The sequence below is a fragment of the Myxocyprinus asiaticus genome, chromosome 17 (genome assembly GCF_019703515.2).
Source record: "Myxocyprinus asiaticus isolate MX2 ecotype Aquarium Trade chromosome 17, UBuf_Myxa_2, whole genome shotgun sequence".
Classification (NCBI taxonomy): domain Eukaryota; kingdom Metazoa; phylum Chordata; class Actinopteri; order Cypriniformes; family Catostomidae; genus Myxocyprinus; species Myxocyprinus asiaticus.
Genome location: NC_059360.1, coordinates 5032501 through 5165514, shown reverse-complemented (window position 1 = coordinate 5165514; position 133014 = coordinate 5032501). Strand labels below are relative to the sequence as shown.

Below are 133014 nucleotides of genomic sequence, written 5' to 3'. Positions count from 1 at the left end.
TCAAGCAAATCGACCCCCTGCTACCCAGTATTCTACTGGCAAATTTTCAGTCTCTGGACAACAAGCTCTGCGAGCTGAGAGCGCGGATCTCTTTCCAACGAGAGATGAGGGACTGCTGTATTATCTGCCTTACAGAAACTTGGATGTCTGCGGAGATTCCAGACTCAGCCATTGAACCCGCGGGGTTCTCCGTGCACCGAGCGGACAGAGCGAAAGACCTCTCAGGTAAAAGCAGAGGTGGTGGTGTATGTTTTATGATCAAAAAATCCTGGTGTGATCAAAGGAACGTATCAAGTCTTTCTGCTCTCCTGATCTGGAATTTCTCATGCTTCTGTGTCGACCATTCTGGCTACCAAGGGAATTCACAGCGGTCATTATCACTGCTGTGTACACTCCACCACAAGCCGACACAGACTGGGCACTCAAGGAACTGTATGGGATTATAAGTGAGCAGGAAACCGCGCACCCTGAGGCCACATTCATTGTGACCGAGGACTTTAATAAAGCCAATCTCAAATCAGTCGCACCAAAATACCACCAACACATTAGTTTTAACACACGAGGGGACTGGGTTTTGGACCATTGCTTCTCTCCCTTCCAGGATGGCTACAAATCCCTCCCCCGCCCACCATTTGGCAAATCGGACCACTCTTCCATTCTGCTTTTGCCCACTTACAGGCAGAAACTGAAACAGGAAGCACCCACCCTCAGAACGATCCAGTGTTGGTCAGACCAATCAGAATCTACGCTACAAGACTGTTTTGATCATGCAGACTGGGAGATGTTCCGGTCCGCCTCTGATGACGACATTGAGCTTTACGCTGAGAGCATAACTTGCTTCATCAGAAAGTGCGTAGAGGACGTTGTTCTGACCAAAACAATACGGATCTACCCGAACCAGAAACCTTGGATTAATAGCGATGTTCGCACGGCAATTGATGCGCGGACCTCCGCTTTTAATTCCGGGAATGCGGAGGAGCATAAACAAGCTAGTTATGCCCTCTGAAAAAGAACAGCAAAACGTCAGTACAGGAACAAGATTGAAGGACAGTTTAACACCACCAACTCTAGAAGCATGTGGCAGGGAATTAACATCATCATGGACTTTAAAGGGAATAAAAACTCCACCATAAACACTGCTGCCTCTCTCCCAGATGAGCTAAATACATTTTATGCTCGTTTTGAGGGAAATAACACCGCCCTCGCGGAGAGAGCTCTCGCGGGCGAAACTAAAGAGGTTAGTTCATTCTCCGTCTCTGTAGCGGATTTAACCCGATCCTTCCGACGGGTGAATATCTGCAAAGCCGCAGGTCCAGACGGCATTCCGGGCCACTTCATCAGAGCGTGTGCAAACCAACTGGCTGGTGTTTTTACGGACATTTTCAACCTTTCCCTCTCTTTGTCTGTAGTCCCCACATGCTTTAAAACGTCCACCATTGTGCCTGTACCAAAGCAATCCAAAATCACTTGTTTAAATGACTGGCGTCCTGTTGCTCTGACCCCCATCATCAGCAAATACTTTGAGAGACTAATCAGAGATTACATCTGCTCTGTGCTGCCTCCATCACTGGACCCATTGCAGTTTGCTTACCGCAACAACTGCTCCACTGATGATGCCATTGCATCTACAATACACACTGCTCTCTCCCACCTGGAAAAAAAGAACACTTATGTGAGAATGTTGTTTGTAGACTACAGCTCAGCATTCAACACCATAGTGCCCTCTAAGCTTGATGAGAAACTCTGGGCTCTTGGCTTAAACAGCTCACTGTGCAGCTGGATCCTGGACTTCCTGTCAAGTAGACGCCAGGTGGTTAGAATGGGCAGCAACATCTCCTCATCTCTGACCCTCAACACTGGAGCCCCGCAGGGCTGTGTTCTTAGCCCACTCCTGTATTCCCTGTACACACATGACTGTGTGGCAACACACAGCTCCAATGCCATCATTAAGTTTGCTGATGATCGACGGTGGTAGGTCTGATCACTGACAATGATGAAACAGCCTACAGAGAGGAGGTGCACACTCTGACATACTGGTGTCAGGAGCACAACCTCTCCCTCAATGTCAGTAAGACAAAGGAGCTTGTTGTGGACTTCAGGAGAAGAGAAAGAGAACACAGCCCCATCACCATCAATGGAGCACCAGTGGAGAGAGTCAGCAGCTTCAAGTTCCTGGGTGTCCACATCACTGAGGAACTCACATGGTCAGTCCACACTGAGGCCATTGTGAAGAAGGCTCATCAGCGCCTCTTCTTCCTGAGACGGCTGAGGAAGTTTGGAATGAACCGCCACATCCTCACACGGTTTTACACCAGCACTCTAGAGAGCAATCTGACTGGCTGCATCTCTGCCTGGTACAACAATAGCACTGCCCACAACCACAAAGCCCTGCAAAGGGTGGTGCAAACGGCCAGACACATCACCGGAGGTGAGCTTCCCTCCCTCCAGGACATATATACCAGGCAGTGTGTGAAAAAAGCTCGGAGGATCATCAGAGACTCCAGCCATCCGACCCATGGGCTGTTCTCACTGCTACCATCAGGCAGGCGGTATCACAGCATCAGGACCCGCACCAGCCGACTACATGACAGCTTCTTCCCCCAAGCAATCAGACTTTTGAACTCTTGATCTCTCGCGATCAAAATACATCAGCACTGCACTTTATTACTCTTATTACTCTTATATCTCACACTGGACTGTCATAAATTATATTCTCTCTTAACAACACACTGGCAACTTACTATCGACCGACAACCTAAAGGTCAATACAGTACAATACAACCTACTATATATTTTATATATACTATACTATTTTTATTGTATAATGTGTATTCTATATTGTGTGTATTGTATACTGTACATTGTATGTTATTATTTGTATATTGTGTTATGTGTAATTATGTGTATATTAGATTTTAAATTGTGTTGTGTAAATCTGATGTTTATTGTAAATTGGTATATGTCTCATCACTGTCACGACTACTATGTTGCTCGGTACTGCACCCAAGAATTTCACACACTATTGCACTTGTGTATATGGTTGTGTGACAATAAAAGTGATTTGATTTGATTTGATTTGACAAATATACACACATACATATATATATATATATATACAGGTGCATCTCAATAAATTAGAATGTCGTGGAAAAGTTCATTTATTTCAGTAATTCAACTCAAATTGTGAAACTCGCGTATTAAATAAATTCAATGCACACAGACTGAAGTAGTTTAAGTCTCTGGTTCTTTTAATTGTGATGATTTTGGCTCACATTTAACAAAAACCCACCAATTCACTATCTCAAAAAATTAGAATACATCATAAGACCAATAAAAAAAACATTTTTAGTGAATTGTTGGCCTTCTGGAAAGTATGTTCATTTACTGTATATGTACTCAATACTTGGTAGGGGCTCCTTTTGCTTTAATTACTGCCTCAATTCGGTGTGGCATGGAGGTGATCAGTTTGTGGCACTGCTGAGGTGGTATGGAAGCCCAGGTTTCTTTGACAGTGGCCTTCAGCTCATCTGCATTTTTTGGTCTCTTGTTTCTCATTTTCCTCTTGACAATACCCCATAGATTCTCTATGGGGTTCAGGTCTGGTGAGTTTATTGGCCAGTCAAGCACACCAACACCATGGTCATTTAACCAACTTTTGGTGCTTTTGGCAGTGTGGGCAGGTGCCAAATCCTGCTGGAAAATGAAATCAGCATCTTTAAAAAGCTGGTCAGCAGAAGGAAGCATGAAGTGCTCCAAAATTTCTTGGTAAATGGGTGCAGTGACTTTAGTTTTCAAAAAACACAATGGACCTACACCAGCAGATGACATTGCACCCCAAATCATCACAGACTGTGGAAACTTAACACTGGACTTCAAGCAACTTGGGCTATGAGCTTCTCCACCCTCCCTCCAGACTCTAGGACCTTGGTTTCCAAATGAAATACAAAACTTGCTCTCATCTGAAAAGAGGACTTTGGAACACTGGGCAACAGTCCAGTTCTTCTTCTCCTTAGCCCAGGTAAGACGCCTTTGACGTTGTCTGTGGTTCAGGAGTGGCTTAACAAGAGGAATACGACAACTGTAATGTCTGTGTGTGGTGGCTCTTGATGCCTTGACCCCAGCCTCAGTCCATTCCTTGTGAAGTTCATCCAAATTCTTGAATCGATTTTGCTTGACAATCATAAGGCTGCGGTTTTCTCGGTTGGTTGTGCATCTTTTTCTTCCACACTTTTTCCTTCCACTCAACTTTCTGTTAACATGCTTGGATACAGCACTCTGTGCACAGCCAGCTTCTTTGGCAATGAATGTTTGTGGCTTACCCTCCTTGTGAAGGGTGTCAATGATTGTCTTCTGGACAACTGTCAGATCAGCAGTCTTCCCCATGATTGTGTAGCCTAGTGAACCAAACTGAGAGACCATTTTGAAGGCTCAGGAAACCTTTGCAGGTGTTTTGAGTTGATTAGCTGATTGGCATGTCACCATATTCTAATTTTTTGAGATAGTGAATTGGTGGGTTTTTGTTAAATGTGAGCCAAAATCATCACAATTAAAAGAACCAGAGACTTAAACTACTTCAGTCTGTGTGCATTGAATTTATTTAATACGCGAGTTTCACAATTTGAGTTGAATTACTGAAATAAATGAACTTTTCCACGACATTCTAATTTATTGAGATGCACCTGTATATACATACAACATTAACATACGTAGTGCAAATCTAAATACAAATCGGATATATACAGGGCAAGGGAATTTAATGACAGAAGAGGTTGGATGTGTTGGATAATATAAAAAGACTAAGCTGTGTATTGCACATTAATTATTGCTCAATGGGGCAGTTTTAACTGTTCATGAGATGGATAGCCTGGGGGAAAAACTGATCCTGTGCCTGACGGTTCTGGTGCTCAGAGCTCTGAAGCGTCGGCCAGAAGGCAACAGTTCAAAAAGGTGGTGGGCAGGGTGAGTGGGGTCCAAAGTGATTTTTCCAGCCTTTTCCCTCACTCTAGAAATGTATAGTTCTTGAAGGGAGGGCAGGGGGCAACCAATAATCCTCTCAGCAGTCCGAACTGTCCTTTGTAGTCTTTTGATATCTGATTTCATAGCTGAACCAAACCAGACAGTTATAGAAGTGCAGAGGACAGACTCAAAGACTGCTGAGTAGAACTGTATCAGCAGCGCCTGTGGCAGGTTTAACTTCCTAAACTGGCGAAGTCCTGTGAGATGGTAGTGCCCAGAAACCTGAATGACTGAACTGCTGCCACAGTGCTGTTTAGAATGGTGAGGGGGGACAGTGTTGGGGTGTTCCTTCTAAAGTCCACTATCATCTCCACCGTTTTGAGCGTGTTCAGCTCAAGGTTGTTTTGACTGCACCAGACAGCCAGCTGTTTAACCTCCCTTCTGTATGCAGGCTCATCGTCATCTCGGATGAGGCCGATGACAGTGGTGTCATCTGCAAACTTCAGGAGCTTGAAAAGATGGACATGCCTATATACAACTATTTAGCACAACAAAGCTACTACTAGTGGCTAACTGAAACTGAGAGTCACATGAGATAACAACGCAGGAACAGTTCAGTACACAGAAAATAAACAACTCAAACCTGGCAATGAATAATTCTCTAAAACAATTGAAACACTGTAATAAACACTACTGCAGAGTCCTACTGATTGCTTCTTCTAAATCAACAGCCAACTTTAGAATGTTTGAAGTGTTACCATCTTTTGCCGTTTGTTCAAGCAGTGTAAACTCGACTTTAGTCTCTTGCATTTTATGAAAATAGCCTACCGCTATAGGCGGGAGTTAAACTGAGATTTTTGAGGAGTATGATAATGTGTATAAATGTGTTTTTATGGGATAAAAAGTTGGAAGTGGAGTGAGGCTGTGTGACTCACCCCATTAATGATAAGCAAGATGGTGCCGGTGTATGTGGCAGACCGTCTATCACGAGCTCTGTTTGTCTGTGCGTATTTTATGTTCCTATTCATTCAGATTAGTTCTACTCTGCTGATCTACGACTGTCAGCTACCATTGGATATCCAGTGCACCTTTGAAAAACTGTCAAATGATGATCTAAGAGGAACACACTCTTGTCCACCTCTCTTTCTAACAAACATACCTACCTGCGGCGGCTTCCTTACAATAATCCTCAGAGGAAACGGCACAGAAGACGTGGAAAGCGAGGAAGTGCAGCTCTCAAGCTGAAGCTCCAGCTGGCACACAGGCCGGTATTTCGGCCTCGCCTGGCCTCCTCAGCGTCTACCCTGGACCATGTCCCTTTCATCTCCTGGTGCTTTCTGGAAGAGCCATATCAATGGATTCTGCCTATTGTTCCGAACTCTCCCATTGGATCTTCCCTACGAACGTCGCCCCGGCTTCGTCAAGGTGGAGTGAATCTTCACAACCTTCACCCGCTGTTGTAAAGCACAGCCGGCATGCCAACCAGGAATTTTAGGAGGAATTATCACAAATTATGATAGATTATTAATTCTTTTGGCATTTTAACATTCATATTGCTCAAGGACTCTTCTTTTGACATTTTCCTCCTGACTCCATTTCCCAGGATTCACTGCCCTAATCACTCCTATCAGTTCATCATCATCTGCACCTGCCTTCTATTCCCTCGTTTGTTTCTCAGTGTATAAATACCCTCTAGTTTTGTTAAGTCTTTGTCAGTCCTTGAAGTGCTACATTGTGAAGTGTCATGGTTTTGTATTGTTAGCCTGTTAGCATTATAGTTTGTTTTCCACTCCAACGATTGTTCCACTCCAATGTTTATAGTTAAAAGATTAAAAGGAACCTACTCCTGCGTCTCCTCTGTTCCTCTTCCTCTCCAAGACACCAACGTTACAGAAGGACTGATCCTAACAAAATATGGACCTCACTGGATGATCTCCGACTACGTGGAGGTGGCTCTGCAGCTTTGCGGCTCATCATTTATTGTGGGTTTGGAGGATGAGGACTTTGAATCTCCTCCCACAGTGTACATCCTCCACCCTTCCACGGCCCCTGTCTCCAAGGAAATGCCTCTCCATTTAATTTCCCCAAATAATTTTTTGGGGGGGGGGGCTTATCCTCTTCAGTTTCCAGTGGTCGATGCCCTACCGCAGTCAACGGTAGCGACCACGGTTAACGAGCCAGTGCCCATGGCTGCCACGGTTAACGAGCCAGTGCCCATGGCTGCCACGGTTAACGAGCCAGAGCCAGTGCCTGTAGCCTTGACCGACCCTGTAACCATGCTCCCTGCTGTCCGAAAGAGGAGGAGAAGGAAAAGGACTCTTCCTCAATCTCTGCCCATGCTCACGGCCGTGGAGGTCGTTCCCCAGTCTCTGCCCGTATCCACGACCAACAGAAGTCGTTCCCCAGTCTCTGCCCATGTCCACGACCACGGAGGTCATTCCCCAGTCTCTGCCAGTGCTCACAACCATGGAGGTCATTCCCCAGTCTCTGCCCATGTCCACGACCGCGGAGGTCATTCCCCAGTCTCTGCCAGTGCTCACAACCACGGAGGTCGATCCCCAGTATCGGTCTGTACTCTATTCCACGGCTCTCAGCCCCGAGCCTTCCACGGCTCTGCCCCCCGAGCCTCCCACGGCTCCGCTTTCCACAGCTTTGCCCCTTGAGCCTTCCATGGCTTTGTCCCTCGAGTCTTCCACGGTTCCACCTTCCCTGGATCCATCTCCCATGACTCCGCCTTCCACGGCTTTGCCCCTCGAGCCTCTCACGGCTCCGCCTTCCACGGCTTTGCCCCTCGAGCCTCTCACGGCTCCGCCTTCCACGGCTTTGCCCCTCGAGCCTCTCACGGCTCCGCCTTCCACGGCTTTGCCCCTCGAGCCTCTCACGGCTCCGCCTTCCACGGCTTTGCCCCTCGAGCCTCTCACGGCTCCGCCTTCCACGGCTTTGCCCCTCGAGCCTCTCACGGCTCCGCCTTCCACGGCTTTGCCCCTCGAGCCTCTCACGGCTCCGCCTTCCACGGCTTTGCCCCTCGAGCCTCTCACGGCTCCGCCTTCCACGGCTTTGCCCCTCGAGCCTCTCACGGCTCCGCCTTCCACGGCTTTGCCCCTCGAGCCTCTCACGGCTCCGCCTTCCACGGCTTTGCCCCTCGAGCCTCTCACGGCTCCGCCTTCCATGGCTTTGCCCCTCGAGCCTCTCACGGCTCCGCCTTTCATGGCTCCGCCCCAGAGTCTTCCACGGCTCTGCCTTTTATGGCTCCACCACAGAATCTGCCACGGCTCTGCCTTCCATGGCTCTGCCTTCCACGGCTCCACCCTCAGACTCTTCCACGGCTCCACCCACTTCCCCAGAGTGTCCTCCTCCAGCGGTTCCGCCTCCTTACCCAGTCTTTGCCCTGTGGCCACCTCCCAGGCCTCCTGACCAATCCTAGCCCTGTGGCCACCTCCCAGGCCTCCTGACCCAGTCCCTGCCCTGTGGCCGCCTCCCAGGCCTCCGGATCCATTCCCAGCCCTGAGGCCGCCCCCCAAGGCATCCGGATCCTTTCCCAGCCCTGAAGCCGCACCCTAGGCCTCCTGATCATCATCTTTGGATCCTTCATCTTCTGCATCATCATACCCTCCTCATCCGTCCTTGGGCGCCAGGAGTCGCCCTTTAAAGGGGGAGTAATGTCACAGTCTGTCTCCCTCATTATCTTCAAGGACTCTTATTTTGAAGTTTTCCCCCGGACTCCATTTCCAAGGATTCACTGCCCTAATCACTCCTATCAGTTGATCATCATCTGCACCTGCCTTCTATTCCCTCGTTTGTTTCTCAGAGTATAAATACCCTCTAGTTTTGTTAAGTCTTTGTCAGTCCTTGAAGTGCTACACTGTGAAGTGTCACGTTTTTGTATTGTTAGCCTTATAGTTTGTTTTCCACTCCAATGTTTATAATTAAAAGATTAAAAGGAATCTACTCCTGCATCTCCTCTGTTCCTCTTCCTCTCCAAGACACCAACGTTACACATATATGCTGTGCTTCAAATTTCTATCTAAGGAATTCTTAAACCTCATTGAATCTTTTAATCTTATTCAGTGGGTAAAAGACCCTACTCATTCACAGGGTCATGTTTTAAATTTGGTCTTATATTATGGCTTGCATGTCTGTGACATTGAAATATGGGATATTATTTTTTTTTCTGACCACAAGCTTATCACATTCAATGTCTCCTTTGATGTCCCAATTGACAAATTGTATACCATGGTTCACTGGTCCCATGTGTTTTGCCCCACTACCCTTGAAGGTTTCTCTCTTGTATACAGAGAAACATGCAAATCCTTAATACAGGATTGCCCTCTGTCTCACCTAAGTGCAGATGAACATTTTAACACCACTTGCACTAATATTTTAGATTCTGTGAAACCTAAAAATCCCAAACATAAATCAGAGCCATGGTTAAATGACACCACACATTCTCTCAGACAGATTTGTAGAAGTGCTGAATGTAACTGGAAAAAGGATAAACTACAAGTGTCTTATGAAATCTTGAAGGATTCTTTGTCTAATTTCTAGAAATATGTAAGGGCTTCAAAGACAAAATCTGTTAATGCTTTTTCTGTGAGTTCTCCTACTATCTGTGAAAATTTTCATAAGTTATTTGTTGATAAAATTGCTGTCCAGCGATCAGAGATTGTATCCCCCACCTATGATCCATCTGATCCTCCAAGCTGCTCTGCTGTTTGGAGTGAGTTTGAGTTCATCTCTCTCCCTATGCTACAAGAAATTATTGGACACCTAAAGCCTACCTTTTCCTTACAAGACACTATTCCATCATGTCTTATGTAGACGTTTGACACCGTGGGGCCCTGCCTTTTAGCAATTATAAATAAGTGTCTCGGCACTGGAACTCACCTCAAACACGCCACTGTGATTCCATCCCTTATAAGACGGAATTTTGACCTCACAGATTTAACTAATTTTAGACCAATATCCAGTTTCAGAATCAGAATCAGCTTTATTGCTAAGTATGCTTACACATACAAGGAATTTGTCTTGGTGACCAGAGCTTCCAGTGCACAACAATACAAAACAGCAACAAGACTGAAAAAAAATTACATTTTTTTATTAAAAAATAAATAAATAAATAAAAATTGAATAGAAAATAAAGTATATCTAGAATACACAATAAGATCCCCTTCTAATTAACGAATTTTTTTACTCCATTTAATCCAGTAAAGAAAAATCTTAATGTTTCTTTATGTAATGGCTTGGGCTTTGTGTGCTTCCAAATTTGTGGCAACTGTTTGGGGATAGCCCTTTTCTGTTCCAGCATGACAATGCCCCTGTGAACAAAGTGACGTCCATAAAGAAATGGTTTACTGTGTCTGGCGTGGAAGAAATTGACTGGCCTGCACAAAGCCCAGACCTGAACACCACTGATCACTTTTGGGGTGAACTGGAACAGCAACTGTAAGTCAGACCCCATCGACCAACATCAGTTCCTGACGTCACTGATAGCCTTGTGTCTGAATGAGAGCAAATCCCTGCAGCCATGTTACTACATACAGTATAGTGGAAAGCCTTCCCAAAAGAGTGGAAGCTGTTATTACAGCAAAGGGGGAAATTGATGCCTAAGGTTTTAAAATCAAATGTTCATCAAGCACATATGGTGTCCACAAACACCTGGCTCATTTACAAATGGTCCAAAATGCCACTGCTAGACTTTAAAAGGGCCAACGCAAATGTGAACATATTACACCGATCTTAGCTTCTCTTCACTGGTTGTTGGTCAGATTTAGAATTGATTTTAAAATCCTAGTTTTTGTCTACAAATCACTGAAAAATTCTGCACCAAGCTACCTTTCCGAACTTCATACTCATAACCCCTCTAGATCTCTTAGATCAGGTGCTCAAAGATTGCTTGTTGTCCCTAGGTCTAGACTGAAACATAGCGGTGATTGCTCCTTTGCTGTCGCTGGTCCCAGGCTTTGGAACAGTCTACCTGTATAAGGAATGCTCCAGCATGACCTTTTGGCTTTTAATCATGCTTAGTATTGTTTTATCTTCTGTCTGATCATGTGTGTCTTTCATAGTCATTATTGTACAGCACATTGGTCAGCGGCTGTTGGGTAAATTGTGCTTTATTAATAAATGTGACATTGACATTAAAAGAGTACCGCTCTAGGTGAATATAGCAGACCAGGTTCTGACATAGTCTACATGGAAGCATAATGCTTCTGTAATTAACTTTTAGTGAGCACACACATACAAACAAAAAACTAAAACAAAAAACCTGAATTGGAGCCTGCCTGCAGAAAATAGAATGAAGTGACGAACAAACTTCCAAATATTATTATTATTTTTTTTTGTTTAGAGGTGTGGGAATGCCGTTTTTGAACCATTCTGCCCCAATTTAACCTCTGAAGGCTAATGGCTCAAGACCACCAGGTTCTCATCTCAACTTTTTGTAATAACTGGGTAAACACAAGTGAACACCATTATGCATTATTATTTATTTGAACCAACTGTGTTCTCAAGGGCATTTTACGCTAATATTATGGAAGATTGTCACCCCTTTTTATAGGTTATTTTATCAAATTCATTAATTTCTGTTTCTAAAACAATGGATATTTTTACCTTTTTTTATTTTTGTGCTTCAAGTATTGCTAAAACTCCTCAAATGTCAAATTCCTTAAGCACAACTGGTTTAGCATGGTGCCAGCCATGCCTGTGAGTTCAAGTCCGAGAGATCACAATATGTTGTAATAATCTGTCCCTGATTTACCACCCCAGCACATTTCTGTATTCTTTAACCTGTTATTGTACACAGTTTGACAATTAAGATTTAGCTAATCAAATCAAATTTGTTAATTACCATCGTCCAATGAGCTATGGTGATGTGTTAAACTACTAATGATCCTCTGAGCCACAAACTAATATAAACCTACCCATCCTGTTGACTTTGTCAGTTTTACTGTAAAAATGGTTGAGGCAACTTTAAAAGTGATATTTCTTTTTTTTTTTTTTTTTTATTGTAAGGTTACCTGATGGCCTTTCTGAAAAACAAAAAATATGGTTTTCAGAAAAGCAAAAAAAAAAAAACTTCAAAAGGTGAGTAAAGTCACATGTAGATTCAGCACTGTGGTTCAGTGAGTCCTCTGGTTATCTCTTAATGACCACAACTTACTACTTTTAGATTAAGTTTTATCCTACATGAGTTTTGAGGCTATCAGCTCTGGCCTTTGGAAATGTTATGGTTATAGCGCCCCTTAGTGGTTTAGAGCTGCTAATGACTAATCCACACAGCGACTGTGGTGGTAAAAAGCCTATTCTTGTTGAATACCTACTGTGTATTGTACTTGGGTTTTTAACACCTCAGTGAGATATTTTCCACCACCAGTAGGTGAGGATATACACTCACTGAGCACATTTAGGAACACCTGTACACTTATTCATGTGATTATCTAATCAGCCAGTCCTGTGGCAGCAGTGCAATGCATAAAATCATGCAGATACGGGTCAGTAGCTTTAATGTTCACATCAACCATCAGAATTGGGAAAAAAAAATGTGATCTCAGTGATTTCGACCATGGCATGATTGTTGGTGCCAGACGGGCTGGTTTGAGTATTTCTGTAACTGCTGATGTCCTGTGGCCTGTTCAGTAGTTTGTATGTTAATGTAATCTTGTGTTGAAGCAGTAAATGTATTTAGCTTTCTGTTCATATACTGGAGGGCTCGGAGCTCGAGACTCGACTCAAGTCCTGATTAACCCCCCTGGACTTTACTTATTTAGATAATGAATCCATAGAATAAATGGAGATGGGGTGGAGGTGGGATGTCAGGAGAGTTGTCACAGGAAGCAGGTAAGTAGCGGCTTATATACTCCTGCTCATGGGCTGTGATTTGTCAGATTAAAATTAACATGCTCCTCTGTTAATTAACTCCATTTGCACGAAGCTAGTTGAAAAAACTCAAGAGTTTCAGAGTAAGTTTCAAGTTGACAAAACCAGATAGAGCCAAACCAGTTTAGATCAGGTTCAGAGATCTCAAGAAGCTTGTACAAACGTTTTCTGTCAACTCAGAGTTTGATCCCAAGTTTGTGGTTAACGCTGAAGCTCGTGCACATGAATGAGTGCCGTTTGCCACAAACAGCCAATGGGTGAATCTTGAAGAGAGTCGGCGCGATTTAGTTCTCACGAGACATTCAACGTGATTTACGTATCCACTAAAGATCATTATGAAAATATAAATAATTTCAACATTTACATAGCATGAAGATAAACCGCTGCTTCTGTGAAAGGGAAAAAAAAGTGAATACAATGTGTAATTTAACTGATATAGGCTCACAATAAGACACAGGCTTATTAATTTTTAAAGCATAAAAATCTATATATTTATCTAAAATGTAAAAGATTTTATGTTCATTTAAATTAAAAGCCTAATATTAAGTGCAAGCAATGTCACTTTGTGTGATAGTCTACATTACAATATAATTTTAACCAATATATTCGTTACACAATAAATTTGTCAACAAAAAAAAAAGTGTGAGAATCACCTTACGAACACTTCTGCAAGCAGTATTTTTTTAGATTCTCATCATTACGCACTCCATACAGTATGTAAAGAAATGCAAAGAAACTCAATAATAAATTTTTGGGGGGGCCTGGGTAGCTCAGCGAGCATTGACGCTGGCTACCACTCCTGGAGTCGCAAGCTCAAATCCATGGCATGCTGAGTAACTCCAGCCAGATCTCCTAAGCCAGTGGTTCTCAACTGGTTTTGCTTCAGGACCCAGATTTTACATTGGAAATCAAGTGGCGACCCACCATAGTAAAAACGTAACCTGTATTTAATGTACCCTGGGTTGCATTTCCTTTTATTTTGCATAGTTTTGTTCTTGGTTTTCAAGTATAAGGCCATGCATCAAGTGACATTATTTTTGTTGTTGACATCAACAATAAAAGCGACAGGAAGTTTTCTCTTCCCCCTTTTAACAATTTAAGAGCATATTTATTTATATGAGCCCATTATTATCAAGTTTTTTTATTTATTTTATTTTTATTTTTTTATTTCAAACATCATTCAAATAGAACATATATATTACACAGGAGAAAAGGCTCCTCATTAGGCTAACATGGTTAGGTCAATGTAGCTAGTCTTAAGTAATAGTAATAATAATAAATTATAGTATATTATATATCTATAAAAATTAGCTGAAACATTTTAAACTTTAACTACAACTGCCACTGTTGATACAAATATGAGGTCTAATAGATTCTAACGATAGATTAATTCATATGAAACTATAACATGTTGTCAAAATATAACAATTACTTTTACTCATGTAAAATTATGAAACATTTTTATAAAGGTGATGATGTGTAATGAAAAAAAATAGCGCATAGCACAGTGTTGCTCTTTTCCTCCTCAGTGCTGTTTGGCATGTCGGGTCTGCCTACTGTTTGAGAGGTTTGACTTGACTTCCTCCGTAAAACTTTTATACTAGAAAAGTCTCGCTAAAACTGAAATGGGTCACATCAGTTTTGAGGTCTGCAAACCACAATATCGAGGGAGGCCCGGTTGTTGCGCGTGCACGCCACAGATCAGAGCAGATCATTAGCACGAGCTGTTTCCTTTACACTCACGCAAAAGCTTTAATCGCACCGTGAAAATATCGCAGTGCAGATGAGAAGCCTTTAGCTGAATAAGAGAGTATCAGCAAATTTGCCTCGGTAGTCCTAAATAGGCTATCACTTGGGCAGCCACCGAAAAACTTCAATGGAGAACCATGGCATTGTTCTTTCCCTGCTGTCCGCGACCCAGTCCATATAGACCTGCAACCCACTTTTGGGTTGCGATGCACCAGTTGAGAAACACTGTTCTAAGCAACCAAATTGGCCCGGTTGCTAAGGAGGGTAGGGTCAAATGGGGTAACCTCCTCATGGTCGCGATTAGGGGTTCTCGCTCTCGATGTGGCGTGTGGTAAGTTGTGCGTGGATCGCGGAGAGTAGCATGAGCCTCCCATGCTGTGATTCTCCGTGGTGTCATGCACAGCGAGCCACATGATAAGATGCGTGGATTGACTGTCTCAGAAGCGGAAGTAACTGAGATTTTTTCTCCGCCACCCCGACTGAGGTGAGTAAACGCGCCACCATGATGACTTACTAAGTAGTGGGAATGTCATGGTTACTTGCGTAACCTCCGTTCCCTGATTAAGGGACCGAGACATTGTGTCGATGTAGTGACACTAGGGGTCATTCTTGGGAGCCCGTGACACCTCTGGTCTTTGATAAAAGGCCAATGAAAATTGGCGAGTGGTATTTGCATGCCACTCCCCCGGACATACGTGTATAAAAGGAGCTGGCGTGCAACCACTCATTCAGGTTTTATGCTGAGGAGCCGAGACAAGGTCCGGCCATTTTAGCAGGTAGTTCAGCGTTGTGCAGGAGGGACACAAGATCTCGTTCCCTCCATCAGGGAATGGAGGTTACACAAGTAACCATGACGTTCCCTATCTGTCACTCACTCAACGTTGTGTCAATGTAGTGACACTAGGGGTCCCTATACAAAATGCCACAACTGGCTGAACTGTGTTACGTGAACTGGCGGTATGTGACGGGCAGACAACTGTGTGCCTCGTAGCCAGCACACCAGGCCAACACATAACCTCCCCCAACATAGCTATGAGTGTTGAACGGCCCCTTGGGGACAAGTCGACTACCCAAAAGATAGAGACAGGCTAGCCCAGTCGTGGCCTCTTTTCCCCTTCTTTTTTTCCACTCCCTAAAAAAAGGGGGATTATCTGACTGGGCAAATCAGGTCTAGTCGGGGGGTGTCCCTCCCAAGGGGAGGACACCGTGGAGACCACACCTCGCTCAGAGAGAGGGGGGGTATTTAAGTGGAAATACGTCACATGGTCTTGCCGAGCTATGTCGGAAATATGTCATGTGAGGAAGTCTCATGGTAGGTCCTACCCAACGGGGGAGGAGTTACTACAAACATGGAGACTGTGGCAGAGGGGCCTCTGCCCAAGGAAGACACAGTTTGCCCACAGGGAAACGAATTAGCAGAATATATACATCGCATGGGGTTACCTACGGGGAACCGCCACATGCAGAGCACCTACCCCAGAACAGGGCTTTTAGTTAGCACGTGGCCAGGCTGCGGGGGCGGGCTGCGGCAGAGCCGGTGCTGTTGCTGCAGAAGGACGCCCTTGGCGATGAGCAGACGGGGTGCGGGATGTGTTGAATGGCCTCCGTCTGCTGCTTCACCGCCGAGAACTGCTGGGAAAAGTCCTTGATGGTGTTGCCGAATAGGCCAACCTGGGAGATGGGGGCATCAAGGATCTGTGCCTTGTCGGCCTCTCTCATCTCGACCAGGTTGAGCCAAAGGTGGCGCTCCTGGACCACCAGGGGGGACATCGCCTGCCCAAGAGTCTGCGCCGTGACCTTCGTCGCCCGGAGAGCAAGGTCTGTTGCCTCTTGCAGCTCTTTTAGTGCCTTGGCTTGGTGAACTTGCAGGAAAGCCATGGAATGCAGGGCGGAGGAGGCTTGTCCAGCGGCACCATAGGCCTTAGCCGTCAGGGATGACGTAAACCTACAGGCCCTGGATGGGAGCTTCGGGCACCCACACCAAGTGGCGGCGCTCTGCGGGCACAAGTGCACCGCGAGTGCCTTATCCACCTGGGGGATCACCGAATAACCCTTGGCCGCCCCACCATCAAGGGTATTGAGAGCGGGGGAGTTGAAAGATCGGGATCAGGCAGTAAAAGGTGCCCCCCATGATCTTGTCAGCTCCTCATGCACCTCCGGGAAGAAAGGGACCGGGGTGGGGCACGGCCGTGAGTGGCGCTCTGGGCCCAGGAACCAATCATCAAGCCACGAGGGTTCAGGGGAGAGTGGAGGGTTCCACTCTAGCCCGACACTCGCGGCTGCCCGGGAAAGCATGTTCGTCATCTCCGTGTCGGCCTGAGACTGGGCAACCACACCCGAAGGAGGGAGCCCAGCCGAGGCATCCACGTCAGAGTGGACGAGCCTGCTCTCCGATGCTGCGCTCGATAACTCATCATCTTCCCAGGGTAGAGGTAGAACTCGCCATGAGACGAGCCGGCGGTCTCATCCGAGAGCCCGACCGGGGAAAGTGAGCATGCTGGGGAATGGGAGGTCCGTGGGGGTTTACCTGGCGGAGGTGCTCCCATTAAGGTCCCCAAATCGCCCCCAGTGCTAACCGGCATGGCCTCATACCTGTAGGTAGAAGGACCGAGGCGGGGAGCCGCTGGGGTGGCTTGCTTTCTTACGAATGCAAGCCGTGACCGCAACGTTGCCATGGTCATGTTCTCGCAATGAGGACAAGACCCATCCACAAATGATGTCTCCACATGGGCAGCGCCCAGACACGTAAGACAGTGATCGTGGCTGTCAGAAGTGGAGAGATAATGACCGCAACCAGGAATAACACACAAATGGAAAGGCATCTTTAAAAAGACGTTCCGTGTGTGCCGCTCTTTTAGAATGAAAATATACTCTTTTTAGAATATACTCTTTTTGTTATTCTGCCGAAGCGCCCAGGGGCATTCTCTGCACTCCACGGGTGCAGAGGGGGAGAAGCCATTGAAATGCGCCGTAAAATCCAGCAGATGAGGTGAATAAACTCGGGGATAAATTCAGCTTCAATGAATAGAACCGCTTGGCTCCGAAGAGAAAATCTGAATGAGTGGTTGCATACCAGCTCCTTTTATGCCAGTATGTCCGGGGGAGTGGCATGCAAATTCCACTCGCCAATTCCTATTGGCCTTTTTTCAAAGATCAGAGGTGTTTAGGGCTCCCAAGAGTGACCCCTGGTGTCACTACATCGACACAACATTGAGTGAATGACAGATAGGTAACAGGCTTTTTATGCTGTGCCTGCTCAACAGCACACCTGCATGATTAGGGCAAAAGTGGGGGTGTCAAGGGCAGAGTATGTGAGTGGAGCTGAGTAGAAACGGAGCGAGGAGTGAAGCGGCATGGTTTTGCCTGGAGCGAGGAGCAGGTTTTTAAAAAATAGGAGCTTCATTGTTTTCTCTCATTTCGGGTGCTCCACTAATGCTCCATCACCAGCACAACACCTGTTAATGGCCCTTAATGCAATAATTCACCCGTGTTATACAGTGTTAAACACTATTACAGGCATGAAGGAAAGATGGGATTTCTGATATAACCAGAAAGAATGTCATAAAAAAAATACAAATTTAAATTCTAGTGGCACTTGGTATTATTCTACCTCCCGCATGAAGGTTACTTTCACTTTCACTCTCTGTATTCTGTTCACGCTATCTATTATATGGAGTTAATTAACAGAGGTTTGGGAGGAGCATGTTCGTTTTAATCTGACAAATTACAGCCCACGAGTAGGAGTATATAAGCAGCTGTTACCTGCTTCATGTGACAACTCTCATGACATGACAGTCTTTCCGGCATTCGGCCCCGCCCATTGCTCACAAACAAACCCAGGCAGTCAGATCATCGGATGCAATTTCATTGCAAAGCATTCGCCTTCATCAGAACAGCTCTTCCATCCAAACAATCTCGTTATTCAACAAAAGCTGCCACAGCAGCTCATTTGTTTTTGCAGTATTGACGGCTACCACATACCAGCAGCGGCCGATCCATTATTTCTTTCTATGCTCCATTCGCCGAAGCAGTTTATAGTGTGAAGTTGCTTCCACAAACTGGCTGCCCCAGCTCTGTATACATGTGGAACAGCTCTCCACGACTGCTCATATGTTCTCTTATCTAAATGTTCCATCTGGAATGGTACATCATGTGAGCTGCCTCCGCGAACGGGCACCATTCTGGCTTCATGCCATTCAAGTTCCATTACAGTTCCTTTTTTATTCGAAAGCAAGAGAAACAAAGATTAACTATTCAATCCAACCACCATTTCAACCCCCCAGCATTTTTTAATCTGCTTCCTCCACACAGGTGATACTTGTCAGCCTCATTACCTCGCCGTGCAGCTCATTTAGGGCGTGCTCTATCCAGTGATTGTTCATCATCTTCTAACATGAATATCACGATAGTTTCTCCCACCAAAGTGCCCTTCGGAGCGTGATTTATTCCATTCTGAACATGGGTGCAATCATGCAGCAGCGAACTCCTTCCAATCGACTGATACTCTAATTACAACTTCTTTCCAAACCAATGCAGACATTTTAGGGCGAGCCCACTGCCGCGCAGCACTCGCTCTGACCATTCCACAGCACACTGCAGTTATACTATAATTCGGCTCCGCAAGAGGCAGATCATGCGCCACGTCCCAACTCATTCATTATCATCTTGCAACACTATAACACTATAACATCACCTTCCCTCCTCCCATCAGGACAAATGCTTCACACAAGTAAAATCAATCAATTTCTCCTGCATTTCCGTATGCAGTGCAGAGCTGCAACTCTCTTTATTCCCAGAAAATGTCATGCTGTTCACACCTATTGCTATGCAAAGCATTTCCTATGCAAGACGTATATTGTATAGCAGGTGGCAGTCATACTCCTAAGGAGCAAATGACCACAAGTGAATCCTTAAATAATGATTGCAAGTCCATTTCTCCTGCATATCAGTATGCAGTACAGAGCCAAAGCTCTTTTATTTCTCAGATCCTTCTATGCTGTTTTTTCACATTGTTTATTGAGATGTATTTCCCAGCACATTTCTCCTGCATTTCCGTAAACTTCAATTCTCATTATTCCTACATCATTTATGCTGTTGCTCACATTGTTTCTAAATGTTACTAATATTTATTTTCTCTTCTCTCTAGACTCATGTCCCTGAAATGTTGACTGCATGCTTTTCCCTCTAATAAGCATTAGCAGTCCACATGTTTTCGCCTCAAATAAGCATTTGCAGCCTGAGGTTACCGCTCAACCAGTGCAAGTGCAGCCCACACTCAAGTGGCCATGGATCAAATTTTTCACAGATTTCTTACGGTTGTGAAATGTGTATAAGTTTCCCCTAAATATGAATATTTTGTAGTTTCTACAGAAAGGCCTGAAATTGCGCCATCCGCAAGGGATTCACCAATATTACTTCCAGCAGGTCTCTACGTGAGCCCATCTAAAATCCCTTCCATGGGATTGTTCACAGGTTTTCCTCTTGCTTTCACTATCTAGGTATCACTCCAAGACTTCACCATTACATTCCAAGGAGCCAAAGACGGCAAACATTTAAGTTGCTAGAAAGCACAACTGCGGTGCTCCAACCATTGGCTCAAAACATCCCTAAGAAGCACAAATGGGCTGTCCTGGTGCCACAACCGCGGCGTCTTTCGGGCCATATGGTAGCTCATAAATATATATACACATCGCAAACCACAATTCATTAAGTTTCTCTAGTCGGCACCACCTGCCATTCAAATGCAGTGTGGGCTCTTCCGTTCGGATGCAGTATGAACCTACGCAATTTGGGCCACAGGTTCTCCCCTTCGAATGCAATATGAGCTCTCCCATTCAATTGCAATGGTGGTGCAGTAATACGAAGAGCCTTTTAGCATTTCTCGTTAACCTTCGCATTGGCATTTCCTTCGCTCATAGTTAAAACGAGCCCAACACACATTAAATAGAGCTTGATATAACCTTCAAATGAACTTTTGTTTCCTTACAGGCATGCATAAATATAATAAAACTATGTGTGCCCCACTTGATACTGCAACTGCAGTGCCCCACAAGACAATATGCCGCAGCACCCACCCACGCTCGATACTGCTGAAGCATCACCTGCATCCTCTCGATAATGCCACAGCAGCACCCCTTTCACATTTTGATACTGCCGCAGTAGTGCCCCGCCTTGACAAACATAATAAAGTTGTATTCTTAATGAAACTTTTGCTTTCCTTTAAAGCTGCATATAAACGTAACTGACATGTTTTCCATAACTAAACTTTTGCTTTCCTTACAGATGTATATAAAGGTAATACATTTACATATTCCTAACTAACCATTTGCTCCCTCTACAGGTAAGTACAAACTAACCTTTGCTTCCCTTACAGGTAAGGGTGCTCCGATCAGGACTTTTGGGGCCGATCAACAATCACTGGAAGCAGTATCGGCCGATACCGATCACAGGGTCTATTTGAAGCCTTCTATTTATCATGTAGCATTATTTATTTATTTAACTATTAATTTAACATATTCTTAACAGCAATGTATATTAAGTATAAAAAATTAAGAGATGATAAATTATCATGAATTGACAACTGTTTATTTATTGGCAGGAAACATGTGCAACTTATTCCACTCCCTCTCTTAGAGACACAACTTAAACCATAGCAGCCTATGCTTGGTTATTGAGAACAGCTTAAAGCTTAACAAATATAGCTTTCCTGTGGAATAAATTACAAAAACAGAACAGAGTCTTTATAAATTTACTTCAACTTTAGACTATAAAAACTGCAACAAAAAAGGCTATAGCCAAAATATTGTTTCAAGTCAGTCAGCCCTAAATTTTTCTCTGCATTTAGGAGGTAAAGAACCACGGGCAATAAAGTGCACAGCAAGGAAAAAAAAAAAAAAAAAAAAACTTACGTAACTCCATATCTGTATCTATCTATATGTCACTTTATCTCACTTCTCAGGACAGGCCTAACAAGCCAGGCCCATTGAAAGTTCACATCTCTTGGGATGTCAAGAAACGCAGCTGACACTAACAGACCCACAGCTGCACTGTCATGACAGTTTTTGCATCACGAGTCAATGATAAACTCTGGAGTAGCCATTTTTTATTCTGGAAAGCTCAGGCAGATTTTGTGGGCTTTTAGAGGGGAAGAGAGAGGAGTAGAGTGAGAGAGAGAGAGAGAGAGAGAGAGAGAGAGAGAGAGAGAGAGGGAGAGTGGGGTAGAGAAAGAGAGAGGGAGGATAGAGATGAGTAGATTCATATCTCACAAAGCTTACTTCTTAAGCATCAATGGCAGATTTTACTTTAGAAATATAAGCATCTCTGCATTTTTGGCAGACAGCTTGTTCCTCTTCTCATCTACAATATTCCCTGCTGTGCTAAAAAGTCGCTCGCTATCTACACTTGAGCACGAAGCACAGAGGTAGCCTCGTGATGCTTGTGCGAGAGCGGGAAAACGGCTTTTATTGTCCTGCCAAAAAACAAGCGGCTGACCGCTCCATGGGATAACTGGCTCCGATAGGTAGAGGTTCATCTGCGATGACGTTGAGCTGCTGATGTCACCGCCACCATGTTCCCCATCTTCATCCAACAACTCAGTATACATAGCATGCAAGGGGCCGGCTCGAGGTACTTTCTCTGGGGGCTCGGAGCCGCTCACTGCCAAACTCGCCTCACCATTCTGCTGCTCCAGTCCAGTGGCCAGGACATCGGAAAGCAGCCCACGTATCTGGGGCTTGAGTGCGTCAGGGAAATATCTGTCTTTATACCGTTTTATTAACAAGAAAAATAAAACATTAATGAATTTATTTATTTTTAAATCTGAATCAGAAATACTTTATTGATCCCGAAAGGGAAATTGTGTTAAGTTTCAGTTGCTCCATTCTAGAAAAGAAATATGTAACAGCATAGAGAAATTATAAGAAAAAAAGAAAATGGAGAATAAGAAATGTTCTGTTATTTAATGCATTTCGTAGGTTATGCTTGGCTCTTGTTTTGATTAGTCATAGTCTTGGCCTCATAGCATACTCCAAATTTGCATTTTTATTCTGTAGTCTTATTATTAACTCTTCCAAATGCTTATTTTTACAGCAAATTTAGCCAAATTTGAAGGAAATGCCAGCCAGCCTACTGCCTACTCAAAAGAATAGCACAACAACACTGTATTCATTTCAGCAATAGATCCTTTTATCAATCATTTAGGTCAAGCTAGATATTCTTGCAATATGAATTGGGGAGCCTACTAGATTTGTCAAAAATACAGATTTTTCAATTTATATCGATTCTGAATTGAAATGTTCTCAATACTCATTTGCCTGCTTTCTCGCCTGCTCTTTAATTTGCTCTGACAGCGACACAGCTGGACACACACACACACACACAGGAATGTGAAGAATGTGTGAATTAAGTTTTCTCACCTCGGATCGAGCACTGTTGCGATGGTATACAGATGCTCAGATTCAATATCACTGAATCTGTTCTGGACCGCTTCCAACAACGTGGCTTTTGAAGTTTTTACACCATGGTCAGTCTCTGCTGTTTTCTCAAGAAGACGAGTTAAAGCTCTGATGGATGGTATAATATCTGCAGCTGATCTGTTGCATGAGCTATTCAAATGGGGCAAGTAGAGAAATCATATTTTCCACCAATTTCCACTGGCTGCCGGTGAACATGGAAGGCAAGTCATAGTTAGCTCCATAAGCACACAGGGCACGTTTCTGTTCCAGCACACTCTGTAGCATATATACAGTACTGTTCCACCTGGCAGTTACATCTTGCTGTATCCTCTTGATAGGATGGCCAAGTTGTTTCTGAATACTTTGAAGTCAGGAGTAGGCAAGCTGGGAGTGTTTGAAATGACAGACGATGCGTCTTCCAGAGGCTATTATATCAGCGATGCTGCATTGTGACAAAAATCCCTTGGCCACGGCGAGATGGAGTGTATGAGCCATGCATGGCAGGCTGGGTAGATCCGCATCCCTCGTTGCCTTTAACATGTTCTTGGTATTGTTCTTTAGAATAACGTGCACTTTTTCCTTCAGGATTCCCCATGCTCAAAACATGTCGCTGAATGCGGATGCAAGAGCCTCTGCGGTGTGTGACCCTGAAAACTCGTAAGAATGAAGAACGACTTTTTGTAGTTCGACGTTTTGATTAATAAACTGCACAGTTAGACATACACTCGAACTCCAAATGTTACTTGTGAAACTGATTGATGTGATGATGTCCTTTATAAGGCTGTCGACATGTGTAAACATTGTTTGGTATAACTGCGGCAGGCATACATCAGTGAAATATGTATGCCCTGGCAGAGTGTAGCATGAATCCAAGTAGGACATAAGTCACCGGAACCCTTCGTCTTCCACAATAGACAGCGGCTGGTGATCAAGGCATATGAATTCCATTATTTTGCCTGATATTTCTTTTTTTTTTCTTGCTGTCCTTGCTGTAGCGTTGCAATGTCTCTGTTACTGACAGCAGAGTGAGTGGCGCCTGAGCTGCTAAATGATCCCGTTCTCTCTCTGCATTAGTGCTAGCTAGCTTTGAAAACTGCTCATATTCCTTTACGTGACTAACCATCAAATGTCTGATGAGGTTGGTGGTGTTGAAATGTTTTTGGTGCTCTCCGCCTCGTGGGATTTCCTTGGCACACATGTTGCAAATTTGCTAATCTATTTTCTTTTTCAGACACCTAGTAGATCTGCCAGACCGCTAAATATAGTAAAGCCATTTTAGCTATGCATAGAAAAATTGTCTCACGAGTTTTGCATCATCTAATCGGCTCTTCTGTTCGGCCTTTATAGAGACCACTGATCAAACTAATTAAAATGATTATCGGCTTAGAGCACCCTTACTTACAGGTGTTGATAAATCTAATAAAGTCATTTGTGCCCTACTTGATACTGCAGCAACAGTGCCCCACCTGAAACTGCCACAACAGTGCCCCGTCCATGCCAAATGTGTGTACACAGAGTTATTACTATTTTCTCCACAGGCACTTTCAATTCTTAAGTTCCATAAATGTATAGATGTGCATCTACAGCAATGTAAACACCGCAGCGCTCCCACAGGAGCCCCCTTAACCATGCCCCCAAATATTAAATCCACTGTGGTAACAGTACTCTAAACTCCGCTCCTGCAGGTGACCCACTTACTCTCCACTGCAGCAGTGTTTTTACCATGCTTCCGCCTGAGACCTTTGTCTTCGCTTCTCAGCAGCTGGGGGGGGGGGGGGGGTGATGTTGGAGGGGCCGAGGAGGCCAATTGCACCACTTTTAGTGAGCTGCCCCCCTTTAAATGCCGCCCCTATGCATTGCATAACTTGCATATATGGTTTTTGCGCCTCTGTTTGGGATGGGTGGGTAAATAACGAGAGTATTTTTATTTTTGGGTCAACTATCCCTTTTAATAATTATTTTAAACATAAGAGGTGTAACAGTTCGATTTTCGAATATAGATCAGTTCTGTTGTCACTGTGATTGTCAACTAACAAACACCATGAGTGTTCAACATCACATACACCAGATATGTGTTCATAAACAAGAGCGATATATCCAGTATTAGCACCAAAATTCCTTCAGTGACAAGTCATAAAGATTTGTTCCTTAGCGTTTTGCGCTGAAGTAGATCACTAAAAAGTATTTGCGTGAAGAAGTCTAAACGCCATCACTGTAAGAACTTTTTTTCTTGTAAATACTGTTGTCATGATGAGTACATATCTCTGATAAGCTATTCATGTTTGATTGACAGACCGCAGGTGAGCACACATGTACCGTGTATGAACGTGCGTGCAGACCAACCGTCGCTCTCATAACATCAGCCATGATATTATTTGTTGTTTTTATTTATTTATTTTTAACAATCTCTTGCAGTTGAATTCCCTCTCTTATGTGATTCATCAATGTAGAAAACGGACACCTCTCAATGAATACAGATTTGATAGGCTGCTGATAAATATATTTCTGATAATGATATCATAACACAGGCCGCAAAAGATTGCTCGAGTTGAGTAGTGCTGCTCTACAGGCTTCAGACAGCTGCAGCCCTAGCCCTAAGGTTCATTTGACACAGATCAGGCAGGGTAATTTATGGTTCACACTATAGCAGCTTTAAGGCACTTTGCACACCAAATGCGAATTTTCGGCACGATTTCTTGCCGCAATCAACATTGGACATAGAAGACTACAAAGGACAGTTCGGACTGCTGAGAGGATTATTGGTTGCCCCCTGCCCTCCCTTCAAGAAATGTACACTTCCAGAGTGAGGAAAAGGGCTGGAAAAATCACTCTGGACCCCACTCTCCCAGCCCACTAACTTTTTGAACTGTTGCCTTCTGGACGGCACTACAGAGCACTGAGCACCAGAACTGTCAGGCACAGGAAGTTTTTTCCCTCAGGCCATCCACCTCATGAACAGTTAAAACTGCCCCATTGAGCAATAATTATGTGCAATACACAGCTTAGTCTATTTATATTTATCCAACATACCCTACCTCTTCTGCCATACATTCCCTTGCATCTGTATATAACAGATTTGTATTTGTACATACGTATTTATATATATATATATATACATATATATATATATATATTATTCTATTAAATGTCTTGTTGTTGTATTGTTTGTGCTCTGGAAGCTTCTGTCATCAAGAGAAATTCCTTGTATGTGTAAGCATACTTGGCAATAAAGCTCATTCTGATTCTTATTCTGATTTTGAATCAAAACAATGGATTCCTAATGAGCCATTCTTACCTGGAGCAAACATACATGCCGAATCAGGTGCGACAAAGCGAAGCTTTTTTTTTTTTTTTACCCAGCGAAGAAATGTCTGACCAAAAATACAGTATATAAGCTCTAGATCAAGTGTCAGAAGCCAATGCAGTTACCAGAACCAGAGCAACTGGTGGAACTAAAGCACAGGGTTTTGACCACCGACATTAAACGCTGAAGTAACTCAAGTAAGAAATCCTGAACCATCAGTGAGGATGTGTAGTTCATTTGCATCAAATGCATTAAAAGCTGAAACACATTTTTTTTCTCATATGGGTTCTCTTAACATGTAAATGCTATTGCTGCGTCACTGCCTTGCATCCCCTTTAAAAATGATCTTATCTTATATGGACTGTATTCAGGGCCACCTTTACCATATAGTCGAACTAGGCAACTGCCTAGGGTGGCACTTTACAGGGGCAGCAAAATACGCAACTAATACGCTTCAATAAAATGACCAAACATAATGTATATTCTATTAAACTGACTGTTGAACAACCAATGATATTGTTTGTGTAGTTATTCTCAGGGTGGGGCAGCAAATATGCATTAGCCAATTAGACTGAAGCACACTGAACAGACATTGAGTGTGTTAATTTGTTGGTGCTTTGTCAAAATTTTGAAAAGAGTAAAGTTATCAAGATGCGAGTATAAAAAAAGAAAACTTCTAAAAGAACAAGAAGCATCAAAATGTAGAGATTCGTTGTTAAAGTTTGTGTCGAAGCCTGCAACAGATGTCAGCTCAGCCACTTGCAGTCTACGTATTGAAGCGGAGACCGAGTGTGAAAAGCAGGATGAAAGTGCCCCTTCTTCCACAGCAGATTTAACACCTCTGGTCGAACTTCTTCAGTAGTCCCAGACTGGCGGTATTAACGAGAGTAAAACCTTAAACGATCCAGGTAAATGGCCGCCATTAAATCAAGCACTGTGGAATATTTTAATACAGAGGAGACCACATCAAGTCAGAGGTGTAGATTTTCCATGAGATGGTGCACACAGAAAAGTTTCAACCAGTTACTACAGTTGGAACCATGGTGGAAAACTTGAGAGGCTGTGGCTCGTGAATTCGTTAAGTAATGATTCCGTTTTTTGTTTCTGCTGCAAATTTTTTTTTTGTGAATGTGAGAGAAAAATCTGCATTGGCAAGAGAAGGTGTAAAAGATTGGAAGAACATGTCTATCTTGAGCACACATGAAAAATCAAACGACCACATGGAGTGTTTTCAAAATGAAAAGAATTGAACATTAGGCTCGACTCTCAAAAAACAGTGGATGGACACCACCATTGGAACATTTTAGCTGATACTATGCATTGGCAGCAGGTACTACAGCAACTCATCAGTCTTGTACGAGTGATGGCAACTCAAAAAGTTGTTCGAGCCAAACAATGCCAACTTGCAACACCAAATTCTCTCTTCACTCAAGTCTGTAAACTATTTTTCAGTCATTTTAGACTGTACACCAGATTTAAGCAAAACTGAGCATATGACTATGATTGTTCCTTTTTTTAATGAATGAAGAAAGTGTACATATAAGGGAGCATTTCCTGAAATTTATTCAACTAAAAGACACCACAGGTGCTGGTATGACAGAAGTTCTCATGTCGAAGCTAGAGGAGCTGGGCCTTGATGTTGGGAACATGAGAGGGAAAGGCTACAACGATGGCTTGAACATGAAGGGGAAATAACGGAGTGCAGAAAAGAGTTTGTGACATTAACCCCAGGGCATGTTTTGTTCCGTGCAGCACACTTCCTTAATTTGGTTGTCGATGCCGCCTCTTGTTATCTTCATGCTGTTGACTTTTTAGGCACTATACAGGAGTTTTTTTTTTTTACTTTTTTGCAGTATCTACCTCTCACTGGAAAGTGCTTAAAGAGCACATACAACAAGCTGGACATGGACTTTGAGTGATACAAGATGGGAAAGTCGGGTGGAGGCTGTAAAGCCAATTCGCTATCAACTTGGAGAAGTATATGATGCTCTGCTGTCATTCACATATGGTACAACTCTCACTGGAGCATGTGGCGTGAAAACCAGGTCAGACGCAAATGGAATTGCTGTGAAAATTAAGACTTTCTCATTCATGTGTTGTTCTCTTGTTGTCTGGTATGACATTCTCTATGAAATCAATATAACAAGCAAGAAACTATAAACAGCAGACTTTGTTTTTTCTCAAGCAGTGACGTAACTTAATGCAACAAAACGGTTCTTAATCGAGTACCGCATTTGAAAGGGTGATTTCCAGCGCCAGACAGCTGGAAAACGAGTTGGATGCAGAGGCCTGTTTTCCAGCACAATTAGCTGTATGCCCCCGAAAGAAGAGGAGGATGTTTTCCTATGAGGCACACGATGAGCCTGTCATGCATCCCAAAGAAAACCTTTAAGTAAACTTCTTTAACCAGGTACTTGATTGTGCTTCGCAGTCCGTGAAAGAGCGCTTTTCTCAGCTCCAGTAGCACAGAGACACGTTTGGTGTCTTGTATGACACCTCATCGATCAAGGAGAGGGAAATGACAGCTCTTTAAGAATGCAAAGCACTCGAGCAGGCCCTCACACATGGAGATTCTAGCGATATTGATGGACTTGAGCTCTTTCAAGGACTGTGTGCGTTGTGTAGGCGCATTAACAGTGGATCTAAACCAGTTGATGTACTCAGATATATTTGTGACAATGACATAACATCTGTTTTTCCTAATGCCTATGTGGCTTTACAGGTGCTTCTCACCATGCTGGTGACTATGGCTGCTGGAGAATGCAGCTTCTCCAAACTAAAGTTGATCAAGAATTACTTGCAAACCACAATGAGCCAGGAAATGTTAAATTGACTTGCAATTACAGTTGTGCTCAAAAGTTTGCATACTCTGGCAGAAATTGTGAAATTTTGGCATTGATTTTGAAAATATGACTGATCATGCAAAAAAAAAACTGTCTTTTATTTAAGGATAGTGATCATATGAAGCCATTTATTATCACATATTTGTTAGGCTTCTTTTTAAATCATAATGATAACAGAAATCACCCAAATGGCCCTGATCAAAAGTTTACATACCCTTGAATGTTTGGCCTTGTTACAGACACACAAGGTGACACACACAGGTTTAAATGGCAATTAAAGTTTAATTTCCCACACCTGTGGTTTTTTAAATTGCAATTAGTGTCTGTGTATAAACAGTCAATGAGTTTGTTAGCTCTCATGTGGATGCACTGAGCAGGCTAGATACTGAGCCATGGGGAGCAGAAAAGAACTGTCAAAAGACCTGTGTAACAATGTAATGGAACTTTATAAAGATGGAAAAGGATATAAAAAGATATCCAAAGCTTTGAAAATGCCAGTCAGTACTGTTCAATCACTTATTAATAAGTGGAAAATTCGGGGATCTCTTGATACCAAGACAAGGTCAGGTAGACCAAGAAAGATTTCAGCCACAACTGCCAGAAGAATTGTTCGGGATACAAAGAAAAACCCACAGGTAACCTCAGGAGAAATACAGGCTGCTCTGGAAAAAGACAGTGTGGTTGTTTCAAGGAGCACAATACTTGTTGACCCCTCTCCAAACATAGCGCTTATGGTTGTGACCATAAAGCTCTATTTTGGTCTCGTCACTCCAAATTACAGTGTGCTAGAAGCTGTGAGGCGTGTCAAGGTGTTGTCGGGCATATTGTAACCAGGCTTTTTTGTGGCATTGGTGCAGTAAAGGCTTCTTTCTGGCAGTATTTTTTACATGATAATAATATCAGTCAATTTGTCCAGCAGGTGTACTGAAATAATTTGTGTAGTGTCTCATAAGTGTTCTTTCTCGTTGAGCAAATCATCAACACAGTCATCGCTGCTGCAGCTTGAAGAGAAATCCATTTCATTTTTTCGATCGGCTCTCTAGAGAATCGTTTGCTTTTCTTGTTTGTTTTGCAAACTTTTCAAGTGATTATTTCTCCTTACCCGATGATGTGTGGAGGGCGGACCAGCTCAAAGATGCGTTGAGCCACCTACCGTACCATGGCAAAATTACTTGTCGATTAGTGCCACCTATTGTAAAGGTGCGAATGTGCTAACGGCAAACATTCGCTTCACTTTCTATGGGAAAGGGCCAATTCATAGGTGATTCGCATCGCCTTTGGTGTGCAAAGGCCTTTAGGCTGGAGACTGAAAACCGCAAAGATGTAAAACTACAGTTTGCTTGGACAATGCTTGTGAATGAATGAAGCTTTAATTATTCTGTTTTCTGTGTTCTCTGTTAAAGCAGCTGTTTAACCCTCTGGGGTCAATGGACCGTCCTGCTGGATTTTTTTCCTCATAACAGCAGAAACAGCTTAAAATACTCCGTCATTTTTGGGCATACAGATAAGTGTAAGACATCATTAGAGACTATAAAGGGTCAAGTTTTAGTTACATTTAAATGTTGTTTTGGTTAAAGCAGGTATTTAAATGATATGCTGTATGATATAAATATGATTTAAAAATAATGAATGTTTAGATTATATTTTAACTAGTGTTTATGCTGCCTCATTATCATCAACGAAGCTTGTGCTTGCAAATATCTGTTCGGGTGTAAATGTGTCAAATGTTCTGTAAATATGTCCATATTAGAAAATCAACGTATTAGAATGATTTCTGAAGGATCATGTGACACTGAAGACTGCAGTAATGATGCTGAAAATTCAGCTTTGATCACAGGAATAAATTGTATTTTACAATATATTCAAATAGAAAAGTTATTTTAAATTGTAAAAATATTTCACAAGATCACTGTTTTTGCTGTATTTTGGATCAAATAAATGCAGGCTTGGTGAGCAGAAGAGACTTCTTTTAAAAACATTAAAAATTCTAACAGATCTAAAACTTTTAAATGGTAGTGTAGGTCTAAAGTTTTTAAGTTAAGTCTTTCTGTAAAGAAATGTATAGTCAGATTACTTCTTAAACTTGATTTTGTGAATAAGCTACAAACAATATATTAAATCATTAAGTCTCCTCACATTCATTCTCTCTCAGGGGAGGGGTCTTTGTCTCCTCAGGTGTGTATCACATCAATATTCACGATCATCCACGCCTCCTCCCATATGGCCTTTCTAACACTAAAAGTGTCTTACAAAAGTTAAATGACTATATTGTTTTGTATGAATGAGTGATCAGGATGGTTTTCACATCATTTTTGTAGCAAAAACTCTAGGCTACAAGATCCAGTTCTCAAAAGTCTTGTGAACAAATGTTTAGTATGTGTTATATGGCCTTATTTCAGTGACTTAAAATTTTAGTTTTTTCAAAAATCATGCATAAACATTATTTTCTCAAAAATACAAACATGTACATACATGTTGTTCACATGTTATTGTAGCCCAGTTTGTGCTGAATACAGTGTTATCAGACTTTAGCCATTAATATGTTTTTAAGCAACTGAAAAAAGCACAAATGTCAAGGCATGTCAAAACTTGCTTAACCCTCAGACCCCAGAGGGTTAAGCACACAATAATATCCGTTATTATCTATTTTACTCTGGTCAGTTCAATATCAGTATAGGTGTCCAAAATTTACAAATAATACAAAAAAAGCTAATTAGTTCCAGTGCAGGCGTCAAGCATCAGGTGCTATTGTGGATAGTTTTTTTTAACGCAAGTTATAATTATCATATAAAATTGGAATTGTTTAATTTTTGGTGAATATTTAAAAAAAAACAATAAATAAAAGTATTTATGAGCTTACTTGTATTACATCAACGTTACAAAACGTTATGTGTTACGTACACACACATGCGGTGACTTTATTGCTTTATGTTGTTAGTTTCTGTACTATGAAGGCACTAGTGGGCATTCCTACTGTTGTCACTCTAATGTTATTTGTGGACTGCACGTCTGGCCATATCTTTTGGAAATATCACAGATGAGGCATTTTGCTAGTAAAACTAAGCTTTCATGCTAATTTGACATGGCATCAGTTTTCTTGTCCCTAGAAATGCACATTTTGCAGGGGAGAGTGTTTTCATATGAACTGCAGCAGTGCTCAGTGCATCATTACATTAATAAGACAAACTCCAGGTGAGTATGGGAATACATTGTTTTGATTCAAAATGTTGATCGTGGCAAGAAATCACACCGAAAATTCAATCAATGTATGATTCAAACTCACTCAAACTGCTGACAATTTCTTTTCCACACTTCATTTTATTATATCCATGTATGTGGTTACAGATTAATCATACAGAACAGTAAAAATGCTCGTTTGAGAGACGGTGATGTGAGCTCCACTGACACCCTCTTCACTCCTGTTGGTTGTCACTCGCCACATCCACATCTAGTCACCAAAGGTCGCTGTCGCTCGCGTCATTGGAAGTCATCAGCTCTCATTGCAAATTAATGAGATGAGGTCTCTTTGTCACTGGAAGTCGATGCATGTGTGTACAGGGCTTAAGTGATTGCATGCAAACAACGAAGCCAATATCAAAACATTATTACAGGGAGGACAGAGGAGGTTGAAAGTATAGATGAGAGACAGAAAAGACAGAACAAATTAGACAAATTAGAAAGAAAGAAGACAGAAGGCATAAGGAAGATAACCAAAGGGCCTTTTATTTGAAGCAATTTATGTTCATTGCTACGCCAGTTAATTAAATATTGTCCATTGCCACATTTGCAAAGCCATTCCCATCATGTTTGATCTGCTTGGGAGTGTCTACTTTCTCTTTAACATATCACTTGTAAATCATGACAAGCTAAAAACTTTGAAGAAACACTTGGTATAAAGAGAGGGAGAACTTGTCCAGTTGTCTAAGACCCGCTAGGTATGCCAGGTTGAGTCGGTCAATGTCATGCTTGAAAACCTTCCAACTGTCATCCACACCCTGCAGGTCATCTCAACACCCTTAGCCATAGACTGTAGTCTAAGCTTTGCAGGTTTGCCCCCATATTCAGTGGCCCCAAAAAGTATTTGGACGTTTAAGCTGAACTAAAAATGCACAAATTCCTTTGCTTTTGAAAACAAAACATCAAACAAAAAGTTGCATTTATTGTAAAGAAATACTTTAAGCAAATAAATGACAAAAAGCAGCTTGTTACATTTTAAATTATAAAACAGATGTGGTTTAAAATTAAGACAAAATTATTTGGACAGTTAATAATGGCTTCATTAAAAGATTACAAGTTCATGTATTTTAGTTTTTAGTTTGTAATCTTTTCATTCGTAGAACTTCTTGACAACGTCTGGGCATTGAATCAACAAGTTTCTGTAAAGGCTGTGATGAAAGTTCTCTCCAGGTTTCAGTTATCAATGGTCAAGACAGCTTGAAACGCAGCAGTCAAGGCACTAGGTGACTCATAGGGTGAAAACAAGGCACTAAGGGGCTCAGAGGGCGAGGTAAAGGCAGCTGGAACCGCTGAGGTTGAGACCACCAGGACCACTGAAGCTGTGACCACCGAGGCTGGGATCTCTGAAGCTGGGATCACTGAAAATGGGACCATCGAGGCTGGGACCAGCGGAACGGAGGAATCCAATTGCTGGAATTCCTGAGACCACCAAGCAGGGACCCCTCTCCTCCTCAACACTCGCCACCTCCGAGTAAGTGTTGGGTGCCGTCTCCCGATAACAAGCGTGGAGTACTACCTCTGGCGGGCGACCATTGGGCGCCACCCCTGGTGAGCAAGCGTTGGGAGTCAGGGGAGTGCGAGTGTTCTCCATGACACCCACATTATAGGATGAGCCACTTAGGTATAGAGCCATGTCTATATAATGTTGCAAGGGGAAATTGCATCTACCACCTGGCAAAAAGTTTAATAGGCTCATTTAAATGAAACCTATAAATGTCCTTGATGTTAATTTCTCCCCAGTTAATGCAGCTGGCAAGGAAACAGAAAAGTTCTTTATATTCCTTAGTCAAGTTCTTGCCAGATGCTCAGGAGCTCCACTACTGGATCCATCTTGTTCAGTGGTCTGGTCTTCTGTAACACCGACACTCGAAGAGAGTAAATAGGACAGGATCAAAATGCAGTGTTTATTTAAACAAAACAAAAAAATACCAAAGTAGTACAAAAACAATAACTAAAGTACATGCCAACGATACATCCATGAAAGGACAAGACCAGACAAGGAACACAGGAAACAAGAGGGCTTAAATACATCTGAAGCTAACTGACTAACAAGACACACATGGACAATGTAACGATAGGAAACACAGGAATTCAAAATAAGAGTTCATGAACAACCCTTATTAAGAGTTCACACAAAAAGGACACCATAAACATTACAGAGAGAAGCAGATCAGAGATTAGGGAAGAACAACAGAGGAATAATTTACCTGTTCATTCACCTCTGCTGGATCTGACGGCGCATTTCAGCGGCTTCTCCCTCCTCTGCACTGGTGCACTGCAGAGAACGCCCCTGGGCACTTCGGCAGAAATAAGAGAGTATATTTTTCTAAAAGAGTATATTTCTCTAAAAGAGCGGCACACACGGAATGTCTTTTTAAAGACGCATTTTTTTAAAGATGCCTTTCCATTTGTGTGTTCTTCCTGGTTGCGGTCGTTATCTCTCAACTTCTGATGGTCACGATCGCTGTCTTTCGTGTCTGGGCGCGACCCACGTGGAGACAGCGTTCGTGGATGGATCATGTACTCATTGCGAGAACATGACCATGGCAACGTTGCGGTCACGGCTTGCTTTCATAAGAAAGCAAGCCACCCCAGCGGCTCCCCGCCTCGGTCCTTCTACCTACGGGTATGAGGCCAGCGCAGCTAGCACTGGGGGCGATTTGGGGACCCCAATGGGACCACCTCCGCCGGGTATCCCCCCACAGACCTCCCATTCCCCAGCATGCTCGTCTGCCCCGATCGGGCTTCCGGATGAGTCCGCCAGCTCGTCTCATGGCGAGTTCGACCTCTTGTTCGGAGCCCGCGTAGCTGATGGGCTCTTGAGCACAGCATCGGAGAGTGAGCTCGTCCAGTCAGACGCGGAAGCCTCAGCTGGGCTCCCCCCCTCTGGTACAGTCGCCCAGTCACAGGCTGACGCGGAAATGACGGACATGCTTTCCCAGGCAGCCGCAAGCGTCGGGCTAGAGTGGAACCCTCCGCTCCCTCGTGGCTCGATGATTAGTTCCTGGGCTCGCGGCGCCACTCAAAGCAGCCACACCCCGCTCCAGTTCCTTTCTTCCCGGAAGTGCACGAGGAGCTGACAAGGTCGTGGGAGGCACCTTTTACTGCCCGGTCCCGATCATTCAGCCCCCCCGCCCTCACTACCCTTGATGGTGGGGTGGCCAGGGGCTATTCGGTGATTCCCCAGGTGGATAAGGCGCTCGCGGTGCACATTCGGCCTGTATGTTTACGTCGTCCCTGACGGCCAAAGCCTACAGTGCCGCTGGACAAGCCGCCACCACCCTACACACCATGGCTCTCCTGCAAGTCCACCAAGCCAAGGCACTAAAGGAACTGCACGAGGGTAGTTCCGCCCCAGATTTGATGCAGGAGCTGCGCTCGGTGACCGACCTCACTCTCCGGGTGACGAAGGTGACAGCGGTCTCTCGGGCAGGCGATGTCCACCTTGGTGGTCCAGGAGCGCCACCTTTGGCTCAACCTGGTCGAGATGGGTGAGGCCGACAAGGAACGGTTCCCTGCTGCCCCCATTTTCCAGGTTGGCCTATTCGGCGACACTGTCGAGGACTTTGCCCAGCAGTTCTCGATGGTGAAGCAGCAGACGGAGGCTATCCGGCACATCCTGCCCCGGCATGGCTCAAGATCCCGCACCCCTGCTGCCTGCTTGTCGCCAAGGGCGTCCCCCTGCGGTGACTGCACCGGCTCCGCCACAGCCCGCCCCTTCGGCCTGGCCCCGGCGTGGAGTCCACTGCAGGAAGCAGACGCCACCCATCTCACGGCCGGCCGCCAAGAACCCACAAAAGGCTTCAAAGCGCCCCTGAGATGGGCAACCCAGGGATGACGAAACCCACTGCCTTGGAGCTGGTAAGCAGACCACTCCATCCCCCGGTGGAGGGCCAGGAGGAGAATCTTTTGTTGCCTTTTCATTTAATTTCACCGCATGCCCAAGTGGCTGCGGTACCCAACAGTTCAGCAAAAGAGCGGTTTCCTCGTTCCCTGGGTCACATCCGTCCACCATTCCATTTTGGCAGGTTTGGCGCTCCAGCGGTGGTCTCCCCGCCCCTGCGCATCCAGCTGTGGCACAAATCTGCCCCCGATGTGACAGTCTCCACGGACAGGCCTCTTCCTCCCCTGTCCCAGGCTGTTCCGGGGGTGGTCACAAGGACCCAGGTAAGTGCTTTGATGTCCCTGAACTCAGCACGGACACAACATGGTGTGGCACCTTGGGATCCACCCCGCCACGAGGCCCCACCTGCCAGTTCGTCCGATGAGATTGTCCCCTTGCTCCCCCTCGCCCGGAGCTTGGACGCATGGTTTGCGCTTTCCAAACTGTTGCGATGGCTGATCCAGACCGTCCGACTCGGCTACATGAATCAGTTCGCCAGGCGTCCGCCCAGGTTCAGCGGCATCCACTTCACCTCGGTGAAGGGCGAGAATGCTGCTACCTTGCACGTGGAGATTGCTACCCTCCTACAGAAGGATGCGATAGAGCCTGTCCCTCTGGCCGAGATGAAGAAGGGGTTTTACAGCCCCTACTTCATTGTACCGAAAAAAGGCGGTGGGTTGCGTCCAATCTTGGACCTGCGAGTACTGAACCGGGCTTTACACAGACTCCCGTTCAAGATGCTGAAGCAAAAATGCATTCTGGCGAGCGTCCGGCATCAAGATTGGTTCACAGTGGTAGACCTGAAGCCGACTAAGGCTTCGGGTCAACTGGGAAAAGAGCAAGCTCCTCCCGGTACAGAGCATCTCTTTTCTCGGTTTGGAGTTGGACTCAGTCTCATTGACGGTGCGCCTCACTGCTGACCTGTTTGAAGGCGTTCAGACAGAAAACAGCGGTTCCACTGAAACTCTTTCAGAGGCTCCTGGGGCATATGGCATCCTCAGCGGTGGCCACTCCGCTCGGGTTGATGCATATGAGACCACTTCAGCACTGGCTTCAGACTCGAGTCCCTTCAGACTTTCAGTCCCTGAAACAGTTCCTGTCTAGTATTAGACAGAGAGGTATGAGAAAGGCATCACACTTCCAAATCTTTTTTCAATGCCCTTTCTTTTGCAGAGCTCGCACCTCCTCTGACCTTTGGATGCTTTTTTTCTACTCTCAAATGAGGTGGGATCACCCATAAGGATTGGGTAACAAAGTCCCACAGCACCTGAGGATCGTCCTGGTGAGCTTGCAGTTGGTTGTAATGTGCCTGCAAATTATCCCGGAGTACCTACGGTTAACCCTGAAGTGCCAACAGTTGGCCCCATAGTACCTGTAATTGACACTGGAGTGCCTACGGTTAACCCTGGAGTGCCAACAGTTGGCCCCATTTTGCATGCAGGTGACCCTGCAGGTGTTCTTACAGCAGAGGAGAAATTAAAGTCCACAAGCTGTGAACTCAGCTTCTCCCTAAATGCCTTGTGAGTCAGTGGTTTGCAGTTCTTCTCCACCTCCAATGACAAGCTATTGACTGCTGCAATTTTGACAAAGTGGAAAAACAGTGTTTTGTACCACTTCTTTGTTTTCAGACCTATGCAGTAGTACTTCAGAAGGGCATCTGACAAGTCCACCCCATGAACTTGTTGTACTCCTTTACTGCATTTGGAACAGGGATGCTGCGTTTTGACCAGGAACCATCTGCATTCCTTATTTGTTGCAGCACTGTGTAACCAGTGTATGCCTTGTGAATAGTGGAGCACATTGTAACATCCAAGTAACAAGAGGTTTCCATCCCAGATTCATCTGATGGAACCCCTTTCTGCATGCTGTAGGGCTTTATTGGTTGTTTAGATCAGTGCTACTATCAGAAATAATTATTTATTTAGTTATTAATTAATATTTAAATTCATTAGTTGAATCTAACTCATTAAAACCTCATATGGGGCTCCAGTAAATGTAGTGCGCTACGTTTAGGAGCAGGTTTGGTTATTAGCAATAATTAATAATTATCAAAGATAATTATTAATTATAAAAATCAATAGAACATTGATGAGAATCAGTGTTAGCTTTTTTAATCCTTTAAATCAACAATTATCAAAGATAATCACTAATCATTAACATCGATGAAACATTAATTAAAATTAACACTAGCTTATTGATCATTCATATTCAACAATCATCAAAGATAAATATCAATTATCAAAAATCAATATAATATTAATAATTGAAAAGGGCGGAGAGAAAACAGTCAATGGCGTCTACCAGTTACCGCGTGTATCCGCTTGTACGATAGCTTAGGGACAAAGCTGAGCTTTATCACGAAGCTATCTACTAGCCAAAAATGTGTGCGAGAATATTTGTGAGGGGTCGCGTGTGTGTGTGTGGTTTGTACAAGAGAGAGAGTGAATTAAGTGATGGCCCCAAAGCCGGTTTCGCGATCGTGGGAGAGAAAGCAGCTGTTAGTTTATCACTCAGAGACGCAGTGGACGGCTCGTAAACCATCCCGCGGTCTTTGATTCTTCAATGGATAAACTCAGTTTGCCGGTCTCACCCGCGATGGCAGAAATGCACAACAGTCCAATGTGGTTGGACTACAATACAGCAAATCAAATTCGTGATAATTAATACCCTGAGTATTAGCAATGAGCGGACATGGCGGTCCGTAAACTGTACAAGCAATAAACTTGATACACAAGAATAACACACTATAATATTCTATCTCTGTCCAGACGTAAACCTCTTACTTGAATCGCATGAGGATGCAGAATGTGTGTTCATCCGTCCTTTAACTTAGACTTGGTTCCTCGAGGCTTGGGTGATGACGGGAGGCCGTTTCCTCGCTCTGTCGGCGGGTGTACGGCTGCTGATTCTCGGCGGGCTGGCGGAGAAATCAGAAATGTCGATTTGATTGAAGATGGAAGAGAAATCTTTAATCTCTTCACTTCTGCAGGCAAATGGATGAAGATGCGGATTGCTTGGCGGTCTCCTTCGGATCCGTTAGAGTGTTCGGTGGAACACAGAGTAATCTCAACTCGTCCAGCGAGATGGAGATTGTATGGCCACAGTTTCAAGTCGGACGTTACTTCCTTGTGCCACGAGGCTACACCTGAGAACAGCGATGAGCTGCATCTACGCATGGCAAGCAAAGTTGCTGGAAGCAAATCCCGGAAGCATTTCAGAGGTATTTCTACTCCTGATGATGTCATGGTTGAGGTGCGTTCTGTAGGAGTTGAGAGTTCGATCCTTTAGTGAGCAAGGCTTCATGGGATTTGTAGTCTGTTTTGGACTCCCTTTGTTTGATTTTGGCGTGGTTTTTATCAGTAAGATTTATGACTTGTTATGTGGGGGCCTGAGTTAGGTTTTACGACTGTGTTAGGCCTGCCTTTGTCTTCTATCTGAATACATGAGGCCCAACAATGCTTTAGCATGGGATTTTCCTTGGATTTCAGACAGCCCAGACAGTTCTCACAGACAGTTCCACATGCCCCGAAGTGCATTTTGTACAGGTCATAGAAGAGGCTTCTGCTGGTGTAGAAATTGTCCACATAGAGATGATAACCACTGCAAGAGTCCAAGATGCTTTCCATCAGAGGCCTCAGACGGCAGAGTTTATTGTACGACGGTGTCCCTTTTAACCTGTCAGTCTCTTTGTCATGTTCCAGGTCACTCATGTGCAGGGTCCAAGTGATAGCTTAAAATATGTATCAGGCCATCACAGAGGAGCAAATGGGTGCTTTATAGAGCCTGTGGTTGCTCCAGTGATCTCTGATATTATAAGTTCACAACAAACCCATAAAAATCAGCTGCCCAAGATAGAGGAACATCTCCTGCACAGTGACAGGAAACCATGGAGTCCTCCCTGTGCATATCTTCTCTGTCCATTTTTGTTTGTTCTCGCAGAGCGTTTGGACCACATGAACACTAAAGTAGAGATGGAACAGATCCAGTGGTGAATAGGAGCTGCTCTTGTCCAGATGCAAAACAGCATAGCCCAGTTACCATAGACATACTACTGCTGGTCTTTTGCACCACATAATTTGTCTTGTCTATATTTTGTACTGCAGACCAGGTGAAACAACATTTTGTTCCACTATGTATTTGCAGGTTTTAAAATTAAAACCAGCCTAGCACTAATCGTGAGTAAAAATGGGTTTTGTAAGTAAAAGGTTTGGCTAGCAACTCTTTTAGGAATCACAATTGACCCTTATTGTTTTGTTTTATGTATTTTGTTTTTTTTTACCTGAACAACTTTAATGAATCAAATCAAAGAGTTACACATATTTAACTATAAAACAAGGTAAAAACAAGTGGTCAAAATATATATTGCAGAGGCCGATAAATCGGATGATATTTAGAAATGTAGAAATTAATGGCATCGACCTGTAAACTTTGCCGTTTGGCCGATTAGCCACGCTGGTGCTGAAAATCAACTGCTTGCACATGAAGGAGCCATCTGAGGCATGTAAATGACCAATCACAGTTCGTTTTGTTGTGATGTGTCAACATGTCAACAGTCTTATTTAAACAGTACAACATATCAGAGCTTCGACAGACACATATGAGCTCATGAAGTGCTCGGGCGCTTCATTATCTCTCTCTTCTCAACAATTCCCTTTAATGGTTAACTGTCTTGTCTAAAAATAAAAAGGCAAATATCAATAAAACAGTCAAATAAAACTGCCCAAATCCAGCGTTTTCTTCCTGTGGAGCGCTATACTGTATACAGTATCTTCCACTAAGTGTGTTTATAATAGCCTGTCTCAAAACTGTGTCACTCTGTCTCACGAATGTTACAAGGTGGTCAGTCCGTGACACTACAAGCAGGCAATCCGGGCTGCATAAACTTGGAAGCAGTCAGTAGATTGCTGCTCTCGCTGGATCCGCACTAGCACATGAGATCAACTTCAAAAGTTAAAGCTCTTCATGTGTGCTAGAAGTAAATGTCATATTCACTGTACAATTATTTTGAGTCTGTTTATTTGTGCAACATTGTGATTGCTAATTGCTGGACTATTGTGTGCATTTTGTTATTTCCTTCTTCCTAATGTATTACAGTTCCTTTGTGCAAACAAATTACTAAAATGGTAAGACTAAACAGAAACCAGGAGAAATGCTACCATCTAAAACACACAAAATCTTATTTTTATTTTTACAAAGTGAAATTGTAAAAAATATTTGTATTATGTAATTTATTATTATATGTGCTCTCTGGATATCAGCATCATTAAAAAAACCCATATAGGTTGACCACTAGTAAAAATTTACTGTATGACTGGGAAATTTTCTCAACACACTCACCATTGGCAAGTGTGGCAAAACTTAATTTTGGACCCTGTAAACTTGTAAGTAAATGGCTAGGATGACAATGATTATGAACCAAACTAAACTAGATAAAAATGAAAGTAATAATAATAATAATAATTATGTGTGTATGTGTGTGTGTGTGTGTGTATATATATATATATATATATATATATATATATATACACAGTGTTGGGGAGTAACGGAATACATGTAACGGGAATACGTATTTAAAATACAAAATATAAGTAACTGTATTCCACTACAGTTACAATTTAAATCATTGGTATTTAGAATACAGTTACATTCAAAAGTATTTTGATTACTGAAGAGATTACTTTGCATTTTATTGTAATTTGTTTTATTTAATATTTAGTGCTTTCAGATGGAAAACATTTATACATATAAATGATGTGATCCAAAGTGCATTTGAACAGCGGTGAAACACTTTCTTATGATGTGTTACATTCATACGAGCAGACAGAGAAGTAAGTTTGAAGTGTTTGGAGCCTTGTGTAAACTGTCAGCTTTACACTAAGTTAAAATGCTATTTCTAGCCATTTTACATGCACATTATCAGGCACGATTATATTTTTTTTATCAAGAAAATTCACGTTGGATCATAATTTCTTTTTTTCTAGTAAGACCTTTGATATTAGGACAAAAATCATATTCTTGATCATAATTTTTGTATTGTTTTCCTGTAAAAATATCTAAAAATCCTTAAAACAAGATCAATTTGATTTATCTTGTTTTAGAAACAACACTGCATAAGATATTTAGGTTTTTCAGAGAATGTATTTTTAACATGTGTATTTTGTCTTACTGTACTGGCAGAGTTTTTATAGTCAAAACAAGTGAAAAAATCTACCAGTGCTGAAGAAGTAATCCAAAGTATTTAGAATACGTTACTGACCTTGAGTAATCTAACGGAATACGTTACAAATTACATTTTACAGCATGTATTCTGTAATCTGTAGTGGAATACATTTCAAAAGTAACCCTCCCAACCCTGCAGGGCTCTACAGTGCGAGTATTTCACTCGCATCACCCCTAAAAATAGATATGTGCGAACCGGAAAAATTATTTATGAGCACAGTGTGCGATAAATCATAACAACCTACCGTAATCTATCCCCGCCCCCCCCACCCCCCACTGCTAATTGTTTAAAAATTACAAGACCCACATTCCACAAGCGGCATGCGTCAACCACAGTAGAGTTTCTGTGATGACACAGTCCAGTCAGAGAGAAAAGGTGAACAACACTGGAAAAAAGTATCGGTATAGGCTATAAGTAAACGTGCAGACATCGCTGAAAATGAAGCCCATTCAATTTTATTTTAAGCGAAAAAGAGACAAGGAGAAAGAGGAATTCGGTGAGGGGGATTCGCAAGGTTCAACTAATGAAGCCTCTTCACAAGGTTTACCTGAGGCGGCTAACGTTGACATGGCGGCTAACGTTAGGGATGCTGAGAACAACATTAGCGAAACTACCGTGACCCCCACTGTCACTTCAACGTCCACTGTAGACGGTGGAGGGAGAACATACAGATTCAATGTGAATTGGCTCAAAATGTTCCCATGGCTAGAGTTCGAAAACAACGTCATGTTCTGCAAATATTGTAGAGGGCAGAAACAGGCGGGCAACTCGTCCTTCGTGTCAGGAAACCTGCATCTGAAAAAGAGATAGCATAGCGAAACATAACATCTCGCAGCGGCATATCCAGTGCAGAGATCTGTACCTGTTGAGACAGGAGAATCCATCAGGCACAGTGTCAGCAGCCTTGAGGAGGCAAGGGCTGCTGTCTGAGGAGGAGAAGAGGAGGCAGCTGAAAATAAAGATAAACATCGCATACTTCATTGCGAAAGAAGAAGAACCTTTCGTCAAATTTGGGCCGCTTATCAGAGTTGAGAGTCAGAGTCAAATTGCTGACATTATGAGAGAGAGCCTGTCAGTGAAGCTGAAAGCCGCGAAATATCTTGCCGTTCTAATAGACGAGACACTGATATATCCAACACCGAATGCGAGATTGTCTACGTACGCTTGTTGCAGGATGGAAAGCCAGTCAATTTCCTGGTCGGACAACAGACCCTAGAGCACTCCCATGCCATTGGTAAGTTGTTCCTCTTTATAGGCTTTATTCTTGTGTAAAGTTTAATCATTATTCATAATGGAGATAATTTAGTTTGTCAGAAATACTTTTGTATAATTGTTTTTTTGTGTTGTCATTCGAGGTATTTTGGATGCCACCAAGGCCACATTTCGTGCTGTTTGCCCAGAGGAGGATGGAGGGTCATGGATGAAGAAGTGCATCTCCTTTGGGGCAGATGGTGCCTCCGTGAACATGGGCCACCGTGGGGGAGTTATTGCCCACCTGCAGAGAGAGAGGCAGGGGGGCATATAATCCCAATCCACTGTATGCCACATAGGTTTGTAACTAATAAATTCTCTATGATTTAGTTTTATTTGCTAGCAGAGAATGTTAAACAATACTGTGTGTGTGTGTGTGTGTGTGTGTGTGTGTGTGTGTGTGTGTGTGTGTGTGTGCGTGGGTGCACTAAGTGCTGGAATGGTAAATACCACAGAATTATTGTTTTCTGTTGGCACAAGAGATGGGGGGAATGGAGACGGTGAATTGTTTTGAATATTCTGTTCTGACTTTCACAGACTAGAGCTGGCAATACTGACCATTCAGAAGAAAGAGCCAAAGGTTTCTGTCGTATACGATCTTCTGAATCTGATATGGAAGATGTATCACTTCAGCGGAAAATCCAAATGAGAGCTCTGTGTTCTCGGGCAAGAGCTCGGTGTGGATATTTGCACACCGTCTAGTGTCAAGGGAACTCGCTGGATCCCCCATGTCCACAGAGCCCTCAAAGTGTTCCTACTGCATGCACAAGACAAGGACCTTGCCACTGACGAAGGCCAGTACTCCGTTGTTCTGCAGCACATGAAGCACCTGGCCATAGCATCAACAACAGCGGAAGTTAAAGTGCGGGCAAAGAAGGTCAGTTTTATACAGGAAATGTAATACCACACTAGTTTTAAAAAATAGGTTCAAGACTCAAATGAACTTTCAGAATCAAGTAATTGACAGGTGACAGTTTATTTTCTCACTACTTAACAGATAAAATAGGAAATGGAGAATACACTCTTTTGTGTATTCTGCCATTTTCTCTCAGACACGTTTGAGGAGCTATCCTCACTTAGCCTCACCCTGCAAAGGAATGACCTGATCCTCCCCCAAGCCACATCAGAGTTGAGGAAGACTGTGACCAGACTGGAAGCACTAAAGCTTAGGGCAAAGGCAGGAGGCATGCTGGAGAAGATACAGACCATGCTTGCTCAGCAGCAGGGTGATGAGAGGAGATTCCAGGTGTGTTAGGATGAGAGCTTGTTAGGATGTAAGAGAAATCAATGATTAATATCGATGATTAAGACAGATTCTCAGTGTGAGAATCAATGTATTCAGAACGATTTGAGGATAAGGAGGGAAATGCAGTGGAGAAGTCTTTAAAACATTTTTAATGGGAGACAGAAAAATGGCCAGACATTTCATTGTGTGTTGGTGTGTGTGTCTCTGTGTGTGTGTGTGTTATTTCTGTTAAAGGGAATAACACTGAAGGGGAATCTGAAAGGCTTCACAGACCTCACCAATCCCCAGCTGAAGCAGCACATAGAGGCGGCCATCAACATCGGCGTGGATGATCTCAAAGCTAGGTTTGGTGATTTGCTGAAGGATGAGGGTGTCCAGACCCCAGTGGAGTCTTTCAGAGTGCTAAACCCTGACACATGGCCAGAAGACCAGGCCAGCCTTCTCACCTTTGGCGATGATGGTGTGGCATACCTGATTAGGCATTTCAAGGAGCCTCTAAAGAGGTAAGAATTTATTTGACACTGCATTGCCATATGAGACAATGTTATGTTTGCATATTTGCAAACTCACTTGCTCTGTTCAATCCTGCAGATCGGGGTGCAACATGGCTGCAATCCAGGATGAGTGGCAGGGGCTGAAAATCCTGGTCAGCCACAATTTCAAGGACAAGTCCTACAGTGGCCTGTGGGAGACCATGTTGACAAATGACCCCTACAGGCACGATTACAAGGTAGACTAACAGTCCTGACTGGTTATGTATGGTATCCTTCTATGGTTGGTTTTGATAAATTAATGGTAAGAGTTTAAATGAAATTGAAAGATATATTTTCCCTAGAACATACTGGAGTTGGTGCAGCTTATGCTGGTGCTGCCCATTTCAGCCGCCCAGTGTGAGCGAGGCTTCTCTGCGCAGAACCGGATTAAGAATTCGACAAGAAGCTGCCTTGGGGTCTCCACCACCGAAGACCTGATGAGGATCAGCCTGGAGGGGCCTTCTGTCGAGGAGTTCGATCCCACTCCTGCCATGGACCGCTGGCTGACCTCTAAGTGTGCCAGACGGCCAACATACAAAAGCAGCTGGACAACTGATATCCTTTGCGTCTAGTAGGCATGGGTCAATGTGTGATTTTGGTGGTATGTGCTGTCCCACAGATGTGTGTCCCTTAGTACATGCACACATACTCACACACACAGTATAAATATGTATGTAATAAATTGTTTGTTAATAAACTCTGTGTTACATTTTTCACTGTGCTCCTAAATTTCTTTGTGTGCTCCTACATTTGTTTCATTTAGGAGCGTATGTACTCCTTGGGAAAAAAGTTAGTGTAGAGCCCTGTCCTGTATATATATATATATATATATATATATATATATATATATATATATATATGTAGAAGGATCTTGGTTCGTGGGCAATGGAGGAGTCAGAAGACAACGAAGCATGTTTAAGGTCAGTCCTTTTATTTTGGCTTTTTTTTACACTATCGAAGGAAACCGTTGATAACTCGAGAATAACAAAATAAATGAAAGTAAAACAGTAGTCTTTTGTTGCACACACTCTCTCTCTCTGTTTGGGGGTGTCATGCTTTCTGGCCACTCACTGAGGGATTGGCGCCGGTTGGTGCTGTCATGTGCGGGGTTAATGCGCACGTTTTTCTTTTTTCTGTTTGTTTTGTTCGGGGGGAAGTTCAAGGTTTGATTGTTGCATTAATGGGGAATGTGGTCTGTGTAATCTTGTTTTTGACACATAATTAATTTTTTTATTATATCAATATGTCAAATGTTAATATGAGTGGATTGTCTCTCTCCACATGGAATGTGAATGGGTTGGGGCACCCCATAAAAAGAAGGAAGGTTATTTCTTTTCTTAAATGTAAGAAATATGATATTGTGTTTCTTCATGAAACGCATCTTTCCCCGCAGAAAGCTGAAAAATTTGGAAAGATATGGGGTGGACATGTTTTCTTTAGTGCTGGCTCAAGTAAGAGCAGAGGAGTCATTACATTGATGAGTAAACATCTACAATTCAAATATCTCAAACAGATTAATGATAAATTAGGAAGAGTCATTACTGTTTTAGCAGAAATTCAGGGGCAAAATTTGATTTTGGCTAATATTTACGCACCTAATGTTGATGATCAGGGCTTTTTTATAGATCTTGAAGGGATGTTGCAAGCCGCTGGCACCCCTCATGATATAATGTTGGGAGGAGACTTTAATCTTTTGATGGACTAAATCCTTGATTATAGTGAAGCAAATTGATATTACCTCGGCCATTGATATTAATAATGCTTTTAAAGAATTCTATCTTGATCTTTATAGCACCATGTCTTCGTCTACTGATGATCTCCCTAAACTGACGACTGAGCAAAAAAATTCTTTTAATTCTGAGATAACCTTGGAGGAGCTTGACGAGGTAATTAAGGCCTTACCTACAGGCAAGTGGCTTTGCCACTGAATTTTTTAGATCTTATGCTACAGAACTTGCTCAAATTTTGTTAGAAGTTTATACGGAATCATTAAAGAATGGAAAGCTTCCGCCAACCATGACAAAAGCCCGGATCAGTCTGATTCTTAAAAAGGACAAAGATCCAAGCGAGTGTAAGAGTTACCGTCCAATTTCCCTGATTCAGCTAGATGTTCAAATTTTGTCCAAAATTTTGGCTAACCGATTAAGTAAAGTTATGACATCTCTTTTACATATAGATCAAGTGGGCTTTATTCGGGGTCGTAGCTCTTCTGATAACATTAGGCGTTTCATAAATTTAATGTGGTCAGTGGCGAATGATCAGACTCCGGTCGCTACCATCTCACTTGATGCCGAAAAGGCGTTTGATATGGTAGAATTGATTTATCTTTTTAAGGTTTTGGAAATATATGGGTTCAGAAATACTTTTATTGAATGGATTAAGTTACATTATAGACACCCGGTAGCGGCGGTACAAACAAATGGATTAATTTCAGATTATTTTACTCTGGATAGGGGCACCCAGCAGGGTTGCCCTCTTTCCCCATTATTGTTCTGTCTTGCCCTGGAACCATTAGCAGCTGCGATAAGAAAGGAGGATGATTTTCCAGGGGTGATAGCGGGAGGTGTGGCGCATAAGCTTCTGCTTTACGCGGATGACATGCGTACTGCCCAGTAATGGCTTTTCAACCAGGCGCCTTCCAGTGGCCCAAACAGGGCATTAAGTATGTGGGCATTTTATTTCCAGCAAATTTGTGTGATTTAATTAGAGATAATTTTGATAATTTTTAATCTTTTAAAAAGATTTTCGAGTGATGTGAGTAGGTGGGCTTCATTACATTTATCTATGATTGGGAAGGTTAATGTTATTAAAATGAATTGTACGTATTCCAAAATTCAACTACCTGCTACAATCTCTCCCTGTAGATGTCCCCCTCTCTTATTTCAAGCAATTTGATAGCATAGCGAAGACCTTTATTTGCAATGGTAAATGTCCCAGATTACATTTCATCAAATTACATAGGCCAATTGACAAAGGCGGGCTAGGCCTACCCAAGATTTTGTTTTATTATTATGCATTCGGTCTCAGACATTTGGCTCATTGGTCACTTCCACCTGAGAGAGCCCCTCCCTGGTTTTGTATTGAACAGGAAATCCTTGCCCCTATTTTGCCATTGCAAAGTCTTTCTATAAAACTAACCAGAGAAGTTAAGTCACACCCCGTTATCTCGCATTTGCACTCGGTTTGGACAAAAGTGTCCAGAGTCCTTAATTCGGACATTTATTTAAATATACCTCTAGCATATGGTTGAACCCAATATTATGTATTAATAAGTCATCTTTCTGTTGGTCAGAGTGTCAGATTGTGAGGGGGGTTACTACACTTGGTGACCTATATGAGAGTGGAGTGTTGAGATCTTTCGAAAATTTGGTTCAACATTTTAAGATTCCTAGATCTCAGTTTATTTAGGTAACTGTGCCACCTGTTCTGTACTATTTTTGGGAGTAGCATACACCCCCCTAAAGTGGCAGATACTCTGGAAGTGGTGATTACTGCTTTTGGAAAAGGTCCTGAGGCATCGGTGTATTACTCCATGTTAATTCAGAGTCTGGGGGACGGAGCTTCATCTTCTCTCAAGAGATTATGGGAGAAAGATTTATATTTGGTATTGGAGGAGGGAGTGTGGGCTAGGATTCTAAAAAGCATCAAGTCTACATCTAGAGATGCAAGAGTCTGTCTGACGCAATTTAAGATTGCATCGATTCTACTTGACCCCCTCTAGATTGTATAGGCTGGGTCTTAAAGACACACCCACCTGCTGGCGGTGCCAATCAGAAGACGGGGACACAACACATGTTTTTTGGGGATGTGTTAAGATCCAAGAATTTTGGTTGAGGGTTCAGAGCTTTATGTGTGAGGTATTGGATACTCAATTTTCATTTTGCCCCAGACTCTGTATCCTGGGTGATGGGACGGGTATTAACATTGGGGATAGATATTTAAAAAGTTGGGTCCTAGCCGGAGTCATGATTGGCAGAAGAATCATCCTCAGGGGATGGAAGTCAGCTCCCTCGTTTAGGGAGTGGTGTGGGGAGATGGACGGGGTGGCGGCGTTTGAGGAGGTGATTTTCAGAAGGCTGGGGATATGGGATTTGTTTGTCAGGAAGTGGGGGGGTTATTTGGCTTTTTTGGAGGGTTCTCGGGGAGGGGCTGTGGAGAGGGATTTGTAGTTTAGTTGGGTATGTGTATTATTGATGTTGTTTGAAAGTATACCTTTTTTATTTTTTTATTTTGTATTTTATTTTTTATTTTTAATTTTTTTGTTCTAGTTGTTGGTGACTACGGTAGTGCGTGTTTGTGTGGGGGGTGGGGGAATGTTCGGGGGGAGGGGTTTAATGTGAATAATTGATTCCGTATTTTATGTTGTGTTTGTATGTTTTATGATTGGAATGATAAGATAACATGCTTTATACTGTAAGCATAAACCACTGTGATTGGTCAATTCTGAACAGCGATGATGAAGGTAACATGTATCACGTGACAATTCCGTTTTGAATTCTCCAATGTAATACAGGCTTGGCTAATTCATATTTATTACCAGACTTGACGCTCCTAGAAGGTTTAATTGCAATTTCAGCATGATTAAGTTAATATTCATGAGCTAAACCTATGATAAACCAAAGTTTTTCTAGCAAGTCAGTCCACTGTCGGCCATCTTTGGAATGCTCTCGGGAGGCTATTTCCAGTCATGCCAGTGCAGCTCTTATCTACTTGAATGAAGAAAGACCAAAATGTCAAAAACGGTTGGCTAAGATTATGATCAAAGAACATATTTAAAATCAGCAATAAAATCTGACAATACTGGTAGCATAAATTGTGATTCTTTACCTCATATTATGCTAAAAAACGCACATTTCCCAGTTTGTATAGCTAATGCACATGTGCATTCTTGAGTTGATTGACAGCTGATGTCTGTATCTAAAAAGTGATTGGCTCTTTTAACTGTAAGGCGGGACTTCCTTTCTACATCCGTTGACCGTTGGGCGCTCGGAGCTCCTTAGTTTATTGTACTACCCATAAGTTACTGATCTCATATAGAAAGTGATTAAGCTACTCCTAGCTATGCTCAGAGGATGTATTCTGCATCTGAAGATGTAATTTTCATACTTGTGTTTCTCTTCTCTTTTCGATACATTCATCTGCGAGGGAATATTCTTATAATGAATAAAGAAAGATTCAAAAGCTTGTTAACACAGCAATAATATTGTAGTAATTGGTGTAGGCACATTAGTTTGCAAATGTTTTAAAATGGTTTGAAAACATCCGATCTAGATCTGATCATCTGAGTCACTGCTGCCTTGACTAAGAAATGTATTATTTATTTTGTGAATGCATTTCTTGTTTGTTGTGCAAATTTCTGCTCAGCAACTGTACAGGTTAGACCTTCAAACAGCAAAATATGGTTGCAGAGGGAGGGGGCACATGTGTATTCCATCATGCATCTTCAGTTCCAGCACATTTTGTTAGGGTTAGGGTTACAATTCTTTGCTTCACTTGCACTTTGAGGGGGGTAGCAAAGGGATCCAGCACACACCTAGATCCGGCCCTGACTGGTTGAACACCTCTTGTGCAACAAGACATGAATGATATTGATACCTCAAGTCTTGCAGCACCCTAAGCCCTAGCAACTACTCAGAACACATGAGCAACTGCATAGCACACCCTAGCAACCATCCACAGCACCCTAGCATCATGGCTGTGTGCACAAGGAAACACCCCATACCAGTACATTTTCAGAAATGTATTTTTTATTTTTATTTTTTTAATCTATTTTAGTTCTCTTTTACTATAAATCTTGACATCAGCAGTCTCCTTGGCAATCATGATTTCAAGCTTGATTACACTTCTTAGTGCTTGACGTATGTGCAGAGTGCTAGATTGCACTAGGAAGTGTAATAGAGCTTGAAATCATGATCGTGCCTATACCTGCAATGGCAAGATGTACAATGATAAAGGAGTTATATATGGGTGTGTTCTCACCCAAAACTAATTGGATCGCTTCAGTAGACATGGATTAAACCACTAGAGTCTTATGGATTACTTTTATGCTGCCTTTATGTGTTTTTTGTAATTTCAAAGTTTTGGTCACCATTCACTTGCATTGAATGGACCTAGAGAGCTGAAATATTCTTCTAAAAATCTTCGTAACTATTCCTTTTTAGTAGGGGTGTAGTTAGCCTCGTTGTTCCCTATTTTTTTTTTTTTTTTTTTTACATATTAATATACACTGGCGGCCAAAAGTTTGGAATAATGTACTGATTTTGCTGTTTCAGAAGGAAATTGGTACTTTTATTCACCAAAGTGGCATTCAGCTGATCACAAAGTATAGTCAGGACATTACTGATGTGAAAAACAGCACCATCACTATTTGAAAAAAGTCATTTTTGATCAAATCTAGACTGCAGCCATCACTCCAACACCTTATCCTTGAGTAATCATGCTAAATTGCTAATTTGGTACTAGAAAATCACTTGCCATTATATCAAACACTGCTGAAAGCTATTTGGTTCATTAAATGAAGTTTAACATTGTCTGTGTTTGTTTTTGAGTTGCCACAGTATGCAATAGACTGGCATGTCTTAAAGTCAATATTAGGTCAAAAATGGCAAAAAAGAAACAGCTTTCTCTAGAAACTCGTCAGTCAATCATTGTTTTGAGGAATGAAGGCTATACAATGCTAGAAATTGCCAAAAATTGGAAGATTTCATACAAAGGTGTACATTACAGTCTTCAAAGATAAAGGACAACTGGCTCTAACAGAAAAGAAAATGGCTGGCTCTAACAGAAAGAGATGTGGAAGGCCAGATGTACAACTAAACAAGAGGATAAGTACATCAGAGTCTCTAGTTTGAGAAAGACGCCTCACATGTCCTCAGCTGACAGCTTCATTGAATTCTACCCGCTCAACACCAGTTTCATGTACAACAGTAAAGAGAAGACTCAGTGGTGCAGGCCTTATGGGAAGAATTGCAAAGAAAAAGCCACTTTTGCAACAGAAAAACAAAAAGAAAAGGTTAGAGTGGGCAAAGAAACACAGACATTAGACAACAGATAATTGGAAAAGAGTGTTATGGATCTTAACCCCATTGAGCATTTGTGGGATCAGTTAGACTGTAAGGTGTGTGAGAAGTGCCCGACAAGACAGTCACATCTATGGCAAGTGCTACAGGAAGTGTGGGGTGAAATGTCATCGGAGTATCTGGACAAACTGACAGCTAGAATGTCAAGGATCTGCAAAGCTGTCATTGCTGCACGTGGAGGATTTTTTTATGAAAACTCTTTGAAGTAGTTTAACATTTTTTTTCAAATTGTAATAGTAATTTTTCACGTTATTAATGTCCTGACTATACATTGTGATCAGCTGAATGCCACTTTGGTGAATAAAAGTACCAAATTCTTTCCATAAGAGCAAAATCTGTACATTATTCCAAACTTTTGGCCGCCAGTCTATGTTAAAAAGAAAGGAACACTTAGACTCAATACAAATAATATTTGTATTATTTTGAGTAATGGACCGTATGCGAGAAATATCAATCACGGGTACAGACACAGAGCACGCGCTCCGTGTGTGATGTTTTCAATAGGACTCTCCTGAGCTCTCAGCGTCACGTGTTCGTCACAGCACCAGGAAGCTCGCGCAACACAGATAGCTGGATGCTAGATGTCAAAAACTGAATCTTGTCGACAGTTAACAGTTGAACCCAAATTAAAGCACAGAATCGCGTGGAACAATGGGATGAAAGACATTTGAACGTACACTTTCGTGGATCTGTGTTTTTAGCGACTTAACAGGGCGAAATATGGAAGCTAACTAGCAAACAGCTCATATTAACAACAGAAAAACAAAAGAGGTTCAGTGGTAATCTCGTTTATATTTAGACATTAAACAGGACACAAGGAAGATTTTTATTTACTTCGAAATATTTTTTGGTTATCTGCCTGTGTTTGGTAATACATAAGAGCTCCAGTATGCATGACGCATATGAACCAGTTCCCATCCTGGAGAAATTACCCCTCCAGATTGACTGTCTAGCGGCCTGGGGTGAGTTTTACTTCCCTTTTAAACACTTTAAACACTAACATGGTTAAGGTTTGATACTCTTTGCCTTCATTGATAATGGCTGCATCTCAAAACTTGAGTGAAACGACAATTGTGGGGATTCTGAACGAATGGTTGCTCTCTTTCTGTCTCAAAGCATATGAGCTGCCTACATAGGCAACATGTTTGGACATTCAGACCGAATAGCTGTTGTCTAAATAATGTTAGAATAGTTGTTGTTAGACTATGTAGTTGCTATCTTTCTAGGTATGTTTTCATACAAGCAAGAGGCAAAAATAGACAAAGTTTTGGACATTTTGAACAAATAGTTGTCAGAATAGTCGACTGTTTGGATAGTGGAATAGTTGTTCTTTCTCTGAGCTGCCTACCAAGGTATTCGAAATTAATTTAATGAAAGTAAAACAAGCAATGAACTGAAAGCACACTTAAGTAAAGTTACAAACAGTGTAAACAATGTCTATTTGACATCTTCATCGATCAGCCACAAAATTAAAACCACCTGCCTAATATTGTGTAGGTCACCCTTGTGCTGCCAAAACAGCACCAACCCCCATCTCAGAATAACATTCTGAGTTTATATTCTTCTCACCACAATTGTACAGAATGGTTATCTGAGTTACCGTAGACTTTGTCAGTTCGAACCAGTCTGGTCATTCTCTGTTGACATCTCTCATCAACAAGACATTTCCATCCAGAGAACTGACGCTCACTGAATGTTTTTTGTTTTTGGCACCATTCTGAGTAAATTCTAGAGACTGTTATGCGTGAAAATCTCAGGAGATCAGCAGTTAAAGAAATACTCAAACCAGCCCATCTGGCACCAACAATCATGCCACAGTCCAAATCACTGAGATAACATTTTATCCCCATTCTAATGGTTGATGTGAACATTAACTGAAGCTCTTGACCAGTATCTGCATGATTTTATGCACTGCACTGCTGCCACATGAACGGCTGATTAGATAATCGTAAGGATGATTGTTGGTGCCAGATGGGCTGGTTTGAGTATTTCTGTAACTTCTGATCTCCTGCGATTTTCACACACAACAGTCTCTAGAATTTACTCTGAATGGTGCCAAAAACAAAAAACATCCAGTGAGCAGCAGTTCTGCGGATGGAAATGCCTTGTTGATGAGAGAGGTCAACAGAGAATGGCCAGACTGGTTCGAACTTACAGAGTCTATGGTAACTCAGATAACCACTCTGTACAATTGTGGTGAGAAGAATATCATGTCAGAATGCCATTCTGATATGCGGTTTGGCACTGTTTTGGCAGCACGGTGGGGACCTACATAATATTAGGCAGGTGGTTTTAATGTTGTGGCTGATCGTTGTATATATCCGGTTGTAGTTTAAATGTACATGCTGAGGGTTCATGATCAATAACTTTCACCCTCACCCTAGACTAAAATTATAGTTATTTAAGGATAAACAGTTATACTTCTTTTGAACTCTGGATTACACTACAGATCGTTCCATTAATGAGCCAAGGCTACTGTAAGGCTCCTGCTCATTTGTAAAACTTTGTCATGTATCATTCAGTCTGATGATCATTCTGTTTTTGCAGATGATTGGCTCCTTGTTGGGACCAAACCAGGCCATCTTCTTCTGTACAGGATCAAGAAAGATGCAGGTGTGTAGTTTTTGTTTTTGCAGCTGTGCTTCTATTCAGCGGGATTTACTTTAAGTGTAATTGATAACATTTTTTATTTCAGGTACAAACAGGTTTGAAGTTACATTAGAGAAATCCAATAAGAACTTCTCAAAGAAGATTCAGCAGGTATGAATACGGCAAGCCGAATTGACATTTAATCATATGCAGGATTTAAATTATAGATATCTATAATTCAGTTTTCACTTGTTAAATTGATAATTATTTATCAGCAATGGAACAGACCACAACAGTGCCCTCCCACCTTTTCTGCTGTCTGGGTTCCGGAAGTATTTTTCCCATTAATTTTTTCCATTGGCTTTTCGTAAAAGAGTTGTTAGCCATGAACCAAACCAACCAGCTTTGAGGTGAATCACAGTACAAACTTTTATTTGAAGTAAAAATGTATTTGAAAATCTGACAAAAAGACTGCTTTCTGTCTTTAATAAGGTTACAAACTACAGTCCCATGAAGCATTGCGCATGACGTAATAATTGAATTAAAAAACTATGGAAATATATAAAACTATTGATTTTAGGTTGTTGATTATAAGTATAGAAACAAAATATTTTATGTTTATTGCAAAATATTCTGATATTTACAAATATACAGTATATGAAGTTTGAGGGTATAGGGAGACTGTCTTGATTGCGTCGTTCACAGTGCGTCATTGATGTGTGCGCTCGCTGCTGACTTGTTTGGTGGGCTTTGTTGGCTGCAGTTCTCTGATTAGTGGATCTTTCTCTGTTGGACCGTGGGTAGTGTAGTTGTTCACCAGGAATTCTGCTACTAAAGATGATTTTTAAACAGTGAAGTTGAAATAACATGGACTGATGGCTTCAACAAAGGCATATACCATCGATGAACAACCTCAGAGTTCATGGTAGGTCTGTCTTTAAAGGTTTATATGTTATTGTTGAGAAATGAATAGTCTGTGGAAAAAAATGAATGGGATTTTTACATCCGGAACCAGACTGTTTCGTTCGGGTTAGCCTACTACTACTAGGGATGTACTACTACGAGTACTCGGACACGACCGCAATGATCGATCATGAAACCGATGGTCGATAACGATCATGCGTGATGTGACTTTTGACTAAATTGACAACTACCTGACAACTAAACACAAACATGTCAAAGACGGGCCTTATTTTTTATTTTAAGCGGTAATTTGATTGTCAACAGGGACAGTTTATAACAAAAAAAAAACTGATACACGACACTGCAATGCTAGTTTACGATAATCAAAAGAGAATATAATTAACCGTGTTTTGAACACCTGTCTCTGCAAATGTTTTATTATCATTTAATGTAAGAACTTTGATTTTATTTGTGGATTTTATTTTATAAAAGTGAATGTTGTATGAATCATATACACCGTGAAACTAAACCTGGTTCCCACCATGAATATAGCCATAGAAGCTGGCATGGCGTAAAAAATGAAAGAAACAAACAAACATATACACCGTGAATCTCCCTGGGTGCTGACATATTTGCGTTACATCACACACCTGCATCTAGGCAAAATCAGTGATGAAGATTTCCGCAAGAGTTTCCAAGTTAGAAGTCTGACATAAAGTATTGTTCGATTGCACTTTTCCAAGTAGAAAGGTGTAAATTCCAACTCTGAGTTGAATGGAACGCATCCTGAATCATCACAGCAACAAAAACACAGAGCACCGTGACTTTCTCCACAGGAGCGCACACACACACCAGGTGTGTGACAGTGCACAGACAGCGCTGGAGAAGCGCGCACTCACCAGGCGAGTTCTTTCTTTCAAACAGCTAGATGAAGCTCAGGGTCTTCAAAACTATTTTCAACTTAACATGGCATTTTAAAAACATGATGGTTATAGCGTCTGGTCAAGCCAACCTCGGTTTCAAAATATACGGTTCAGCCAGTTACGACAAAAACAGTGGTGGGCGCTTACTAAGATTACTATGGTAACCTTAAGGAAGAACAGAGAGATGTGCATTGAGAGCATTCTTTCATTGAGGTAGCCAGCAAATCTTCACATAATGACAAAATATGAAGCATTATATTTTGGTTATGCCATCTTTTGTACTTTTGTAACAGATTACGTTATAACAGCCTATAATAATGAATAGGCGAGACACTGGAATATATACAGTTGCAATCAAAATTATTCAAACCCCCCCCCCCCCCCCCCGACCAGCAATACATTCTGGTGATGTGAATTAAAACACATCAACTAAAACCTCAGTAAACAAAGTAAGTTTTTAATACACATTTGAGTGATTTTGAGAACAAAGAGTTCAGTTTACCCAAATTTTAAAATAAAAAATAACTAATTCTCTCCACAAATGTCATGTCAAAAATATTCAACCCCCAAAGTCAATCATTTGTGGAGCATCCTTTATCCTTAATAACAGCAAATAAATGTTTCAGGTAAGTGTTCTCAGGCTTCGGAAACCTCTATTGGAATCTTTACACATTTCTCATGAGCAAAAGCTTCCAGCTCATTGACATTCTTTGGTTTCTATGCTGCCACTGCTTCCTTGAAATCCCAACAAAGGTTTGCAATGGGATTTTAATGATGGACTGAAAGAGCCATTTAAGGACATTCCACGACCTATCCCTGAACCAGATTTCGGACAACTTGATGTATCCTTGGTGTTATTGTCTTGCTGGAAAGTCCAGTGATCACCGAGCTTCAGTTTACACACTGAAAGCATCACATGCCAAAATGGCCTGATACCTGAAAGAATTCCATGGTGTCAGTCACATAGTCAGGATAGCCATTTCCTGCAGCCGCAAAACACCCCCATAACAGGACTGACCCACCTCAATGCTTGACTGTGGGGATGGTGTCGTTCTTGTCATCACCTTGTCATCATACTCCAGACGTACTGCTGACCCATGGGTCTAAAACTCATTTTCAGTTTAGTGTCATACGTCTATAAAACCTTCTTCCAGGACTCCACAGATCTTTCCAAATTACTTCTTGAATATTCAGTCAACTGGAGTCAACATTTCCCTTGGTGAAGTTCTTCCACACCCCAAGAAGTTTGCTGTTGTACCATATTTAAAAAAATGTATGAATGGTGCTGCCAACTTTGTCTATTGGAAATTGAAATGTGTACAGCACATAACACGTACGCATTACACACTCTGTCAGATAAATGGAGGAAGGCGGAGTGACTGCTCATTCTTCACATTAATTTGAATGAGAAGATGGGAGGAGATTATGAACAAAAAGTGCGTCCTCCATGGTGTGGAATTGGTTTGGCTTTAGAAAACACGATACCGAGCAGAAAACAGCAATTTGCAAGGTTTGTACATTGTGTATGTCGATATATCCATGTGCGCGTATATATCAGTGGTCAGTACTTTACGTGAGACTGATAGAAATAATGAAATGCAGTTTTTCACTCACAGCTGCACGTGTCGTTAGATGAAAAGCTTGTCTAGAACGCGAGAAAAAAATGACACTGAATCCGCTTCTACGGCATGAAATTTTGCTTGAGCCACCGTCAAAGCAAATTCAATGACATTCATTCTGGACTCCAAACATGCCTCCCATCCAAACATGCGCAGCTGTGTTTTTTGTGAGTTTTGCACATGCAGTCTGGAACACGCTAGTGCGTGCGAGTCTTGAAGTCATCCCAGTCCCTTCATTTGTGCTCCTGTGACAGAAGAAGCACAGATCACACCCATTACTCATTCTGGTTTCTCTCAATGTCATGTGGGTTTTTAAAATACACATCAAAACCCTTTCTAAAATTCTGTCCAAATTATGTTTAATATCAGGAAACAACCATCCGTATTTTCCTTCAGATATTTTAGATTTTCTTTATATAGATTACTAAAAATCTAATTAAGTGTTTTATTTATGGATAATTCTTTTATTTACAGTAGTGGCCAAAAATATTGGCACCCTTGGTAAATATGAGCAAAACAAAATAAATCTGCATTTATCCTTTTGATCTTTCATTCAAAAAATTCAGTAAAACAATCGAAACAATTTTCCTCCAAAACACGTTGGCCATAATTATTGGCACCCATAGAAATTTTTATGAGTAAAATATATCTGAAGTGTATTCCCATTCATATTTTACATTTTTTAGTGCACCTGGGTGACTAGGAACATGAAATTGTTCAGCCATGACTTCCTGTTTCACAGGGGTATAAATATGAGGTAACACACAGGCCAAATTCCCTAAATCATCAATCACAGTGGGTTAGACTAAAGAATATGGTTCTGATGTGTGGCAAAAGGTTGTTGAGCTTCACAAAATGGGAAGTGGCTATAAGAAAATAGCCAAAGCATTGAAAATACCCATTTCCACCATCAGAGCAATAATTAAGAATTTCCAATCAACTGGAGATGTTAAGAATTGGCCTGGAAAGGGCATGTGTCTGTATTGTCTCCATGCATGGTGAGGAGGAGGGTTCAAGTGACCAAAGAATCTCCAAGGATCACAGCTGGAGAATTGCAGAAATTAGTTGAGTCTTGGGGTCAGAAAAAAAAAAAAATAATCAGACATCACCTACATCACCACAAGTTGTTTGGGAGGGTTTCAAGAAAAAAAAGCCTCTGCTTTCATCCAACAACAAACTCAAGCGTCTTCAGTTTGCCAGACACAACTGGAAGTTCAAATGCGACCGGGTTCTATGTCAGATGAAACAAAAAAAGAGCTTTTTAGCAGCAAACAGAGATGGGTTTGTATTCAATTACCCAGTGCCCATGGTTAAATGTGGTGCCGCATCTTGAATGTTGTGTGCTGTTTTTCTGCCAGAGGTCCTGGACATCTTGTTCAGAGACATGGCATTATGGACTCTACCAAAAACCAAAAGATAAAAAATTAAAACCTGACTGCCTCTGGCAGAAAGCTTACAATGGGCTCTGGTTGGATCTTCTAGCAGGACAATGATCCAAAACAAACATCTAAATCAACACAAAAATGGTTCATTGACCACAAAATCAAGGTTCTGCCATTGGCCATCCCAGTCCCCTGACCTGAACTCCATAGAAAATTTGTGGGGTGTACTGAAGTGGAGAGTCCACCAACATGGACCTCTGAATTTGAAGGATCTGGAGAGATTTCTGTGGAGGAATGGTCTCAGATCCCTTGCCAGGTGTTCTCCAACCTCAATAGGCATTATAAGAGAAGACTCTTATCTGTTATCTTGACAAAGGGAGGTTGCAGAAAGTATTGAATAAAAGGGTGCCAATAATTGTGGCCAATGCATTTTGGAGAAAAATATGTATTTAATAATGAGATTTTTCCCATTTCAATTGTTTTACTTCAATTTAAATTAGTTACTTTTTTTTTTTTTTTTTTTTTTTTTTTAAAGAAATGAAATATCAAAATGCAGATTTTTTTTTTCACAGCCTTCTTTGTGCATATTTACCAAGGGTGCCAATATTTTTGGCCACTACTGTATATGTTGTTTTACTTTTTGCATTGCTTTGAGAAGATGTTAAGTTTCTTGAGGAAAGTTATAACAATAATCAATAATAATAACAACAACAACAACAATAACAATAATAATAATAATAATAAAAGTAAAAGAAGAAGAAAATTGGTGCACATCATCAGACTGAAATGTGCCATTTATTTTATATTTTTTTACTTTGAACATGTTTGTCAAGTTCAAAATAAAGAGAAAATGATATAAGATGAAGAAGTTTTCATTTATAAAGCATTTAATTCACTGACTGGATTGCTCAAAATTACAATTACGCTTAATATACAATAAAATTGTATTGATTTTTCAGAAAAATGTAACTGCATGATGATATATATCATTATCATGATTTAAAATTACTCATATCGTGATATAAGATTTTGGAAATATCGCCCAACCCTAAGTGTTCATGTTAATTTTAGATATCTACAGTGTTATTGTAACTAGTAAAAGTAAGAAAGCCTTTAAGTAGGGAGGCACCAAAACCATTCCGATACCTAAACTCTCAGTATTGGCCGATCCCGATCTGATACCAGTGTTGTTTTTTCCTTAATCAGTTTAGAATATCTATACATCATTGTGTGGAACTAGTTGGGGATACTCTTTTATATTTAAAGAAACACAAACCTAACTACACATTATTTCAATATAAATATACAGCCCATTAAGAAAAAACTTCATTGTTAACTTTTCTGTTTGATATAGTAGCAGCAAAATTAACAGTAATTCCAGTGAAAGTCTTCAGTAGAAATAATCCAGTTTACTTTGCAACTTTTTTAAACATATACAGTATATGTACTTAAAATACAGTTGTGCACAAAAGCTTGCATACCCTTGGAGAATTGATAATATATGTACCATTTTTAAAGAAAACATGAGCGAGCAGGCAAAACACAGTTGTTACGGGATTCATATTCAACTGTAGGTTATAACAGAATGGCACAATCATAAAACATGGCAACAAAGAAAAAAATGAAATGACCCCTGTTCAAAAGTCTGCATACCCTTAGTTCTTAATACTGTGTTTTGCCCCCTTTATCAATGACAGCGTGCAGTCTTTTGTAATAGTTGTCTATGAGGCCCCAAATTCTTGCAGGTGGTATAGCTGCCCATTCGTTTTGGCAAAATGCCTCCAGGTCATGCAAAGTCTTTGGTCGTCTTGCATGAACCGCATGTTTGAGATCTCCCCAGAGTGGCCTGATGATATTAAGGTCAGGAGACTGTGATGGCCACTCCAGAACCTTCCTCTTTCTCTGCTGTAACCACTGGAGGGTCAACTTGGCCTTGTGCTTAGGGTCATTGTCATGCTGGAAAGTCCAAGAGCGTCCCATGCGCAGCTTTCGTGCAGAAGAATGCAAATTGTCTTCCAGTATTTTCTGATAACATGCTGCATTCATCTTGCCATCAATTTTCACAAGATTCCCCATGCCTTTAGAGCTCACACCCCCCAAAACATCAGTGAGCCACCACCATGCTTCACAGTGGGGATGGTATTCTTTTCACTATAAGCCTTGTTGACCCCTCTCCAAACATAGCGCTTATGATTGTGACCATAAAGTTATATTTTGGTCTCGTCACTCCAATTACAATATGCCGGAAGCTGTGAGGCGTGTCAAGGTGTTGTCGGGCATATTGTAACCGGGCTTTTTTGTGGCATTGGCGCAGTAAAGGCTTCTTTCTGGCAACTCGACTATGCAAGCTCATTTTTATTCTTTACCTTGTTACGCAGGTCTTTTGACAGTTCTTTTCTGCTCCCCATGGCTCAGTATCTAGCCTGCTCAGTGCATCCACGTGAGAGCTAACAAACTCATTGACTATTTATACACAGGCACTGATTGCAATTTAAAAAGCCACAGGTGTGGGAAATTAACCTTTAACCGTAAAGTGTGTGTCACCTTGTGTGTCTGTAACAAGGCCAAACATTCAAGGGTATGTAAACTTTTGATCAGGGCCATTTGGGTGATTTCTGTTATCATTATGATTTAAAAAGGAGCCAAACAACTATGTGATGATAAATGGCTTCATATGATCACTATCCTTAAATAAATGACAGTTTTTTTTTGCATGATCAGTCATATTTTCAAAATCAATGGCAGAATTTCACAATTTCTGCCAGGGTATTCAAGCTTTTGAGCACAACTGTAATTCAGATATCTTTTTTTTTTTTTTCACTTTAGTTGTAAGATATCAGTCCACTTTTCATTTACACAGTTATTTTTTTTGGAACCCAGTCAATTTAGATATTGTTGAAATTTGTAAATAAATAAATAATAATAATATAGTTATTATTATTATTGTTATATTTATTAAATTATAACAGGAAGACCTGTAAGTGTCTGTGGGCAAATTCCAAACAAAAGTGATCATCCCAATTCCCTACTCACTCTAAAGGACAGAGCTCTTAATGTGGGCACTCTGAAGGGAGCAAGGTAATACTGTATGATTCGCAAACAGTCACGCGGTAGGGCTCTTTGTTAAAAAAAATATTTTCTTACTGTAGAACGACTCAAGTGATTTCCCCTTCCTGAAGTGTCAAGTTCACAGTACTATTAAGCATCAACATCTGAGATGTAGTTCATGTGGAGTGCTCTCATATTGCGTGCCTCTCTGAGGGCTGCAAATAGCAGTGCATGATGAGCCTGTGCGTGCTGTGTGTGTGTGTGTGTGTGTGTGTGTGTGTGTGTGTGTGTGTGTCAACATAGTAGTGCCATTTACTGAAACACGATGTGCATGCATTAGGGCTGGGCGATAAAACGTTCTTGATATCGCAATAAAAAAAATCCACAATATCGATGATAAGCTTTTGAGTAATTTTCAATATTTAGCCTGTGTTCTACATCTAGACGATCAGGTGCGTGTCTCTAAAAATGGAAGCGGTTCGGCTTTCTCAGACTGTATGAAGTTGCTAACGTTAGCTGCCTTGCTTCAGAGCCTACTTTAAAGTGCTGCCAGTTTTTGCACACAGCATCAATTGATACTGAAAAGCCAGACTGACAGCACTGCAGACAAATGCGCTGCAGCAAGAGTGATACTGACCCAAGAACTGCCAGAAGTGTTTACTGGTGATGTGTGAGTGTTAATGTAGACCCTGGATTGATTCCATTCAGACAGCAAGACATCATGATGACGGTTGCATTCTTGAATGTTTTTTTTCTAGCACCGACCGAACACGCTTCATTTATGCCTTGTCCCACTCTGCTGCATGTGTAGACATGAGGCGCTGCGTAAGTTAACGTGGTTCCAGAGCTCCTTTAGACCATTAAGTTTTTTCCTTCTAAATTTAGCTTTATTAATCAGCGTGTTACGAGCCTTTAATAATAAACAAAAAGATGTCTGTTCTAATTTTGTGAAATTAATCAGATGTCATCATCTCTGGAATGGATGACAAAGAAAGACAATAAAATTATTAGTTTGTAGCCTAGTCTTTCTCACTTGAATGAAAATATAAAAATGGTCCATTCAGACTTATCTAAATTTTCTCTCAGGGGATACCCCTGAACCCCCATACAGTATCATTCCTCGGTCACAAGGGCTTCTATGCCCCGATACTTGCTGTTTGAATGTAACAAAATATAAAAATAATTTGAATGTGAAAATGATATGCTGTCATTATGCTTCAAAACAGATTATCTTTTAACATTCATATCCAACTGCACTCAATTGATAAACTAAATATTTTGGTAGAAGGTCCCTCTGACACTACTGCTTTGACTGTCTCTTGGCCCCCAATGCAGTTTTGTATAGAATATTTTGACTGTTTACGATTTTTTTCTTCTGGCAACTTGGAAGTGCAAATGTGAATGTATGTATGTATGTATGTATGTATGTATGTATGTATGTGTGTGTGTGTGTGTGTGTGTGTGTGTGTATATATATATATATATATATATATATATATATATATATATATATATATATATATATATATATATACACACATACATACATACATACTTATTAAACGCAGCCTTTTGTGATTCACAAAGCAATCGCATGTCTTAGAGACTTTGAATAAAATGTATGAGTCATATGGACTACTCTAATGGTGCCATTATGGTTCTTTTATGTCATTTTTGGAGCTTGACAGTAACGACCATGACTAACACACAATATCGGTTGCGGACAGATACCTGATCTGTCTAAAAACGTCAGTATCGGACCTGTACCGATCCAAGTATAGGATCGGTGAATCCCTACTTTTAAGATGTCTTTAATTACTCTTCAATTTATTGATATCTGAAATCCATTTCATGTTTAAACATGTTGAAATTTTAATTTACAGATATCAAAAATTAGCATTTTTACTAGTTGTTTTTCAATTATCGATATCAGGAACAACTAGTTGAAATAAAATTTTTGATATCAAGAATGGGTATTTCTGGGGGCCTGGGTAGCTCAGCGAGTATTGACTCTGACTACCACCCCTGGAGTTGCCAGTTCGAATCCAGGGTGTGCTGACTCCAGCCAGGTCTCCTTAGCAACCAAATTGGCCTGGTTGCTAGGGAGGGTAGAGTCACATGGGGTAACCTCCACGTGGTCGCAGTTAGTGGTTCTCACTCTCAATGGGGCGCGTGGTAAGTTGTACATGGATTGCGGAGAGTAGCATGAGCCTCAACATACTGGGAGTCTCTGCGGTGTCATGCACAATGAGCCACGTGGAAAAATGCACGGATTGACTGTCTCAGAAGCGGAGGCAACTGAGACTTGTCCTCTGCCACCCGGATTGAGGTGAGTAACCGTGCCACCACGAGGACCTACTAAGTAGTGGGAATTGGGCATTCCAAATTGAGGAGAAAAGGGGATAAAAATAAAAAAAGAATGGGTATTTCTGTGAGTAAGCATGTTTTTGTGTTTGTGTGTCTATGTATGTGTGAGTGTGTGTGTGTGTGTGTGTATATATATATATATATATATATATATATATATAATTTTATGTTTATTAAGAACGTTTGTACTAGTGGAAACCTAATAATAACTGATATCAAAAAATAGCATTTTCACAAGTAGTAATTCTATAGAGCGCAACAGTCTGGTTCCGGAAGCAAAAATCCCATTCCATATCCCATAGACGAATTGATTTTCAACGATAAATTATACATTTTTAAAGACAGACCTACTGTGAGCTACGAGATTGTTCATCAGTGGTATATGCTCCGTTAAAGCCTTCTGTCAGCATTATTTCAACTTCATTGTTTAAAAATAGTGTTTGATAGCATAATTCATGGTAAACAACTACATTACCCATGGTACAGCAGAGAAAGATCCACCAATCGGAGAATCGCAACCAACAAAACTCGTGAAATGTGCCTCGGTGCGACCGCGCGCTCCCATTACGCACTGTGAATGACGTAATCGAGTCGGTCTCCCTTCACCCTTAAACTACTTATATATTTGTACATATTGGAATATTTTGCAATAAATGTAAAATATATTGTTTCAATACTTGTAATCAACAACCTAAAATCAATAGTTTTATGTATTCCCATTGTGATTTATTCATCGACATCATTCGCAGTGCTTCATAGGATTGTAGTTCGTGCCCTCATGAAAGACGTTAAGTTCACAGCCTTGTATCTTTGTCTTTATGTCCAATTTTCGAATACATTTTTTCCTCAAAACAAAGTTTGTGATGTTGTGATTCTTCTCTGAGCTGGTTGATTTTGTGCGTGGCTTGGGTCAACTCTTTAATGAAGGATATTATAAAAAGTCTATGGAAGAAATTAATGGGGAAAATACTTCCGGAACCCAGACGACTAAAAAAGTGAGTGCCATTGTTGCACTCTATTGCTGATATTAAGTATTAGCAGATTAATTAGTGAAAATTTAAATATAAAGATCAATAATTCTATTAAATATTAAATGTTGAAAGGACTTGTGATAGTATGACTGCATTACAGATAAAGGAAAAGTCAGTCCACTACAGGAAAGTCTTAAATGAATTTGACAAATTCCATTGTTTACTGTGTTTCTTGTTAGATTTTAGTTGAAGTTTGACCAACTGAAGAGTTAAACTGTGAAATAAATTGAAGTCTGTTTTTATGTCACTCAAATGACTCTTTTTCTCCATCATGTTCACTTCTCCTCTCACAGCTGTTCGTGGTATCCCAGTACAAGATTTTGGTTAGTCTGTTGGGTGAGTATTTAATTATAGAATGGTTTAGTCATATTGTCATTTGATGTGAAGTCATCATCTTAGTTACTTTGTTTAGGGCGTGTGTGAGGAAGTTGGTCCACATTGTTATGTACTTGTTGGAAATGTTGATGTGGAACTGCATAGTGTCAAAATTAGCAGTGTCATTGGCCTCTTTCATTTCAGAAAATAACATCCACGTTCATGACCTGCTCACATTCCAGCAGATAACTGTGGTGTCCAAAGCCAGAGGGGCCACACTGTTTTCCTGTGACCTGCAGGTAGCTAACAAAGAAAACGTCTGATCTGTGGTCATTCCATGTCAACTCAACCAGAGGTGCCTGGCTCAAAGTGTTGTTTTGGATAATTTTTTAAACATAAATGATGATGAAAGCCAAAATATTATAAGCCATAGATCAATATTTAAGGACTAATCCATTATTTTGTGGAGGGGGATCAAAATAAAAATTTTCGGCTTCGAAAAAAAAAGACCTTAGAGAGGTGGCAGTGTAATTTTTTTAATTTTTGCACAGACTGGTAAGTCTTTTACTAAAATCTTTTGACTTTAGCACTCCTTGTTGCATTATATGCTAGGGCTGCAACTAACGATTATTTTGACAATCAACTAATCTAATGATTATTCGACTATTAGGGCGATTATTGCAATGATTAATCATTAGCTCTTAACCGACTATTCAGCTTGTGCCCCAACTTAAAAGTTTGTATTAAATGTGCTTGCTAACAATAAAGAGGACAAATCTATCTTTTAAAAATACATCAAAATGACATTCACTGAATTAAAGTAAAAAAAACAACTTTTTATTAAGTTTAAGTCAGTAAAACTTCACTTCAAAAAATCCTATTGTTATGTCAATGGTGGTTCCTACCTATTTCTGTGTAAAAATAAAATTATGACACTGCCATTATTTGAAAGTTATTAAAATCCTAGGCGAAAATTGTCATTTTGACCCCGCCTCTACAAAATAATGGATCAGTCAGTAAATAAGGCGTGGCATTTAACTCTTTAAGCTCTGAGAAAAAATAATAAGTGTCAAAGTATTAATAACTAGTCTTGACCCACACAAAATAGGTATTGTTTAAAAGCTTAGAATCTCTACTTTCCAGTGCATGCAGGTATTATGACTAAAACTGAACAAGTGCTTTGAAATGTGCAGACAAATCGGAAGTGTTCCGTTTTGATCATTTTTTAAATTTATTTTGTATTACCCTGTGCATATTATTCCAATCAGTAAAATCATCAAACTGATAAAATAACCATGTGCCATATGTTGTTGGAAAGCTCTCAAAGAGTAGAATATAACCAGTCTATTTCGTACACTCACGGACAAAAATATAGTGAGTAATAGCTAAGTATATGTATTTGACAATCATGTGAGTGTTGCTTATATGCCACATTTTCGATTATAACTTCACGATAAATAAACTGAACATAACATATCACATACCATTAGAGGAGGTGATTATCTTTCAAACGAGCCCACACACAAGGTAATCAGATGCACAGATCATTAGATAATCCACAGGAAGCACAATGTTAAATATGGCCACCAGAAGATTCAATTTAAGTCTGCTCCTGTTGCGTCAATGGTTTCTATTTACAACGTGTTTTTGCAGCAGTTGAGTATTCTAACCAATCACTAACATGTCCATTGAGCAATGAAACGGCAATGGCCAATTAGAGACGCCTAAATGAATCCTCCATCCACCTGACACTTGAAAAGAAGCTGTAGAACAAGAGCGAAAAGCACTTTGGAATTATTTTGGATTCATTGCATATTTCACCGCTCGCTTTGAACGTAGATGGTAAATACACTGCAAATGAGCAACACGACAAAACTAAAACAATCCCGTTCTAATCAAGGCACAGACGTGGTGTAAATAATTGATTTATTATGCTGATTAGACAGCTTTGTTTTTAATGAGAGCATTTGCGAGAGTGCAGAACTTTGGGCGGATTATCGCGTCTGCTCTAATAAGACCCATTTGCCACGCAGCTGGTATTAGTAAATTTAAAATTTTCACGAATCGCGCAAACTCTGATCGTAAATGACTTTTTAATTTCCAAAGTGCAACTACTGAGGCCAAAAATGATCTATCGATGATCTTACATGAACAAGATACCACTAAAGATCTAACGGGATGAATGGTCTCGCCACCAAAGGGCTTACTGAACGCAGTAACTTAGTCGATTTAAATCGGCTGTTAATAAGATTGAATATTAAATATGCCATATTATTTACTGTACATGGACTAATAATTTAAGCAGTAATTTAGCAATAATTGAATTTATTCTATATCATAGATATCCATTTAAAATAATTTTTATTTGCCTTACCTTAACAAACATTATTACAATATAAAATACAATACAATATAATGCTTAAAAGATGCTTAGAAAAAACTGGAGCGCAGCTCATATCCACCATTGAAATCTGCTACTCTGAAGAACCACACGGTTGCATGCTTTGTGACGTCACAGTAATTTAATATTTTAATCAACGTTAATAATCACGATTACAATATCAAGGACAATAATCGCCAATTATGATTTTTGCTATAATCGTGCAGCCCTAAACAATAGATATATTTATAGAAGACAAAAATTATTTTGACACTTTCTGGTTGTCAGAAAATGTCCATAGTTAAAATGTGTCTCTGCTCCACACATTCCCCCTTTGAAGCGCATCTGATTTCTTCCCCTCTCTCTCTGCAGCAATCCAGCTCAGGTGAAGCCAAACTGCGCATGTGCGTCGCAGTCAAGAGGAAAATTCAGCTGTATTACTGGAAGGACAGAGATTTCTATGAATTACAGGTTGGTTAAGGAACACAGAGATCAAAAAATGTTAGAGTGGTAAATCCATTAATGAAAGCTAAATCATATGTGGTCACTGCTGCAGGGAGATGTCACTGCTCCAGACATCCCTAAATCCATGGCTTGGTGTGAAAACTCCATATGTGTGGGGTTCAAACGAGACTACTATCTGATACGGGTAGGTAAAACAAATACAGGTAGAGGCAGTAATGACATGAATGTGCCCTTTATCAGTGCTACTTGTTATAACTATATGTAAGCCATGTAAGGGGGAAATTAGAGCAGTATTTATTTAGCACATAATCTTGGAACAGATAAATTCCTGTTTAATAAAACTAAAAACAAATGTATAAAATTGTGATGAACAGCATTTTAATACATATTTTGATACAAACAAGACCACTTGACAGGAAAGCACATTTGATTTCTACCTCAGCTTACTTATCTGTAAAGCTGCATATGCAATACAATGGGCCATTAAACCTAGCGATGTAGTGCTTTGTCACATTACACCTCAACTCAGTGTATAAAGTAGCTTGTTACCTGAAAAGCTACACTGCTTACATTAAACAGCGGAGCTACTGTCTAGGGCTGGGTGATATATCGAATATTAACTATATAAACAAGATAATGTTGCTGACGATGTAAAATGTACCAATATCGTCAATATCGCGATGATTTTAATGTGCTTTCATTTGGCCATTATGTTTCATAAAGAGCGCATCAGTAGACTAATTTCACGATCCCTCAGGGCTGCACAGTTAAACAAAATAACATAAAAATGGCAAGTGTCCCACAGTAATAATTTAGTATTATGCAATGTTCAATTGGGGTTTCAAAAATAAGTCAGTGAAGTAGCTTTGCACAGTATTAACCATTTTTTTAGGTAAATAATGCTTTTTATTAAGCTACTATGTATCATTAACTATGTTTCCATCCAAGGATTCTTTGCGAAAAAAGTTTTAGCACATCAAAATAAAGCTGATGGAAATGTTAATTACCGCTTAAATGTCATGTGTCGACATAATATTTTTCCGTTTAACTCTAGCACATAAACTCTATGTCGATACTTCAGATATTGCGAAAAACTAGTTTGGAAACTCTTTTTGTTGAGAAAATTGGCATTAACACAAAAATGTAGTGTCACATGACAGAATTTACACCAATCATTAGCCTGTGTTAATCATGAGGACAAGGTATACATCCTTGAAAGCCAATTTATTGTATGTGATTATGGATTGATCTTAATGGCATATAGATCCGATGCTGCAAACATGACACTTCCAGGAGTGCCAACACAAATCTCGTATCATGGAGAACAAATGAATGGCCACTGTTTGTGATTAATTTAATCACGGTAGCCATCCATTTATTTATTGAAGTTGCTTTTCCACACCATTCAAAATAATAGACAGCAGTCATGGAATTAGCCCACAATACCAAAAAAAAAACCATATCATTTCTGTGCACAAAGATGTTTTAAATTAAAAATGAAAACACAATACTAGGAGAAAAGCTTCAGTGTGCTTTTTTGGAACACTATCACAGCCCAATTCTATTGAATTATTTTTTATACTTTTGAAAAAAAATGCCAGCAAAATTCCCTATATTAAATTAGGCAAAATAAAATTACCAAATGAATAAAGCATTAAATAAAACAATTACCAAACGAAAAAAATTATATTTTTAGACCTATATATGCCTTTTTTGTACACAAACTTAAGTTAGCCTTACCCTGTTCTGTAGCCTTACCCTGTTCCCTGTTCAGAACTATTTGTCCAATGCTGAGTTCACTTTCAGAAAAGTAGCTTTTGAACATTTTAAAACTTTTAAATATTTTAAATCTAACACGTTAACTCGGATCGCATTTGCTGAGCTTAAATGACGCTAAAATTAATTTTAGATGAAAATCAAGTTCAGTTGGTCGTTAAAAGTTGCTAAATAAATATGTGGGACATAATGCAGTTGTGATGGCAATGCTTTATATTAGATGATTGTTCAAAATAGCCTGTTGAATATCAGGACTGTAGGCTATCATACGTAAACCCTGATATTGCATCAATGTTTCTTTAATAGCTGTGCACACAGCATATACACATTGATGGATGGTCCTTATACTAAGACCGAAAGTTTCCCCCACTACTTGGTGCAGGTTGCCAGCTTAACAGGGCCATGACGATTCGCTTTCGGGTCGGAACCGGTGGCAACCTGCGATAGGCACAACATCAGGACCAATATTACAGTCCTATCAGAAGGGCAACAGCTCCCTTTTGATTGCAGTCCCTCGTCTTCTGATTGCATTTATTTGTGAAATTAAAATGACAGTAAGCTGGCTAATTTCAATGAATTGTCTCAATACTCTCCCCATTTTACCAAAACTTAGGGACATCTGGGAGGCGAAAGGTACATAGTTAGCAATAAACACACATTTCTGTATGGAAACGGCTTAAGGGCAGATTTCTTTTGCGATAAACCAAAACTTATGCGACAAAGTGTTTTTTTAGGCATGACATCATCACACACACCATTTTTATTGATAAAAGGCCATTTGAATGGAAACAGACAGAAGACGGCAAATTTCCCAAACATTTTTTTTACACATTTTCACTTTGTCGATAACAAAACAGCGCGAAAGTGGATGGAAACTAGGCTATTGTGCATGAAATATACATATAAAGTGCATATCAAGGAAAATTATTGAATTTCATTCTCCCTTGTGTTTATTTAATGAAAAATGAATTATTAGATTTGTATTTAATGTCTTTAAAATATTTAATCTACTTGGCTACAATGGCTGTTTGGATGAAATGATGGTTCCTCTGATAAAACAAATAACCCCCCATTTATAGAGCAAATACATAATTATCGAGATATATATTGAATATCGTCAAGAGGCTGAAAATTATCGAGATATAATTTTTTAAGACATATCGCCCGCCCAGCCCTACTACTGTCACACTACTAAAAAAAATTTAAGTCACTTCTGTGTGTAAGTTACTCCCCAACACTGGTTTCCAAATATATGTAAATGTCATTGGATGTCTAGTGAGTTAATAATAAATGTGTTATGTTTCTTTCTCAGATGGATGGTCGTGGTACTGTCAAGGAGTTGTTCCCCACAGGGAAACAGTTGGAACCATTGGTGGCCCCATTGGCTGATGGGAAGGTTGCAGTGGGCCAGGATGACCTCACGGTCGTCTTGAATGAAGAGGGTGTCTGCACTCAGAAGTGTGCCCTCAACTGGACAGACATTCCTGTTGCGATGGGTATGATATCACTCTTAATGAACATGTGTTTTGATTAAATAAATTATAAATGCTTCTGACAGGAGTACACTTATGAGACAAAACATTATGACCATTGTGATTTGACAAAGGCCAAATTGTTATGGCCAGACGACTGGGCTAGAGCATCTCTGAAACAGCAAGGCTTGTAGGGTGCTCCCGGTCAGCAATGGTGAGTACCTACCAACAGTGGTCCAAGGAGGGTCAAACCACAAACCAGTGACAGGGTGTTGGGCGCCCAAGGCTCATTGATGCGCGAGGGCAACCAAACCGACAGATGGTATACTGTGGCAGAAGTCACAGAAAATTTTGATGATGTTACAGGAGTAATGTGTCACAACATACAGTACATCGCATTCTGCTGCGTATAGGACTGCGTAACAGCAGATTGGTCAGAGTGCCCATGATGACCACTGTCCACCGTTGAAAGCGCCTACAATGGGCACATGAGTGTTGGAACTGGACCTTGGAGTAGTAGAAGAAGGTCGCCTGGTCCGATGAGTCACGTTTTATTTTACAGCACATGGACGGCCATGTATGTGTGCACCGTTTACCTGGGGAAGTAATGGCACCAGGATGCACTGTGGGAAAACAACAAGCCGGTGGAGGGAGTGTGATGCTCTGGGCAATGTTCGGCTGGGAAACCCTGGTTCCGGCCATTCATGTGGATGTCAATTTGACACATGCCACCTACCTAAACATCGTTGCAGGCCAGGTACACCCCTTCATGGCAATGGTATTCCCTGATGGCAGTGGCCTTTTTCAGCAGGATAATGCTCCCTGCCACACTGCACACATTGTTCGGGAATGGTTTGAGGAACATGATGAAGTGTTCAAGGTGTTGCCCTGGCCTCCAAATTCCCCAGATCTCAATTCGATTGAGCATCTGTAGGATGTGCTGGACCAACAAGTCCGATCCACTGTGGCTCCACCTCGCAACTTACAGGACTTGAAGGATCTGCTGCTAATGTCTTGGTGCCAGATACCACAGGACACATTCAGGGGTCTTGTAGAGTCCATGCCTCGGTGGGTCTATGCTGTTTTGGTGGCACGCGGAGGACCAACAGCATATTAGGCATGTGGTCATAATGTTCTGGCTCATCGGTGTATAGCGTGAAGGGCTCTGAAGATGTGGCACTCGTGAAACTTCTCACTTGTAAACAAGCTGAATGACTAAATGAGAGGGGCATGTTGTTCGTTCACTTCGGCATCAACATGTGAGTCTAACATGTTCATCGAGGAGAGAGTAAGGGACAGAAGAGCTATTAATGCATAAAAGTGACTGATGTTTGTACATGTTAAGAGGCTGTCACATGACTCGTATCAGTATTGTGACCCGTCAGCGAAACCTCTGCTCCAGCTTTACACCAAAGTGTTTTTCACACACAGTTTTGCCTCACAAATGATGTATTTGAGAATACAAAGCAACAATAAATATTAAAAAATTTTGCTTTTCAAAATTGAAGTTCTGGAATACCTGGAAAATCGACATAATTTGTTTAAAAGTGCTTGAAATTTTCTATACATTTAGCATGCCTGAGAAATGCATTCATTTTCCACATGTTTTGATATTCATGATATCCCATGCTCACAGTGCACTAATTTGAACTGCCCAAGATTGGAAGGGGCCATCTGACCGACATGAAAAATGACCAATCACAGCTCATTTAGATTTTTAAGTGACATGTGGGGCGGGTAAACCACAAAGAATTTTGCTTTGTGTTTTTGCCAAATGTCATTGTGGATACACAGACCTCTACAACTCGCATATGTGACCAAATTTTGCGGTAAGTACCGAAGAGCAAATGTTTTTTTGGAGGCAGCAAGAATCTTTTTTTTTTCCTTGAATTTTTTTTCTACATCACTGTCACCAAGAGTGAATGAACATACCTATTACATGTTTTTGATCCTTCAAAAAGAACTATACAGTATATAGACTATAACTTGGATAAGAACAGTAAATGTATGTATATATATATATATATATATATATATATATATATATATATATATATATATACAGAAAAGTTATATATATACTCAAAAGTTTGCATACCCTGACAGAAATTGTGATATTTTGGCATTAATTTTGAAAATATGACTGATCGTGGAAAAAAAACTGTCTTTTATTTAAGGATAGTGATCATATGAAGCCATTTATTATCACATAGTTGTTTGGCTCCTTCTTAAATCATAATGATAACAGAAATCACCCAAATGGCCCTGATCAAAAGTTTACATACCCTTGAATGTTTGGCCTTGTTACAGACACACAAGGTGACACACACAGGTTTAAATGGCAATTAAAGGTTAATTTCCCACACCTGTGGCTTTTTAAATTGCAATTAGTGTCTGTGTATAAATAGTCAATGAGTTTGTTAGCTCTCACGTGGATGCACTGAGCAGGCTAGAAACTGAGCCATGGGGAGCAGAAAAGAACTGTCAAAAGACCTGCGTAACAAGGTAATGGAACTTTATAAAGATGGAAAAGGATATAAAAAGATATCCAAAGCCTTGAAAATGCCAGTCAGTACTGTTCAATCACTTATTAAGAAGTGGACAATTCGGGGATCTCTTGATACCAAGTTAAGGTCAGGTAGACCAAGAAAGATTTCAGCCACAACTGCCAGAAGAATTGTTCAGGATACAAAGAAAAACCCACAGGTAACCTCAGGAGAAATACAGGCTGCTCTGGAAAAAGACAGTGTGGTTGATTCAAGGAGAAATTCCTTCAAATTTAACAATTTCTGCCAGGGTAGGCAAACTTTTGGGCACAACTGTATATATATTCATATATATATATAGATAGATAGATAGAGAGAGAGAGATTTTTTTTATTGCAAAGGTAAATGTCATAATAGAGAATGCTGGGTTCTGGAAGAATGGAAAGAAACATCAGTGTTTGTTCCATCTCTGCAGAGTAACCGACAAACAGTTATTTAAGTGCTCTGGCTCTGTTTTACAAGATTGTCTCTTCCAGATTGGTGTCTTGGCATGTTCGTGGCTTTGGTTTGAGCTGAATATTCCTCCCCACATGTGTGGAGATCTTCTGATTCACTAGTGGTCTTACGATGATTTACGATCAAATATTCAACCTCCTTAAATGTGCACATGTGCTAATCTATTACCATTGCTTTAGCTTGTGTTGATGAAACAGCTGCTGTTGTCTGTAAGAAGATATTTTTTGTATATTTGTACCGAAGACTGAGTGATGTAGCTAAATAACTTGATATTTTGTAGACTTTTGATAATATTCATTAAGCTATATACCGTATAGCTATAAAGTAATGATCACAAAACTAGTGTAGTGATGTGAAAGGACGTTTTTTTTTAGCTTATCTTCAAATAATAAGTGCATTAAAGTCATTGCGATATTCACTATATTGCTTAATTTGATTTTGCCAGCAAAATCAACATGAATATATTGCCCTGCCCTATTGCAGCAAATGATTATCAATGGCCCTTTTCCTTCTTTTTCTTTGATTATTTTGTGGGCTGTAGGTATTGATGAACATGGACAAGAAGTTATGTTATAATGGTTTAATGGCTAGTCATACATGTGGCCATTCTCTTATGTTCCTTCAGAGCACCAGCCACCGTACATCATTGCAGTGTTGCCGCGTTATGTGGAGGTCCGCACCCTTGAGCCCAGGCTGCTTGTTCAAAGCGTAGAACTACAGAGGCCACGGTTCATCACCTCTGCTGGGTGAGACATCACTACCCATACAGTAATCCAGTTTAGAGAAAAACATGATGATCATTTGAATATTTGATGGACTGTTGCTTTTCAGTTGTTTCTAACTGAGGAACTGTTTTCAATTCTGAAGTCAATCTTCTGAGATCTGCCTTTTCAGTAGAGCACTAAACGTACACAAACAAAAGCCACTCAACTCATAGAGCTTCCTCTATTATCCAGTTGTGCATATTCCATGACAAACCACTAACACTCCCCATTTCAGTGTTTATTTCCTTTTGAAGGCAGCCTTCAGTCTGTACTTCCTCATTTAAAAAAAAAAAATGGCTATTCAAAACCAGCAGATAGCTACAGGACATGTCATCTTATACAGGGTTCTTCTCCTTTAGCAATGGCCCTCGTTTACAAAGGTTTTTTTTTATGAAGGGATTTTGTCAACGATAATGATGATGAGACAAAAAGACGCATCATGACAATAGTCAAACCATTTTAATTAAAACATACTGTTGACGAAAATATGACGAGAATAATAAGATATTAACAAGGCACTAACACTATTTTTTATTTATTCATTTAAAATTATAAATATTGAAAAAATATTGTTGGGGATTTCTTGCTGCAAGAGCTGAACACCTGTACAATTAACTAACTTTACTAATGGGTTAATAACCTCAAACAAACACATCCTTTATATGTGAGATTAATGAGCTATATCCACAACATAAATGTAATATTACTAACATCTGCACAGATAATGACGCGAATGACCAAGTGAACTTTTAAGTTAAGTGCTAGTAAGAATGCGTAACTTGTGAATATTCAGTTTCCTTAAAAACTTACTGCCTGTAACGCAATATCCTAAACTGTCTAAACATGAGGAATTCACAAAAGAGTAACTTCTAAAAAGTAGCTAACACTTCAGTATATTCATTATATATACTATTATTTCAGGAGCTCAGGTTTTCAATCATACATATTAAACATATTAAAGATATTTTCCAGGTTCACTACAAGTTGAGATCAATCGACAGCATAGCAGGAGACGCCATAACCATCAAGTTTTTAATATGCGTGTTAAGTTGAAGTTCAGTTTTGAAGACGCTGCTGTTGGGGCTTCATTCAGGAGTGGGTTTGGTTATTAGCAATAATTAATAATTATCAAAGATAATTATTAAAATCAATAGAATATTAATAAGAATTAATATTACCGGGGCACCACCTTGGAATCAAGAAATAATAAGCAGACAGTATAATAGTCTCAATATAGGATTGTTCTCTTAGGAAAGTCGACGTCCGAAGAACATCGACATTCAAAAGGGGAACAATGAAGGCTTGAATATGAGCACTGACATCCCCTGCCAGCCCTTAGCACAGGTGCATGCAGAACAATACCAAAACACTTCTCTTTAAAGTATAACAAAGTTTACTGATGCAGTAATATCAATTAATAATCAATACAATGCAGTCGATAAACTTCCGACTTCCAACTACAAACTAAACAGTAACATGATTAGATATGGTAACAGATAAGCCTATAATACATGAGAGGAGGGTAGAGGTTTGTGTGTGTGTGTGTGAATGGGTGTGTGTTTGTGTGAGTGTGTAAGGAGAGAAGAAGTGCACAAAATGGCGGGCGTGGCTCTCGTGGAGAGTGCGTCACGCGAGGTTTCTGACAAGAGAATGTGGGCGGAGAGACTGGTTAATGGTGTCTGCCCGTTTAACATGTGTCTCCGATGGTACGATAACTCGGGGACAAGTTATCGGTTCGCCAAATGTGTGTGCGGGTATGTTTGTGTGTGTGTGTGTGTGTGTGTGTGTGTGTGTGTGTGTGTGTGCGGTAAGTACAAGAGAGAGAGAGAACAGGTTGACGTCACCTAAGCCAGTGACGGCAACCGTTAGTTTTATCACTCAGAGAGACTCGTAATCCGTCGTAATCCGTCCGCCGCATTCGTTGATTCTTTAATGGATAAACTCAGTGTGCGGAAATGTACAAACAGCCCAATGTGGTTGGACGACAACATAGCAAATCTCATTCGTGGTAACAGTAAGTTACAGTAATACCTTGAGTATTATTAGCAGCAATGAGCGGACTCGGCGGTCCGTAAACTGTACAAGCAATAACGTTGATCCACAAGAATAACACACTATAATAATCTATCTCTGCTCAGACGTAAACCTCTTACTTGAGTCGCGTGAGATCATGGGTAGAATGTGTGTTCGTCTGTCGCTTGACACCGACTCGGTTCCTCGAAGCTCGGGTGATGACGGGAGGCCGTTTCCTCACTCTGTCGGTGGGCGGTACGGCGGCTGATTCTCGGTGGGTTGGCGGAGAAATCAGCTAAGTCGACTCAGTTGAAGGAAGAGAAATCTTCTTTCATCACTTCTGCAGGCAAAAGGGTGAGACGTGGATTGCTCCGCGGTCTCCTTGGGGTCCGTTAGTGTGCTCGGTGGAACACGGAGAATCTCGGCTCGTCCAGCGAGATGGAGATTGTATGGCCAAAGTTCAGATAGGTATGTTACTTCCTTGGGCAGCGAGGCTACACCTGGGAGCAGCAAGGCTGCAACTAGATGCTATGAATACTGTCGCTGGAAGCGATGCTTAGGAGGAATCTCCGGGGTTTTATACTCTCGATGACATCATGGTTGAGGGACGCGTTCTGTCGTGGGTTTCATCCAATAGGAGTTGAGAGTTCGATCCTTCAGAATTTCACACCTAGGTGTAAAGTGAGCAAGGCTTGACGGATTTGTAGTCTGTTTTGGACTTTATTTGATTTTGGCACGTTTATTTTATCAGGCTTTGACTGTGTGTATTCCTGCTTTTGTCTCCTTTCTGAGCACGAGGCCCAACACTGCATTCTGTTTCATTTAGCTGCACCCTGTCTAGCTGTTTGAAACAATCTTCTGCTGTATATGTGTTGAGTCCACTGCCACATGCACCTGGTGTGTGTGTGTGTAAGTGTAAGTAAGTATGTGTCTGTGCGTGTGTGTGTGTGTGTCCAAGTGTTCACTCCCGTGGTGAAAGCCGTGATGCTCCGTATTGTTGCTGCTGTAATGATTCATGATGCATTCCATTCAACTCAGAGAATCGGAATTTCCACATTTCAGCTGGGGAAAGTGCAACGGAATTAGTGGTTAGAACTTTGAAGGTCCAAAAAGCATATAAAGGCAGCATAAAGGTAATCTATAAGACTCTAGTGTAGTGGTTCCCAACTCTGTTCCTGGAGGCCCCCCAACACTACACATTTTGCATATCTCCCTAATCAAACACACCTGATTCAACTCATTAGCTCGTTAGTAGAGACTCTACGACATGAGTTGGGTGTGTCAGAAAAGGGAGATATACAAAATGTGCAGTTGGGGGGCCTCCAGGAACAGTTCTGGGAACCATTGCTCTAGTGGTTAAATCCATATCTTCAGAAGTGATATGATAGCTGTGGGTGAGAAAAAATCAATATTTAAGTCATTTTTTTTTTACTATAAGTCTCCACTTTCACATTCTATTTTTGTTTTTGTTTTTGGTTCTGAATGCATATCACCACCTATTGGGCAGGGAGGAGAATTTATAGTAAAAATAGACTTAAATATTCATCTTGAATGTCTCTTGTTTATCATTTTGTAGGGTGAAATTGTGTATGAAATTTGATACATTAGGCTTTACGGGTTAAATATACCATTTGCACTCTGTTATCTATCTGTCATGGCTCCGGTGAGTTTGTCGGTTTATTCTGTGTTTTGTTATTCTCTCTCCCTCATGTTTCGCAGGCGAAGCCGGCATGCATGATCAGCGTTTCCATGGGAACATTGATAATGCCACTAATTAGCATGCTAGCAACACCTGGTTCTCCTCTAATTCACTCCCTACTTAAACCCTTCGTGTTCTCAGTGTCCTTGCTAGATTGTTGTTTGATGTGAAGTAACTTACTTCACTCTCTCTGCCTAGTTGGTCCTGTCTCATATATCTGTTTGGTTGACCGTCTCTTCCCGCGTGTCGGAAGTGTGGTTACCTTCCAGCTTGATGTACGCTTGTTCTCTGCTCTCACGAATCTTCAACGAAGTATTTCTCGTGATTGCCTTCCAATCTGCTGGCCGTTGTTCTCTGCACCTCACAATGCTTCAACAGAGGACTCCTCGTCTCTGCCCACGTGTCGGGAAAGTGATTGCCTTCCAGTCTGCTGAGCGTTGTCCTCTCCACCTCACTACGTTTCTACAGAGGTTTCCTACGAATCTGCTCCTGACTTCCACAATGCACACACTCGTCTACGAACACTCTCTTCACGGATCTGCCCATTGTGCGGCTACATCACGCACTCATCCCCAAAATTCCTTCCCTTAACTGCAGCCGGTGCTGGGATCTCCAGTCTTCACCAGCACAGTTAAAGTTATCATTTATTGTTAATAAATCCTTTGAACTGTTCCTCTGTTCTTGGGTCTCTTTGTCTCGCTCTGGCTCTCTGACAGTATCTGACAGAAATGTATCTGACAGAAACTTTACAAAGTGTTATATTTATAATAGTATTGTTCTTTCCTCTTGTAAGTCTAAATAGTAAACTTTGTTATAATTTTAAAATCTATAAGAACATTATTATATTTGTTTATAGAGGGCAAAAAGGTATCTTAGATTTCAAATGACAAATTTGCAGTATGCTGTAAAAGAAACAGGACAGTCAAAATATTATAAGGAAGATTACTGAAATAAAACTTGCTGCTGTGATTTCAATATATATATATACTGTGCACATTTTATTTTTTATTTTTATTTTTTTTACAATTTATTTTTATATTTTGTTTAATGCACTAAAAACAGTTTTATGGCAAGAAATTCGAATGATCTGACAATTCTTTCATGTCACGTTTTACAGGGTAAAAAACCTTTAAACTTGAAGGCTTGAAATTTGTTCTGTCAATTTGTTTTGACAAAAACAACAAATATAAATTGTGCCTTCACAATTTGTGGACGAGTTGGCGCGGAAGACTACAGAGCCCCTTAGAGGACAGGGTGGGATTTTTTTTCTGAAATTGTTTTGCGTGCCTTTGGAATAAACTTTGTGTTTCCCTCGCAATAAATTTACCATGGTTTTACCACAGTAAAACAAGAAAATGAAAACTATGGTAGTAAATGTCATGAATTTGTGGTTATATATTTACTACAAATAAACTATAGTAAGATTAGCATGGTTAATCTATAGTAAAACCATGGTTACTATATGGAAACTGTATTAAAATCATGGTTTACGCCAAAAAACAAAAACAAAAAAACAACATGGTTAGCCTACAATAGTCCTAGTACTACAAAATTACTATAGTAAAACCGTAATTAAACTATGGTATCTGTATAGTAAAACCATAATAACCACAAAATTATTCTTTTTATTACCTTAGTTTTCGTTTTCCTGTATTTTCACTATGGTTTCACTATGAATATCATGGTTAAAATATGGTTACTGTAGTAAAACCATGGTAAAATTATTGAGAGGGCATGCTAAACTATTTCAGAAAAAAAATTCCCACCCTGTCCTCTAAGGGTCTCCGTAGAAGCCAGACGTGTGCAGACAGCTGAAATCTAGGAATGATTGGCCACCTTAAAGAAGCTAAAATATAAGAGTTTTGATGCGTTTAACATTTTTTGGTCACAAAATAATCCCATAGTTCAATTTCTTTTATTTCATGTTGTTGATTTTATATTATCTTTAAGTCAAAAATAGTTGAACTCTTAAACCTTTTCCTCCAGCCATCTCGTGATTGACTGTCAAACATGTTCAATCTCGAAATCCGTTGTTGTTTCATATTTGTTCAGTTCTGCACACCCCAGCTTTCAATCCATGTCTAAATTAGTTGCAGGTATTTTTTTCTCTCTGAAGTATACTTTGGCTTAATTGTTTTCCTTTTCTCTTTATGTCACAGATCAAATGTTGTGTACGTTGCTAGCAATCATTTTGTTTGGCGTCTGGTGTCGGTCCCCATAGCCAGCCAGATACGGCAGCTGCTACAAGACAAACAATTTGAACTGGCTCTTCAGTTGGCGGTGAGAAACTCTGACCTACACATACAGTAAATCAAAAATGCAAATTACTCGGCGTAATTGAATATTCTGAATAAAAAGCATGAAGTGGCTGGAGTGCAGAGCCATTCACTCTTTCTTTCTGTACATCCTCAGAAAATGAAGGATGATTCAGATGCAGATAAGAGACAACAGATTCATCACATCCAGAACCTGTTTGCCTTCAACCTCTTCTGTCAGAAACGCTTTGACGACTCCATGCAGGTGTTTGCAAAGTTAGGCACAGGTGAGCTCAACTATCTTTACCTGCAGTGTTGAGGCACCAGCAATGAGAATAGACTTTTCTCAAATAATGAACACATGTACCGGTACTTAGATTATATTGTGTCAGAATTGCAGCCCTGTTTCTAGATTCATTTTTCATTGTTGCTAATCATGAAACCATTAAAGGTGACAGGATAAATAGACCCATCATGCTTCACATTTAATGATGGCCTACACAAGTCAAACCTGATTTATATAAAATCCAAGGAAGGGTTAAAAAGCACTGCTATTAAATATGGGTTAGGATATTCAAACACTTTCCCCTCCAGATTCCTTGTTAAAATAGAATGAGATTTCATTTGTAATCAGATTTTCAAAATCTATGGCCAATTTATATATACTTTTCCTGGCCGTTTTACTTGTTAATACAAGTGTTAATGGTCTGTTCACAACATACCAGCATTACTGTAATGACTGACTAGTTTCCAACTAGTAAATACTTTTCACGTCATTCGTAACACAAGTTGGAATTATACTCACTTGTATGAAGTCCTTGAAAATATAACATTGGTGCTGGAAAAATTCCTCAAATCCTGGATTTTCATTTAGTGTTGTCTGTATGAACCCTGCTTAATGTGGTTCACAAGAGGGCATCATTGGACAAGGAAAGTAAGATGTATACATAGCATTACACAAATAGAATGGCTTACAGCTGGTTTGACATTGTCTTTTATAGATCCCACTCATGTTATTGGACTGTATCCAGACTTGCTTCCCTGTGACTACCGTAAACAACTGCACTATCCCAACCCTCTACCCACACTGTCAGGAGCCGAACTGGAGAAAGCCCACTTGGCCCTCATAGACTACTTGACACAGGTACACAAACTCAGAACCATGTATTTCAGAACTAATTTATTTTATGTTCAGCATGTTTCTTTGTTCATTTGTTTACACTTGTTACAGTTTTCTCTTTGTGTTTTGTGTAGAAACGCAGTCATTTAGTAAAGCAGTTGAATGACTCGGACCCCTCCACCATGTCCCCTCTCATGGAGGGAACCCCAACCATCAAGAGCCGCAAGAAACTCCTTCAGATCATCGATACCACACTGCTCAAATGCTACCTCCATGTAAGGCCTTTAGCATTTCTGACCTACAGGCATTCACAATAGCTCTGTACCTAATCCTAGCTAGCTGCCTTGCTGTTTAATCCTTTAAGCTCGGACGGCCAACAACAGGCATTATTACCAAAACTGAACAAGTGCTTTGAAATTTACAGACAAATCAGAAGTGTTTCGTTTTTAATATTTTATTAAAAAAAAATTGAACTGTACATGTTACTAAAGATGTTACCTAGGTGGAAAGATAATTAGCATTTGGAAAAAAGATAGTACAGGTGCATCTCAATAAATTAGAATGTCGTGGAAAAGTTCATTTATTTCAGTAATTCAACTCAAATTGTGAAACTCGTGTATTAAATAAATTCAATGCACACAGACTGAAGTAGTTTAAGTCTTTGGTTCTTTTAATTGTGATGATTTTGGCTCACATTTAACAGAAACCCACCAATTCACTATCTCAACAAATTAGAATATAGTGACATGCCAATCAGCTAATCAACTCAAAACACCTGCAAAGGTTTCCTGAGCCTTCAAAATGGTCTCTCAGTTTGGTTCACTAGGGTACACAATCATGGGGAAGACTGCTGATCTGACAGTTGTTCAGAAGACAATCATTGACACCCTTCACAAGGAGGGTAAGCCACAAACATTCATTGCCAAAGAAGCTGGCTGTTCACAGAGTGCTGTATCCAAGCATGTTAACAGAAAGTTGAGTGGAAGGAAAAAGTGTGGAAGAAAAAGATGCACAACCAACCGAGAGAACCGCAGCCTTATGAGGATTGTCAAGCAAAATCGATTCAAGAATTTGGGTGAACTTCACAAGGAATGGACTGAGGCTGGGGTCAAGGCATCAAGAGCCACCACACACAGACGTGTCAAGGAATTTGGCTACAGTTGTCGTATTCCTCTTGTTAAGCCACTCCTGAACCACAGACAATGTCAGAGGCGTCTTACCTGGGCTAAGGAGAAGAAGAACTGGACTGTTGCCCAGTGTTCCAAAGTCCTCTTTTCAGATGAGAGCAAGTTTTGTATTTCATTTGGAAACCAAGGTCCTAGAGTCTGGAGGAAGGGTGGAGAAGCTCATAGCCCAAGTTGCTTGAAGTCCAGTGTTAAGTTTCCACAGTCTGTGATGATTTGGGGTGCAATGTCATCTGCTGGTGTTGGTCCATTGTGTTTTTTGAAAACCAAAGTCACTGCACCTGTTTACCAAGAAATTTTGGAGCACTTCATGCTTCCTTCTACTGACCAGCTTTTTAAAGATGCTGATTTCATTTTCCAGCAGGATTTGGCACCTGCCCACACTGCCAAAAGCACCAGAAGTTGGTTAAATGACCATTGTGTTGGTGTGCTTGACTGGCCAGCAAACTCACCAGCCCTGAACCCCATAGAGAATCTATGGGGTATTGTCAAGAGGAAAATGAGAAACAAGAGACCAAAAAATGCAGATGAGCTGAAGGCCACTGTCAAAGAAACCTGGGCTTCCATACCACCTCAGCAGTGCCACAAACTGATCACCTCCATGCCACGCCGAATTGAGGCAGTAATTAAAGCAAAAGGAGCCCCTACCAAGTATTGAGTACATATACAGTAAATGAACATACTTTCTAGAAGGCCAACTATTCACTAAAAATGTTTTTTTTATTGGTCTTATGATGTATTCTAATTTTTTGAGATAGTGAATTGGTGGGTTTTTGTTAAATGTGAGCCAAAATCATCACAATTAAAAGAACCAAAGACTTAAACTACTTCAGTCTGTGTGCACTGAATTTATTTAATACACGAGTTTCACAATTTGAGTTGAATTACTGAAATAAATGAACTTTTTCATGACATTCTAATTTATTGAGATGCACCTGTATATCTAAACCCACTAAAACAGAGTGAAGTTTTATTTTGGCTTTTGTTCTTTTATCTGTAGACCAATGTAGCCTTAGTGTCGCCTCTCCTGCGCCTGGAGAACAATCACTGTCACATAGAGGAGAGTGAGTATGTGCTGAAGAAAGCCCACAAATACAGCGAACTGATCATCCTCTATGAGAAGAAAGGCCTTCATCAGAAAGGTGAGTACAATCTTCTGGACTTAACCCCTTATACTCTGGTGCATTTTTGGGCTGCCTTCTGCAATTTTTCACACTCAAATTTAAAAGCTTACCATTCACACATACCGTGGACTAATTGCAAAAAATTTGTCTAATTTTTCAGAGAACCCCAAATAAAAAAAAAAGACTTCAATTATTCATAAATAATATTGTATGTCTTTATAATCTTACAAAGGTTTTTTTTTTTTCTTCTAACTTTTTAAACATGTAATTCTGGTTCTGTTCACTCTAACTCACTTTGAAAAGTCTTATTTCATTTCACTAAATGGCAGCAAGCACTAGAATTTCTTTTTTTTTTATCAATCACAGTCCATCACAATATACAGATCTGAAATGTAGGTGGCGCTCTAACGCATTTTAGCCCTCAAAGATGTGCTTGTCCATAGACATTCAGTCTAATTTTCAGTTAATGCACCACCCTTGTTATTTCATTGAATATCTCGGCCTCTGAGTGGACTAGAGGCTTAATTTAGTGTCATTAGAAAGTTGAGGTCATCCTCTTTGCGATGCTATATCAAATTTGTATCATCTGTAGTCGAAAACATATTTTTCATATTTGTTTAGCAGTGCTTTTCTTACTGGATGGCATATTTTGTTCTCGACATCTAAGATATAACATTGGCTTATTCAGCCAAGCATGCTCACAGACAAGTAAACAATGGCTCATTTTTTAGAGAACTTCCTAAGGTAAAAGCTAATATAGAGTTTTTGTCTACTTGGGGCTTACAGCAGCAGTTATTGGAGCATAAAAGAGACGTTTGTATTTAATGACTTACAGAAATCATATTTGACTTTGTGGTTTTTTTGAATATCTTTTGAACTGTGGTATTAGGGCAACAAAATAAACTGTACAGTCACATTCCTGAGAATGAGAGCTTTCATTTGAGATATGACTTGTCCATTTAGGTGCTATGTGAAAGACTCTTATTTTCATAAAAATATTTCTACCCCATTACCTCTAGGGGGCACTAATTTGCGACGTGAATTTGTTTATGCCATATTTTGTTATTTTATGTAACATAAATGCAGAAGTGATGGTTATCTCTGAAAAGTTCAGATTCTAAGCTTTCAAATGACACCTCATATGCCTGACTTACATATACGGAGACTTAAACATTTTAAACGTAAACCTTTTTCGCAATATAGCATACCCCTTTGGTCCCACCAGTGGGTCCAAAGAGTTTAAGGGATTTTAACCTCTGCTTACTGAAAACATACATCTGGATTCTCATATGAATGTATGTGAACCTGAGGAATCTCCATTATTATTGAGTGTAATCTGTGTGGACATGTCATTTTGTCCTAGCACAAGCTTCTTAAGATTTATTTGAAGTGCTCAGTTTAGCTTGTTTAAGCCCAAAGTATACTTCAGCTTTGACACGAATGCTTAGCGTCAACGTACAGTCGAATGCTAGCCTTTCAAAGTGTACTTCATTTGACTGCGCGCACATACACAGGCGGTTGTCGCATGTATGTTACAACTGCTATGAGAGACTGGACTATTTATCTTCAAGACTTTAGACCCATAAATATGTCTTTATATTCCATCAGACTGGAGCTATACAAATGCAGGTGTCTCCTGACCTCCTCACATACTCGCACTTGACGTGAACATTCACTGTTATTGTTTTCACCTTCTTTCACGTCTCTTGTTGTTTTGTGACGGTTACATCTTCTAGTGTTTCTTCGTGACAGCAACGACTCAACTGTGAGTGTTGCCACCTTGTGGACCCACTAATTATAGCAAATATTCCTGGCACATGCACAAACTTTAAGTTTGAAAAATCGTGCTGCACACGTTCAGTGCTTGATCACTCTTATGAAATTTGCGTCACACATGCTGTATGCAGACGCTTACTATTCGTGTCTGACCGAAGTATACTTTGGGCTTCATAGAGACAAGCTGTTGATGTCATGCCTAATAGACAAGAACACTGATGAGGGCCTGGTCTTTTAAATCCATACTACCATATAAACCCTTACTGCAGCAAGAGCAGTTTCCTTTTGTAAAGTTCGATGTCACAAACAGTTTCAGTGTTTCCCCTAGGATTTCTTTTCAGCAGCGTTGCTGTTTTCCACGTGTGCACAAGCCCGCAACGCCAGACCCGTATTAATGCGCGTTGGTCGAGGAATAGCTTAAAACGGGTGTCAAATTCAATTTCAGCCTGGGTCACATCAGGGTTTATTTATGCCCTGAAAATGTTGCACCAGTACATGCTTTGGTAGCACCCATGTAATTACCAATAATATTACATATTATGTGCATTGAAATGCACATTTGACAGTACAGCATCGATTTTGGGGTTGGGATACAGATGAAAATTATGATATTAACAACAGGAATATCTGTGGAAAAATACAATTTTTATATGGCTAAATTGAAATATTCTGACAGTGTGACTAAGTTGGGTCTTCTTTACAGAGTCTTTTTATCAGCCTCCTACTGATTAAACTACAGTCATCTCTTGAAATTTCTGAAGGCAAACAAAACAACTTACATTTTCCTACAATCAGAGAATATTACAAGAGAACAGATTTCACACAGCCTGCAAACTGATAGCTTGGTCCATAATAATTATGAAAATGTTCCATAGTCCTTCCATAATATCCATAGTTTTTACAATTATATTTGTAAGTCCATGGTAACCATAGATAAAACCATGCATGGCTCCTCACTACTAAGATTAGTAACTATGTTTTCTATATATAGAACTATGGCATTTTTGCAACGCAGTCTAAATACATTTAGAAAGTTTTTCTGCCACAACTACCATAGTTAATACAGTATAGTTAGTGTTACTACAGTAAATCCATGGTAAATGATTGTAAGTGTTGTTATTTGAGTATTGAAAAGCCTTCTATTTCATGTTTTCTCCTGTTTTCTTTGTCAGTGCCATTTAGAATGTGGGGCTGTTTATTTTAAACTAGTTTGATCACTGAAAAGTTTTGCAACAGACAATTCTGTACCACATTCAAACAGGTTTTGCAATCCCTGTTGTCCATCTAACAAACACATTAAAATAGTCTGTGCGGTTGAGACCAGTCCGTGAATTACTGCAGCTGCTCTGCCCTCGTGCTGCTCTATCCATGATTGAGGCATATTGATAATTGATCCGTGTAGTGCGGTTACATTCCGCTTTTGAAACGAGCAAAATGCGCTCCAAAACATACAGATGACAGGGGAAGGCTCATTAATATTCACAAGGAAAGCACTAACTGATTGGTCAGTGAAATGTTGCGACCCGCTGCCATCCTACGTTTCAGAAATGAGTTGCGGGCCACATGAAATTAAGCATGTTTGACACGTGTGTAATGCGGTGATGTCACTGTGAGTATGTGTGTGTGTGTGTATGTGTGGTGGGGTCTCTTTCGCAGTGTACAAAGCGCACAGCTTACTGTGGTTGGCAAGCGTTATGTTGCGTCAAGAATATTAAATGAACCATGTGAAATCCCAACAGCAGCGCTGCAAAATGCATATAGGGGAAACACTGAGTTTGTCCTTTCTTTCATCACTTGATCTCTTTTTTTTATATATATAATTTTCAAACATAGTTTTCAGATGTTTTTATTAGTGGTCGACTGATATGGGTTGTTCAATATCTAAAGAGCAGGATGACCAATATATTACTGATATTTACTTAGACAAAGGTCTTAAGACAAAGACCAGGGAACTACCACTTCTGTTAATCAGTCACTTGGGCAGGGTTTTTGGCCTATGGTGATAATCTCAAAAATGACCAAATATTGGCTGATTAATTGGCCTGGGCTGCATTTCCCAAAAGCTTCGCTAGCTTAAGTTGATTGTAGAGACCATTGGCGCCAATGCTTTCTACGATCTACTTAGGCTAACAATGCTTTTCGGTAATGCTGCCCTGGCCGATATATTGGCAGATTAAAATAATTACATTATTAGCTTTTGTGTCATGTTCTTCAAAAGTCAAATAGACTAACAAAAGTGTGATTGTGCAGCTCTGCAGGTCCTGCTGGATCAGTCAACTAAAGCCAACTCTCCACTGAAGGGTCATGAGAGGACAGTCCAGTATCTTCAGAGGCTGGGTGAGATTACCACACTCACAAACACACTTCAGCCCACATCCAACTGCTTTCTGATAGAGAAACTAATTATTAGACCATGAACAGAACCCATGTGTTGTCTTTTGTTTACATTTTGTCTAGTAGGATTGTGTAGTGTTTAATTTGTTTTTGGATGTCTGCTTTTTCCTGATGATCCTTTAAGGAATATTCAGGGTTCAATACATGTCAATCGAAAGCATTTGTGGCATTATGTTGATTACAACAAAAATTAATTTAGACTTGTCCCGAATTCTTTACATTCTTTAAAAAAAGCTTGCATACTGTAAGGTAGGGCTGGGCGATATGGCCTAAAATATTATCACAATATTCTTTTTCATGTTGTTCGATATCGATATTTATCTCGATATACATTCACATTTGCACATTGCACATTTTTTTGAATTTCCAAGTTGGCAGAAGAGAAGAAGGAAAAAAAAATCCTAAACAGTCAAAATAGTCTATACAAAACTGCATTGGGAGCCCAGAGACAGCCAAAGCAGTAGTGTCTGAGAGATCGTCTACCAAAACATTAAAATATTTTATAGAGTTTATCAATCAAGTGCAGTTGGATATGAATGTTAAAAGCCCATCTGTTTGTTTTGAAGCATAATGACAGCATATAATTTCTTCATTCAAATTATTTTTATATTTTGTTACATTCAGATAGCAAGTATCGGGGCATAGAAGCCCTTGTGACTGAGGAATGATACTGTATGGGGGTTCAGGGGGGTTCAGGGGTATCCCCTGAGAGAAAATTTAGAGAAGTCTGAATGGACCATTTTTATATTTTCATTCAAGTGAGAAAGACTAGGCTACAAACTAATAATTTTATTGTCTTTCTTTGTCATCCATTCCAGAGATGATGACATCTGATTAATTTCACAAAATTAGAACAGACATCGTTTTGTTTATTATTAAAGGCTCGTAACATGCTGATTAATAAAGCTAAATTTAGAAGGAAAAAACTTAATGGTCTAAAGGAGCTCTGGAACCACGTTAACTTATGCAGCGCCTCATGTCTACACATGCGGGGAAAAGAGGCAATGCGTGCAGAACAGGATAGGACATAAATGAAATGTGTTCAGAGCTAGAGAAAAATATTCAAGAATACAGCGCAGAAAGATCAGATCAGGTGTACAGAGCACTGTTGTTTTGTTGCGCAGCTCACTAGAGATGATGAGAGGGCGCAACTGTCATCATGATGTCTTGCGGTCTCGAGACACGCACCTGAACGTCTAGATGTAAAACACAGGCTAAATATCGAAAATTACTCGAAAGCTTATCATCGATATCGTGGATGTTTTTATCGCAATAAATGTCGAGATCGTTTTATCGCCCAGCCCTATTGTAAGGCACTGGAAAAGTAAATGGGGCCAATCTGTAAACATTAAAATACTCACTGTTTCAGAAGTATAGCCAAAAGACATAAACAATATGTATGTTTACATGATTTTAGTGTGATTAAATCGCTTGCTAACCTTATGTGTAAATTTACATCCAATTTTACAACTTCGTTGCCATGACAACGTAATGCAGTAAACAGTGTAATCCAAAATGAAAATGACGATTTAAACAACGATTTAAATGGCTTTACAACTTACATTATACATGAGTTTTAACAGAAGAATTAATGTAAGTGCTTTTATAAAATTATAAGCTTCACATTTCGGACTTTCAACTCTTTGATGCGTTTAAGTTTTGATTTGTATAGGTCAGCAATATGTTGATTTCTAAGCTCAACTTCTCCAGTGTTGGAGAATTAAAAGTTGTTCCCCTAATGTCACCCGAACTTCTCTGTTAAATAGCCTCAATGTAGTTAGCTATGTTTTGTTAGTAACTTGTAGTGTGGCTAACTTCTTTTTAAAAGAGCAGATTGACTGTAGTTTAACTACTTTAAGTTATAAGTAGCTTGTAGCTTCCAAAGCTACGGTTACAGAGTAGCTTCCCCAACACTAAACTTCTCTCAGGCTCTCAAAGGCACAGTATTCATTTTACCAAGGACTTGCATGTCTCTCTCTGTACAGGGGTTGAAAATCTGGGCATCATATTTGAGTTTTCACCTTGGGTTCTGAAGATTTGCCCAGAGGATGGACTGAAGGTGAGACATGAGACATTATCTTACCATATTTTCATTGGTTCTGTGGTCATAATGAGGTCCTTGAGTTTGATTTTGCTGGTGTCAGATCTTCACAGAGGACCTGACAGAGGTGGAGACCCTACCCAGAGATAAGGTGCTGAACTTTCTGAAGGAGGGCTTCAAAGAGCTGGCCATCCCTTACCTGGAGCACATAATTTACATGTGGGACGAGACACGGCCCGAGTTCCACAATGTTCTGATCCAGCTCTACCTGGAGAAGGTGCAAGGCCTCATGAAGGAGTACCTCAGCTCACTTCCTGAAGGTCAGACACTCATCTTAAATTGATTGTTTATCAATGGAACTCAGGAAATATGTTCTAATACTCAACTTACTCAAGTAATAGAAAATATCCTTGTATACTCTACAGTAATGGTGCAACAGAAATGCAAAAATCACTGTCTGGGTGTGAGGAAACATAGTTGTTTGCTATGTTTAATAGCAAAGTTGTTTACAACAGAAATGCAAAAATCACTGTCTGGGTGTGAGGAAACATAGTTGTTTGCTTAAAATTTATTTAGCAATCTGAATAACAGTATCTTCAATTCATGAATTGAAGTAAAGCTGTGTCCCAAATGATGCACTATACACTAAGCACTTACAGAATATACTATGCACTCAGCCATGTAGTGCATACATTTTCAAAGTTCAGTATTGTCCCAAATGGAACACGTAATATTTTTTTTACTACACTGAAGCATTCGCCATTTAGCATCTGATGGAAGTGACGTTTCAAACGCACCTGATGTGTTGCCACTCAGTTTAACACTTATTTATAAAATAATAAAGATATTCACACAGTGTGGGGTGATAGTAATCCTTGTTCTTCTGAGGATTATTAGGGCCCAAGCACTGAAAGTGCGGAGGCCCTATTGTTCTTGGAAGGATTATTATTAGGGCCCAAGAACTGAAAGTGCGGAGACCCTGTTGTTCTAAGGATTCTTCTTCTTTTCAAGGTTTTCGGTACTTTTCTGGTATTTAACATACGTGAAAACTCTTGAAAGTTTGCACACACATCAGAGTCCTCGGTCATTAGGGCTGGGCAAAGTTACAGGGGGGCTTTGTAGCACCACCTAGAAGATGGGTATGTTCGGGGGGCTCTGTAGCACATTCCTTTTGAGCTACCATCACCAAATTTTGTACACATATAGATCTCATCAAGCCGGACAACTTCCGTGGCTGACAGTCATAAGCTCCACCCAACAGGAAAAATGCTTTCAATGTTTGAAAAATGCATGCTCTGGAATTTGAAATATTCCTCCTAGGGATTTCATGTTACAGGTACTAAATGTGGGCGACATCATGCCAAAACATTGATGATGCTAAATTGCTAATGGATTTTTGATATAGTGAACGGTGTTGCCATGGCGACACGATAAAATAATGTCAAAAAATGGGAAAAAGGAAGTGTCTCATATCTTCTGCGTGCAGTGTGTGAGTTACAGAAAAACTGAGCCGTATGTTTGGCCTTGCGGGCTGATTACGTTGATGTGGCTATTGTGGGTCATGGTTGTAGCACCACCAACTGACGGAAGGAAGTGTGGCACTTTTAACAGACTTTAAAATATCCCTCTTATGTTTACCTGAATTGCTTCAATTTTTTTAAATAATGTCAAGTCAGTGCAGATTTAAAATTCAGAAAGGATTCTTGATATCTTAAACAGTGTTGCCATGGCAGAACATTAAATGTCATTGTCCTTTTTATGTATATTCACATGTTTTTGAGGTACTTGGCATGCTTGAATTTTCATGATATTCTGCACACACATCAGAGTTGTCGGCCATTAGGCCTGGGCAAGAGTTAACATAAGGGCGTGGCTGGGGAGCTCTGTAGCACCACCTTTTGACAATAGTGGTGGGGTCAGTTTCATCTGTGGTCAATAAACGTGCTACATATATTGTTCTCATCAAGCCGGATAACTTCAAAATTACTGTTATTAACTCCGACCCAACAGGAAATTGTTGGATTGAATGTGCATTTTTTGAAAATTGCAGGCCCTGAACTTTTGAATGCTCCTCCTAGGGGATTCATGTGACTGGCACCAAACTTAGGCAATATTATGCCAAGGCACTGTAGATGCTAAATTGCAAACGTTTTTTTTTTTTTATATTTTGATGTCGCCATGGCGCAGCAATAAATTTATGGCTAAAAATGTGAAACAGGAAGTTCCTTATATCTTTGTGCATTGTATGATTTTGATGAAAATTCAGCTGTATGTTTGGTAATGGGGGCTGATCACATTTATGTGGCTGTTATGGAGCACGATCATAGCGCCACCAACTGGCAGCAGGAAGTATGGTAATTTTATTAGACTTTGAAATAGCCCTCGTGTTTACATGATTTGCTTCAAAATTCTTTAGAATAATGTCAAGACACTGCTGATGTAAAATTGTAAAGAGATATTTGAATCTTAAATCCTGTTGCCATGGCAATGCATTAATTGTTATTATTCCTTTCTTCATATATTTGGGTGATTTTGAGGCACTTTGCACGCTTAAAATGTCATGAAATTTTGCACACACTTCAGAGTCGTTGTCCGTTAGGGCTGGGCAGATGTTCATGCATGGGCGTGTAGGGCGTGTAGCGCTCCCTTTAAAATGGGCGCGTAAGACGGCCTCTGTATTTTCACGTACAGTCACCAAAATTGGTACATATATAGTTCTCATCAAGCTGGACAACTTTCATAATTATAGTTATTAGCTCCGCCCAACAGGAAGTCGACCATTTTGGTTGTTTTTAATATTGCAGTCTCTGAACTTTTAAATGCTCCTCCTAGACAATTCATGTGACTGCCACCACATTTAGATAAAATGATGCCAAGACATTGAAGACGCTAAATTGTGAACAGATTTTTGATATATCAAATGGTGTTGCCATGGCGAGGCATTAAATTAATGGTGAAAAATGGGAAACAGGAAGTATATCTTCTGGGTGCAATGTGTGATTTATATAAAAATTTAGATATACAGTTGCATCTCAATAAATTAGAATGTCGTGGAAAAGTTCATTTATTTCAGTAATTCAACTCAAATTGTGAAACTCGTGTATTAAATAAATTCAATGCACACAGACTGAAGTAGTTTAAGTCTTTGGTTCTTTTAATTGTGATGAAATAAATGAACTTTTCCACGACATTCTAATTTATTGAGATGCACCTGTATGTTTAGTCTTGGGAGCTTATCACATGGATGTGACTATTTTGGGTCACGGTCTTAGCGCCACCACCTGGCAGCAGGAACGGTGGCTCTTATAGTCATCTTATATTTACCCAAATTGCTTCAAAATCGTTTAGAATAATGTAAAATGCCAAATGCATGTATCCACCTTGCATTGTTTTTCTGAAAGCCACCACGTGGAAATGGACACATGGTGCTTGGGCCTGTAATCGCTGCTTGCAGCTATATTTTACAGTTGTTTTGTTAGACCAGCAACACAGCCGGTTAACTCCGCCCCTTCCGCTATGTACAGCAAGCCGTGAGCACTGAGTGCATGAAGTGACCAAAATTCCTCACTCCGTTTTGACGGTTGAAGAAGTGCATTATCTGGGTACTCATAGTACACTTCTTTTTGTTGTATTTTCAGTGTAAACATACTACTCGTACTACTTACACTTCAAAATGGCATAGAATAGTGCAGAAGTGTGTGGTTTGGGATGCACTTTTAATCTGTGGCTACTGCTTTCTATCTTGTAATGTTTTTTTTCTGAAAGACGTTTTTGACTTTTTTAGAATGATGTATGTTGCGTGCAGTTTTTGTTATTGGCAAAAGTGCTTCACATCTAGCCATTAGCAAACATGCTTTGTTCAATTTATTATAATAACATCAATTGTAAATTGATCAAACTAAATTTTTGCATTACAAACTTGCAGCTTGAACAATGTGCCAAAGTAGGCTTGACGTATATAAGTGCTATTTATTTCAATGAAAGGTTGAAATAATTATTTGTGTAGATAATTGTGCCCTAATCTCTGAAATACTTTTATTTATTCTGAATTCTCTGAAATAGTATTATTTATTCTCATTTAAGTTTTCAAAAATAAATAAAAAACAATAATAAAACAAAGGACTGTTGAATCTCAAATCTCATAAACTGTTTTGATGTCTGTAACATTTTCATTGTGTTATATTCATCCTTCATACCAAGAGCTAGAAAGAAGACATCAAAACATATATTATTTGTTATTTGGGGTGTTTGGGAGAATGCTTCATTCTTGATATGATCATTTGTTATAGCTAGGGCTGTCAGGATTACCTGATTTAATTTGATTAGGCTACTCGATTAAAAAAAAGTCCTCTATTACAAAATTGCCAAATCGATAAATCGAAAATAAGGCATGAGGGACGCAGTCCACGGACGAGGGTCCGAACACATAATAAGATGTGTCAGCTGTGTATGAGTACTTCACTTTAGATTTGAAAAACAATGCAGTTGTCCATCAACCATAAAAAAACATAACATCACTTCAAGTGCTGTTCCATGGCACTATAAAGTCATAATTAACAGTGGTATTTTCTTATAGCCCCAGTGTTCCGAGTTGGGGGCGTATCATTTAAAAAATTGTGGCAAGAATCAAGAAAATCGGTATTAGACATAATTCTGTTTTACTTGTGGATTTTGTCTCTACAGTTTAGATTGTATACATGTTTGTACCATTTATGAAGAATAAAGCTTGCAAGAAAGTACAATTAATTTAGCTGTTTTATGAGGTGACAGTCTTGTGCAACAAAACAACATTTACCATCAGTATACACTGATGAGCCAAACATTATGACCACCCACCTAATATGCTGAAGGTGTCCTGTTGTATCTGGCACTGAGTGCCATAGTGCATCCTGGTGCCATCACTTTCCCAGGTAAACGGCGCACACGTACACGGCCATCCACGTGATGTAAAGAAAACAGGACTCATCGGACCAGGCAGCTTTCTTTCACTGCCCCAAGGTCCAGTTCCAATGTTCAGTGCCCATTGTTTGGTGGTTACATCGGTGGACAGGGGTCATCATGGGCACTCTGACCGGTCTGCAGCTACGCAGCTCCATATGCAGCAGGGTGTGATGCACTTTGAGTTGTGACACATTCCTCCCGTAACCATCATTAAAATTATCTGTGACTTGTGCCGACCTTCTGTCGGTTCGAATCAGATGGGATAGACTTTGTTGTCCTTGTGCATCGATGAGCCTTGGGCGCCCAACACCCTGTTGCCGGTTCGTGGTTTGTCCCTCCTCGGACCACTGTCGGTATGTACTCACCACTGCTGACCAGGAGCAACCCACAAGCCTTGCTGTTTCAGAGATGCTCTGACCCAGTCATCTGGCCATAACAATTTGGCCCTTGTCAAAGTCGCTCAGGTCTTTACTCCTGCTCATTTCTCTTGCATTCAACATGTTAACTGCGAGAACTGATTGTTTGCTTACCATCTAATCTACCCAGACCTTGACATGTGGCCTTGTTAGGAGATGATCAATGTTATTCGTTTCACCTGTGAGTGGTCATAATGTTTTGGCTTGTTGGAGTATGTGGCGGCACAAGAATGATAAAATAAGATGGATAAACCATCAATTAAAATTATTAATTGCATTGATACAAAAAAAGTGAAAAAGAAAAGTGAAAAAAGACCAGAATAATTTGAATGCACATTACATCGCAATTACGACTTCTGACCAGTTCAAACTTCCCAGGAGGACTTGAACGCAACATAAACCACAACATAACTTAAATAGTCTTTATACTGGTTATGTGTTGAACATATGTGGATTTGACATGATTGATATGAAGAAAAAAACAGTCCATAACAATCTTTTCATTTGGGCCAGTGAGCAACCCAACTTAGCAAAAGCATAGTAACAACCTGGCAACCACCCAGAACAGCTTGCAACTGCATAGCAATGTGTTACAAACATGGAGAACAATATAACAGCCACATAGCAACAACCTGGCAACCACCCAGAACACACTAGAAATCACATTCTGTAGCAATGCGCTAAAACATAGAGCAAAAAACCTTGGCAACTGCATAGCATGCCCCAGCATGCAAAATAGGCACATAATACATACCTGCCAACACTCCCGATTTGACCAGGTTTCTCCCGTTTTTCCACCCCTCCTCCCGCTTTACTCCCGATTTACAGTTTATCATGGTAAACTAAAACAATCACTAAGTCATAATGGCAGGAATAAAAAATAAAATAAATATATAAATAAAAAAACTAAAAAATGCATATAAACCAACACAGATAAAGAAGATAAATTATCAAAGAAATAAAAATTATTGTATTTTTTATATGTCATGGGTCAGGAAAGTTCTCAGCATATAAGAAAGGATATACACTTTTTATTATTAATAACTAAAAAAGCATTTATTGCTAAAACTGTCAAGGATGTGATAAGGGACTATCTGAATACATTTCTTAGAATTATTCATCTTTAATGTGGTATTACTGACTGGCACTGCCGCTCCCTATATGCATATTACGCAGTCTGCTTAGCCTCCCGACGGGGGCACCATCTTAACTTAGGGGGGCATTAACACCACAGGCTGCCATTCCTTGCACATACGAACCACTTACCCATCCCCCACCCCCATACATAATATCATAATATCGATCGCAGGCCCCTGAATCAAATCGAAATCTCATTGCTGCAGACTTTGAGGTATCGCAAACATTGGATCGCTAACTAAGAGAAATTATACAAGATCGTATCGTGTTGAAACTTCCAATCCAACCCCTAGTTTGTTTATCTGTTAACTTTTTAAATGTAATTAAATCTTAATATAACATCTAATTGTTTAATTGTCTTATGTTCTTCCATTGTGTTTACTGTGTCCAGGAGTTCTAGCTGTAGCTGCAGGAAAGGAGAATGAAGAGCTCGGAGAATTCCGCAACAAGCTTCTGACGTTTCTGGAAGTTTCTAGCAGCTATGAGCCAGAGAGACTTATCAGTGATTTCCCATTTGATGGTGAGTCCAGAGGTCAAAGACACACAGGATTTAATAGTGAAATAAAACGGACTGATGATGAATATTGTTCTGCTGTTTTTATGTCAGGTCTGTTGGAGGAGAGAGCTTTGCTCTTGGGTCGTATGGGGAAACATGAGCAGGCTCTCTTTATTTATGTTCACATTCTGAAAGACACGCGTATGGCTGAGGAGTGAGTATAATTCGGCAATGACCATCATTATGTTTTTTTTCTGCCCAGATAAAGTTTAAAAAGTAATGTTCTATTATGTGTGGTATGAATTAAGGGTGGGCGATAGGTATGAATAATTTTCTATCAAGGTTACGGTATATATCACGTTATAGTTTGTTCTCTGGAAAATCAACAAAAAGGGGTTTATATATTAAATAACCATATGATAAGCAAAATTATTAGTGCCGTCGGTCTATTACAATTTTTAATAGTGATTAATCACAGGGGCCTGGGTAGCTCAGCGAGTATTGACGCTGACTACCACCCCTGGAGCCGCAAGTTCAAATCCAGGGTGTGCTGAGTGACCAAATTAGCCCGGTTGCTAGGGAGGGTAGAGTCACATGGGGTAACCTCCTCGTGGTCACGATTAGTGGTTCTTGCTCTCAATGGGACGTGTGGTAAGTTGTGCGTGGATCGCGGAGAGTAGCATGAGCCTCCACATGCGGAGTTTCCCCGGTGTCATGCACAGTGAGCAATATGATAAGATGCACGGATTGACGGTCTCAGAAGCGGAGGCAACTGAGACTTGTCCTCCACCACCCGGATTGAGGTGAATAACCGTGCCACCACGAGGACCTACTAAGTAGTGGGAATTGGGCATTCCAAATTGGGAGAAAAGGGGATTAAAAAAAATAAAAAATTACATTTAATTAAATAAAAAAAATAGCGATTAATCACATAATGTTTTGTAGTTAATCACAGATTTTGAAAGTGCTGAAATTTGACACTATATATAGTTATTTTCTTGTAAAAATTAATTTATTTCCATCTTAGTAATGAAAACAAACAATATGTAGCAATATAATTTCCAAACAAAGGCTTCCACAATATAAAGAGAGAAATGCACTAAAATATCACCAATTCAAGTAACATTAAACGTTTACCAAAGTGTAAGTTGGCGTTTGACTAATTGAAAGAACTAGTCCCCACATAGGTTGCATATTCTTTGCAATGGGTATTACATCCCTTAAGCTCTCATCCTCCACAATATGAATCTGCCGGTAGACTGTGGCTATCCTCTTTGCTACAGCAATCGTGAAGCTACGTTCATGAGCGCACTTTGAACTCATCATGAAAAGTGCTTGCAAACAAACACCTCTCATTCTGCATTTTGGTGATAGTTAAAATTTTGTGTGCTTCTGTGGTGATTAAAATGCATCTCACAAATACTTAATTTCTATCACAAGTCCCATCTGGGCTTGTTTTGTACATCAGATAGCGCTAAGAGCTCCATTCTTCATCATTTTATCACTGACTGGGATTCTTTTATTTACTGAGATAACAACCTCCGCGGTTCTGTCATAGGAGAGTGTGTAACGGTCAACATTTATGTTTAGCAGACGCTTTTATCTAAAGCGACTTACTGTCATGATCCTGTTCTGTCTGCCCTCCGGTCCCTGACTGTTTTCTGTTTGTGTGTGTTTGCATTGTGTATGTGTAATTGGCTATGTCTGTGTTTCTGTTAGCCGTGTGCTTCCCTGTCCCTGCCTCCTTGTTACCCTTGTCACTCTCCCTCATTTAGTCCTTGTTATGTTAATTGCCTTTACCTGTTCCTCATGTGTCTTGCCTATATATTGTGCCCTCTTCCCTCTTGTATTTGTCAGATCATTTTGTGAGTTTAGTTAATAGTCATTCTGTTCTTGTTCCTGTCTTGTTCCTGTTCCCGGTTTGTCCTAGTTATTTTCCGTACTCTAGTTTATGTTTTGATTTAGTTTTCTCTCCCCCGTGAGAGTTTTGTGTTACCAGTTCTGTTTTCAGATGTTTAATAAAATATATTTTAGTTTTTACTAATTCCTGCATCTGGGTCCTCCTCATTCCTGACACATTTTGTGACACTTACAAATTGTAGAACATTGCAAGGAAATTGTCATACAAAGTTCAGCAACATCTATTGCATTGTACTGCCAAGCTCCCAAGGTGGCTGGAGTAGTATTGGCGCTAGCGCAGAAGAAAGAGAGACAGAGAAGTTTTTTTTTTTTTTTGTACAGTAAGTTCAAGTTAAGATCAATAGTAAGTACAATTAGTGTGGAATGGTTAAGTGCTCACAGAACAGATGTGGTTTTTTTTTAGCTGGTTCTTGAATGTTGAGATGGTATCAGCAGATCGTGTGAAGGTTGGAAGCTCATTACACCACAGTGGAAGAGAGAAAGTGAACAGTCGTGAAGTAGACTTTGAGCCTCTTTGTGATGGGACCACCAGGTGCCGCTCATTGCAGAGAGCGAGTTGGAGCATAGACCTGGAGAAGTGAATTGAAGTAAGAGGGTGTGGTTCCATTGACTGTCCTGAAGGCTAGAGTCAAAGCCTTGAATTTGACGCAGGCAGCTACAGGTAGCCAGTGAAGTGAAATCAAGAGTGGGCTGACATGAGCCCTTTTTGGCTGATTGAAGTCCAGATGCGCTGCTGAATTCTGGACCAATTGCGGTGGTTGAATTGTGTTAGCCGGGAGACCAGCCAACAAAGCATAACAGTAGCCCAGTCTTGAAATGACCAGAGCTTGGACCAGGAGCTGTGCAGCATATTCAGACAGAAAAGATCTGATTTTCCTGATGTTGTAGAGCGCAAATCTGCAAGACCTGGCGCTTGATGAGATGGTGGTAAAATTAAGCTGGTCATCTACCACCACTCCCAGGTTCCGAGCTGTTCTAGTTGGTGTAGAGTGTAGTTGAACCAAGATGAATAGTGAGGTTTTGGTCAACAGATGGGTTGGCTGGGATCACAAGGAGTTCTGTCTTGGCAAGGTTGAGCTGAAGGTGGAATTTCTTTATCCAGGCCGAAATGTCCGAGAGGCAGGCAGAGATATGAGCTGAGACAGTAGGGTCATCAGGCTGGAACGCCAGATAGAGCTGCGTGCCATCTAAATAGCAGTGGTAGGAAAAGCCATATGCCTCAATGATCGGTCCGAGTGATGTTGTGTATATCGAGAAGAGGAAGGATCCAAGCACTGATCCTTGGGGAACACCAGTGGTCAGCTGGTGTGACTTAGACACCTCTCCTTGCCAGGAGACCTTGAAAAAAATCTGCCAATAATGTAAGACTCAACCCATCCAAGTGCAGTTCTTGTGATGCCCAGGTCAGAGAGGTTGGACAGGAGAATCTTATGGTTAATTGTGTCGAAAGCAGCAGACAAGTCAGGGAGGATGAGGATGGATGATTTGGAGTTAGCTCTCGCCAGTCACAGGGTTTCAGCTACTGACGAGGGCAGTCTCTGTTGAGTGTCGAGTAGGTTGTTCTGTGAGAGAAAAGTAGACAACTGGTTGAATATATAGAATGTCTATGGGACAGTTGTGCTATGCATTTTTATGCTAAGCTTGTAGGCTCCTCTTGGTAGAAGGGCTCTGGCGCTGTGGCGTGTGCGTCAGGGTAATGACTCCGGGCAGACAAATTACAAAGGTTCCGCCCTTCACACCATTGTTTATGCTGTATTAATGGTAAATTTGTAATCGTGATTAAAAAAGTTTAACACATAAATGTTTTTTAATCGCATACGTTAACACGTTAATTCCGACAGCCTTTATTTTGATGCTTACGACAGTGAAATGCTTTACCCCATAGATTTCTATTAGTTTTCTTGGTAACACTTTCTATGAAACCCATATTTATAATGCATTGTAAAGGCATTATAAATGAATTATACTTCATTCATAATGTCTCATAATACACCTTATAATAAGTTATAACTTCTCATAAATAATTATAACTATAGTTATAATAATACATTATAAGACTTCCCCTATTCATAGTTATACTTTAGAGTATAATGCATTTTAACACAAGCAACATCCAATTATAACGCAGCAGAAGTTAATAAAGATAATCGTATAAGTGCTGTATAGTGTAAACAGTCAAAAGACTCACTATGATGTGATCATATTTTAAGAGGTCTTTGCCTGCTTTTTGTATGTAAAGTTACAAAAGCAGTATCTTATAAACAGCCATAACATAAAATACATTACAAGTCAAACTTATATAATGGAAGTTATTTATAAAATAAGTCTCCAAATAAGATGCACAAACATTAAAGTTTATTGAATAGAGTCCAGTATAAAATCAGTTTAGTGTTTACACCCAAGAAGATTGGCTACATGTGTGATCAACATTCATATTTTTTTTTTTTTTTTTTTTGAGAGTTTCTGATCTATTTTAACCTTGTAGCTTTACAAGTGTTTTTCGTAATATCTCAAAATTAACATTGAATGTGTGTTATTTTGTATTTTGTGCATATGTAATGTATATAACTTCCAGCATAACTTGTAATGTCTTATAACCACTTAAAAAATATTATGGATGTTTATAAGACATTCCTTTTGTCATTTTACTTAAAGCATACCTATTATATACATTACATATATCCTGATTTCTTCTATTTTTGTGTATTTTTCAACTAAATTGTTTTGATCTTCAAATGAGATATAAAACAAAGGTGACCTGAGTAAACACAAAATACAGTTTTCAAATTTTTTTTTTGTTGAAGCAAAAACGTTATACAACACTTATATCACCCATGTGAAAATCTAACTGCCCCTTAAATTTAATAGCTGGTTGTGCCACTTTTAGCTGCAACAGCTGCAACCAAATGCTTCCAATAACTGGAGATTAGTCTTTCAAAATGATGTGGTGGAATTTTGGCACCCTCTTCTTTGCAGAACTGCTTTAGTTGATCCACACTGGAGGGTTTTCGAGCATGAACTGCCCTTTTAAGGTCCTGCCACAGCATCTCAATCGAATTCAAGTCAAGACTTCGACAAGGCCACTCCAAAACTTTAATTTTGCTTCTTTTGAGCCATTCAGAGGTGGACTTACTTCTATGCTTTGGATCATTGTCTTGCTGCATAATCCAGTTGTGCTTGAGCTTCAACTCACAGACAGATGACCAGATGTTCTCCTTTAGGAATTTCTGGTAGAGAGCAGAATTCATGTTTCTCTCAATTATTGCAAGTCACACTGGCCCTGAAGCAGCAAAGCATCCCTACACCATCACACTACCACCACCATGCTTGACCGTAGTTATGATGTTCTTTTTGTGGAATTCTGTGTTTGATTTACGTCAAATGTAACTGGACCCCTGTCTTCCAAACAGTTCCACTTTCGACTCATCAGTTCACAGAACATTCTCCCAAAAGGTTTGAGGATCATCAAGGTGTGTTTTGGCAAAACAGAATGGGTTAGAAATGGGTTTCGTCTTGCCACTCTTCCATGGATGGCATTTTTGGCCAGTGTCTTTCTGATAGTGGAGTCATGAACAGTGACCTTTATTGATGTGAGAGGGGCCTGCAGTTCCATGGATGTTGTCCTTGGCTTTTTTGTGACTTTCTGGATGACTCGTCGCTGTGCTTTTGGAGGATTTTTAGAAGGTCGGCCACTTCTGAGAAGGTTCACTAGTGTGCCACGGTTTCTCCATTTGGAGATAATGGCTCTCACTGTGATTCTTTGGAGTCCCAGAGTCTTTAAAATAGCTTTGTAACCCTTCCCTGACTGATTTATTTCAATCACCATTTTCCTCATTTCTGGAATTTCATTCGACCTTGGCGTAATGTGCTACTGGGTGAGACCTTTTAGCCAACTTCATGCTGCTGAAAAAGTTCTATTTAGATTTGATTGAACAGGGCTGGCAGTAATCAGGCCTGGGTGTGTTTAATCCATCTGAACCCCATTATGAATGCAGTTTCATAGATTTGGGGATTTAGTAACTAACTTTTTCACACAGGCCCAGTTGGTATTGGATAACTTTTTTGCTTCAATAAATAACATTATCATTTAAAAACTGTACTCAGATTGCCTTTGTTTTATGTTAGATTTGTTTGAATTTTTTAACAATTTAGTGTGAGATATACACAAAAATAGAAGAAATCAGGATGGGAGCTAATATTTTTTCATAGCACTGTGTATACACCGATCAGCCACAACATTCAAACCACCTGCCTAATATTGTTTAGGTCCCCCTCATGCCATCAAATCAGTGCCGACTCGCATCTCAGAATAGCATCAATTGTACATAGCGAGACCACTGCAAAATTATCTCAAAATTAATTAAGAGACCACTGCAAAATTATCAGTTTCTCTGGATTTACTATTTATAGGGATGTGTTTGAGTAAAATGAACATTTTAGTTTTATTCTGTAAAGTACTGATAACATTTCTCCCACATTCCAAATAAAAATATTGTCATTTAGAGCATTTATTTGCAGAAAATGACAACTTGTCAAAATAACAAAAAAGATAGTGTTTTCAGACCTCAAATAATGCAAAGAAAACAAGTTTATATTCATTTTTAAACAACACAATACTAATGTTTAACTTGGGATGAGTTCAGAAATCAATATTTGGTGGAATAACCCTGATTTTCAATCACAGCTTTCATATGTCTTGGCATGCTCTCTACCAGTCTTTCACATTGCTGTTGGGTGACTTTATGCCACTCCTGGCGCAAAAATTCAAGAAGCTCGGCTTTGTTTGATGGCTTGTGATCATCCATCTTCCTCTTGATCACATTCCAGAGATTTTCAATGGGGTTCAGGTCTGGAGATTGGGCTGGTCATGACAGGGTCTTGATCCGGTGGTCCTTCTTCCACACATTGGTTGACCCGGCTGTGTGGCATGGTGCATTGTCCTGCTGGAAAAACCAATCCTCAAGTTGAGGAACAGTGTCAAAGCAGAAGGAAGCAAGTTTTCTTCCAGGATAACCTTGTATGTGGCTTGATTCATGTGTCTTTCACAAAAACGAATATGCCCGATTCCAGCCTTGCTGAAGCACCCCCAGATCATCACCGATGCCCCACCTGGTCGTCTAATAGTTAGACGGAGACCTGGAGAGGCCTTCAAGCCAGAGTGTCTGGCACCCACTGTGAAATTTGGTGGAGGATCAGTGATGATCTGGGGGAGCTTCAGCAAGGCTTGGAATCAGGAAGATTCGTCTTTGTGCTTCCTTCTGCTCTGAAAATGTTCCCCAACTCTGAGGACTGGTGTGTGTGTGTGTGTGTATATGTATGTGTATATATATATATATATATATATATATATATCAGTATAACTTCAGCAGATAAAACTGGATGTTGCTGTTTTTATAATGCATTATACATTCAGGTATAACTATGTATAGGTAAGTATTATAATTGTGGTTACAATTATTTATGAGAAGTTGTAACATATTATAAGGTGTATTATGAGACATTACTGATGCATTATAATCCCTTTACAATGCATTATAAATATGGGCTTCATAGAAACCATTTTCTTTTTAAATTAAGGGACAAAATTATGAAGAAATCATCAGCTGAAATGTTTCTATTACTCCCTTGTTGCTTTTAATAAAGACATTTTCAGTGCAGACTATCTTTGTTCTTTTTCTGTACTTGATTATTTATCGAAATAATTTGATTGAAATTGAAAATATGCTACGTTAAATATTTAAACTCAAGCAGTCATAGCTTTTCGCCTTTGACCTTTCCTTCCCTAATATTCTTGGGTTTGGCGTAAGTTCTCTGTGTTGTAATTGTTCCACAGGTACTGTCACAGTCATTATGATCCAGCCGCAAATGGCAATAAAGATGTGAGTGCTGCTCATTAACTTATTACCTGTTGTATTTGAATTCGTTCAATCTGTCTTGTACAATGTCAGATACTTCATGAGCAAAAACCTTGAATTATTGTAAAACAGAATATGCACAATATCTCTCTTGTTATCATTCAAATTGTCTTACTGTTAACACAAGTGTCTTATCTGTAGGTGTACCTGTCCCTGCTGCGCATGTATCTGTCTCCTCCAGACGTGCACTTCTTGGGGCCCATTAAGATGGAGCTTTGTGAACCTCAGGCGAATCTCCAGGCGGCCCTGAAGGTTCTTCAGCTCCACCACAGCAAACTCAACACCACTAAAGTGAGCAGCCCTCCACAGCCACTCAAACACTGGCACACACTCACAGTGCCACCCTTAAACAGAGAACTCTAAAGGAATATGTTATTTGAAACAAGCAAGTTCAAAAAATAACCTCCCAATAGCGGGTGACTGAACAATAGAATATATTTTGCCAGCCATGAAACTTTGTTTTGCATTAATTTTGCATTAAGGTTTCGCAAGGTCTTACATAAGTAGATACATTTACGTGCCATTTCACCACTGCAGGAGGGCGGTTGTCACGGTGATCCTTGCAGCTCTCATTTGCTGCTTGTTTTATTTTGGTCCCTGGTGACAAGGCAGAGAAAGTCCAATCAGACTGTACCTACAGTGCATCCGGAAAGTATTCACAGCGCTTCACTTTTTCCACATTTTGTTATGTTACAACCTTATTCCAAAATTGATTAAATTCATTATTTTCCTCAAAATTCTACAAACAATACCCCAGAATGACAACGTGAAAGAAGTTTGTTTGAAATCTTTGCAAATTTATTAAAAATAAAAAATGAAAAAAATCACATGTACATAAGTATTCACAGCCTTTGCCATGACACTCAAAATTGAGCTCAGGTGCATCCTGTTTCCACTGATCATCCTTGAGCTGTTTCTACAACTTGATTGGAGTCCACCTGTGGTAAATTCAGTTGATTGGACATGATTTGGAAAGGCACACACCTGTCTATATAAGGTCCCACAGTTAACAGTGCATATCAGAGCACAAACCAAGCCATGAAGTCCAAGGAATTGTCTGTAGACCTCCAAGACAGGATTGTATCGAGGATCAGATCTGGGGAAGGGTACAGAAAAATGTCTGCAGCATTGAAGTTCCCAATGAGCACAGTGGCCTCCATCATCCATAAATGGAAGAAGTTTGGAACCACCAGGACTCTTCCTAGAGCTGGCCGCCTGGCCAAACTGAGCGATTGGGGGAGAAGGGCCTTAGTCAGGGAGGTGACCAATAACCCGATGGTCACTCTGACAGAGCTCCAGCGTTTCTCTGTGGAGAGAGGAGAACCTTCCAGAAGAACAACCATCTCTGCAGCACTCCACCAATCAGGCCTGTATGGTAGAGTGGCCAGACGGAAGTCACTCCTCAGTAAAAGGCACATGAAATTTCCGCCTGGAGTTTGCCAAAAGGCACCTGAAGGACTCTCAGACCATGAGAAACAAAGATTGAACTCTTTGGCCTGAGTGGCAAGCGTCATGTCTGGAGGAAACCAGGCACCGCTCATCACCTGGCCAATACCATCCCTACAGTGAAGCATGGTGGTGGCAGCATCATGCTGTGGGGATGTTTTTCAGCGGCAGGAACTGGGAGACTAGTCAGGATCGAGGGAAAGATGAATGCAGCAATGTACAGAGACATCCTTGATGAAAACCTGCTCCAGAGCACTCTGGACCTCAGACTGGGGCGAAGGTTCATCTTCCAACAGGACAACGACCCTAAGCACACAGCCAAGATAACAAAGGAGTGGCTACAAGACAACTCTGTGAATGTCCATGAGTGGCCCAGCCAGAGCCCAGACTTGAACCCGATTAAACATCTCTGGAGAGATCTGAAAATGGCTGTGCACCGACGCTCCCCATCCAACCTGATGGAGCTTGAGAGGTCCTGCAAAGAAGAATGGGAGAAACTGCCCAAAAATAGGTGTGTCAAGTTTGTAGCATCATACTCAAAAAGACTTGAGGCTGTAATTGGTGCCAAAGGTGCTTCGACAAAGTATTGAGCAAAGGCTGTGAATACTTATGTACATGTGATTTTTTTTCATTTTTTATTTTTAATAAATTTGCAAAGATTTCAAACAAACTTCTTTCACGTTGTCATTCTGGGGTATTGTTTGTAGAATTTTGAGGAAAATAATGAATTTAATCAATTTTGGAATAAGGTTGTAACATAACAAAATGCGGAAAAAGTGAAGCGCTGTGAATACTTTCCGGATGCACTGTAAATCTGACAATTTGAAGGTAACATGGTCAAACCATCACGGTTTCTCCTCATTGCCTCTCTGAGTGTTTATTCACTTGCCTTTAGAAAAAGACCACAATAGAGGCTTGTACAGTTAAATAATTTTCCAGTTAAAGCTTTACTTAATGTTGAGGGACTGCTGTGGACAATGATTGATATTGTGCATTACTAGATAGTCACCACCTTGAGAGTTAACAGGACGCTGCACCCGTATACCTTTTAGATGTTGGAGGCATGCAATCTGTAGGTCATGTCTGATTATGGCTGTTTGTTGTTTTACATTACTTTACAACTTTCTTGATGTTCTCTGTCATATTTGTGAAACACATTTTGACATTCAGAATGATAAAGTGCCTGGATAGAGCTCTCAAAACCACGTCCAGATCCACTGCTGCTCACTTATGATGTTTTAATGGCGGGTTTTCTGTCTTTCATAAGGCCATAAACCTGCTGCCAGCTAACACACAGATCCGAGAGATCCAGGTGTTTCTGGAGAGTGTGTTAGAGGAGAAGGCCGGCAGAAAGCGTTTTGACCAGGTCCTCAAGAGTCTTCTACAGGCTGAGTTCCTGCGGGTATGTTTAGTGTGAACGCTTTGATTTGGTGTGCTGTGTAAATGATTTGTGTTCTGAATGTATGCTGAGCAAACCTCTAAGACAAGGCCGCCATTTGTCACATGTAGTTCACAGAATATTAAGTGTTAAATAGAAATATTTAAAATCAGGGTTTCCATGTGTCCTGAAAAACCTGGAATTTTGCAGTGCAGTTTTCCAGTCATGGAAAATGAGGAAAAATTGCTAAATGTCCTGGAAAATGATGATTTGTCCTGGAAATGATTTTAGTATAATAAAACCATTGAATGTGTCGCTAACAAGATTCTGAATCCAGTCATAAAAATGGCCTTGGCTATAAAAAACAGAATGTCAAAGAATTTGACATATTTAGGATGAAATGCACAGTTAATAAAATTAAAATTGCAATATGTCCTAGTGTCATTATTAGACCACAAAATGCTGTGATTTAGTTGAATAAACAACAAAAGGCTGTGATTTAATTTAATAAATGTATAATCTGTGTGTGCTGCGTGCTTTAAAATTACCGTGAAGCCAGCAGTTGAAAACACCACATCATGACGTGTGTAGTAGAAGACACACTTCTGTGCACAGCACATACCGGCATGGATGCCGTATGCATCCAATGTAGACAACATCATTGTCACTGAGTAGATTTAGATTAATTCATCCCAAAGGTGCTCTATCGGGTTGAGGTCAGGACTCTGTGCAGGCCAGTCAAGTTCTTCCACACCAAACTCGCTCATCCATGTCTTTATGGACATTGCTTTGTGCACTGGTGCGCAGTCATGTTGGAACAGGAAGGGGCCATCCCCAAACTGTTCCCACAAAGTTGGGAGCATGGAATTGTCCAAAATCTCTTGGTGTGCTGAAGCATTCAGAGTTCCTTTCACTGGAACTAAGGGGCCAAGCCCAGCTCCTGAAAAACAACCCCACACCATAATCCCCCTCCACCAAACTTCACAGTTGGCACAATGCAGTCAGACAAGTACCGTTCTCCTGGCAACTGCCAAACCCAGACTCGTCCATCAGATTGCCAGATGGAGAAGCTTGATTCGTCACTCCAGAGAACGCGTCTCCACTGCTCTAGAGTCCAGTGGCGGCGTGCTTTACACCACTGCATCTGACGCTTTGCATTGCACTTGGTGATGTATGGCTTGGATGCAGCTGCTCGGCCATGGAAACCCATTCCATGAAGCTCTCTACGCACTGTTCTTGAGCTAATCTGAAGGCCACATGAACTTTGGAGATCTGTAGCAATTGACTCTGCAGAAAGTTGGCGACCTCTGCGCACTATGCGCCTCAGCATCCGCTGACCCCGCTCTGTCATTTTACGTGGCCTACCACTTCGTGGCTGAGTTGCTGTCATTCCCAATCGCTTCCACTTTGTTATAATACCACTGACAGTTGACTGTGGAATATTTAGTAGCGAGGAAATTTCACAACTGGACTTGTTGCACAGGTGGCATCCTATCACAGTACCACACTGGAATTCACTGAGCTCCTGAGAGCAGCCCATTCTTTCACAAATGTTTGTAGAAGCAGTCTGCATGCCTAGGTGCTTCATTTTATACACCTGTGGCCATGGAAGTGATTGGAACATCTGAATTCAATTATTTGGATGGGTGAGCGAATACTTTTGGCAATATAGTGTAGATAGATCCCTATCCTTAATAGATAGATAGAGAGAGAGAGAGAGATATGACAGAGAGAGAGAGAGAGAGAATGGATGGACAAATGGAAAGAAAGGGCGATAGGTTAGATAGAGCAGCCTAATGCCTATCAGAGGCCTTGTGTGGGTTGTTTACATTAGAATTTTTGAATAGCTTGAATATTCTAGGCCCATCTGAACATTCCGTCAATGTAAGTCTGAGATTTTTCCGATTTAGCATTGTCTATGAGATTTTACTGTTTTTGCCTCGTCTCAGACCCAGATTAATAGTTCCTTCACGTGCTATATGAATTACTGTAAATACAAGTTTCCCACTCGAAGTTGTACATGAACGACCCCTCAAGTCGTTATTACGACTGGGTAACTCATAGATAATTTTGATACCCGAGTTTCTGAGATCGTAAACGTTCAACATGGTGGAGGAGAGTACAGTTTCTGTAGTGAGTGACAGGTTTTAATGATTTTTCTATATACAGCTAATTGTTAACGCTTACAATTTTGGTCATATTCATTTATGTATATCAGTAACCATTTGATACATGTTGTACATTTGTACACCGTGAAAATAGCTTTTATTTGACCAAATTTCAAATATCGTCAGCAAGCTAAAGATATCTGGTAATATGTATTATGGTGTCAAAATAAAAGTTCCTTAATAAATATCTATGAATAAACCTGGCATCAGAAAGAACAGGAAACATGGACGACTACAAAGCACTTGAACGCAACGTATTCGTAATTACCACTTGTGGGAAGTAGGATAATTCCGGTAACACATGAAGGCAGCACAAACTAAGAAAATCCATGATAAAAAAAAAAAAAAAAGGCATCTATTTTATTTTTAAAAATGTTAACCACAGAATTCAGTTAAACACAATACAGAATTTGAGATGTGATTGAAATGACACTGGTGGAAATTTCCATGAATGTCAGAAAAAAATGACAAAAGTGTGTTTTGCTGAGGCGTGTGCTCTGTACTGGCAGCTGGGGTTGGCTGACTGCGGATTCACAAAAACAAAAAGAATTGCTCCAATGGTAAGAAAATTAGTGATGCACCAATATGAAAATGTTTGACCCAAAACGAATATTCTGGAGACACTGGACCGAAAACCGAAAATGTTTATATACAGTATATATCTACAGTATATATTAGTTTAACTAGACTTTGGAATTATCTATCTATCTGTCTGTCTGTCATCTTGAATGTACTAATATATACAGTATATAGGCCTATATACTGTATATAAACAGACTTTTGCCTAGCATAAGCAAATATTTACCCTACAAAGTGCTAATAAAGTACTTACGAATACACAACAAGGGACAAAAGGATACCTTCCTATTCTAAGTTTTGCTTGTATCTGTCCATCATCCATATTGTCAATATTGTTGTGAGTGGGGAAAAATAAACTGAGGTTATCTGTGACGGTGTCACTCTCTGGTCCAGTTTCAGATGAAAAGAGCAAATTTGCGCGAGACCGCGAGCGGTGGATGCAAAGCATGTTGAATTGAACTCGTATTTGACACTGCTGATTTAGAGTGCGGCTCGGTTTGAACAGTATGTGGGCATATTTTAACATGACGTGATGGTGGCTGATATTAATGTGCTGATATTAAAGAGAGCGATCGCATCATAACTTTTGGGAATGTAGACTTTAATAGGCAACTAGGTAATGCAAATACCAACAGAATGTGCTTTTACATTTAAAATTTCACCGCAGTGTGCTTTCATAAAATCCATTGAGTGTTTTTGTGCTGTTGCGCTCGTTCTTGCAAACACACACACACACACACTGTACAGATTATAAGCACAATCTTGTTGCCATAACTATATATTTGAACATTAGCTGTTGTTTACATCTTTTCGCATAAAATGCTGCATTTTCTTTGTCTCTGTTACTTGAAGTACCAGTTTTTGTTCATATTTTCAGCCAGGATTTTGTGCTTTTTTTTCTCTTTCGGCCGAAAACCCAAAATAGCATTCATAATGAGAATTTAGAATTAATTGTGCTAAATATGTTGACAGTCCTAATTTCAAAATAATGTTTTATTGTTCATCTACAGGTGCAAGAGGAGCGCATCTTTCACCAGCAGGTGAAGTGTGTCATCACAGACGAGAAGACCTGCAGAGTGTGTAAGAAGAAGATCGGGAACAGGTGCATCTTACGTTATTTCACTATTCACTTTACTCAAGCGTCAATGCGAGAAGTAGCAAAATTCTAAACTGTCTAAACACAGAAAATTATTAATAGTCCCTAAAGTGATTAACAACACCATAACTTCTTAAAGCTTATACTAGTAGTTTTTGAAGACAGAGAGGGGGTCTGCTTCTTGCATGTAATTGAGAAGGTATATACATTTTTCGAAATGTTTGATTATTTGGTTGGTATGTTTTTACTGAAACATTTGTCATATTATCATCAACTAAAATGTTTCCCTTCAACTAAATTTTTTAGTCCAGAAATTAATCGACTAAATGTAAAGGCCATTTTCGCCAAAAGACAAAAATTGTCTGTAGGGATGTGAACGAGTAATCGACTAATTGAGTACTCGTTCTGCACCAGCTTGTCGACTATTAAAAACACTACTCAAATATCGCAAATTTATTTTCCTATGAGCATTTGCCTGCAGTGAGCAGTGCTGAATACTGTACTTTCCCTCTGGATTTCTCACCAAATCTCGCGGTTACAATTGAGTCCACTGAGGGGCGCTCTGGATGTGTGTCGTGGAGTTGTTGGATGAGAGAGAAAACGTAATTTAGCCCTATAAGGACGGGATTATTTTTTTGGGACATAATGTCCATAAAGTAATTATTACTGTGGACGTCTGTAATATTTACCATCAGTTTGCACGGGATAAGCGATGTATATAAAAATCGCAGAGATGGGTGTGTCTACAGCATTTACACACCGCTGTCACGCGTAACTGACCTATTCAAATATGTATACTGTGCTGATTAATTATGCAGAAAATATTAAACATGAGCATATACGGTATATGTGATTATTAGAAGACATTTATTGGAATATCTGGCTAAATACAACAGAACTGGTGACATTAAAAAGCCTGTAATCTTGTATTATACTCTTTAATCAAAAATATGGACAATCCCTTCGCATTATGTAATTTTATGTTGCGTAACACTGGGCTCAACACAATTTCCAGCACTTTGCTCAAATCATAATCAGAAACTGCTCTTACATTTTCTGGTGTCTTCTCTTGACCAACATCCATTTCAGAAACTTTGAGAACTTAAGAAACAGCGATATTTAAAGGGTTGAAGTGCTAGAAAGTGCAGATTTACAGGCTTTTTGTTAACATGTCAATTCGCACTGGATTAATATTACCAAGAGTTATTTTTACTGGCTGTTTTATAGTAGGTAAAACACGCTGTAACTTTTACTGGCGCGGGAACACGCAGTCTGGAAAAAGTCCGGGAAAATTACTGACATGACCGATTCGCATGGGATTAAAATGTCTGATTAGCTATGGTAATTATTACATTATCCCACGCTCCCATATAAGACTAATCCTGTCCGAGTAGGGCTATTGTGTGCTTTCAAGCAAGGCCAAGTGTGGCAATATTTGCAATGTTTTAATTCTTATTCAGTTCTACTCTATTGGTATTCGGTTCTTGTTGGAGTCATGCAAACCAATGGACAAGGATCTGTTTTTATGGTGGAAAACAAATGCGAAGCAGTACGAGAAACTCAGAAGCTTATCAGATCAGTATGTGCATTAAATCTCTGAACACGTGAACAGCCCATTTTATAAAAAGCCAACTTTCACCACTTTGAATAATATGTGAAATGGTAAACATGTGATAGCCTTCATGTAGACTCAAATTTTATATATGCGCATTACCCTAATGCCAACACTGACGTGTTAAAGAAGACGCAACTTTGACACCCCTGTTCCACAGCACCCCCTGTTCAAAATCTGTTCCCGCAGCTATGTACTCAAGCAGTGAAAGTGTTGGTGTAAATTTAGCTGTTTAGCTCAACCTCTCTTACATGTATTAGTGCTCAATATAATTGAATGACTATTTGAAGGGCTCAATATGAATTAATGAAGTTCAAAGGGTTGTTTGATAATTACAGCTGTCTGTCCTTTACCTCTCTAGTGCCTTTGCCAGGTATCCGAACGGTGTGGTAGTTCACTACTTCTGCTGTAAAGATCGCACCATGTGCCCTGCAGAGTAATGCAACCTGCAGCCTGAACACGCTCCACACGCTCAAGTCTGTGTGAAGATACCAGACTGATGCGCTGCCAAAGGAAATGCCAGTCTGCATATTCTGCTCTTTCTTTCTGTCTTTCCATTGGAAGGGCAAAGACAAGTCTGTCTCATGAGAAAATTAATCAACTGCCAGAGTTGTTCTGTAGAAATAATATGGACAGTGAAATTAAGATTTTTTAACAGTACAAGCAAGGTTGTTTTCATGTGTTTCTTCAAAGGCTTTTACCTGAATGCACAACACACACTGTGGCATCTATACTTTCACTCCCCACCTTTTTGTCTTTACTAACAGTGCAGCTTTTCATCCAACCTGACGCTTTGTCTGATGCCTTTAGTGTAAAAGGCCTGTGTTTGTATGCACCTTCAGGGCTCACAGGACTGTTATTCTGAGCTGGGCTTGTAGGTGCTGCTCCGTTTCACTCTGTTAGTTTGAGATGAAATCAGACACCAGATAAAAAACTTAATGTGGCCCCCTCGACAGAAGCAGCAGCACTGGCACACAGCACGTCCACTGCGATCAGCTTTCTGCAAAGTTGGAGGGATTAAAGCTTCCGCTTTCCTTTTACTCCTTTTCTGTTTTGTTTTTTTGTGTTTTTTGCATGGAAGGGATGAAAATTCTCTCATTATTTACTCATCTTTATGTTTTTCCTAAGCCATATGACTTTCTTTTTTTCTGTGGAACATAAAGTGAGATGCTTGGAAGAATGTAACTCATTCACTCTTCTCTCAGTCACTCTTCACTTTCATTGCTTCTCCTTTTGTGTTTTATGGAAGAAAGTTTTATGGAAAGTCATACAGGTTTGGATCAAAATGATCATTTTCATTTTTGGTTAGAACTATCCCTTTAACAGCATGACACTCCTAATGTGTAGCTTGTTTTCATTTAGTTTGGCATTGTGTCCGAATTGTTTTGCCTTTTAGGTTTTGTGTAGTTTTGGAGAGCGGAGTGGTGACTTTACGATCAGGTCACAGTAGCATGCCACTGTTTTCTTTTCTAGTTCGTACTAGTGGCTTTAATTTATTATTAACACACTGTTTAAATATGTCCTTACTTTCAGGAATGTCTCGCCTATTTGTGCGATTGTGTCGCCCAGTTGGGCATCAGTATTTCTCTGGCTGCATAAGTGTTCTTCAATACATTTATAAGATGCTTGTCTGTTCGTTTATCTGTAAATCATGACATGAACTGTTGCTCAAAAAGTGGTGGTACCTAAACCACTGCAACAATCCTGAAGGGTTTTGGTTGAAACAGATGTGAATGTATAGACAGTACATTGAATCTGAGGTGAAGGTCAACTCTAATAAACATTTATCTTCTCTAATGTTTTGTGGCATGTTTTAATCTACGAGTGGTGTCCAGTTGTTATCTCAGAAAGAGATCTAATATTTTGTGTAAAAATAGGAAATGAAATATATTTTTGAGTCAAGAAAAAGATGAAAGTTAATATTTCATATTTCACTGGAAATGGAAAATCAAGTCAAGCGCATTGCATTGTGGAATTCCAGTGTTGGGGAAGCTACTTTGAAACTGCAGCATCACAAGCTACAAGTTACTCATAACTTACAGTCAAGCTACACTTTTAGTTGGCTACACTACAAACTACTAACAAACAAAATGAAGCTATTTAAAGAATATATTTTTAAATATAGCAAAGTTCTGATTGCAGAATTCAATAATATCACCTGATTTGAGTGTCATTCCCTTACAAAAATTAACTATGGTTTCACTACAGTAACCATAGCTTTAACATGGTTGTGGTAGGGCAGAGGGCAGGGCCGGGTCATGATTCTGCACACCCGGCCCCTAATCAAGCCGATCAAGCTCGAGAGGGATAAAGGCGACCGGAGACGGCAGTGCGACAGAGAGTGAGTTACGGGCAGCTGCCTGACACCTGTGTGTATTTGTCTTTTGGTTCAGTCTAATTAGGGGCCGGGTGTGCAGAATCATGACCCGGCTCCGCCCTCTGCCCTACCACAATGGTATTTGTTGTAAAACCATAGTGACCACAAAATTAACCATACTTACTACATTCTTGGTAACCCCAATTTTACTATAGTAAAACCATGGTTAATTTTCATAGGGGTTAAATAAATAGGGTACAACGTTAAATTTAACATAAATGTATATTTAATGTGCACTAATAAACAAAAAAAACACCCTATTCTATATAACTGAATCAAAATAGTGATAAACAGCAGCAATACACTAAGGGGCCAATTTGCTAAACATTTGCGGCAGTTTTGCGTGTGGTATTTCATTGCAAAGTCCTGCATCTTATTCACTAACCACCTGCAATCTAGTTTAAGCAGCACAAACAGCACTGAAAACTGTATTTTTCGTTCCAGTTCAGAAGTTCCGCAGCCTCCTCTTCAAATGGTTACCAGTTAGAACAAAGTAATAGAACGGTTAACAACATTCTTTTTAAAATGACCGTACTCTGCATTAAGTGGTGAGTGAAATACCAGTTGCAGTGTTGCCAGATCTTGCAACAGAAACAAACAACCTGGTCTGGAAAATAAGCCACTTGCCTCACCAAAATAAGCAAAAATAAGCAATTAAATGTTTCTCTGTGTGGTGAATTTATCATCATAGAAATCATAACAAGTATACAGTTAATTAACAGTGAAGTATGATTTTGATTACAGATCTGCTTCTCAGTCAAAACCGGCAGCATCATATCTGTATTAATGCATCATATCTAACAATAATTCAATAAAGACTTGAAAACAACTATGAAATGTACTTTTACCTTGTATCTGGATTAACCGTACATATGTATTTAGTAATTATACATAGTTGTTGGGGGGCCTGGGTAGCTCAGCGATTATTGACGCTGACTACCACCCCTGGAGTCACGAGCTCGAATCCATGGTGTGCTGAGTGACTCCAGCCAGGTCTCCTAAGCAACCAAATTGGGCCGGTTGCTAAGGAGGGTAGAGTCACATGGGGTAACCTCCTCGTGGTCGAGATTAGTGGTTCTTACTCTCAATGGGGTGTGTGGTAAATTGTTCGTGGATCGCGGAGAGTAGCATGAGTCTCCACATGCTGTGAGTCTCCACAGTGTCATGCACAGCGAGCCACTTGATAAGATGCGCGGATTGACTGTCTCAGAAGCGGAGGCAACTGAGACTTATCCTCCGCCACCCGGATTTAGGGAGTAACCGCGCCACCATGAGGACCTAGTAAGTAGTGGGAATTGGGCATTCCAAATTGGGAAGAAAAAGGGGAATAAATAAAAATAAAAATTATACATAGTTGTTAAAAAGGTCTTCATTTGAGAGAGTCCACGGACGCCATGTGAGAAGCAGACGTGTGAGACACGAGCTCTGCGAACTTTGCTAGTTTTTTAATTATTTTCATGTTATAATCCGGTGAGATTCGATACACCCAGTTACATACTTGCTCTTTGAGGTAAATATGGCAAAGAAGTCAAAATCCTCAGACTCTGGAGACATTAAAAGACACTTACGTGTTCAAGCTGAGGCCTCTGACGGGCCTGCGGACCGGGGACTCGATTTGGACGGCATGTCAGTAGATGAAATTCAGCGTCAACTGTCCAACATCTCGGTAATGCTGACGAAGGTTGTTGCTGACTTGGAGGATCTCGCTGTAACACGTCGATCGATTACGGCGATGGAAACAAAATTCTCTTGAGTTGGTTACAAGAATGACAGAAGCTGAAAGATGTATCCATTATCTTGAGTCATCGGAAAGGGAATTATCTGCTAATCCGCCCGCATCCAAAACAGATTTGGAATTAATTTTGGAAAAACTGGAATATTTCTAAAATATGAGCCGAAGGAATAACATCCGAATTGTTGGAATTCCTGAGCATGAAGAGGGCAGAGATATGGTGAAATTCCTGGACGAGCTCTTCCCGAGTCTGCTCGACATAACAGGTCATAAACTGGAAATCGAGCGAGCTCACAGAACTGCTGAGGGAGACAGGCCCCGATCTATTCTGGCCAAATTTCTGAAATCATCCGATAAAGATCTGGTGTTGCACCAGGTGAGGAGCAAAGGAAAGCTTTCTTGGAGGAATCACAATGTTTTCTTGTTCCCGGACTTTGCAAATTCGACGAGAGAAATGCGATCGGTTCAAGGAATATAAGAAACTCTTACACCAACAGAAGATCACTTTTGCACTGATGTTCCCGGCCAAACTGAGAATAGAAACGAAGAAAGGTCGCAAAGTATTTACATGTCCAAAACAGGCACTCTCCTTCATAAATACATTGGAGTAAGCCATTTGATGTTTCTTGTATTAGTGGACTGACTTGCGGTTCAGGGACTCTATTATCTGAGGAAGCTGGGTGCCATTTTTGTTTCTTTTTGCGCTGGCTCCGCCTAGCAGCTGGAGTTTGTTTTGTGGCATGTCTCCAAGAAACTTTTACATTGATGGAAGATAGTTTTTTACACTGAAGTTCCCGGCCAGATCGAGAATGGACACTATGGATGACCGCAAAATATCTACATGCCCACATAAAGGACGTATTTTATAAAGTTGACGGGCGAGTAAGTTATGGTGTATTTATTAATTGTGCAGTCTCCGAGTTAGTTTGGCTCTTGATCGTCCGAGGAACCGGGATGCCGGTTTTGTTTTTCGTGCTGGCTCCGCCTAGCGGTTGGAGCTTGTTCTGTTGAATAACACTCCTTTGGAACAGCTGTGGATAAATCTGTTCGTTCTTTGTGCTTATGCCTCCTGTTGGCTGGAGTTTGTTTTTGTGAAGTATTTTTAAGGGACAGTAGAATGATTACATCATCTGTTGAACTCATAACAGCCGGCTCACTGAACAATTGTTTGCCTGTCCGAGGAAACTGAACGGCTTTATATCAGCTGGAGTTTGTTTTTCAGAGGATCACATCTTCAAGACGGTTCTGTGAATGAGTCTACGTGTTTTTTCTTTTATTCTGCCTGTTGGCTGGGGTCTGTTTTACAAAGTATTTTCTGTTATGTAATTTTGCCTCACAAAATTTGTATAGAAGCACCGGACTTGAGCAATCCGATGCCAAAGTTGTCGCGGGGGCTCTTGTAGGCGTACATTGACTCTTTGAGTTTTGAGGGATTGGTGCCGGTTGGTGCTGTCATGTGCGGGGTTAATGCGCACGTTTTTCTTTTTTCTGTTTGTTTTTTTCAGGGGGAAGTTCAGGGTTTGATTGTTGCATTAATGGGGAATGTGGTCTGTGTAATCTTGTTTTTGACACATAATTAATTTTTTTATTATATCAATATGTCAGATGTTAATATGAGTGGATTGTCTCTTTCCACATGGAATGTGAATGGGTTGGGGCACCCCATAAAAAGAAGGAAGGTTATTTCTTTACTTAAACATAAGAAATATGATATAGTGTTTCTTCAAGAAACACATCTTTTCCCGCAGGAAGCTGAAAAATTTGGGAAGATATGGGGTCGACATGTTTTCTTCAGTGCTGGCTCAAGTAAGAGCAAGGGAGTCATTATATTGATAAGTAAACATCTACAATTCAAATGTCTCAAACAGATTAAAGATAAATTAGGAAGAGTCATTATTGTTTTAGCAGAAATTCAGGGGCAAAGGTTGATTTTGGCTAATATTTATGCACCTAACGTTGAAGATCAGGGCTTTTTTATAGATCTTGAAGGGATGCTGCAAGCCACTGGCACCCCTCATGATATAATATTGGGAGGAGACTTTTTTAATCTTTTGATGGACTCAGTTCTTGATCATAGTGAAGCAAAAGTGTGTAAGCTCCCTAGAGCAACAGTGATGCTTCACAGGATGTGTAAAAATCTTGGTCTTGCAGATATTTGGAGACTTTTGAACCCATCTGGTAGAGACTATACATTTTTTTCATCAGTCCATAAGATTTATTCTAGAATAGATTTTTTTTATATATATATATATATATATATATATATATATCTAAGTCCCTCATTTCATCTGTTGTTGATTTCTCAATTGGAAATATCTTCTCAGATCATGTCCTGGTGAGATTGGAGATGTTGTCACATACGGAGAAAAATAAATCATATAGTTGGCGTCTTAATGTATCCCTTTTGCAAAATCCTGATTTCCTACAAATGTTAAAGACCTAAATCAATGTTTATATGGAGACCAACTGGTCCTCAGTATCTTCTGTGGGCGTGGCTTGGGAGGCACTTAAGACGGTTCTTAGGGGTTGGATCATACAGTATGCCTCATTCACCAAAAAATCCAAAGCACGAGAACTTGTGGAGTTGGAAGGGAATATTAAAAGTGCAGAGGCAGAGCTGAAGTGCAGAATGTCATCTGATGGCCTCAGAGAATTGAAATGCAGATATAATGCTATTTTGTCACGGAAAGTGGAGTTTTGGTTATTCAAGGTAAGACATATATAAGTCATATTTTTTGTCGGGACAAAGCAGGGAAGCTTTTGGCTAGATATATAAAGCAGAGAAAGTCTTTTTCTACCATTCCCTCAGTGAAATCTGCTGGTGGTGAAATTTTTACCTCAGCCACTGATATTAATAATGCTTCTAAAGAGTTATATCTTGATCTTTATAGTTCTACGTCTTCGTCTACTGATGAAGATATTAGAAACTTTGTGGAACTTCCTAAACTGACAACTGAGCAAAAAAATTATCTTGATTCTGAGATAACCTTGGAGGAACTTGATGAGGTAATTAAGGCCTTACCTACAGGCAAAGCTCCGGGGCCAGATGGTTTTGCTGCTGAATTTTTTAGATCTTATGCTACAGAACTGGCTCCACATTTGTTAGAAGTTTATACGGAATCATTAAAGAATGGAAAGCTTACTCCAACTATGACACAAGCCCAGATCAGTCTGATTCTTAAAAAGGACAAAGATCCAAGTGTGTGTAAAAGTTACCGTCCAATTTCCCTGATCCAGCTAGATGTAAAAATTTGGTCAAAAATTTTGGCTAATCGTTTAAGTAAGGTTATGACATCTCTTATACATATATATTAGGTGGGGTTTATTCGGGGCCGCAGCTCTTCTGATAACATTAGGCGTTAGGCATTCATTAATATCATGCGGTCAGTAGCGAATGATCAGTCTCCAGTCGCTTCCATTTCACTTGACGCCAAAAAGGTGTTTGATATGGTTGAATGGGATTATCTTTTTAAGATTTTAGAAATGTATGTGTTCGGGAGTACATTCATTGTTTGGATTAAGTTACTTTATAGACACCCTGTAGCAGCGGTACAAACAAATGGATTAATTTCAGATTATTTTACTCTGGATAGGGGCACTCAGCAGGGTTGCCCTCTTTCCCCATTATTGTTCTGTCTTGCCCTGGAACCATTAGCAGCCGCGATAAGAAAGGAGGATGATTTTCCAGGGGTGGTGACGGGAGGTGTGGCGCATAAGCTTCTGCTTTACTCAGATGATATTTTATTATTCGTCTCCGACCCCACTAGATCTATGCCTTGCCTCAACAGAATTATTAATTCCTTTTCCAAATTCTATGGATACAAAGTCAACTGGTCTAAATCCGAAGCTTTAACTCTGACTGCGTACTGCCCAGTAACGGCCTTTCAGCCGGGCACCTTTCAGTGGCCCAAACAGGGCATTAAGTATTTGGGTATTTTATTCCCAGCAAATTTGTCTGATTTAGTTAGAGTTAATTTTGACCCTTTTATTAAAAATTATTGAGCGATGTGGACAGATGGGCTTCATTACATTTATCGATGATTGGGAAGATTAATGTTATTAAAATGAACTGTATTCCAAAATTCAACTACCTGCTACAGTCACTCCCTATAGATGTCCCCCTCTCTTATTTTAAGCAATTTGATAGAATTGCGAAGTCCTTCATTTGGAATGGTAAACATCCCAGACTATATTCCAACAAATTAAATAGGCCGATTGACAAATGTGGGTTAGGCTTACCCAAGATTTTGTTTTATAATTATGTGTTCGGTCTCAGGCATTTGGCTCATTGGTCGCTTCCACCTGAGAGAGCACCTCCCTGGTTTTCTATTGAACAGGAAGTCCTTGCCCCTATTTCACCATTGCAAAGTCTTTCTATTAAACTAACCAGAAAAGTTAAGTCACACCCTGTTATTTCACATTTGCACATGATTTGGACAAGAGTGGCCAGAGTATTTAATTCGGACATTTAAATAAATGTTGCCTCAAGCATATGGCTGAACCCAAAATTATGTATCAATAAGTCCCCTTTCTGTTGGTCAGAGTGGATTGTGAGAGGGGTTTGTTACACTCGGCGACCTGTATGAGAGTGGAGTGTTGAGATCTTTTGAGAATTTGGGTCATCATTTTGGGATTCCCAGATCTCAGTTTTATATGTATTTACAGCTGTGCCACCTGCTCTGTACTATTTTTGGGAGTAGCATACACCCCCCTAAAGCGGCAGATGCTTTGGGAGAGGTGATTACTGCTTTTGGAAAAGGTCATGAGGTATCAGTGTATTACTCCCTGCTGGTTCGGAGTTTGGGGGATGGAGCTTTAGCTTCTATCTATTGGAGGAAGAAGTGTGGACTAGGATTCTAAAAAATGTCAAGTCTGCATCTAGAGATGCAAGGGTTCACCTTATGCAATTAAAAATTTTACATAGATTTTACTGGACCCCCTCTAGATTATATAGGCTTGGTCTTAAAGACACACCCAACTGCTGGCGTTGTCAATCAGAAGTTGGAGACACAACATATGCCTTTTGGGGGTGTGTTAAGATTCAAGATTTTTGGATGAAGGTGCAGAGCTGTTTGTTTGACGTTTTGGGCACTCAAGTTTTTCTTTGCCCCAGACTTTGTATTTTGAGCAATGGAGCGTTCATAAATTTGGGGGACAAATGTATAAAAAATTGGGTTTTAACAAGTGTTATGATTGGCAGACAAGTCATTTTAGGGGTAATAGAGGGGGTTAAGTGTTGATTCTGTTTGGATATGTTCTTGCTTTTATGTGTTAATATAGGAATAAAAAATTTAATGTTAATGTAAAAAAAAATATAACCTTACAGACAGTAAAAATCTACAAATAAACAAACTAGGGATGTGACGTATATATACATTTTCATATCATGATAATTAATGAAGCATTTATCATGGTACATGGTATTATCACGGTATTGCATAGAATTACAAAACGGGTTGAAAAATAAATAAACTTTATTGTTGTTCTTAAAAAAAAAAAAAATGTCTTCATCCACAATGGGCAATTAGGCAAAGAAATGTGTGATGTTTCAATTTTGTGATAAACACTTTGGCTTCATTGAAAAACTAAATTAACCAGTTATAACCACTTACAGCATTTAAAAATAAAGTTTTCTCTCTGGAACAATTGAAATTCACTTCCCGTTTTCGGTTACGTTCTGCAAAGAAAAATTTGTTCATTTTTGGTTTTAGTTTTCGTTCCTTGAACCCTATTTAATAATTAATAATAATAATTATAATTAATTATAATTAATAATAATAGTATTTATTTATCACACATTATATGTTTGCACATATACAGTGAAATTCTTTTTTTTTCACATATCCCAGCTAAGCTGGGGTCAGAGTGCAGGGTCCCTATTTAGTCCCTCTTTAAAAGAGATGTTTGTTTATATTTTTTACTGATCACATCAGCAGTAATTCATCAAATAAAGATCAAATGATGGAGAAGATGCGCTGTTCAAAAGGCCCAGGTATTCTCAAATGTGATGGATAATTCTGACCAATCAGATTGCTTGATGTTACTGCACCCTCAAATGCCTGAGGCGAAAATAGAACGTGAGCGTTGAGCAGATGCAACGTTACAAGTGAGAGTGAACAGTTCGCTAACTTCACTCTAGTTTAGTTAGTTTAATAACTGTTCTTTTGGCAGTACTTTTGAGTTTACCCTTGGGATATGTTGTGCGTACATGTAAAAACCACACATGGATGCCCAACAAAGTGATATTCAGTAAACTAATTGAAAGAACTTGGAAACTGCCTGGTGATTCTCTTCAAATAAGTGTCATCACACACAGTTCTGACTGACTGTCTGCAGCATTTTGAATTCTTCCGAATTAGTGCCTAAATCTTAAACCCCTCTATTTCATGCATGGTGTAGTATTAAACCTGCTGACAGGTGCCCCCCAGGGATGTGTGCTCTCCCCACTACTCTTCTCCCTGTATACAAACAACTGCACCGCCAAGGACCCCTCTGTCAAGCTCCTGAAATTTGCAGACAACACCACTGTCGTCGACCTCATCCAAGATGACGATGAGTCTGCATACAGAAGGGAGGTTGAACAGCTGGCTGTCTGGTGCAGTCAAAACAACCTGGAGCTGAACACGCTCAAAACAGTGGAGATGATTGTGGACTTTAGGAGGAACACCCCATCACTGACCCTCCTCACCATTCTAAACAGCACTGTGGCAGCAGTGGAGTCATTCAGGTTCCTGGGCACTACCATCTTGATAGGACCTGAAGTGGGAGACCCACACTGACTCCATTGTGAAAAAGGCCCAGCAGAGGTTGTACTTTCTTCGCCAGTTGAGGAAGTTCAACCTGCCACAGGCGCTGCTGATACAGTTCTACTCAGCGGTCATTGAGTCTGTCCTCTGCACTTCAATAACTGTCTGGTTTGGTTCAGCTACGAAATCTGATATCAGAAGACTACAAAGGACAGCTCGGACTGCTGAGCAGATTATTGGTTGCCCCCTGCTCTCCCTTCAAGAACTATATGCTTCCAGAGTGAGGAAAAAGGCTGGAAAAATCACTCTGGACCCCACTCACCCTGCCCACTACCTTTTTGAACTGTTGCCTTCTGGCCGACCCTACAGAGCTCTGAGCACCAGAACCGTCAGGCACAGGAACATTTTCCCTCAGGCTATTCATCTCATGAACAGTTAAAACTGCCCCATTGAGCAATAATTATGTGCAATACACAGCTTAGTCTATTTATATTTATCCAACATACCCTATCTCTTCTGCCATTACATTCCCTTGCATCTGTATATAACAAATTTGTATTTGCACTACGTATATACAGTGGTGTGAAAAAGTGTTTGCCCCCTTCCTGATTTCTTATTTTTTTGCATGTCTGTCACACTTAAATGTTTCAGATCATCAAACAAGTTTAAATATTAGTCAAACATAACACAAGTAAACACAAAATGCAGTTTTTAAATGAAGGTTGTTATTATTAAGGGAAAACAAAATCCAAACCTACATGGCCCTGTGTGAAAAAGTGTTTGCCCCACCTGTTAAAACATAACTTAACTGTGGTTTATCACACCTGAGTTCAATTTCTCTAGCCACACCCAGGCCTGATTACTGCCACACCTGTTCTCAATCAAGAAATCACTTAAATAGGACCTGCCTGACAAAGTGAAGTAGACCAAAAGATCTTCAAAAGCTAGACATCATGCCGAGATCCAAAGAAATTCAGGAACAAATGAAAAAGAAAGTAATTGAGATCTATCAGTCTGGAAAAGGTTATAAAGCCATTTCTAAAGCTTTGGGACTCCAGAGAACCAAAGTGAGAGCCATTATCCACAAATGGCGAAAACATGGAACAGTGGTGAACCTTCCCAGGAGTGGCCGGCCGACCAAAATTACCCCAAGAGCGCAGCGACGACTCATCCAAGAGGTCACAAAAGACCCCACAACAACATCCAAAGAACTGCAGGCCTCACTTGCCTCAGTTAAGGTCAGTGTTCATGACTCCACCATAAGAAAGAGACTGGGCAAAAATGGCCTGCATGGCAGAGTTCCAAGACGAAAACCACTGCTGAGCAAAAAGAACATTAAAGCTCGTCTCATTTTTGCCAGAAAACATCTTGATGATCCCCAAGACTTTTGGGAAAATACTCTGTGGACTGACAAGACAAAAGTTGAACTTTTTGGAAGGTGTGTGTCCCATTACATCTGGCGTAAAAGTAACACCGCATTTCAGAAAAAGAACATCATACCAACAGTAAAATATGGTGGTGGTAGTGTGATGGTCTGGGGCTGTTTTGCTGCTTCAGGACCTGGAAGACTTGCTGTGATAAATGGAACCATGAATTCTGCAGTCTACCAAAAAATCCTGAAGGAGAATGTCCGGCCATCTGTTCGTGACCTCAAGCTGAAGCGAACTTGGGTTCTGCAGCAGGACAATGATCCAAAACACACCAGCAAGTCCACCTCTGAATGGCTGAAGAAAAACAAAATGAAGACTTTGGAGTGGCCTAGTCAAAGTCCTGACCTGAATCCTATTGAGATGCTGTGGCATGACCTTAAAAAGGCAGTTCATGCTCGAAAACCCTCCAATGTGGCTGAATTACAACAATTCTGCAAAGATGAGTGGGCCAAAATTCCTCCACAGCGCTGTAAAAGACACATTGCAAGTTATCGCAAACGCTTGATTGCAGTTGTTGCTGCTAAGGGTGGCCCAACCAGTTATTAGGTTTAGGGGGCAATCACTTTTTCACACAGGGCCATGTAGGTTTGGATTTTGTTTTCCCTTAATAATAACAACCTTCATTTAAAAACTGCATTTTGTGTTTACTTGTGTTATCTTTGACTAATATTTAAACTTGTTTGATGATCTGAAACATTTAAGTGTGACAAACATGCAAAAAAATAAGAAATCAGGAAGGGGGCAAACACTTTTTCACACCACTGTAAATATGACAAGGTTTTCTACTTTAGTTCTGATATATGATGACACATTGTAAAGATAACAAAACAATCATAAATAATATTTACTTATAAGCTAGAACATTCATTTTCACTTGCTTTATATACTTAATATTTTGAAGTTCATGCTTATTTAATGTAGAAATTACTTAAGTTGATGTACATTTTTCAGTGTTAAAATACTTCTATTCCAGCTTAATATGCAGAGACAACTAAAAATAAGCTGCACAGAGGTACATTTTCTCTAAAACTTTAAACACCGTCTCTGTGGTGCTGTAAAAATTCCTGTGTTTCTTTTAAGTGATCGCTTAGACCTGCAACATTGCTCAACCAATGGCGTGAGTTGGGGGAGGATGTATTCAGAAAGATGTTTTAAAAACATTGTTTATTTTTTACAATTCAGTTCGGTGGTGCTAGTATTGCAGAAATTACATCAGCTTTAATCTTTTCTGCTATATTCGGCACTATTTATTTTATTTATTTTTCCATGGAATAAATTGGTTATTTTTTTTGCATTTATAATCAATGAGATTAATTAAAACGTTCAATGCCATCACATTTATTTAACGCATATTCATATACCTAATTTGACATTATAACTATGGACAACAAAATTACTTGAAATTAAATGATGAAATAAATATCTAAGTCTTTAATTAAATAGTTGATTGACGTGCCCATAACCGTAACCCTGAAAATACAAATGAAAAGACACAAGCTTTGTGTCTTTTCATTTTCAGGGTTACCAAAATCCAACTTCCATTTTGTCAGACAAACTCTATTGTAAAATCTGATTGAACTATCCAATGTAGACAAACTTGAGATTACTTGAAAAAATTGATAAGGTCAACTTTTATGCGATTCAGTGTGATCAACTTAAAATTTTAAACGGTGAGAAAATACAATGGTTTTTTTTTTTTTTTGGTATTGAAGGTAGAACTTACAGGCTTTTGAGCATGTTCAGTTTGATCCCTGAGGAAGCTGTTTGTGGTAGAATCATTTTTTACCTAAAGTCATGAACAACTGTTAAAATCATTGAAAGGTCCTGAACATTCATGGGTCAGAAATGTGGGAACCCTGTTAGGCTAAGCACTATGAACTTCATATTGTTGCATCTGCTACTGAGCTTGCCAATTGGAAAAGCAGTTTGTCAATAACCATAATCCCCTGCGCTTGAATTTATTTATGTGTGTTTGGTCAAAGCATTGTGACATATGAGAACAATAAATTAATTGTTGATAAGAAGTAATGAACGTTTTTTTTGCTTTATTTGGTGTTTTTAATGATGTCTTGCTGTAAAAAGTTGTTTTTTTATGTTTGCTTTGGTCAAGTTTCTTCAGTTTTAAGGTGACAACACTTTGAATGTTTTAGCGGTGAGCACCAACACTGCTTTTTAAGTTAGCCCAACTAAATGGTATTCTGGTGGAGTTGACACATGACCTTTCAGTGGAAATGGAATTCCACTTATCAAAGAATAGGGTGTTCTGTCTCTATAATATTCTCTATGATAATCTGGTCCCTGGATATTGTTTAAGTCCCTCCTTCGATGTAAGTCATTGTTTTTTGTTTTTTTTATCATCAGCCAGGCAAAAATCAAATGATTTAGAAGAGTAATGGCACACGCGTTCTCAACAAGCCGTACAATTTGAGGTATCATTCAAGTCTAAATCACAAAGAGTGCAGGACGAGTTCTGCCCCAAAGTTTAATAGTTGGGTCTTTGAGCAAAATGAACAGTCCAGCCAATAAGTAAAATCTTTTAGTCTTGAGTCAAAATAGTATATTTAAAAATATGTATGTAAATATTCTCTGCTTAAGTGTCTTTTAGGTATTGTGAGGCAAGAATTATCTTAAGTTCTTTTGTGATAATCAAGAAACAAAATTGTGACCAAATAATGTGTGACCAAAATGTTTTGGTTCACTTTTAACATGTGATGATCAAGAATGGCTCAATCATCACCTGTTTATTGGAAGACATGTTGGATCGAGAAACAGATTTTGAGAAACAGAAAAAAATCTGGAAATTGTCTTGCCTTGCTCCAATGAAGGAGAAACAAGAAATAAAATTAGATCTTTATATGCTAAAAACAGCGTTGAAAATGCCTGCTGTGGCTGTGAGAGAGATTAGAAGTTTATGTGGTTCATTATCAAGCAGGTTCCAGGATCAGGTGGGTTTTGTTTATCCCTTTGACTTCTCGAGAAGATGTGTTGATATGAGTAGGTGATCAGTAGAGAAAATCACGTTACAGTCGTTGATCCTTTTCAAGGGCCCCTTCATGCACAGATGTAACAGAAATATTTTATATTACTGTTCTCTTTGTTAGGGTTTATAAAGTGGTTAATTAATGACTTATAAGACATTTACAAAGGCTTTATAACATGCACAAAAAGGGTGACTTTCGTGCAATACCTGCCAAATAGTGAGACATTTTACCTCATGTTATAAATGCTTTATAACACTTACTCAACATTAAAAACCTATAAAAATGTACCCTAATGTAAAGTGGACACATAAGAAGAATTTATTAAGGAGTTGCCAACATTAAAAACCAATGTACATAAAGTTGTGTGGTTATTTTATGATATACAGTATACTGTGGATGAGCATGTAGACCTGAAAAGTGTTTTTGCAGAAAACTTTAGGTAACTAGGACTAGGTAAGTTGAAACACCACTTGTTGTAGAATTCTTTTGACATCAACGTGACAAGGAAAGTAACTCAGGTGAGTCAAGACATTGCAGTAATTTATATAAACTCATATCAGACTGTAGCGTAATGAAATAATGCCTCCTTTTAAACCAACATGATCACACTGGAAGTCAGCATGTTGTTTCCGAGAGTTCTGGTACCCTAGGATCGGCCACATTACGCCGACTCACTGGCAAACATTTTTGCATCGGCTCCAGTGTGTTAACCTTCTCTTGGTGCTCCGAAAGCGTGTTGCGTCAGCAGTGTGGGAGACCCAGGTTCGGATCCCACGTTGAAACCAGGAAGTAATTGCGTACACATAATCAGTGACGAACGGGATTCGGAGATTACATTTTTCCCTCTAACATTACATTTTTACTCCACTGATGGTTAGGTTTAGGTTTGGGTTGGGGGGTACAGTTTATAAAATACATGCACTCCACTGTGTTACAGCCAGCACAGCCTGTGCTTGCTTGACAACTTGCTTTTGGCGCCCCTCCGTGGACATTACACCCTGAAAATGGAGCTTACACATGCTCATACACCCAATAACACTTACCGCTTTGGCCACTGGGGGTAGTGTTTAGATGTTCGGTAAGTACAGACTGATTTTAGCTAAACAAAAGTCAACCTACTGTTTCTGATTTCACTGTGAAACCAGTCTGTTTAATCTCACTATAATAGTCTATTTTTGCTGCATTATGACAAATGAATTAGGACATGTTATGAAGTATGAATATTTATTAAGCACTTATAACATGTACATTTAGTTAAAATGCTCACTATTTTGCAAGTATTGCATGAAAGTTGCCCTTATTATTCATGTTGTTATAACTGCATAGCAATGATTTACAGCGCATTTGTAAATGACTCATTAGTCATTAATGAACCCCTTTATAAATCCTTAACAATGGGGACATTAATGTAAAGTGTTGCCTACATAACCTTATAGGGATAGTCCGAAATAAAGATTTGTGCCATCCTTTAATAACCGTCATCTTGTTTCAAACGCATATGACTTGTAAATGACAAATTCATTTAGGTTCTGTTTATCGTACAAAGTGATTTTATGTCTACAGAAGACTTGGAGTCACATTGGCCTACATTTGTAACACGTTTGGGTGCTTGATGTCACTAACTGCTATTGTATGGAAATCAGCGATCACAACATTCTTTAAAATGTATCCTTCTGTGTTCCGCAGAATAAAGAATGTTATATGGTTTTGGAACGACATGAGGCTCAATAAATAATGACAGAATCTTCGGTTTTTGGTCAACTATTCCTTTAAGATCTCGTGTAATTCATCTGTTGTAGATATTTTGTAATGTCCTCCCATAACGTTTGCTGATTGTGTAGTCAGAACCTGTGGCCACTGTGGCCTTAGTACCACAGTTGACAGTAGATGATTGTCTTTTAAATGTTACATACAGATTTAACCATTAAACAATTTTCATTTTGTTTCCATTTCCCTGATAAGACTGATAGGAACATCAGTAAACTAAAGCAATTTTTAAACATTCACATTTCTTAAATTAACAGGTCACCAAGAACCAAAAGCAATCTCTGTACTCATCACTGTAGATGGGCATTTACTGTCAGATACCAGAAAATGAGATGGGAGCATTTCCATTTTGCTATAACAATACCAGTTTTACCTCTCTTACCTCCTTTTACATCATACATGTCACTTATACTGCCTGAAAAGTTTTAATACTGAGATTGGAACAGCTGTGGTAAATTATCAGAGCAGCTGATATTATCTGGCTGAAATTATCTCATATGAGAAAAGAGAAACATAAGCTGAACAGAATGAGCAAACTCTCTCTGACTGCCAAACTCCCACTGCCAGAACAGCTGTTTGTGGTTTAACCCTGCTGGTGTGCAGCAA

The 133014-nt window shown here is 40.2% G+C and overlaps 1 protein-coding gene across 2 annotated transcripts; it reads left to right on the top strand.

Annotated features, from left to right (window-relative positions):
* The first annotated feature begins 53150 nt into the window (after positions 1 to 53150).
* On the top strand, positions 53151 to 117170 carry LOC127455358 (vam6/Vps39-like protein). 2 transcript variants are annotated; one of them, XM_051723189.1, is made up of 24 exons: positions 53151 to 53591; positions 55177 to 55242; positions 55325 to 55389; positions 66785 to 66827; positions 67011 to 67105; positions 69559 to 69657; positions 69743 to 69835; positions 72740 to 72923; positions 76527 to 76647; positions 82537 to 82657; positions 82790 to 82919; positions 83634 to 83776; positions 83887 to 84027; positions 85937 to 86078; positions 90087 to 90173; positions 92216 to 92289; positions 92375 to 92591; positions 99157 to 99285; positions 99373 to 99475; positions 107015 to 107060; positions 107238 to 107387; positions 109810 to 109944; positions 113678 to 113769; positions 115737 to 117170. In XM_051723189.1, exons 1-24 carry the CDS (start codon positions 53519 to 53521, stop codon positions 115813 to 115815), a joined length of 2628 nt encoding a protein of 875 aa, XP_051579149.1. In that variant the 5' UTR covers positions 53151 to 53518; the 3' UTR covers positions 115816 to 117170. The 2 variants fall into 2 exon arrangements, with proteins under 2 accessions (XP_051579149.1, XP_051579150.1); XM_051723190.1 differs by lacking the exons at positions 53151 to 53591; positions 55177 to 55242; positions 55325 to 55389; positions 66785 to 66827 and having other exon boundaries at positions 67036 to 67161.
* Positions 117171 to 133014: the final 15844 nt, after the last annotated feature.

Bases quoted from the DNA above. Each gene is read 5' to 3' on its own strand.
- LOC127455358 (XM_051723189.1), top strand. From the start codon at position 53,519: ATGCATGACGCATATGAACCAGTTCCCATCCTGGAGAAATTACCCCTC. The intron at 53,592-55,176 runs GTGAGTTTTACT...CTGTTTTTGCAG, and splicing joins TGACTGTCTAGCGGCCTGGG to ATGATTGGCTCCTTGTTGGG. The intron at 92,290-92,374 runs GTGAGACATGAG...TGCTGGTGTCAG, and splicing joins GCCCAGAGGATGGACTGAAG to ATCTTCACAGAGGACCTGAC.